The sequence below is a fragment of a genome, unplaced genomic scaffold (assembly GCF_019419815.1).
Source record: "Pyrus x bretschneideri cultivar Hongxiangsu unplaced genomic scaffold, Pyrus_bretschneideri_v1 Contig10, whole genome shotgun sequence".
Lineage (NCBI taxonomy): Eukaryota > Viridiplantae > Streptophyta > Magnoliopsida > Rosales > Rosaceae > Pyrus > Pyrus x bretschneideri.
Window position 1 is genome coordinate 6,418,619 of NW_025999391.1, and position 133,596 is coordinate 6,552,214.

A 133,596-nucleotide genomic window follows, 5' to 3' on the forward strand; every position below is an offset into this window, starting at 1 on the left:
ATTGATAGAGAGTGTATGGCTTCCTATATTGCCGGTGAGTGCTCTCCCTCCCTCTCTCTCTCTCTCTCTCTCTCTCTCTCTCTCTCTCTCTCAAAGGTGTTAAATAATTTATATAGGAAAAAGTTGGCACCTTACTTGAAAATGCATATTACTCTTAATATATGTATCACCTGTTGACACACATACATAAAAAAGTTACTTATTATCTTTAGCAAATCATGACTGGAAAGGTAAAGAGCCAAGTAGTATTCTAATTTATACACATATATAAAAAAGCTATTGTCTTTAGTAAATCATGAATGGAAAGGAAAGGAGCCAAGCAGGATTATAATTTAGGGTAAAGTATAAAAAATTACCTCAATTATTGGTGTCACGATACTTTCATACCTCATCTTTTAAAATTGACAATGTCATACCTCATCTTACGAATTTGTGTCAATGTTATACCTTCCGTTAGCTTGGCCGTTTATTTCTCAGTTAAATGCTAATGTGTCTAGATCCGAGACCCATTTTTTATTAAAAATTTATTAAAAACTAAAAAAATCATTTAATATTTTTTAAATATTAAAATAATAAAGAAAAGTTATTAAAAAAAAAAAAAAACCAACATCACAACATCAGTTCGTCCCCTTCCCCCCTTCTCTCTCTTCTCCCCATCTTCATCTTCTTCCCCCTTTCTGCAACTGCAAACCCAAAAAAAAAGAAGAGAAAAAAAAAAAAAAAAAAAAAACCAATTTGTTTTCCCCACTCCCCACCCCCTCTTCTCCCCGCACCCAACCTCCCCACCTTCGCACCCACCCTCTGCACCCAACCTCGCACCCATTATCTGCAATCCAAAAAAAAAAAAAAAAACCCAAATCCCGTTGAGGTGGAATCGGGAAACCTTCGCCAAGCCGATTCCAAAGGTTGAGAACCTGGGCGCAGAGAAAATGGGTGTGGAGGGAAGAGGGTGGGTGCGGGTGGGACGGACGAACTGGGTTTTTTTTTTCTTCTTTCTTCTTCTTCTTCCTCCTCCTTCTTTCTGGGTTGCAGGAGGTTGGGTTTGTGGTGGGGGGAGGGGGGACGAACTGGGTTTGGTTTGGGGTGTGTTTTTTTTTTTTTTTTTTTTTTTTTCTCATCTTCTTCTTCTTCTTCCTCCTTTTTCTTTCTGGGCTGCAGGAAAATGCGGAAGAGAGAGAGAAGGGAGGGACGAAAGGAGAGGTTTATTTTTTATTTTTTATGTACTTTTATTATTATTTTAATATTTAAATAATATTAAATGATTTTTTTTTGTTTTTAATTATTTTTTATTAATTTTTTAATAAAAAATGGGTTCCGGATCAAGCCACGTCAGTATTTAACTGAGAAATAAACGGTTAAGCTAACAGAAGGTATAACATTGACACAAATTCTAAAGATGAGGTATGACATTGTCAATTTTAAAATATAAGGTATGAAAGTGTCGTGACACCAATAGTTGAGGTAGTTTTTTGTACTTTACCCTATAATTTATATAGTATACGTATGTAGTGTAGATATCCATGTTGATACTTCGAAATAACAAGACAGTTCCACTTGTGGAAATAGGTGAACTCACGCCATAGGATTCTGAAACTTATAGCCCGCTTGATACTGCATTATAAAAGATGCACCTGTAATGAATGTGAAGTTGTTTCCGGCATATTTGGAAACGTATTTTGTCACGAAAACTTAAGTCCAACCGTGCACCAGTGGTTGAACAAGGAAAGCTCAACAACGCCACCTCAGAAAGATATGTAAATCTGGTTTTATAGACAGCAAAGCAACTCCTACTTGATCCACCCAGAAAGAATGGCACTCCCACACTATATATCGGGCGTTCGGTCTCTCCTTGTGACTCCTCATACATCTTTTCTTGCTCACAAATACATGAAGTTGCACCAGCCAGGGTTTAGACATGAAAGGGTAGTTGTGGTGGGTTTCGGGCATTCAAATTTGTTGATTGGAGAGAGTATTGCGAGAAGGTGTTTGCTCACATTTTATCTCATATACGATTAGCTGAGGAATAGAAATAATTAATACTGCGGTAAAGAGGCCTTGGATTCAGAAGCAGATCATTATCAATATGAAGAAGGATTCGGAGAATTTGGAACTAGGTTTTCTCCTTTTTAGTATGATCTTCTGCTGGCCTTTATATCCCTTTCGTTGTTGGTCCAATTATTTCTACTATAAGTTAACATTGGCTAGTTTATAGTTGTTTCCATCAAATTATAAGTTAAGTGAAAATTACGTTTTTCCTAAACAACCTTTATGTGACGGCTTTTGTAGAAATTCACAAAACCAAATAACTTTCTTTATTGGTATAACATTTAAAATTTGAACGCTAAAAAGAAGAAAAAAGAAGAAGAAGGGGTATGGATGCTATTTCATTTGAATGTTAGTAATGTAATGTAATCACGTCGAAGTATAATATCCTACATTTATAGTGTAATATAACTTCCACAAGCTAAGGTCAACCATGTTATAGTAATATCAACGTCATTTAGTCTAATTAAATATAACGTTAGTCTTATTATGTAATCTAGGAGTGTAAATTTGAAGGATTATAGTATAACATTATTTTTCTTGTAATTCACCATTGAATGTTATGTTGTAACATTGTTGTATATTAATGTAAGGAGACCATAAGTGAATTATGATGTTTTGTAATTTCATCATGTCCTTTTATATTAGATGTCCAAGGTGTCATAATCAACATTGGTAGTGTAATGCAATCATGTGTAAGTATAATAACACACATTAATTGTGTAATAGGACGTTCACAACGTAATTACCAACCTTGTTATAGTAAGAATAACATTTGGTGTTATTTATTGTAACCTTATACCATAATCAAATTGTACTTGAATGTGATCACATTACAATATCAACATTCAAATTAAATAGTACCGATATTATTGTTTTATTAATTAAAAAGTACCTTGAATTTCCTTTATCGTTATTGAATTTTTCCGAGCTTGAAAAGTAAACAAACAAATTCAATACTAACGAGCCCCATAACATAGTCAGAACGGAGTTCCGCGGATCAAGATAGCTCTTGTAGAATTTGCAAAATCCATTGAAACCGTGTATTGCTTACCGTTTTTGTCAAAGATGCATGCAATTATTTTGTTTTCACAAGAACTTTTGCTTCCCCTAATACATGTTAAATGTTAATGCCGCATCCGAATGGCTTGTACTATTTTCCTTATTGCACATTCAAAAAGATCTAGCATATACTCGAGGTTTAGTTTTCGTTCCCTTCTCCCTAATTTCGCTTCTAAAAACGTAAAAGAACTAGAAAAAAAACATATAAGGGATGATAATATGTATCCTGTCATGTTGTTTCTCGAAGCCCTTGTTCTTATTCACCTCTAAACTTTATCAAAATATTGCTTCCCCCTGAATCAATAATCATGATTGAAACAATGAATCACAAATATTACAAAAATGAATGAGATAATGAGTGCAATGCACAGACCAGAAAACCGGCACACTGGGTTTGTATTATTGGTATGCACTATGCACTCACTATGTCTTTCACTTCAGATTAGTGTACCAAATGTGGGTCCCAAAACATCGTGGACCCCAACTATACATGTGGAACATGTGCAGCCACAAGCACCATGAAAAGATTTTGGGGTGCCTCGGCATAAACCCACGTGAAAACACGTAGCCATCCATACCTTCTTCCCATGGGTTACTTCTTCCGTTCTGCAGATGAGGAGGGTTAGCAACAGATCCACAGATCAAATAATCCACCCAATAATTCTCTTAATCCACCCAGAAAATAAACTCTTTTCTCTCTCCAATAATACGGTTGAGGGACTTCCCAAGGAAGCTGCTGTTTCACATGGCCTTCCAATCTGTACTAATTGCAGAAATGGTACCTAATATTGTGAATTAATTAAAAAAAGTGCCACTACTATATATGATACTTTGACTATTTTAAATGGACTGCCTTGCATGTGTGCATGTGAAAATTTGCAGTATAACAACAAAGAAGAGGGAAAAGGAAAAAAGGGAAGGAAAAAAGATTTTAATCTGAGAGAAATGGTAGTTGGTGAGGTTCAGACCACCATTGATAATGTGCTCCTCACTTTCTTCCATTTCCTCCTGTTTGCTCCTCCCTTTTTCTACTCCTTTTTTTTTTTTTAATAATCCACGGAACTCCCTTTTGAGTCCTTCGAAAAGGGAAAAAAAAAACCGAAAGAACTAACTTTTTAATGCAGACTAGCAGAGGTCATACACAAAGAGAAATATTCTTTTTGCTTTTTTTATGAGAGTAGTGATTTGTTTTTAACGGGTTAGAATGTAAGGAGAGAGAGAGAGAGAGAGAGTAGAGGGACAAAAATGTGGAAGAAGGGGCGGTGGGAGGAAAAATAGAGATTATCTGGCTGTGAGTAGAGAAAAAAACAACAAAATTGTTGTGATTCACCGTATTGCCTGTAATTAACTTTTAGTTTGGTTATCTTCTTTAATTTTGTTGATATGGTTTGAATAGTTCTTTCAAACTTCTTGAGTTGACAAACAAAGTTCTATTAAATAGTAGAGATATGCACAAATTAAACCAATCATAAATAGAACTTAGGGGCACTAAGCAATACCTTAAGCCGTATACAAATCATAGTTTAGAGTCTTTTATTGTGTGTTTAGCGTCCATCCAATTATATTTTTAAAAAAAATTTCTAAGTTGATGTATATTTCCCGCAAGGGTGCGGTAGGTAATAGGAAGAGTTCCCTAGTTAATTATCATTTTATTAGCCAGGTATGGGCTGATATAAAATTGTATTATTAAACATGAGCAGAGTAGTTTTTGTCCTTGATTAATTGTTTGTTTCACCTTGTAACATGGCATGATTCCCTCGTTCAATCATGAGGAATAAATGGCATGTTCATTTGAGTTATTGACTTTAATTTAACCATATATATAAACTATTAACTACATATATAATGGGTATGAACTGGCTGTGATTTTATATTATTTCAACTTTTAGACATACAGTGCTGAACGAAGGTTTATATACTCCTATAAACTTCTTATTTCTCATCATTTTTTGTGCTGCATAAAAAATGTTTATTAAGGTTGGAAATTATTTTAACTCGTAGTGAGCAGTGACTAAGATGATTAGGGTTTGGTGTTGGCTAATACACACGCTTTGATCGATATTATCTTTTTCTTTTGATTATTCAATGATGGATCCACTTTGGGCATCATTTTCTGTATCTTTGTCATACTTAGAAGTTACTCTTTAAAAGCTGAAGAAGGGAAGGAAACCCTAAGATCGATGAAACCCAAATCATTCGAAGCATATGTAGCTTTGGGTTCCACATCCTTTGTGTACGCCTTAAGATAAAGTGGCTTTTAGTTAATCTGTTCCAAACTTCAATGTATTAGGTATAACTGTTTTAATTATTGCTTTTTTGACATAAACTTATGTGAAACATTTATTTTTGTAAGGATAAATCCATAAAAAGAGCAATGTTAAGGACAATCTACACATATTTGTATGAATAACTTTTAATCATCAATATCTTACAGGTAGAATCGTCCACGCATAATATAATGAAAGTTAATATTTTCAAATATTTTTATAAAGAGCAATATTAAAGAGAGCGTCCATAGGCATGTGAATGATCCTCACCCATTGATACTTTTGGGTTTCACAATACTATGTATCAATAACTGAAAGTCATCCACTTGCACGTAAACATTTATCACTAGCAAAATCCATTCATAAATAAACTGATTGAAAGGAAAGGCATGGGATGAGCAAGAGTTAAGCTCAATTGGGTAAACAGTCCTACTAGAATCAAGGGGGAAAACAGTCCTACTGTTTAATCTCGCTAGTTTTATTACGAAGTAATTACTTAGATCAGACAAAGAATCAAGGGGAAAGGAAACATTTTTATTGTGTGTTTATGATTAACTACTCTACTCTACTCTACTCTACTCTCTCAAGTTGACCAAATATGATATAACAGATAATAATAAGAAATAATGCTTGGGAGAACGTAGATCAAATTTCATGAACTATATGACGTGGTTGTTGACGATTAAATTATTACTTAAATGTTGATTAACATATTTTTATTAATGAGATATCAAATAGTTTGCAAATTTGGTCTCTACGTAGCATTATCCGAAAATAAGAGTAAGAACAGTCGCACTGCATGAGAGAGAGAGAGAGAGAGGGGTAGGGTAGGGGTATTCACCAAATTCTCCCTCCCATGTATGGTGTCGGACAAACTTCCAATAAGTCCAAACCCTTCCCCGTCATTACTTGCAGTTAACAGCCTGTTGCAGTCCCCAAGATCTTACGAGCCCCTCATCTTATTACAAACTAATCCACCCCAGTTATTCACTAATTATTCATTTGTTTATTATATACCAATTATTCACTAATTATTCATTTGTTTATTATATACCATCACATATACATTAACCAATCTTCTTCCTTCCACTACTCCCTCATTCAACTACAGTTGGTTACACTCTCTCACCTTCTCTCTCTATCAGTTTCCGAGACTGAAAATGGTGGAAAGCCAGAGAGAATAGCATGGTTACGAGCGTTTACCATCGCACTCGAGCTCCTGTCTTCGAATTCCGCCCTCCCCCGATACCACTCGTGGCAAAAGACAAAACCCAATAAGCAGAACAAGATGCAGTTGAGCAAAACCCAACTGCTGATCTTCTTATTTTTGTGCTGTTCTTCATTTGGCATTGCAGCTGTGGCCAATGACGAAGTTTCTGCACTTCTTTCGATGAAAGCAGGCCTCGTTGATCCACTAAACAGCCTCAAAGACTGGAACTTACCGGAAAATGGAGCTCACTGCAATTGGACAGGCGTATGGTGCAACACGGAGGGGCATGTAGAGAAGCTTGATCTCTCCCACATGAACCTCAGCGGCCCTATATCCGGCGACATCCAACGTCTCCAAAGCCTCACTTCTCTCAATCTCTGCTGCAGTGGCTTCTCCTCATCACTGCCAAAATCCATCTCAAATCTCACAGCATTGAAAACTTTTGATGTGAGTCAAAACTCACTTGTTGGTGAGTTTCCCAGGGGATTCGGAAGAGCTGGAGGATTGACGGAACTCAACGCTTCAAGTAACAATTTCTCGGGTTTTCTTCCTCAGGATCTCGGCAATGCCACAATGCTGGAGACTCTGGACCTCAGAGGGAACTTTTTCGGGGGCTCGATTCCAAAGTCATTCAAGAACTTGCAGAAGCTCAAGTTTCTTGGGCTTTCCGGCAACAATCTCACTGGGGAAATCCCCGCTGAGCTTGGAGAGCTGTCCTCATTGGAAGCTATGATCCTTGGGTACAATGAGTTTGAAGGTGGTATTCCAATGGAGTTTGGGAATCTTACCAACCTCAAGTATCTTGATTTGGCAGTTGGGAATCTTAGTGGTGAGATTCCAGCTGAGCTGGGGAGGCTTCAGTTTCTTGAGACTGTGTTCTTGTACAAGAACAATTTTGAAGGCAAAATTCCAGCTGAAATTGGCGCCATTTCTTCGTTGAAATTGCTGGATCTCTCTGATAATATGCTATCGGGGGAAATCCCAGCTGGGATTGGGGAGCTGAAGAATTTGCAGCTTTTGAATGTGATGTGTAATCAGCTGTCAGGTTCAGTTCCATTCGGAATTGGAAGTTTGAGTCAGTTAAGTGTTCTTGAGCTATGGAACAATTCGTTTTCAGGTCCTTTGCCTAGTGATCTTGGCAAAAATGCCCCATTGCAGTGGTTGGACATCTCATCCAACTCATTTTCCGGTGAGCTTCCATCCACATTGTGCAACAAGGGCAACCTAACCAAGCTCATCCTCTTCAACAATGGCTTTACAGGTCCAATTCCGGCGAGCCTATCCACGTGCCTTTCGCTTGTTCGTGTTCGAATGCAGAACAATTTTCTTTCCGGAACAATCCCGGTTGGGCTTGGCAAGCTTGAGAGGCTTCAGAGGTTAGAATTAGCAAACAACAATCTCACTGGTGCAATCCCAGATGATCTTTCCTCTTCTACTTCACTCTCTTTCATTGATGTCTCTCGAAACCGCCTCCATTCTTCTCTGCCTTCCACCATTCTCTCTGCTCCAAGCTTGCAAACCCTGATGGCCTCGAATAATGAATTGGTCGGCAAAATCCCGGATCAATTCCAGGACAGCCCTTCACTTTCAGTGCTTGATCTCTCATCAAACCATCTCTCAGGAAGCATCCCAGCAAGCATTGCTTCGTGTGAGAGATTAGTAAGCTTGAATCTGAGGAATAACCTATTGACCGGAGACATCCCAAAATCAATTGCCATGATGCCCACATTGTCCATTCTTGATCTGTCCAACAACTCTCTCACTGGCGGCATACCCGAAAATTTCGGAATCTCACCAGCCTTGGAGACGCTCAATGTCTCATTCAACAAGCTAGAGGGTCCTGTCCCAGAAAATGGTGTGCTGAGAAGAATAAACCCGAGTGATCTTGTGGGCAATGCCGGACTCTGTGGCAGTGTCCTCCCTCCGTGCATGCGAAATCCAGTGCCGGCATCGAGGCATAGGAATGTGCACACAAGGAACATTGTTTCAGGATGGGTGATTGGGATCTCATCAGTTTTAGCAGTTGGACTCGCACTTTTCAGTGCTCGAACTCTATACGAGAGGTGGTACTTGAATGGGAGTTGCTTCGGAGACAGTTTCGAAGTTGGCAATGGAGAGTGGCCATGGAGACTGATGGCATTCCAGAGGCTTGGTTTCACAAGTACTGACATCCTGGCTTGTGTGAAGGAGTCAAATGTGATCGGAATGGGAGCCACCGGGGTTGTGTACAAGGCAGAGATATCAAGATCAAACACAGTTGTGGCAGTTAAAAAATTGTGGAGACCGGCAATAGACATCGAAACAGGAAGCAGTGACGATCTAGTTGGGGAAGTGAATCTGTTGGGAAGGCTAAGGCATCGAAACATAGTTCGATTGTTGGGATTTCTGAACAATGATACGAATTTGATGATCATATATGAGTTTATGCCCAATGGCAGCTTAGGAGAAACCTTGCATGGCAAGCAAGCAGGGAGATTGCTTGTAGATTGGGTTTCAAGGTACAACATAGCAGTTGGAGTTGCACAAGGTCTTTCCTATCTCCACCATGATTGTCACCCACCAGTCATCCATAGAGACATCAAGTCCAATAACATATTGCTTGATGCAAACCTCGACGCAAGGATTGCGGATTTCGGGTTGGCAAGGATGATGGTTCGGAAAAACGAGACAATGTCAATGGTGGCTGGATCATACGGTTACATAGCCCCTGGTGAGTTTCTACCTTCTAGTTTCACATCTCAACTTCACATGTTAATCTGTAATTTTCTTGTTACTAACAAGTTTGTGACTTTGTCGTTCTTTGATCAGAATACGGATACACATTGAAGGTTGACGAAAAGATCGACATCTACAGCTACGGCGTGGTTCTATTGGAGCTTCTAACAGGAAAGAGGCCATTAGACCCCGAACTTGGTGAGTCAGTAGACGTCGTGGAATGGATTCGGAGGAAGATTAAGGACAACAAAAGTTTAGAAGCAGCATTAGACCCCAGTGTAGGAAACTGCAAGCATGTTCAAGAAGAGATGCTCTTAGTCCTCAAAATAGCATTGCTTTGCACAGCCAAGCTTCCCAAGGACAGGCCTTCCATGAGGGATGTCATAACGATGCTCGGAGAGGCGAAGCCCCGGCGAAAGAGCAGCAGCAACAACAACGATGCATATGCAGCAGCTAACAAAGACCAGCCTGTGTTTAGCACCTCACCTGTACATGGCCTTCTCTAGGGACCGAATTTTGAGTTCCCCTTTTTGGCTGTCATTATTTTGATTTTTCCATTTTTCCATTTTTCCATTTTTCGTGTTGTATGTAAGATTGAGATTTATTTACTGTTTGTAATAAATGGTTCATACTGGTGTAAGAAGCATATATCCAAGTAAAAATGAAGTCGAGAGCTTATATTTTTTTCACTCGACTCCTACTGACAAATTGCAATTTGACACGCGTGCAAAAACTTATGCTTTTTTGTATGTTAAGGAGATATATTTCCGTAGCTGACGCAAATACAGAGGGATGTCTTCTTACGTGTAAAGAGCAAAGAAGGGGGAAACTGAAAATTGCTCGTCTGCTGAACAGACAAGCATTTGGGGGTGTTCCCATATATACAACTTAAAACAACATTCACCAAAGTAAGCAAACGTATATATATAGCAGTATTACATTGAAAACTAAGACGGCTGTGGTTTTCAAAAGGTAGGGAGATCGCTCTCGGAGAAGGCGTAACAAAAATAAAACAAAATGGCATTCGACAGCACCAAAAATGAACCCGAAAACCAACGGCTTCTCCCTCTTCTTTCCAAAATGCTCCTACTATAGGTTTTGCCCCCTTTGTACACTTTCAAACATAGGTTGTCTCTTCTTGCTTATGTTACGAGAAACGGATCTAGATTGGCTTACATCTTTGCCTCACATTCTTTTCCTGTAACAGCGGAGCTGCAAATCAAAATTAACAGAGTTAGCATCGGGTGAAACTGCAGCTTTCGGAGACCAAATTTGATTTTCAGGGACAAAATTAACAGCCACCCCTACATACCGAGTCCGTTATCCTCAGATGTCCTCATAATCCTTAACCTCTTCACAGTACCAAGAAACATCCTGAATGCAAAATAAGTAAAAACACATAAGCTGAGGCAAAACCAACGACATGAAAACCTTATATGTCGCTCAATATGGCTTTTAAAACATTAGATACCGGATTCCACTAACACCGAACTACATATATAAGAACTAGTAGAACAAGCCAATAACTACTGAATTCAATTATAGTAATACGCAGGCACAATACACTTCATCGTTTATTGAAAAAAAATCTTACTCCCAAGGAACGTCTCCCACAAGCATCCAGTCTCCATCTTTATCTTCGTAAGTGAGCGCAAACTCAAACGATCCATCCAGCAACTTTGAGGGTCTAGTTTCTCCTTCCATCTCCTGACCACCTGAACCTAATTAATAGATATAATACCACCATCAGTCAAAAGGCAAATAGTTACATCCCTAATCGGCTAAGATAAATAAATTTGATCTTGTCCAAGTGAAAACCATGATTTCAAGTGATGGACTTTACACATTCAGAATATCAATAACTATTATATTTCATAAAGGGAATAGTTTCGGCAAAATACACTCAAATTTGGAATTTTTCTTGATTCAAATGACATTCCAAGAAAGCTTGGGAAGATAATTCTAGCTCCACAGAAGGACCATTGTGCACAACTAAAATTCAAGTTGCCTGGATTTGGGAACAATAAATGACTAACCATGTGTCGAGGGCCCATGGAACATATCCTCCAATTTTCGTGCTAGGGCTTCATACGAACTATGTGCATTTAGATTAACCTTTCGCCCAATAGGAATCCCGTCCATATTCACCTTCACAAACAGGGAACCCCTCTGCTGCCCTATCTCCTTAGCATCTCCATTGGTCTTGCGACCTCCATTGTTAACCTTCCCCGCACCAGTCTTGCACTCGCTTCTCTCATTTACTGAGTTAGATCCTTCGGCAGATGAAGATTTCGCTTGGTGAACCAAACTGTTCATTCTATAAGCTCTGATAGGAGGCCATCCCACAACCTGACTGCTTCAACAAACAAAAGATACAATCCCTCAGAGAAGAAAGAAAAACCGAAAACTTTATAAAAAGCGGCAAGGTTACAATATTTCCACATAAATAACTCAACAACCGGACGCTATATAAGTCCTACTACCTCAAGCAACAATGAACAGCAGAAAATCTAATTTAATGTCTCCGGAATTACACAATCATGTGTATAAATGTTTGTCAACTATTGTTTTAATCTAGAACTATAATTGTGTGTAAACCAATGATCCAGCAAGGATATTTGTGCATTGAGCTAAACAAGCAGAAGAGGTTATTTGCATCCAGAACAACTGACAAATACAAACACAGGTTCTTAAATCCGACAACAACAGATGAAAAAATAAAATCAATGGCAGAAAATAAGATTGCAACAGAACATCATGGTACAGAAAACTTGGAAATTCTAAAATGGTAACAATAATTTGTGATGTGCAATAAGAGAACCCAATTAAATTCTGAAACTAGAGCCAACAACCAATCAATTGAGCTCATTAATTAAAAACAAAAAAATAAAAAAAAAAAAATCCTTTTTAATTATCTTACCTGCCACCATTAGCAGCAGCCACAGAATCAGCACTTCTCTTGGTTCCAGCCGCAACATTAGCACTGCTCAACGAAGAAGTAGAAGACGACGACTTGGAAGCCGACGAAGAAGAAAAACCCACAGAAGGAAAATCCTTAGCAGTCAAGATCCTAGCAACTTGACCCCTTTGCCCTTGCTGACCCTTACCACCACCACCACCAAGGCTCAGCCCAAGACAGAGCTCGAGCCCAGACTCCTCAGGGGTAGAAGAGTCCTCAGAAGACATGGCAAAATTCTCCTCCCTGGACAGCGTTGACTTAGTCAACGACCCACTTGCAGAACCTCCAGTCTCCATTGAACAAACAAAGCTTCCTCCTTTCCACCTCAAATCCAACAAAAAAGCTCACAGGATCAGAACCCAGATGGTGGATTTTATAAAATTTGCAGGTAGAGTGATTGCATAAAAGGGGAGACAAGGGTTAGGGTTTAATTTGGTGATAAATTGAAGTTAGGGGAAATTGATTGAGACAGAAATTGGGAAAAGGGAGAAGTGGGTTTTGCTTGGGGCAGTGATCCTTTGCACATTTGACACAAAACCAAAGGTTTGTCGGGCAACTGTGCTCAATTTAGTTGAGCGAAGAAGAATCCTATATGCTTTTGTTTGATCGGTTTTGGGAAAGGGAGAGGAGCGCGAGGCAAGGTTAGGTTAATGGGGGTTTGCTTTTCAGGTTGGTTTTGGTGGTGGGTGGTAAATAGAACGAAGGAAAGAGATGGGCTCCACTCATACCCATTGTGGAGAGAGGACCCACTTTCTGTCTGCTGTCTGCCGTCTGCTTTATGCGTCTCCACCAATATCTTTGCTTGCTTCTACGCTATCTTTCAATTTCTCGTTCTCATTTTACAAAACATGAGCTATCATTCAGTCTGAGTCGTTTTAATTTATTCATTACGATTCTGAAAATTGAATAAAAATGAAGATATAATTGCTGTTCTATGGAGTTTTGAAAAATTCAAATATTTCAAAAATAAAGAAATAAAAATTTATCAAAAAAAATAAGGCGCACTTCTTCGTATATTGCAGGAGTAAAGGGGATGGCATAAATTTTCGCTCTATCTGACGATAACTAGGAGAAGACATTAAGGAGCCGAGAGAGGAAATTCCCGTGCCCTTCAGGTAGGAAAGGCAAACAAGAAATGGAACCCACAACCCATACGCTCCAAACGACAAGCCGACAGGCCGGGTCCACCCCATCACAGGTCTCGAAACGTTTGGAATTAGGACCGCGTGGGGCCCGTCCTTGGTGTGCACGTATGTTGTGACACCTGGGACCAAGGAAACATCGGAGTGTATGTGGACGGCCCAGCGGCGGATTGGAGTGACACGATTCGCCAGGGCTTGAAGTCCGAAATTTTGTGAAACGTTGATAAGTCCGCCGGCTGTCACGTGTGCTTTCTCGTTGACACGGTGGCATACAGGGAGGGGACACAGTCAGTTAACGGGAGGGATAGACCACAAGCGATTTGTGTTTGTTGTATTTATTTTATTTTCGTGTCAACTTGTTATTTTAACAAATCGTATCGTTGAACTCGAATTATCTTAACAGGATTAAGAATTCAAAACCCAACCCAACCCAACAATTTAAATTCAGGAGTTAACTTACCAGACTCATTTGCACTTATAATGAAATAAAAAAAGTTATAAGAAATCCGTAAGGCTAATTCTAAGGTAAATTAAATTTGTAAATTAAACAAGGTGTCACCAATAGAGTTGAGCATGTTAATCAACACTTAAGTAATAAACTAATCATCGATTTCCATGTCCTTTAGTTTCCAAAATCAATCTAAAAATTTAAACTCCTAACATTATCCAATTCCTATATAGTAAAATATATATTGGTAAGTTCTTTTTGATTCACCAATAAGACTACAATAATTTCATTAAGCACCACAAGTTTACATCTACATATCACATACATATGATTTTCAATACATCATATTCCTACAAAATATCAAATGTTTTTAGTTTAATGAGTTGAAACGGGTTACTCGCGTGTAGAGCTGAATCAACCCTTACTTAATGGGTTAACCCAATAAGACACTTGACTTGTTAAGCTTTGACTCGAAATTCGTTATTTTTCGTGTTGTTTCATTTCAGGTTAATAAGCAGTGCATTAAATTGTCACGTCCAAATAGGGAGTAAAAATCATAGGGTAGACATTCAATGTGAGATGGTGACACCTTAAGCATCTTGAAGAGAAAAATGACTTTCATTACACAAGTTTATCACCAGTTCACCACGTTGCGTTTCGTATCAATAATATAAAGACATATGTTGATTCTTTTTTCAAGTGTACTTGTATTATTAGCGTTAGACGCCACCATCATAGTGAACTCGTGCAATACAAGTTGTTCTTCCAATAAAAATGTCAAAAGATATATGTCAAATATAAATTTGAAGGCCTATATGGTAATGTCAAATTTACTTTTACTTCAATCAATATGATTCTTATTCAAATTAATAATTGTAAGACTCACTCTTCAATCTAAATCAATCACAACTAATTTTCATGATTTATAATTGCAATATTAGGACCCCCACAACAAAACATTCACAAAGTATAAGACATCACATTTTCTCATATGTCAAAATATAAACTTAGATACTCACTAGTAATAGGGAGTACCCTATCTACTCAATTTTTTATTTTGATCCAATAATATTCTAACATATGTTTTATGGTTTTAAAAAATAATGGACATGTTATTTAATTTTTCTTGGACTTTAAAAAAATGGAACGTGTGACATTTTGATTATGTGACATTCCATTTAGAATTTGGCATTGAATTATTTTGAAAAATAACCATTGTCACCCATTAGCAAATGACATTTTGTTTATGTTATTTAATTTTACTTAGTGAGTACCTAAGTAAATTTGTATGTCAAAATTGGCAGCACATAATTTTTATACCAATCCACATAGGATTGACATATCAATTGGAGCTTCTATCTACTTTCAAGTTTTATTATGTGACATTCCCCTTAGAATTGAACATCGAGTAATGTTACACTTATCACATATTTGTACCATCATTTGTATAATCTCTCTAATAGAATTAGGGCCCATAACACACGTGTGTCTCTCTCTATTAGAGAGATAATATAAATACATGGTAAAAATAACATTTTTAATTTAGCATCCTCTTTTGAGATGCTCTTATTTAGAAGTCTTTTTAAATATGGGGCACAATCAGGATGATGTGCAATTTTGCCGACCAAAATTAAATAATGGCAAATGAAGAAAAGAAGGTAAATGTGGGCATGTTTAATTCGATCCACTTCTCCACTAATCAATTGCATCAACTTAAAGATGGGTTAAGGAATGATTACGGACAATGATATATAATAATGTTGTAGTAATGCACAAAGACGTTGGCAAGTTCGAGATAATCGTTGATCTTATGTTTGAAGATAGCATAGCTTTATAATTATTATTACGTGACGTTATTTTTTTCTTTGACTGGGTTGAAATCAGGTCTATTTAATACACTATATTCTCTATTTATACTGTCTATTTTATCGTATCAATAAATATCGTACTTATCTAAAATATATATATATATATATATTTAAAAAAAAAAAGCTTTTTTATCAAATAATGTGTCAGGTCTTCATTTATTTAAATACCTCAATACACATACGATTTTCTATTTATTTTCAACGAAAAATTTATGTTTACCGAAAACATTACACAGAAACATTTGTCCCGCACTTCAAACGTGTTAATAATTTAATATAACTTAATACCTATAATTAATAAAAATAAAGGACACCAATTTTATTTTGTAAGTCCATGTCCACATCGTACATGTCAAGATTCAAGACGCAAATGTTTTGACTTTAAGTTTTGTTTTTCCATGAATGGACCACTCATCATTAATTTGTATTTTACTTCACGTTAATATTTGGCTTACTTGAACCTTATACACTCTCTACATTTTTAACATAAAAAATGGGTTCAACTACAACGACTTGTACTACTAAGACCATCTTTTGTAGCTGGGATAAAAATTAAAATTTTAACATTAAATCCCTCCAAACCATCATCTATCATTGGGTTAAAATAAGCCTCAGGGATAAAATAAATTTTTGGGCTACTATCCCCCACCCCCAAGAAAATAGTCTTGGCTTAAATCATTCTAGACCTACCAAATTATCATATTTCAAACCTTTTTTTTAATTTTTTTATTATAATCCAACGAATGTGATCGAATCTACCGGTATTAAAAAAAAAGATTAGAGTCATTAGACGACCCAAAATTAAATCAAAATCTAAAATAATTTAAATCAAATTTCATTCAATACCCATGTATTTGTGTGATTTTTATTATTTATCAGAATTTAAATATTTTTTTATGAAATTTTTTTTAAAAATAAACTAGGATAATCCACATAAATTTTAGTTTACCCAAAAAAATATAGGCTAAAATCATTGTTTAAGAATCTAAGACTAAAATTTTAAGCCTATGCATTAAAGAGCAATTTTTAGGTTATGACTTAAAATTTTCTGGCTTAAATTTTTAAGCTTTATCCCACCATTAAAGTTGGTCTAAGTGATACAAATTTCATGTAAAATTAAATTACAAGTATTCATCAGATTCATATATGCAAGATTTAATCGTTGATTTCCACAACCAATCTGTAGTACATGAAGAAAAATTGCAAAAGTATGCCTTCTTGAAACTTAAAACATTTTATTCCACGAAATTACTTATTAAAGAAGAGGAAAAACAAAGCTAGGGAAATGTTTATGGGCTTTTACAAGGAAACAACAGCCCAACTCTTCTCTACCGCTCCACTTTCTAAAACCCGGCCCAAGACAAAAAACCGAAAGCTTTGAGCTTTCCCACCGGTCACCCAAAAAACTGAAAAACTAAAAACTGGACAAAATACTCAGGTGAGAAGTCTCTTTGCTATTACAATTCTGTACCAAGTTTTGTATGAGATAGATGATTTACAAGTGCAAACACTCTTGCATACTGATGCGTTTATTACTTCAGTTCTTCGGACTCGCCGATACTTGAGTGGGACAACCAGTGCATGCCGTGCAAGCAGGACCGGGGGCACTGTCGGAAATACCAATTCGCACCGTTCGCTGCTTCTCTTCGTTTTCAGGAATATGGACGAGGGCATCCATGATTAGGATGTCCCAATCGCGAGGGATGAGATACGAAAGCCAAGTGTTATCTGCGAATGAGAAATCCAATCATTAAAGTATTAAAAGAGTTATCAAAACCCGAGATATATGTAAAATGCAGTTTAAAGCATCAAACACAAAAGTCTAGCTAGTTTTTTGAACATTCTTCACAAAACTTCTGATACACAAATTGGGATAGCCTGGTTTTTCCAAACAAACCAATTTGGAAAAGATCTAACACTGACAACGAGTTTAAGTACATATCAACAAACGATGTTGATCAATTATATGGCGTTGGATGTAAAATCATGTACCATTATTATGGTTTTAAATGTATAATCAAGTAGCACATGCACAAAAAATATCCAAACACCAAAATAAGCAGGTGTGAGAGCACATGCACACAATGTATGTCTTTATGTGTATTTGCTTGTGTGTTTGCACATACAATTATATGTCTGTTTTTGTATTTAAATCAATACAAACCTCCTTTACGTACAGCCTTCACCTCCAAGACTCCCACACCTCGTGGTCCAGACACAGGAAATGTGCAAGCTACAGAATGCCGCTTATGAGCTACTGCAAGCGAAGCATTGTACCATGGGCCCTTGGCAATAGGTTCCCCTATAGCCTCTATGATTGCTGGGTTCTTACTGGCTTTCTCCATGGCCTTGCTGCAAAGTTTACAAGAATTGATTACCGAATTGACTACCGAAAAAAGCCTTCAAGTAAATATATATCAGGGACATTGAAATGAATTAGGGTTGTTCCTTTAAACTCTCTATTAACCCCTACGCCCTCTCCAAGAAAAGTATCATTTTCCCTCTCCTTCCCTCATTCATCCTACAGATCAATACCGATCAACAACCAACTCTGAGTAAAACTGCCTAACTTCCACCTTCATACGTGGACATTATGACACGGTCTGTAGTGTGCGGGGGAATAGAATACATCAAACAAGCAGGATACTGACACGCAAGTAATATTCCATGGGCTGCAGTGCGTATGTACAAGATTAAGTCACACTATGGTGTAAATCACCTCTTGGTTAGTTTTCCGCGCCCTCTCTACAAATATACTTTAAATCTATATACTTTCTATAAAGCTACATTACAAGGTATTGCTGTAAACACAATCTGTAAATTCATATAACCAAGACATTATCAAGCGTCTGATCTAATTTGTAGAACCAGTCATATAACAGATCCAAACGATTTCCAAACCCGAAAAAAAAGGAAAAAAAACCCGCCTTTTCAAGGACTATCATAGATTATAAATTAGACCAGACCAGCAATACTTCCTAACATTAAGAAACCGAACTGCACAAAAAACAACGTTGTTCATAAACGCAGGTTCCAAATTTGAGTAAACTGATCAATCACATCAAATGGAAACAGAAAAAAAATGTCCCATATACTTGGAAGTAATACCTGCTGCAGCTTTGATAAATCACAAGATCATTAAGAGCACTTAAAGCAACACCGCCGGTGGTGGTAATCAGAATAAAAGACACCGCCCTTCGACGGAAAGACGAGCTCTTCCTTTCGTCCACTGTCTTCGCCGCCAAACTGCACAAAACCCATCTCATTAGTCACATCACACTCCATCAAATCCTAAACGGAACAACAAGAAATTGCATCCATTATTTCAAATTTTATGATCTCAAAAACCCAAAACTACAACGACCCAGTTCATAATTTTTGTGCAAATTAAATCTGGTAATGCTGCAACAGCTGCTATTCAAAGTTATGGGAACTTGGTGAACCGATTACTCAACTTTTTGGCAATCTATGGGAATTAAAATTTGATAAGAAATTGAAGAGAAAATATAATAAAAGTTGAACCTGGAAAAGTGCGGCGCTGAGGAGCTCCTGTTGAGGAACGAAACCAACCTCCTCGACAGCATTTTCTCTGCTCGCTCTGAGTCCTAGTCGTCTCTTTCGTATGTTCTGTGTGTTCGTTCTACTGCTCACGTGGTGCCCTTTGCTGCCAAGTTTCAAGCACCCCCCCGACTGGACCGTTCGGTCCCTCTCAAATGTGGAGAATATGGGCCGGTGTTTATATGGACCTAAGGTCCATTTTGTCAAAAGACCCGTGATTTTCAGTTTGCTTTTTTGTTTTTAAACAAATCAATTGAGAGAAATATTAAAAATTTTCGTCTTCGAGCACTACGAGAGAAAATAGGGCAAGTCACTAAGACGTTATCACAAAATCAAGAGTTTGTCCGGATAAACCAAAAAAAGGGCTTGTGGAGAAAAACTTCAATAGGGCAAATGATCCTTTCTTTTTAAAAGATTTTCTCATGCAACCAATTTATAGTTTTAATGGCGCCACTTGGCCAGTTAATACTTATCACATGTTCAAAACGTGAATCCTTTCTTTGGCCCTACTCTTTCTCACAAACACACACAAACTCTCCCCGTTTTTTGGATTATTCAGCGTGTTTTTTTTTTTTTTTTTTTTGTAAATCCGGCCCTACTCGTGACAATGTCACAACCTTATAATGGGAATAGGATCCTCTCCGGATCCTCTTTGTGGGGGTCTAGAGAATCAATCAATTGTATCCGTTTATCGCACATTATGCGGTTAGAAATTATTTTGAGTTTTATTTAAAATTGAATATAAATAGTACTTAACGAAAACTAACCGCAAGATGTACGATGAACGAACACAATTGATTCCCAGATCTCCACAAAGAAGATCCGAAGAGGATCCTCATCCCTTATAATGTATCATCAAGTGCTCAAAAACCCAAGTGCAAAAATGTTTCCCTCCATCACTAAAAACGTTCTCGAAAAGCCTTGTACCATACATTATATTGTATATATCTATACACAAAAAAATGGATGCATTACATAGGGTTACAACTTAGGCTTACAACAAGTGATTGATGAACGTATGTTTTTCTCCCACAAACCAAGCAAAACCCTAGCTTCTCTCATCTCCCACCCAATTGTTCTTCTCCTTTGGTCCAGTAGGACCTTCCTCCCCATAAAGCTCAACTGGAAGCTTATTAAATATGTTCTCCAATCTGTGCTTAAACACCACAGGCAAGACATTGATAACCTTATCAAGATCAGTTCTTGAATTGTACACTATTGTTGGACCCCACTCTCTCATAAACTGCAGCCAATCCGGCTCACTCACAACCCCGTCTCCAAGATACTCGGCTGCAACAATCTCATACCGAATGCTTGAATCCACAAATAAGTTGCTGCGAGCAGCATCGTTCCTTATTCCGATGCCTAGCTTGTCTGACCCCTGAAGGTAAGTCCCGGGATAAGGGTAGCTCGCGTGTCCATTTTTGGATGAGTAGACAATGGCTTTGTTCCCGTCTGTATACTCCAAATCATATGCATCCACCCATTTGCCACCGCTGTGCTCCGAGAAGTATATGCTCTGGAGCTCTCCAGAAAAGTTGCAGATGCGGAGTGTGAAATGCTCCCGGTCTGTATACTCCAAATCATATACATCACATTTTCTCATATGTCAAAATATAAACTTAGATACTCACTAGTAATAGGGAGTACCCTATATACTCAAATTTTTTTTTTTGATCCAATAATATTCTAACACATGTTTTATGGTTTTAAAAAATAATGGACATGTTATTTAATTTTTCTTGGACTTTAAAAAATGGAACTAGTGACATTTTGATTATGTGACATTCCATTTGGAATTTGGCATTGAATTATTTTAAAAAATAATCATTTTCACCCATTAGCAAATGACATTTTGTTTATGTTATTTAATTTTACTTAGTGAGTACCTAAGTAAATTTGTACGTCAAAATTGGCATCACATAATTTTTATACCAATCCATGTAGGATTGACATGTCAGTTGGAGCTTCTATCTACTTTCAAATTTTATTATGTGATATTCCCCTTAGAATTGAACATTGAGTAACGTTACACTTATCACATATTTGTACCATCATTTGTATCATCTCTCTAATAGAATTAGGACCCATAACACGCGTGTGTCTCTCTCTATTAGAGAGATAATATAAATATATAGTAAAAATAACATTTTTAATTTGGCATCCTCTTTTGAGATGCTCTTATTTAGAAGTCTTTTTAAATATGAGGCACAATCAGTATGATGTGCAATTTTGCCGACCAAAATTAAATAATGGCAAATGAAGAAAAGAAGGTAAATGTGGGCAAGTTTAATTCGATCAACTTCTCCACTAACCAATTCCATCAACTTAAAGATGGGTTAAGGAATGATTACGGACAATGATATATAATAATGTTGTAGTAATGCACAAAGACGTTGGCAAGTTTGAGATAATCGTTGATCTTATGTTTGAAGATAGTATAACTTTGTAATTATTATTATGTGACATTTTTTTTTTCTTTGACCGGGTTAAAATCAGGTCTATTTAATGCACTATACTCTCTATTTATACTGTCTATTTTATCGTATCAATAAATATCGTACTTATCTAAAATATATATATATATATATTTTTTTTTTTTTAAAAAGCTTTTTTATCAAATAATGTGTCAGGTCTTCATTTATTTAACATTAAATATAATACATACCTCAATACACATACGATTTTCTATTTATTTTCAACGAAAATTTATGTTTACCGAAAACATTACACAGAAACATTTGTCCCGCGCTTCAAACGTGTTAATAATTTAATATAACTTTATACCTATAATTAATAAAAATAAAGGACACCAATTTTATTTTGTAAGTCCATGTCCACATCGTACATGTCAAGATTCAAGACGCAAATGTTTTGACTTTAAGTTTTGTTTTTCCATGAATGGACCACTCATCATTAATTTGTATTTTACTTCACGTTAATATTTGGCTTACTTGAACCTTATACACTCTCTACATTTTTAACATAAAAAATGGGTTCAACTACAACGACTTGTACTACTAAGACCATCTTCTGTAGTTGGGATAAAAATTAAAATTTAAACTTTAAATCCCTCCAAACCATCATCTATCATTGGGTTAAAATAAGCCTCGGGGATAAAATAAATTTTTGGGCTACTATCCCCCACCCCCAAGAAAATAGTCTTGGCTTAAATCATTCTAGACCTACCAAATTATCATATTTCAAACCTTTTTTTTAATTTTTTTTATTATAATCCAACGAATGTGATCGAATCTAGCGGTATTAAAAAAAAAGATTAGAGTCATTAGACGACCCAAAATTAAATCAAAATCTAAAATAATTTAAATCAAATTTCATTCATTACCCATGTATTTGTGTGATTTTTATTATTTATCAAAATTTAAAAAAAAATTTATTAAATTTTTTATAAAAATAAAATAGGATAATCCACATAAATTTTAGTTTACCCAAAAAAATATAGGCTAAAATCATTGTTTAAGAATCTAGGACTAAAATTTTAAACCTATGCATTAAAGAGCATTTTTTAGGTTATGACTTAAAATTTTCTGGCTTAAATCTTTAAGCTTTATCCCACCATTAAAGTTGATCTAAGTGATACAAATTTCATGTAAAATTAAGTTACAAGTATTCATTGGATTCATATATGCAAGATTTAATCGTTGATTTCCACAACCAATAAAGAAAAATTGCAAAAGTATGCCTTCTTGAAACTCAACATTTTATTCCACCGAGTTACTTATTAAAGAAAAGGAAAAACAAATCTAGGGAAATATTTATGGGCTTTTACAAGGAAACAACAGCCCAACTCTTCTCCACCGCTCCACTTTCTAAAACCCGGCCCAAGACTAAAAACCGAAAGCTTTGAGCTTTCCCACCAGTCACCCAAAAAACTGAAAAACTAAAAACTGGACAAAATACTCAGGTGAGAAGTCTCTTTGCTATTACAAGTCTGTACCAAGTTTTGTATGAGATGGATGAATTAGAAGTGCAAACACTCTTGCATACTGATGCGTTTGTTACTTCAGTTCTTCGGACTCGCCGATACTTGAGTGGGACAACCAGTGCATGCCGTGCAAGCAGGACCGGGGGCACTGTCGGAAATACCAATTCGCACTGTTCGCTGCTTCTCTTCGTTTTCAGGAATATGGACGAGGGCATCCATGATTAGGATGTCCCAATCGCGAGGGATGAGATACGAAAGCCAGGTGTTATCTGCGAATGAGAAATCCGATCATTAAAGTACTAAAAGAGTTATCAAAACCCGAGATATATGTAAAATGTAGTTTAAAGCATCAAACACAAAAGTCTAACTAGTTTTTCAGCACTCTTCACAAAACTTCTGATACACAAATTGGGATAGCCCGGTTGTTCCAAACAAACCAATTTGGAAAAGATCTAACACTGACAACGAGTTTAAGTACACATCAACAAACAATGTTGATCAATTATATGTCGTTGGATGTAAAATCATGTACCATTATTATAGTTTTAAATGTATATTCAAGTAGCGACAATGTATGAAAGTGCGTGTAAGTATCCAAACGCCAAAATAAGCGGGTGTGAGAGCACATGCACACAATGTATGTCTTTATGTGTATTTGCTTGTGTGTTTGCACATACAATTATATGTCTGTTTTTGTATTTAAATCAATACAAACCTCCTTTACGTACAGCCTTCACCTCCAAGACTCCCTTGCCTCGTGGTCCAGACACAGGAAACGTGCAAGCTACAGAATGCCGCTTATGAGCTACTGCAAGCGAAGCATTGTACCATGGGCCCTTTGCAATAGGTTCCCCTATAGCCTCTATGATTGATGGGTTCTTACTGGCTTTCTCCATGGCCTTGCTGCAAAGTTTACAAGAACTGATTACCGAAAAAAAGCCTTAGATTAAATATTTATCAGGGACATTAAATGATTTGGGGTTGTTCCTTGAACTCTCTATTACCCCTTCCCACCTCTCCAAGAAAATTGTCATTTTCCCTCTCCTTCCCTCATTCATCCTACAGATCACTACTAATCAACAACCAACTCTGCGAGTAAAACTGCCTAACTTCCACCTTCATACGTGGACATTATGGCATGATCTGTAGTGCGAGGGAATAGAATACATCAAACAAGCAGGATACTGACACGCAAGTAATATTCCACGGCTGCATTGCATATGTACAAGATTAAGTCACACTATGGTGTAAATCACCTCTTGGTTAGTTTTCTGCGCCCTCTCTACAAATATACTTTAAATCTATATGCTTTCCATAAAGCTACATTACAAGGTATTGCTGTAAATACAATTTGTAAATTCATATAACCAAGACATTATCAAACGTGTGATCTAATTTATAGAACCAGTCATATAATAGATCCAAACGATTTCCAAACCCAAAAAATGGAAAAAAAAACCGCCATTTCAAGGACAATCATTAAGAAACCGAAATGCACAAAAAACAACGTTGTTCATAAACGCAAGTTCCAAATTTGAGTAAACTGATTAATCACATCAAATAAAACAGAAAAAAATGTCCCATATACTTGGAAGGAATACCTGCTGCAGCTTTGATAAATCACAAGATCATTAAGAGCACTTAAGGCAACACCGCCGGTAGTGGTAATCAGAATAAAAGACACCGCCTTTCGACGGAAAGACGAGCTCTTCCCTTCGTCCACTGTCTTCGCCGCCGAACTGCACAAAACCCATCTCATTAGTCACATCACACTCCATCAAATCCTAATCGGAACAACAAGAAATTGCATCCACTATTTCATATTTTATGATCTCAAAAACCCAAAACTACAACGACCCAGTTCATAATTTTTGTGCAAATTAAATCTGGTAATGCTGCAACAGCTGCTATTGAAAGTTATGGGAACTTGGTGAACCGATTACTCAACTTTTTGGCAAACTATGGGAATTAAAATTTGATCAGAAATTGAAGAGAAAATATAATAAAAGTTGAACCTGGAAAAGTGTGGCGCTGAGGAGCTCCTATTGAGGAACGAAACCAACCTCCTCGACAGCATTTTCTCTGCTCGCTCGCTCGCTCGCTCTGAGTCCTAGTCGTCTCTTTCGTATGTGCTGTGTGTTCGTTCTACTGCTCGCGTGGTGCCCTTTGCTTCCAAGTTTCAAGCACCCCACGACTGGACCGTTCGGTCCCTCTCAAATGTGGAGAATATGGGCCGGTGTTTATATGGACCTAAGGTCCATTTTGTCAAAAGGCCCGTGATTCATAGTTTGCTTTTTGTTTTTAAACAAATCAATTGAGCGAAATATTTAAAATTTACGTCTTCGAGCACTACGAGAAAAAATAGGGCAAGTAATTAAGACGTTATCACAAAATCAAGAGTTTGTCCGGATAAACCAAAAAAAGGGCCTTGTAGAGAAAAACTTCAATAGGGCAAATGACCCTTTCTTTTTAAAATATTTTCTCATGCAACCAATTTATAGTTTTAATGACGTCACTTATGAGAAAAAATAGGGCAAGTAATTAAGACGTTATCACAAAATCAAGAGTTTGTCCAGATAAACCAAAAAAAGGGCCTTGTAGAGAAAAACTTCAATAGGGCAAATGACCCTTTCTTTTTAAAAGATTTTCTCATGCAACCAATTTATAATTTTAATGACGTCACTCGCCCAGTTAATACTTATCACATATTCAAAACGTGAATCCTTTCTTTGGCCCTACTCTTTCTCACAAACACACACAAACCCTCCCTATTTTTTGGATTATTCAGTGTGTTTTTTTTTTTTGTAAATCCGGCCCCACTCATGACAATATCACAACCTTATAATAGGAATAGGATCCTCTTTGTGGGGGGTTTGGACAATCAATCAATCATCTCTTTGTGGGGGTTTGGACAATCAATCAATCATGTCTGTTTATCGCACATTGTGCGATTAGAAATTATTTTGAGTTTTATTTAAAATTGAATATAAATAGTACTTAACGAAAACTGACCACACGATATACGATGAACGGATACTATTGATTCCCAGATCTCCACAAAGAGGATCCGAAGAGGATCCTCGTCCCTTGTAATGTATCATCAAGTGCTCAAAAACCCAAGTGCAAAAATGTTTCCCTCCATCACTAAAAAGGTTCTCGAAAAGCCTTGTACCATACATTATATTGTATATCTATACACAAAAAAATGGATACGTTACATAGGGTTACAACTTAGGCTTACAACAAGTGATTGATGAAGGTAGGTTTTTCTCTCACAAACCAAGCAAAACCCTAGCTTCTCTCATCTCCCACCCAATTGTTCTTCTCCTTTGGTCCAGTAGGACCTTCCTCCCCATAAAGCTCAACTGGAAGCTTATTAAATATGTTCTCCAATCTGTGCTTAAACACCACAGGCAAGACATTGATAACCTTATCAAGATCAGTTCTTGAATTGTACACTATTGTTGGACCCCACTCTCTCATAAACTGCAGCCAATCCGGCTCACTCACAACCCCGTCTCCAAGATACTCGGCTGCAACAATCTCATACCGAATGCTTGAATCCACAGATAAGTTGCTGCGAGCAGCATCGTTCCTTATTCCGATGCCTAGCTTGTCTGACCCCTGAAGGTAAGTCCCGGGATAAGGGTAGCTCGCATGTCCATTTTTGGATGAGTAGACAATGGCTTTGTTCCCGTCCGTGTACTCCAAATCACATGCATCCACCCATTTGCCACCGCTGTGCTCCGAGAAGTATATGCTCTGGAGCTCTCCAGAAAAGTTGCAGATGCGGAGTGTGAAATGCTCCCAGTCACCAACATGCTGTCCGATCTTGCTAAGAGGGAAGTCCAGAGGCCCAACTTTGAGAGTGGCTGGTCCATTGAAGGGACAAAACACCCACATTGCAATGTCAGTGAAAGTCCCACCAAGAGCCGGTTTCACATGAACATAAAGTTCTGCACTTTCCAAGTTTCCGCGTTTTATTATCTCTCTTCGTTCACCAGTCGGCAAGTCAATCCAAAACCCCCCATCATTTGACCCCCCGCCAGGCAAATTTGAGCCACTACCATCAATAGCCTCACCATCCGACGTGCCAGTTTTGTACAAGAGCGCTCCACTTTTGAAAAACCATGAAACAGAAGATGGCAAGTAAATCTCTTCTGGATGAAAAAATACGGTGGGTCCATAATGATGGATAAGCGAATGAATTTGATCAAGATTTGGCATTCCAGGTAGCTTCGGATTCAAATTCTTCAAGCATCCAATATGCAAATCCTTTCCAACGTTGGAGTCGCTAGAGCAGAAAAATGTACCAGCAGAAACCCCTTTCCCCATCATTCCCCGATGATGGGGTCTTGTAGTCCAAACTTGGAAAGGAATATTTAGAAATTTTGTAATCGCATTAAGAACTGGGCGGTAAGTTTCACATCTGTCAGTCAAATCAGCTCGAATGCACCTCACTTCATCCAACCGAGGTTTATCAGGCTTGTTAGTCACTAAAAAGCCCATTGCTTTGTAACCTTCTGGTGGCTGAGGACGCCAAAAATAACCATATGCACCATGATTGTCCTCATTCCCCTCATCAGGGCTCCATACTAACATGTAATCAAGTGGCTCTCTGAGAGCCGGCAACTTGACACTCTCCCCAACATCAATTGTTTCTGGAAACTCTGCCTCTTTAACCACAAGAACAAAACCGTGTAAAGGTTTATCCTTGGATTGGCAATAATGACCAATGCTATGGAATCCATCAGGTATTCCTGCTGGCTTATAAAACGTAACACATTTTTTCTTGTCCTCCGATGGGATGCAGGCCCAGATAAACTCAAATCTGGTTATCTTGGAAACCTCTATTTCTCCGAGATTGATTCTTCCAGAAGCAAAACCTTCACCTGAGAAGAAAAATGCATCCCTGAATCATTTAGAAAAGTAGTCCAAACTGCCATTCGAATAAATAAATGCATCCCTGAATCATTTACGAATCCTCAAGCATTCAGTTTTTCTCATTGATAATTTTTTAAATTTTTTGCGTTAATGCTTTAGTCGTACTTGAAAAGATTCTTTCTGAATTTCCACAACCTCCAAAATTTTGCATGTTCGTAAATACTCAGCTGAAACATAGGTGAATGTGAAACTACAAAAAGAAACGAGCTACTTAAATTAAAGCTTTGATTCAGAAAACAAAGAAGAAATACACCATAATCCAGAAAACTCACAATTAACAACATCAAGCACACTAATCACCCGAAAAAAGATGAAAGCATCCAAACATAAGGTGAAGTTCAAAATATGTTGCAGCACAAACTAACAAGTGAATTTCTAACTCGTAATTCATTATTCAAGCAAGGAAGAACAGATAAACCCGAATTTCTGGAGCTTTGAAATCAGCAATCATGTGCTAAAAAAATAGAATAAGCTTTCACTAACAATATAGGCAGAAACATATAACCAGAAACTTATTGAGCGAAAAGACTATCTTAAGCTGCTCATTAAGGGCATAAGAGATCGTTTATAAAGGGAGAGAAGCTTCAAAAGGGAAATAAAGGAGAAAAAGAGTGTCCTAGTAGAATGACTAAACAACGGACATGCTAACCAAAAGGTAGGTTCTTTTGCTGCCGTGCATCATATCGAGTTGAACACAACTGAACCGCAATCTAAAGCATATGGTCAATGAACAGGCTATTTGCACACAACATCCACACTTGCGCTAAAATACAGAGTAACCAATGCAACACAGTAGAACAAAATCATTTATGATCAAACCACAAAATCGCGAATATCAGCATGTTCACAAACTTACCAGAGCATACTAAATAACATATACAGACAGAAAACAGGTTGATGATGATGAACAATGGCCCTTGGAAACGCATAGATTATAAAATCACATTTTAGCTCTCCAGCTCAAATTCAAACAACCAGTGGAGGTTCATCATGATTCCGAAGACATGCTTAGTTCTGATAAGTGCAAGTACTTTGGCAGAGGAATCAAACTAACCATAAAAGTCTCTAATTCCCATAAAAATCACTGATCAATATTTGCAATAATAAAATAATTTCAGCTTCTTTTCAGAAATTAACAAAAGGAAAAGACTTTTTCTTTTCAAATTTAGAGACTTACAGTTTATCAAAAAATATAACGGCTATAATGCATGATCCATTGACCCAAAAAAAGCAAACTTTCATAGCCACATATGATAGCATTCAGCAGAATCCACAAACCCATCAACCCAAAATCCATAAAAATTCCAAATTCTAATCAGATAATCTAAAAAAACAAAAACCCAGATCATAATTTTCAAAAACAAAAAGAGAATCCGAAAAAGATCAAAGCTTTTGCAGTATAATTTTTCACACCTGGAGGCCATTGAGGAATGGGATGAGGCAGAGAGAAGGGTTCTTCAGGCTCGGGTGGTAATAAATCTGTGAGCTGATTCCAATGGAAGCACTTGCACCCGAACATCACTAACCCGAAACGGAAGCCGAAACTTTCTGCTTCTGTCTCGGCCTCTGATCTGAAACTCGGATTTTATTGTGCTCCGAGATGTGATTGCGACAATTCTGAAAGTGATGAATAGAATGCTTAATCATGTTGTGGGGCCGACTCCCACAATGCACACTACTTTTTATAAAGAGAAGTCGATGATGATGACGAAAAATAATTTGTGTGCATGGCGGAAGGAGATTTTCTACAAAGTATTGAATATTGTAATTAAAAAAGTTTAATTCGTTTTTATGACAGAAGGAAATTTCCGCGTATTGAATATTTTAATTATATATTTTATTAAAAATATTAAATTTAATGATTAAAAGATTCGAAATATCTAAAACCAATCTAAAAATTCTGCATGGTGGAGACTGCGAATATAATTCTTTCTCCTTTTACCTTTTCATTATTTGGTCAAAACCTTTTTCTTTTTCTGTTCTTTTTTTTTTTTTTTTAAATTTTATGTTAAAAGTAAAAGAGATTCTACAACGCAAAATAAAAGAATTAGCAGTAATAAATTCACCACTCTTTTTCAATACGTTAAAATAACATTTCTATGAGTAAAAATCTTGGAATAAAAGAACATAATGATGATCAACAATAAAGAAAATAGAACTTTTTTTTTTGCAAACATAATTTTTGTTTAAGATGAGTCCCATTTGAGAGTCATCTTTGATCAAACCACTTTTTTTTTCTTTTAAGATAAGTCCCACTAGAAAGTGATCTTTGATCAAACCAATCCAATAAAAACATAAGTAATGGATTGTATGGTTAGGATTTTTTTTCTTCTTTAATTCACTGTATTTCGGATTTAAATCCTTTTTATTTCTCATAAAGATGAATTTAATATAAATCATATAGTTTTTTTTTAATAAACAAAAACGAAAAAGAAGTTAAATTGACCTTAAATTTTGGTTGTGTATTCATGTTTAAATTCTACTTAAGATACACAATTGCGAATTTAAAAGAAGGGGCATGAGAGGCTAAAAGGTACGTGTTTATAATTTTTTTAAAGAAAAATGGGAGATGGTATAGGCATTTCAAAAAATAAAAAAATTATTGTGCATTCTTTGCAATTGGATTTTGTTTTCAAATACATAAAATTGTGCACAATGACTTTTTGGAGTGCCAATAACAACACCCCGAAGAAAATATGTATCATTTTTTTTTCCTTCCATGCAAAGATATTGAGAGAGACGAATTAATTATAATTAGTTAGGGAATTATTATTGACACTTCAGAATTCTCATTTTGCACTCCAAACTTTATATATTTTGAAAGAAAATGCACTTTTGAGGAATGCATAATAAGATTTTTGGAGTGCCAATACCAGTTTCCATTCTTTATTGAACTCGAGACTTATATTCTATACAAGGTTTTAAAATACGTTAGGCGCTAGTCGGACGGCTAACAAGGGCCTAGCGCCTAGACGGCCTAGGCGGATTTATGTAAATTTATTATATATCTTGTAAATAAATGCCTATTTACACTTAAATAAAAAAAATAAAAAAATAAAAAAATAATACTTGTACGGATAATAGAATAATGATAAAATGTAAAAATAGAAGTAGAATAATACACAAAGTACATCCATCCAACAAGTTCAATATTAAGCATATAATCATAATGAGGAGTATTCTTGGATGATAGACTAAATTTTTCTTGTTCATGATCCTTGCATTGGATTGGACATAGATTAATTTAACGTTGTTGTTTCTAGTTTATTTCTTCTTCTTTTTTATGTATCCCCTCAAAAGTTCTCCAATTCATTTCATAATTGGATGAACTTGTAGTCAATCCATCCTTTGCAAATTATGTACACCATTTCCATAAGTATACCAACATGAAACTAAAAAAATAAAAAAGCACACAATTAATTTAAAAAAAAAAAAAAAATCAAATCCGCCTAGGACTGACTAGAAGCCGCCTAGGATTGCCTAGGTGCGGCCTACCTCCTGACCGATTTTTTAAAACGATTTGCCCTAAATCCCAGCGGGTCTTCACCACCTAGGCCGATTTTTAGAACACTGATTCTATAAGAGTTGAATATTAGATCTTCCACTTATAAGAGCATCTCCAATGCATCGTAAATTGAGACTTGAGAATGAGATTCTCCAATGCACCGAAGACTAAAATCTCATATATAAATCTTCAGCGAAGTTGAGACCCAAAATAGGGGTTACAATATTAGATTTGAGTCTAATCAAGAACATGATATTTGAGTTTTGAGTCCAATCATCTCAATGCACATAACCAAATTGTTAAAACTCAAATATGAGTTCTGAGCCCAGTGTTTTCTCCTCTGATGCAAGGATTCAAATCTTAATAAGACTCAAAACGAGTCTTAAGATTTGAGTTTTTACATTGGGGCAGAAACCAAAATATATTAATCCACTACCTTTTTGAGATCCAAATAAATATAGATCTGAATCTTTGCAATCAAGATGCTTTAATAAAAAGAAAAATTAATAAAAAGAGCTTCCATACTTTGAAGTTTAACAAAAAAATCATGTACTAACTTTATTTAATGGATAGGATAAGACCGAATAACAAACCAGCCCAACAATACTGGCATAAACAAAATAATTTCTTAAGCATCCAATTTTACCCTTAACAATCTTCAGCCGATGGTGGTTCCTGCCGTTCATGGGACTTCCTCGCCTATTCCAGGTGGCTTAGAACCTATTGTCACGTGTTTGACTGCACTTTCTTTGCCAAATTGATCACCATTTGCGGATGGGGACCTACTAATCATTATCTTGCTTTCATCATATGCAATGATCTTCATTAAACTTTCATCAACTTTATGGTTTTTATTTATTTTATAGTTTTTCATTTGTGTGAGAACAAAAAATAGAATCAAGACAAAGTTTAATTAATTCAAAAGTAAGCTTTTAGTTTTCATTTAAAAAAATTATCAACCCCAAACAAGAATTTAATATGTGCATGAGAGAGTAACTGTTACTAGATCTACTAACACAAAAGATTAATGGTAGAAGAATTTAATTTTCATCTATTTCCATTGTAATTTGCAAAAGTATTTCCATTAAATTTGACTCTCTCTCTTCCTTGTCATCTTCTCCGAAGAACTCAGAAGCAAAGTACTTGACTTCGTTGGAAATCAGTTCTTATGAAAATAATAGACTATTTTTGAAATTGAACCAAAATAACCCATTATTTCTAAAACTACGGAAAAATTACACACTATATCTGAAAACTGATCTGAAATAACTCATAGTATTTATTGAACGGAACAAAGTGAACATTATTTCAAGAACTACAACAAATACCTCAACTATTTCTGAAACATAACCAAACTACCTCACACTATTTTGAACAAAATCAAAATAACCCACATTATTTCTGGAACCACAACAAATTAATTTACACTATTTATGAAACTGAACTATAATAACTCACACTATTTCTGGAAGGGAACAAAGTAAACATTATTTCTGAAACTACAGCAAAATAACCACCACTATATCTGAAATTGAACGAAAATAACCCACACACTATTTCTGAAACTACAACACAACTACAAACTGTTTATAAATAAAAAAAACTGAATCAAAATAACCCACACTATTTATAAAAAAGAAAAGAAAAAAATAAACATTATTTCAGAAATTACAGCAAACTTACACTATTTATGAAACTTAACCAAAATAACTTACATTATTTTTGGAACTACAATAAAATAATCTACACTATTTCTAAAACTAAAACAAAATAACTCACACTATTTATGGAACAATAACAAAATATACATCTATCTCATGGATGATACACTATATATATATATATATATTCCATAGAATAAATACATATGTTTTGAATTAATTAATTAATTAATCTTTTTGCTCATGAAAAATCCGATGCTGCTGCCTTGAAGGCCGAAGGAAATTAAGCAACCTTTGAGCCTTAATTTCCAGGGGAAAGCTGTTCAAAAATAAATAAAAATAAAAAATAAAATCTAGGGGAAAGAAAAAGAAGATGAATGAGTCCATTTATGTGACAGCCTGTTCCAGATTTTCGAACCGTAGAGGTGAAATGACGATTTTGCCCTAGCATGGTTGTTTCATTGTGTGGTTGTCTTTGGATTTTTGTTGGCAGGTTTTGGACCACACACACTCCCCCACACCTCCCTCACCCTTTCCCTGCCCTGTATCCCTGTCCCGAGCCCTTTCTCTCTCCCATTTCTATCCCCCTCCAAACCTTCACAGATTAAGGAAACAAAGTACATATTCATGCTCGTGAGGTCCGTAGGAGTTCAACCATACCCATTTCAGGTAAGGATACCTTCATTTTCACGTCGAACTCGGGATACCCCGATTTGGTCACTATTCATGCACACGTTAATTCTTGTGTTTTTGAGAATTTCAAGCTTGTAGGAATCTTGGTGAGGTCCTTAGAAGGCTCAGGGTGGTTCGTTTAAAGGTTTTGGACGTTGGGATTGTGAGTTTCAAACTTGGTCGGAGTTGGTGGTGTTTTCCCGGCGAGATTCCGTGGATTTTAGTGCTTGAAGGTGGTATAGATTTGTTCCTCTTGTTGTAAGCTTCATTTTGGTACCAATTTTGTGAAATTTGGTTGAAAAACGAGTGAGATATAACGTTTTGAAGTTTTCACAATTTTCCGGCGCCGGAGCTTCGTCGGAGAAGATGACGGAATATTCCGTCAGTTTGGACAGAATATTCCTAACAGCGTTAACGGAATCTGTTAAGGTTGACGGAATATTCCTGACGGCGTTAACTGACGCCGTCAGTGTGCCAGGCACATGCCTGCGCGTGGCTAGCGCATGTGGCCGTGCCTTGGACGGCGCGTGGGGGCGTGTGCGGCGGTGGAAATTTTTTCTAAAAATATGGGGATGTTCCTGAGGTTGAGTAGATCACGTTGATGTATTCATACACCCCATTTGAGCATTGTATGAGAAGTTATTTCTTAAGGTTTATTATGTGTTTTAAAATTAACGTTTTTATAGTTGTTTCGCATATAAGTGAGACCTATCCCGATGACGAGCGTGGTCACTCGAGGCAAGGGGGTTACGACCCTTCTACATACCAGTGAGTGGGCTTTTGGTTTTCCGTAAATACCTATATACTTATATTTTTCCCAGAAAATAAATTGAAACGTTATACGTTTATATGCCATGTTTATTGTTTGCCATTTCTTTTACACATTATTAGTTGTACATGTATATATATGCTTGGTGCTGCGGATGCATAGGTAAGTGCCAGGTGAGTTATGATTTATGTTCATGTTCAGTAGTGGTTTGAGATGCATTGAGAGCTCATAACCTGCACCCCCGGTGTTAGTGCTCCCGTCCAGAGTTGGGCACAGTCCTTCACGTGATGTTCACCTCCCGCACCACACACTTATCTTGGATCCAAGTTAGGTGCACAGTCATGTCTTATAGACCACTTTAGGTGGTTCCGACTCATAGGTAACCCGCGATTATTCGACCAGCCTTCACGTGATCGTAGCACTTGAGCGTACTTATATTACACCCAATCCTGTCGTACATACCACTTTAGGTGGTTCCGACTCTTGTGCAGGTATAGTTAGTGAAATGGAGATTCGAGCTCTAGATTCAGCCGTACAGGTCACGTTAGGTGACTCCGGCTGACAGATTCATGGCATTAATTTGATATTTCCTAAGCACTTACATTCTATTTAGAGACATTTGGCATGTCATATTTTCCGAGCATGATTATATATATATGTATATTATGTTTCTGGGAAGTATACAGGTTTTACGGCGAGGGGTTAGAATCATGTTTTTGAAACGGTTTTTTTTTAAAAGCTTTGTTTTTGCCCACTCACACTTTTGTTTTGTGCCCCTCCAGGTTCTAGTTGGCTAGCATTCTTGGTGGCTCCCCAGAGGATTTTCCTGGCATATTTGACAGATTATCACCAATGTAGGACCATCTTCGGGTGTGGTTATGTAGTGTTGTTTCTCCCGGACTGCATTAGGTCTTCGTGTTCTGAACTTTATTTTCACACTTACGCTTGCACATGTATGTTATTACTTTGTGTAAAGCTGTTTTTTTTTATTTATTCGTACTTTTATTATTATTTTATTTAGCTTCCGTACTGTGCACATGGTTACATCACTTCCACGTGACGGCCAGCATGTCCTGATCTCGGTCGGGGTGTGTCAATTTATCTCCAAAGTTCAACACATGCAAAAATATTGTATTTGTCACACCATAAAATAGAATACGGGCCTGAAATTTGTTCCCAACCATTAGAAACCCCATGGTGGTTTATGTAGTGTACCGTTTGATTGATGTTGAGTTTGTATATATACTTATTTATTCATAGTTATTATGACTTAAGTTACGAAATATCTGTTATATCGTTAGCAGTCATTAGTAAACTAATAACACAATGCGACAATATAATTAATACACCCTAAAATTTCTTATGAGATGTACCTTAATTATATTAATCTTATTTTTGGATGCAAGACTATGTTAGCTTATGGACTACCTGCATAATAACATACTCTACAAAAGGTGACTAGTAGTCTAATTGTATCAAAATGACGTTTTTTTTTTTTTTTGTTTTTGAATAAATTTTTAAGCATTAATGGGCGAATCTCCCGCAAAATAATCTAACAATACAAACTCTGTCATGCATTCCTGTTGCTTTGGGGAATACCAAGCGACAAGCTCGTCCACGCATACATTCCAGCCTGTTAGGGGTAATTATGGAAAAAGAATTTTATTGCGGGTTGGGCTTTAATTCAGCCCATGTTTTTAATGTGTGTAGGGCTGGTACGTGAATAATTTTGTCCTTATAGTTAAACTTTATGAAAAATTAATGAAAATGATTTGAAATTTTTGAGTTTTAACGATAAGGACAAAATAAAAAGTAAAGTGAATAGTACTATGATTGATTTTTTAGTGTAAAAATGTGATTTTTCATTAAGATGAACAGTACCAGGAATTTTTCGTTAAAATTCCCCAACTCTTAAGCCCTTTTAGTTAAATAAAAGTTTATTGTAGTTTTTTGTTAAGAAAAAGTTGGCCCAAACCTTTTTCTTTAAAGCTCTCTTAAATAAATGAATTAGGACTAGACCGTATTAACAATATTACATGACCTCTCACCTAAAACTTTTAAAGAAAGAGTTACCACTTGTAAATGAGAAGAAACACAACTAAATCGTAGGACCAGTAGCGTATCAATTTCAAATTAAAATGTTCTAGAAAGAGCGCTATGATGCCTCGAGGCTCAAATGCATTTCAAAAGACAATACAATGCATCGGATGAATCTTGTTGTCACCATGAATATTGTTCGTTGATTATGGAAGGCGCGCCGTTAACCTTTGTGTCCGTCCAATCGCTGCCACGTGTACGGCTGTAAAGTTACTTGCACAACGAGGACAAAGCACAAGTGTTTATCAACTTTAAGTACTTTTCGTTACCTAGAGTAAAACTTGCGAGACTAAATTTAGAGACAAAATTTGTAAATCGAATGATGCGTCATTAATAAGAATAAACATTTTTATAAACGTTTAAGTAATAAATAAATCAATCATCAACTTCAATATCATTTAATTTTCAAAATTCCGTCTATAATTTTAATCTCTCTTACATTACCCTATTAGTTACCTGTATCTAGCCGTCCTCTCCTCCTAGGCAGGCCAAGAAAAGAACCAAAACTTGTAATGGTCAAGTGTCATGTGATTTTTCTGAAGAAAGTTGGTGGAGAGAGAGAGAGAGCATTCAACGGTGGATATGCTGCACCGCAGAGCTTTCATTTCGCATCAGCTTCCTGAAAGATCCTTTACCTTTTCCAGCCTAGGAAAGCAACCAAAACTTGATATTTTGCACCAAACAAAATACAACCATTCAAATGTTATCATATTTTTATTATTTTCCAAGGAAAAAAGGAAGTCAAATTCAATAAGAACACACGTCTCCAGATTCCAGCCGCCCCTATATATATCAGAAGCAATGTCTGCAGAAAAACACAAAAGCTAATTAATATAATTCTTTTTCCTTTACGGCATTGGAATTTAGGAGTGTTTGGAATTGGAATCCCAAAAAGTGGTAATGCTTCTTTCTTCCTCGTTGTTATTCATTTTCTCATGTTTTCAAATGCTTTCATGGGACTGTTCTTCTTTTGGTCCCCCTTTTTTTCTTCTCTTTTTACAAGATTCATCTTTTTGAAAGAAAATGTTGTAGTTTCGTATGGGTTAGGATTAGAATAGGTTTAAGGTTCGATTTTCGTAATCGGAAAGTGTACATGGTCTACAACTGCATAATTCACTTCAAGCCTATTTAGACTATTTATGTAGAAAGTATTTATGCTCATAAGCTCACAAGAACGTTCACCAGAAATGTTTTTACTAGAAGAGCTCAAAAGTTCACAAAATATCCCATCGCTTTAATGACCAAGAAGCACTTTTATGTTTCTTTCAAACGTTCTCTAAAGTGTTTTTGGCTCTTCCAAAGCACTTCCGAACAAACCTAACGATAGAAAATAAATATATTGAATTTTTGGCTGCATATTGTAATAATTGAGCTTCATAATACAACTTCACTAACTCATATATTATTATTGCCAACATTTACAGAATTTTGTCAGCATAACAGATCACAGAAAATCATCAGCAAAAGCTTTCAATCATGTTGCTAAGGAGCTCATCAACCCCAGTGATTGGATCTCTCCTTGCATCATACGCCTCAGAAAGCCCTAACATCATCAGCAATCATCACTCAGATCCCAAACCAAACACCTTCCACCAACATGCTCCCACCAAGTTCTCATTCCACCAACCTGGATATCTCAACATCTCACACAACTCCTCACCAATCTCTCACTCCTCCCTTGATTCGGACCGGCATTCGCTAACCGGGTTCCGAAGGGCTCAGTCTGATGGGAACTTGGAAGGACTGGCCTATGCTTCTTGTGACACTGAGGATCAGTTCTTTGATTCAAAACTACTCAACATGTTCTCCGCAAGATCCAAGTGCACGATGCTGCAAACTATACCGTCTCCTTCGTTGCATAAGTCGGGTGGTTACGACGACGATGAGGACGATAGTGATGTGGAATACGAGGAAGAAGAAGAAGAAGAAGAGTTTGATGAGGAGAATGTGGAGAGAGTGACGGCGATGGAAGGCGAAAGTGTTTGTTTAGAGGAGAAGGTGAAGAACATGAGGTTAACTCGGGATGTGAAGTTTTTGGACAAAATATGGAATACAGGGTTTGAGGAAAAAAGAGAGCTTGCGAGTCAAGAAATGTATCTTGCAAGGGGGCTAGGGCTTGGTGGTGGTAGTGGTGGTGGTGGTGGTGGAAGCGGTAGCCGCGGTGGTGGAGATGTTAATTGGGATGGCTATGATGGTGATGGAGGAGATGACAACCATGGGGCTGAGACGCATCACAAGAAGCTGGTTGAGGAAAATCCAGGCAACCCTTTGTTCCTTAGAAATTATGCTCAATTTTTGTATAAGGTGAACCTCCACTGCTTCTATAACTTTGTGTCTTCAACTTTCAAAACTACTCTAGTATACGGAGATTAGAATCAAACTCAGGTGTAAGAGGGGACACACTGCCTTGGCTAAACTGACCTAACCCACGTCTGATGTGTTTTCGACTTTTAATTTCCGGTCTTTGTGAGTATACTAAAATCAAATGTTTGTTTTCAGACCAAGAGAGATCTTCATGGGGCAGAGGAGTGCTACTATAGAGCTATCCTAGCAGATCCTAATGATGGTGAAGTTATGGCTCAATACGCTAAGCTAATATGGGAGCTACACCATGACCAAGAGAGAGCCTTAAGCTACTATGAACGAGCAGTCCAAGCTGCACCTCAAGACAGGTAGGTTGAATTTTAGGTCTAAATTAACGGAAATGATTTCCGCACACCCTTTATAACATGACTTGCCATTTTTCAATTTCAGCTTTGTCCACGCAGCGTACGCCGGTTTTCTCTGGGAAGTAGAGGACGACGAGGACGAAGCTGAAGCGAAGAACGATCCTCGTGCCATGCCATCTTATCTTCATGAGGGAATCATGGCATCCGCAAGTGCCTAAAAAAATCTTTTGATAGCATTGTATGGTGACTAGGTTGTAAAGCATATACGGGGGCTGCGTCTGTTATTGTAGTCATAATTTTGAAGCTGAAGAACACTAGCAAGCAATGACCAGAGGGCATTGTAGACGATGAATACTCATGTAACATTTTTCTTAGACGAAATGGTATAAAGTTTTGCCGGATGATTTGTCCTCTCACTTTTTACCTCTTCCGTTAGTGACGATACTCGGAATGAGAACGGAAGTAAATCCGATCACCGGAAAAACAGAATAATAGGTCTTGAAGCAAAGGCACAACAAATCAGAAACACGAAAAATTAACGAAAACAGAATACCTTCATGTAGAAAACTGGAAACAAACATCTTAACACATACCCTCACAACTAGGGGCGTCGAAGGCCCAAAATTCCCCACTTGAATTGCAGATAAAAACTATCCAAGGGGTACGAAAACTTGTAATTGTAAACGGAAGTTCAAATAAAATTTCATGTGACACTCAAAAAGTACAAATACAATTTGATGAAACTATCTAGAGAGGAAAATACTCGATCGGGAATCTTCTGCATTCGAAAAGCTTTCAATCACCCCTCACGTAAATTTTCCTTCGATATTCTGTCCGTGTGGACTTGGAACTTCTAAACTCCTTGCTGGCTTATCGTGTGCCACGCTGATGGAAACCATTGCCTCTTGGTCTGTTGTAATCTCCATCCTGGTAACTACCCCTGCCTGAACCCCGGCCACCAAAACGCCCCCTTGTGGCGTCAGTTTGGTAACCGCCTCTGCCTCTACCCCTTCCTCCTGGTTTAAAAATCAAAATGCACATAATGAGACCAAAAGTTGAGCGAATTAACCAGTTAACTCTAATGAAAACAGATGCTTCATAATTTGGTAGATCACATTCTAAATGCTGGCAATGCCAATAGACTCACTAAGCTCATGAACAGAAATGATGTGATTCCACGAAAAACCTTGACATGCACATCATACTGACAGATTATACGAGTAATGCAAAATTGATTCCGAGACTGATTGAGAAAAAGCATGTTCTCTATCCCTAACACAAAAAATTTCCACGATATATGAAGGCAACACCACTTCCTTGCAGCAGCTGCCAACATGAGGAGTTAGGACAAACACAACCATGAGGGGCATCTCCAGGACTCCACCCAACATCCCCGGTACATCCCCTAACAGTCAAGTTTTTCCAACAGATACAGTATTTAAAGAATGCAGGCATAGTCTGACAGCATTTAACTTTGCCACATCAAAGATTTTAATCATATAAGGATAATGAAATTAAGCACTTACTTCCTCGAGCTGCCGCTCCAGCGCTGTTTGGTCTCCGCTCCTCAATGTAAACTTGCCTTCCAGCTAAATGAATTGGAGATGCCTACAGGGAAAAACACGCTTTCAGGCCATGCACAACATATACAGATCATCACAATAATACTTTGCATTTAACTCTCGATAAAGAATCCCATTGAGATTGTCTAATAACTGACCATATCCCACAAGAAATCCAAATTACACTTTGCATTGAAAGATTGAACCATTCATCTGCAACCAATGACCTTAAGAGCCAAAACGCCACAACAACAAAGCCCACACATATTTAAGTATAGAGGTGTAAATTACAAGCACGCCCAAAAAATAAATAACAAAGCAAATACAAAGGCAGATAGATCATCAACGTTGACAAAAGTGCAAGTATGGGAACTCTTTAAACAATTGAACGCCCAAAGACAAATGCATCATGCCCTAAGAAACCGCAACAGATGCAGGACCACATATGAGGACTGAGAAGACTTTCATCAAATAAAAGGAAATTTGCCTTAATCCAATGAACATTTTGAAAGGTAAACAAAGAACTCAAATCCTTCTAACCAAAAAATCAAACCTTGAGTGCATTGTGAACGCTAGCAATGTCTTCATATTCAACAAAAGCGTAGCAGACTCCAATTTCCTGCATGCACCAATTTCTACTTTAGCTCCGATCCAGTTCATAGATACTGGCAGTAATTGTAGATACACTCACCTTGCGAGCCCTAACAAAGACCCCATCAGGTCTAATTTGACCAAAGTTTTTAAACTCCTCCTCGATCTCATCTTCAGAAACCGTAGGAGGCAAATTTCTTACATAGACAGATTTCAGAAGTTCACCTGGAACAATAATTTAACACGAGGTTCAACTTACAAAAGCTTAAAATGTACTAAGTTAAATTAATAAAACTACATCTCGACATACCAAAGAAACTAAAATTTCAATCCTAAATTCCTCATACATGGAGCTCACCAACCAACTTCTCATTTTAAAAATCAAATTATGAATCTTTATCATACAATTTAAAATACAAAAATTAATAGCATGGTCACTCATCAGTTTCATTCTGCAAAAGAAAATAATCTAATAAATTTATAATACAGTAGAATGCAATATAAACAGGTGTAACAACCAGCATGGTCAACAAAATAACAATGGATAATTTAGTTCGCTGATGTCATAAAGCGTAAAATATGGCTCAAAAGCTACCTTCTTCCTCCAGTGCATAACCTTCCTCTGTTGCTTCTGCCCCAGACTCGGGCACAAATGACTGAGCAGAGTTGGATTGTTCAACAGCAGGCTGAGGTGTGTAACTCCACTCTGATGAAGTTTGAGCACTTCTATTATAAGGTTGTGGAGCTGCTACTGGTGCAGACGGTTCTTTAGCAACCCGCAACTATTATTTTTCAGTCATATACAACAAAATATATAGCACAAGTTACAAAAGCATATTCAACAAAATAGAGCTTAACGGAATGTAAGATTGTTGTGCAACAGCAGTATAGTCGAAGTAGTTTCCAGCTGATGCACAAAAGAAAAATTCACTCACGCAAAGATGCAGAGAAGGCCATAAAGACATGATCACAAAACAATGGGTTTAGGCACATACTATAGAAGCATAAGTTTTCTTTTGAGGCTCTCCCACCGGTTCCTCCACAGCAGCAGCAGGTTCGTCTTGCACATTGTTTACCACACTTTGAAACGAAGAATATGTCTCCTCTGCAGGAGTTTCCTCCACCACAACTTCAGTCTCAAAATCTTGCTGCACCTGTTGCTCTGGGAGACTATACTTATCAACTGGATCATCTTCTACATCAACGGAGTTCACATACTCCCTGGGATCCTCCTCATAAACATAGTCAGAAACTGCAAGAAAACAAAAAAAAAAAACTGAGTTATAGCCAATACATACAGACCAACTTTCTCCAGCAAAGTAATATCAGCAGTGTCACAGCACCTGGTGGTTCCGGAAGGGGGCTAGAAGCGCTAAGTTGCATATCAAATCTGCTTTCTGACTGTATGGGTTCAGGATGTTGGAAAGCAACTTCATCCTCAATGAACTGAAGCATATCATTGAGAACAAAGTAACCTTTGTCCTGGGGAGCCAGAAAGAAAGTCTGGACAAATTTCCTCTTTCCACTTGATTCCCTTGTTTTAACAAACCCTTTAACCATCACAAGAATACCTCCATCCCAAGAATCACTGGAATTGATTGTCTGGATCTCAATTGAGGTAACACCTAGAGATACTACGAGTGAATGAATTTGCTGCAGGGAAAAAAAAAAAAGCATCACATGAGCTAATGACATAACAGGGGCACAAAATAAACAACACACAGATCTAAAACTATCCAACCTACGAATACAAATGAGTCATCTGAAATGACAAACATGCTTGCATGAATGTAGAAGGTTGTACATTAACATTCAACATCACTTGACTGAGGATCAAATAATGGACATACAAACCATAAGTTAAAAGTCTTAAAGCAGGGGTTACATATTAAATTTTCCCTCGGAATCAACAACACTAAACTTAAGGTGATAGTCAATTCCAACAACTTCCATACATCTAAAGTTCCCTTTTTATTTATTCTTGGTTCGTAATTGGGATGAACCTCATCAGCTACCACTTAAAGTTATCCATGACTAAAGGAAAGCATTGGGGGCCATAAACATCAGGAGCATGTAGTAGAGGTTGTTAACGGTACATATGCAGAGTAAGTCAATTCCAATCCCCGATAATTAGACTTTCACAAACATTTAATTGTAGCTTGACATAATAATAGAGATGTAGCTTTATATTCAAACTGAGGCACGCCTCTTGGTCTAGGAAACAGCATATAGTCCAAACAGTAAAAAATCAGAGCATGGCAATACAAAGTGACTATCATTTCTCAGAAACACATGTTGATTTATCATTGACCAAGAAACTCAAATCCATGCGAGTAACAAGGCAACAATTACCAGTATACCGGCAGCAGATTCCGTTGCATCGCCATCGATACGAATCATGGAGCTTCCATCAGAGTAGAACTGATGAACAACATCGGGTTTCTTTTGAAGAATCTGATAGTACTGGGTCACAAAGTACGAACCCACCTACAAAAACCCCCAAACCATCCATTACACACAATACAAAACCACCCATACACACACACAATAGATATAAACACACAGCGGAAATAGTATAAAGATTGAATCTTGACCTGAACAGCACTAACAGCTCCCGGATAAGAACTCGCCATTGCCTCCTCTCTCAGAAGAAAAACATGCAGCGACGGCGAACTCTGTAAACCCCAACTCGCGGTTATGTCCTTCAACACTCTGATCGGCCGCAGATCCACACACACAGAGAGGCAACTACAAATCCGAAACCCTAAACCCCCAAAGGTTTTAGGGCAGCTCCGGATTCGTCTCCGTCTTAGCTTTCCGATGACCGGAAGTAAACGGAAGCTCAGAAATGGCGAGAAATCTTCGGAAGAAGAAATGATTCAGAGACTTTTTAGAGAGAGAGTGGGGGGCTTTCTACCTTCCAAAGGGCTCTACTTCTGCTGCTTGCTTCCGGCTTCTGCCTTGTGCGCCTCCGATTCGCTAATTTTAAAGGGTTTTGCGGCAAGAAAGCGTGGCCGTTCGATTGCTTCGAATCTTGGCCGTTCAACGAAACCCCAAGCAAAAGCTTGCGTAAAAGATATGCATTGGGATATATTTACCGAATCAGGATCAGATCTTCGATTTCGGAAATCTTTCAATTAGTTCTGTTCACCGTATATCGTACAGTCAATTTTTGTCAAGTATTATTTATATTTAATTTTAAATAAAAAAATTTATAAATATTTCTGCCCGTATGATGTATGATGAACAGACGTGATTGAGGGATTTTCGGAATCCTCACAAAGAGGATCCTCATTCATATTTACCGAGCCACCCACAAGTTTATGATTTTCCTTATCGACTTTCAACTGGGTTTTGAATCTCTAATCTTTTATAACGTGTCAATTTGCTAGTATCTACTACATGTATCACATTTCCTTAGTGTTTTCCATTAAGATGAACTAATATAGGAAGTCCAATTCAACGAGACTTTTCACAAGTGGAAAATTTCAGTCTAATTTCATCAGGGTCGAGTCGATTGTGGGCTATAACATATAGGTTTTATGAGTTGAATTGTCAGAGAATATGACTTTCACAATTATTAAACTCATATCATTTTAAAAAAGTTTGATTAAAAACACATGAGTCTTACTTATGAGAATCAAATACACGTAACCCTAATAGAAGAATAACACAATTTAAAAGATTAGACTTTGAGAACAAAATTGAAAGTTTAGGGGCCAGATGGGAATAGAGTTATGAAATGGACGGCTGAGATCGTAGCAAGGGGTGTGTTGGGAAAGTAGTAGTGGATGAGAGCGTGATCAAATGCGGTCCACTTGATCTTTTGGTCGGGGGTTTGCAAACGTGCGATCGGGGGTTTGCAAACGTGTGGCTAAATTTCCTGATTCTGTGAGGCCGAGTGGAAAGGTACAGAGGAAAGATGAAGGAGTGGTTTTTGCCAATTCGGGTTAAAATCATGTGTTTGGATTGGCTTTTGTCAAACAAAGGAACGTGGCAAGGATTGTTAATTTCCGAAATGTCCAAAAGTCTGTCCGTCACCATAACGTGAGGGTTCGGCAACTGATTTTGCACCACCCAAATAAGGTAGGAATAATTACCCAATTAGGGTAAAAAGAACTTTGCTTTTTCGGACTTTGCTGCCGTTAGTTGTGCGTTGGGACAAGAAGTCGCGTAAATGTAGGTCGATATGACTATTAAGTCTCACATGGATTGACAATGAAGTTTTTGTTTGTTTAGATTGTGTCAATGTAAGTTGTGCGTTGTGTCAAGAAGCTGCACGCAAATGCATGTAAATTATGAAGTATTTGTCAAATATAGCCAAAAATTAACTCTTAATTTCAAAAATGTCACTTTGTATACAAACTTTCAAATATATCCAAAATTTCATATAAATAGACACAAATACCCTCAAATTTAACAATTAAATAAATTAAAGGCTTTTTAGCTACTATCGCCTCAAGCTCCGGTCCAACTTCACCTTTGCTTCTACACTCCACCACCACAATCCTATCCCCTTCGACCCCTCATCACCGACATTGAGCGTCGTCGCAGTTACCATAAGTGGGAGCAACACAATTTCAATCATGTCTTCAACACCTTTTTTCTTACTAATATCATTTTTAGTTTTAAATATAAAAATAGTTTTTAAAGTTAATCCACATGTCGTTATATGATTATAATTGTGAGACAAATATGGCACCACATCGTCATCACACTAACAGAGCAATTGACAAATTTTTCACGAAAAAATTAAAATGAGTGATGGACAAATTCAAAGAAAGACTAAAATGATTCACGATAGACAAATTCAAGAACATTACTATTGTTATCATTTATTGTTAAGGACCAAATTAAGGAGTTATTCATGAATCATTTTGGTTAAAAAACCTTTAATTTATTTGATTGTTAAATTTGAGGGTATTTGTGTCTATTCAAGTAGAAATATGGATGTATTTGTTATATTTTATAAAAGTGACATTTTTTAAATTAAGGATTAATTTTGACTATATTTGATAAATACTCCAATTATGTGACTCACATGAATTGACCATCTAGTTCTTATTTGTGTGGACTTTTGATAAGATGAGTCATGCGTTGTATCAGAATTTGCGTGGATGTAAATCCCAACATGGGACTCACATTCAATGACAATCTCACTCTTGTTTGTCTAGTTCTTCATTGTAACTTGCATCAACGATCAATATTATTGTTTGTCCAATTATAAATAAGTCTCAATAATAAGTATATATCTTCTACCTTTCAGTCATATCTAAAGTCTATACTTTTAAAATAATTAAAAATGCTTTCAGATCACCAAAAACGATTTTGATCATATTTAGCCAAACACTCGCATTTTTATTTCAAATTCCAAAGTGCTATTAAAAACCTTTTTACTGGAAGTGCTTCTGACAAATGATCCTCCAATGAGGAAAGAGATCCTCTCCAGATCTTCCGACAACGATGATATAGTTGAATTTACAGTAAACAACAATTAAATATCATGTTAAAGATCGATAAATTTCTATACGAATACAATTTCCAGGAACGATTAAACTGATCCCTATCTCTGTCTCCCCCAAAAATCTGTCAGCTACGAAGTACAAACCAACGTTTCCGAAAAACATAACTCAGCGTCGGTCAGGTTTTCAAAAGAAGAAAATTAAACTACAAAGGCTAACTATGCAGGCTATTCCAGCCGCGTCAGTAGTAACTCCCATAATACGCCTGAGGAGCTGAAGCAGGCTGCGGAGCCGGTGCTACTGCTGCCACGGCTGGATGTGCGTAACTTTGAGGCGGGACGGCCTGCTGAGATTGCAACTAAACTATCAGCTCTCAGAAACTAAACGAAACGCCAGAATAAATGAGAGTAGTACTAATGCTCATCGATAACATACCTGAGGAGGATATGTAGAAGGATAAGCACCATAAGCAGCAGTTTGTGGCGCCACCGCGGGTGCTTGGGGATTAGTGTAGCCAGCTCCATAACCACTATATGCATTGTACGGCTATTGAAACAAAATTTGAACAAAGGAATCAGATAATCATTTCTTCTTTTAAGATTCAAAATAATGGGGCAAACGTAAAAATTCATCGTTGAACAACAAAAGATTACTCTATCAAATGAATCATGTCGGAAAACCACCTGTTGGGTATAACCAGCTGGCCACTGTTGTCCCTGTGTAGCTTGCGTAGCTGGTGGCCAAGCTTGAGGCTGCACACCGTAACCAGATGGCCATTGGTTCTGTGTATTTGGATATGCTCCCATGACCGACTGGACGGGGGATGGAACACCAGAGTAAGCTTTAGCTAGCTTCACTTTATCGGAAGATAAAAAGTCCTCCGCTTGACGTTTTTTCAACTCTGATGTGCTGCTCCTATGAGGTAAGAAGAGCTTAGCATGTCGATCCTCAGCCTTCTTGATAGACTGTGCATCTCCAAAGAGATTAACAAACTACAAAGTCATTTGTTAGAGTGTCAGAACTAGGAGGCCAAAATAAAATAAAATCTGAAAGAAACGGAACATTCTGGCATTTAAAAGGCCAAAAGGACACATGAAAATTAACTTTGGATGCAAACTTCTTCAAGAGCAGCATCCTTTACTGAAAACCATTAAAGTATTTCACCAGTGACAGAACATAAACATGCACTGAGGGTATTAATAAAGCAAGAACAAGACTTCAAAACAAAAAAATCACATAGCAGACCAAACCATAACTCTTCCTACTCCCAGAGGAAGTCCACCAGAAAGACAAGTGATTCACTCCTCCAATTAACGAAAGATGGTCAATATTACTCCCATACTCGACCAACATACAAATTCCCAGGCACATTACACCTTCTCTAAATTTTTTTTGGATACAACGATATTGGGGGGTGGCGGATTGGGTTAAGCCAAACATAATCTGGTATCAAACTCGCGATTAATGGTAGTTGGACCTAAAACCTCCCACTGACAAGTGGAGATGAATATTACTGAACCGTAATGCTAGTGGCCACCTTTCAATAGTTAAATGTGTGTGTGTGTGTGTGTGAGAAAGAGAGAGAGAGAGTGAGACATTCAACATTCAACTCAACTGTATATATACTTCTCTGAAAAGTTAATCTTACAAGAAAACATAAACTCTATACCTCCAAATAGATGCCAGATAGCTCTTCTCTGTCAGTAACGCTAGCAAAATTGGGGCTCTCTGAGCTGGGCTCTATGAACTTCACAACTAACGAATCTATGTGATCGATTCGCTTTGGCAGTGGCTGTATTGTCTCGAAAACTATCATGGACTGCATGTGAAAATTAAGGGAATGCGGGAAATTAGGACATTGGCTACAAGGGAGGAGAAAATATCCATATGTGTGTGTAACTATGCAGAGAGAGAGAGAGAGAGAGAGAGAGAGAAGAGAGAACCTCAAGAAATGCTCTTGACAATTGTATATGCTCGAGTGCCCCATCTAAAATTTCTCTAGCTTTTTCTGCATTCGAAGAAACCTGGGGACAAAAGAATTTCATGACATCAATTTCTCGTTCTGATTATTGAAAAAAAAAATGTAAGTGATACCAGATATAATTCAGAGGAAAAATGCACATATAAATATAAAAAGAACCACCAAAAACAACTCTAGTATGATCCACAAGACTTAAAAAAAAACAATCAATAGAAAAACCCAAGCTTTGACAGTCAAAAAACGAAAAATTGTTTTATTAAAAGAGCATAATTACGCTGCAGGGGTACAATCTAGAGAAGTAAAAAATGAATAGGGAAATACAAAAAATAAGTTAAAACTTCAACAGTATACCAAAATAAAAGACAGACATCAACTAATAACCTACCAGGTAAGTGAACCGAGAGTACTGAGCGTACAACATGGGTAACATCTGTGAATGCTCTTTTCCTTTTTCAATGGCAATGGCCTGTTCGTACAAAGAGTAGGCCGCTTCCACATTTCCCTATGAAAAAATAAAGAAATGACTAGGTTTAAACATGCAATATGTGTAATGAAACTGGTACAGTTCAACTTGTTTACATCATCTTACCAGACGGTGTTCCATATTTGCATGCTTCACGATTGCTTCAAGAAGACCAGGTGAGAGTTCAGAATGTACAAGTTGATAGGCAGCTTGAGCACCAGGTATATCCCCACTCTGCTCTTTGAATCGAGCAGCAAAAAGGTGAATCTCCGGTTGTCTCTGTAATTTCAAGACAAACAGGTCAAACACACAACATTTACCAGAAAAAAAAAAAAAAAAATTACTCAACAGAATGATGAAATTTGTTCATTTATGAGCAATATCTCCAGTCCAACACATGACCATAATTAATCAGCATATGTAATATACAACTAACTTCAATGTAAGTAACATGAGCGCATCCAGTATGAAAAGATGGTAGTAATGTCACATAAAAGGGTCTCTTGTTATCTATCTGTATCTAAATGTGGGGTAAAAAAAAAATAAAATAGAACCCTTTCTTCAACTGAAAGAAGCAAGGCTTACAAACACAGGGAAAAAATAGAGAGAAGAAAAAGGGCATGGTTGATTGTTGATCATATTCTGTAACAGCCCAGCTCACTTTGAGGGTTCAATAGTCAACAATCTACAATAGTTTCAATACTTAAAATCTAAGTTCAGAGTCACGTGGTGACTAGTGTGACAGGTCACAAATACTGGATTCTAGACCAATCTTGGTAAATCCATGCACAACATTGTACTTCAATTCTCCACACAAACTCTCATTAACTGACATTCAATTTCAGTCCACTAACTACAACTTATGAGGATACAAGATGGATTAGAAAAAAGGAAGACATGGTTTTAATCATCCTTATCTTTCATAATAAAGAATCATAGAAGCTCATTCATCACAAAGATCTTGGTGTCTAAGTTGATAGCATACAAGTAAATAAATTACAAGGAAATACCTTCACAAAGACCTGGGTTGCACGAGCAAGAGCATTATTAGCAATGTCCATACTTCCACTGGCCTCCATGCATAGAACATATCGAATCCAGTATTCAGGATAATTAGCACAAGCAATTAGGCACCTTTCATATAACTTGACTACCTGATTCACAAAAATGAAAAATTAATAACAAAAAAAGTGTATTCATTAACCATAAAAGAAACAAATAGATAAACAAAACACAAAAGAGATATGCCCAAGAAATACTCCATTAGTAGAACAGAGAGGCCCCTCAAATAGGAAAGGAGGGACCCTCCTTGCCTGACAGACAGATGGTTAGGAAGACAAGAAGATACCTGCATGCATAACATTGGAACTTTAAAAACAATAAAATTTACCAACACATCATGAACCTATCACACGCACTGACAAATGAGAGTTTGAAATACTTAGCCTCAAAGAAACCAAATTGAAGGCCCATGCTTTAGTCTCAGTTCAAATTCCTGTTTTAAAAGTTGCTTCATCCAACGGTTTAGCCAATAAAGCATATGTGCAGCAAATATTACTCGATTGTGAGTTAATGTATAACAAGCAGGGCAACTAAAAAGAGTCAAGCCATAAATCAAATTCACTGAAAATACCTTGTTCAAGTCGCCTTCCCTTTCTATATAGTCTAGGTAGCTGGTCCAATTTTCAAGCTCTACAGAATTGAGAGGCCGCACGTGAAAGTAGGGCCTCCTAATAGCTGTTTCAAAACTAATGATCTTAGAATCGAACTCTTTAGCTTTCTTATACACCTCTTCTCTAATGGTGATATACTTCTCCAACTCCTCTGCTTCTGTTAAACCAGCACTTACAGGTTTAGGAGATTGTTCTGCACCATCAGATTGAACCTCTTCCCCATTTACTTTGTCACTGCCCTCTGAATGTGCACCTGCTGCAGCTGCAGCTTCTTCGGCAGTCCTCAATTCTGAGAGTGGCCGACTTCCAGCTAACTCCTTAAAACTGTTAAAACCATTGGCACTAGGATTAATACAAGCAAATTTCAAAACTATGCAACTAATGGTGCACTATCCACATAAGTATTCATGCCCATAGAGAAACATTCAAAATTGCATGTAAACGTACAAAATTGTAGATTTGGTATAATTTTATGAGAACCACAAATCCTAGACACATATATATACTTACAAGTTATAACCAAATATTATGAGGGGCATTCTATACTTGATGACAAGTAGAATATATTTGTACTATATTTGAACACTTTCAAAGGTACAGCGTTACCCGCATGCATGGTACGTCCATCAACTACAGCATACATTCCAGGACAAAAAATTGGAACCAGGCACCCCAAACGGAAATAAGACAATAAACATTTGAATTTCAAATGAGTAAATAATACTAGCTGAGCATGCAGTGATACACTTGTCCCTTGCCCTACCAAGTAAATAATTCAAAAACAGCAACAAGCATAGGCAATCACCGCTGACATTATCTTCAATGCCATACTATTGTGAGATATAAATGCATAAACTGAAAAACTAAAGCACTGTATCCAAAAAGAGAGAAGGAAAAAAAAAACCCAGAAAATAAATTTTAAATTAAACAAATATGTAAATCTGCAGCTGGTGATCACCTGTTCCAATACCGATCCAATTGCTGATTTGGGTTCTCTAATATTCGTGAATAGATCATGGCAAGGCGGCCCCACTCCTGCTGCATGTACTCATATTCTATGTACTTATCCCAAAGAGTAAATGATAGGTAATCTGTTCCAACATAAGCAAGTCCTCGCTCAAACAACCTGAAATGCCATTAACATGCAGTATTGTGGTGAGATGAGTACAAACATAAATACAGCTGAGGTAAACACATCCATGAAAGGGAGACACCGGCACAATTCATTCTAACACCATATGACACTTCTGAACGCTGCATTTACCTTCCTGAATAAAACCATACTATGTCCGTCAAATGGAGCAGTGATAGAGGCCATCTAAGCCCTTAACTGGACGAGATCTTCCCAGCAGCCAATTGCATAATGATGCACTTCAGAGTGTCAAAGTTAAATAGAGCCATAATTCATTGACTTCTAAATTACTAAGATGCAGGTCTTCATGGTACGGTAGAACATATATTTGAGGTCAAAAACTGGAATTAGATCGTTTAAAACAAAAAACAAAAAGCTACACTCATACTGTAGCCTCAAAAGCAAGGGATTGCACATCAGAAAAGCATTTCAAAAGTGCATTCCCATCAAACCTTTCTGGAAATACATGTGAGGAATCACTGTTGCAATCATACTGAAATGACCTTAGAAAGCAAGAACACCAGTATGTTGCAACTGAGAAACCATGCGACCATGAACTACCAAAGCAAAGACCAGCACCAACAATGCATAAATGAAGATCTATTACCTTCTGACAGTGTCTGGATCTCCATATGTGTTTATAGCAAAAATGCAGTAATGCAACCAGATATCAACTGAATAGGTAACACCTTGAACTGCTCGTTCATAGACCTCCACAACTTTATCGATAGAACCTAGACGTGCCTCATGATCTGCATACTTTTTCCAATAACCATAACACAAAGGAAACTCTGCTAAAAATGCATCATAAACTTTCCGAATTTTCAATATGTTATCCTGCATATAAACGTAAAGCAATTTGTTAGTTCAAAAAGAATTTCTACGTAAATGCATGAATCATATTCAAATAGTCAGTAGATAGATTCCAACAGCAAGAGTTGTGGCAAACACCAATTTGATTGCAAACACCAAGTAAAGATTTCACTTATAAGAACAACAATATGATTGAGTTACCACAAAATTTATCACATATTACCATTTCCATAATATAAAGGGGCAGACTGAGTTACTAACTTACTAGTTTGGAAATCCTCCTTTCCTCACTATCTCACTACTATTATTACCACTACATTTATTTCATTTTCCAATTGGTACTACTATCAATTTATTTTCTTGGTAAGAAAAATTAGTACTAAAACTTACCCTCTATCTTCTAAGGCCATTTATTGACTAAAGGTTAGATACCATCTGTCATGCCGCATAAAATAAAAAAATAAGATCTAAGATTACACAGATAAATTGCAGCTATTTCAAAAGATTGTTAATTTCATATTTACCCACTAATGCAAAACCATGGGAACACCGTAGTATGCTAAGGCAGCTGACAATCACAGAAATATCTAAGAACATGTACAACGGTACAAGGTACAGTGAAATTCACAGTTTTGCAACCTCATATGATTCATATTTAAATAACAACAATTTCTCCGCCAAAACCTTATCTTTTTCAACTTCAGATGATTCACACTCACCCAAAAGATTCATCTAATGACTAAAAAATCAGCAAACGTACCTCTGCAACCCTCTCTGTCTCTTCAATTAAAGCAGTCCAGGAATTGAAATCCAAGGAATTAGCCCTCACAATATTCCACAGTCTATCTTCTTCGACAGACATGGCTGCACCAAAAGAAAGGAAATAAATAAATATAAGAAAACACATAAACTGCTACATGAAGTAAATCCAGACGCATAATCTACAAGGAATAACAAAATCGCAAACATGTGAAGATTTGTAGATACAACTACAAACTCCCTATCGAAATCCCAAAATTTAATATCCCTGTGTTTTGAAAAATGGTAGATTCGTTAAAGGAAAATAATGAACAAAACAACCAATCTGTTCCTGAGGGTACAGTTACTATCCGACGACACCGATACTGTCCCCACTTGGCCACTTGCTTAATCCGTCAGGTGTGGAGTTTTTATCACAAAAGGCCTCGGTGTTAGTTAGAGTGGGGGTAATTCTATTTAAAGGGCTTGTTCTCAAGCCTTATGGCCGATGTGGGACAGAGGAATTCTAACACAAGCATCATAATGTATTTACTGTAACCTTAAAGCATATGATGACATGTTCAGAATTTTATCCGTAAATAGTACTCTCTATTGGCTTACTGACAACTTACGGATTTACCAGAAATAAGACATTATCAATTCACACACCAAACGATAGGATTACCACACGTTTAAATCCCACTACCATGACAGCAACAAGATAACTTGGACATTGTTAGAAACTTCTCCGGATGTGCTTACATGATGAGTGCATATCTTTTACTAAACTAATCCTTAATAATATCCAATTCAGACAAGAACATGAGGTTTGTCTAACAAACTACTATTACATCATCACAAGCTAACTTTGAGATCAATATCACTGAAAGGTATAGGTTTCACGTGGCTAAATAAAAGTCAATTAATCTCACCCAGATAACATGCAAGAAAACATACCAGAAGCATCCCCAAATTGTTGCGGATCAAGAGGTTTAGCATTATCTGAAGCATCTCCATTATCAACTGATGAAACAGTTCCCACTCCAGAAGCAATAACACCATTCATAGAAGAATCATAACTAGCAACTTGAGATGACTCCAAGACTTCATTTTCATTACTAGCAACATTCCCACTAGCATCTGTCACTCCAACAGCCGGTTTGGTCTCATATGTTGTGTAACTTTGTGATTCTTGCATGAGAGAATTGAGATCCGCAGAATATGCATTTCCATCGCCTATGCTAGAACCACCAGGCGTGGTAGAAAACTCTGGGGTAGCCTCAGAATGCAACACACCCGTATCAGGAGCAATATTTAAGCTGGCATCAGCATATCCTGCTGATGTATACCCCATCACATCAGATGTTTGAGCAACAACTGTCTCACTGTCTGCCATACCTGACAATCAAATTATTGCCTTACTGCCGTACCAACTGCGAGAATATAAGCAATGAACTTATAAACACTACAACCATTCGAGAGGAGTGAGACAGTGTCCCACTTACAATTAGGTATGCAATCCAATACTGTAATTAAGAACTAACCACTTTAAAAGGTAGAGTAAAATGTTCTCTACTTTTTTTTTTGGCAAAACTGTAACCTCTGGGTGCTACTAGAGCTGTTATCATGGAACAGTAGGAAAAAAGTTAGGTATAAGCCTCTAAAAACAGGTCAGACACAGATGGACATTGACTAACGTTCTCAAGCATCCATCACACATATCTTCAATTAATAAAATAGTTCTTAAAAACACGTTTTAACATGCGTTAGTAAAGAAACTGATTAATTTCTAAATTCATAATATGTAGTGTATAAATGTACTTAGGATCAAACTCATAAAACGGAATTACGACAACTAATTAACCATCAAAACTACAGCTTGGGCACTATTTGACAGAGCAACTGTGTAAAACCCTTCAAGATAAATGCATTCAAATCATCCCAGACACCACTAACGAATGAATAAAAACGCAGGTTCGATAAAATTCTGATATGTTTTCAACTATTCATTACATCTGGGTGTAATTCCTACCTGTTTAATTTCAATGTCAAAATTCCAAATTTTCAAAAAAAGTCTAAAAAAAAATTGCATCTAAATTTCTACATATTGCACTTCCAATCTGAATACTAACAAAACAAAACAGAAGGGAAAACAACTCTCATTGAAAATTAAATAATACGTAGTCTAATATGTAGTCAAATTAAAGCAACAAAGAACAACCTAACCAGGAATAGGCCTAGGGTTTGGTACGATAAGATAAACGCTAACTGAAAAGCATAACAGTAAGAAACGGAAACGAAAGGCATTGGAAGTAGAAGAGGTACCTGAGGGAAAGATACGGCGGCGTTTCGAAGAGAGTTCTGGAACTGGAGCTTCGAGGAAGATGGAGAGAGAGAGAGAGAGGGAGAGTTTTATTTATTTTAAAGCCCTTTCAGTAAACGGCAATTTTGGTGGTAAAACGAGAAGCAGCGGAAAAAAAAAAAAACCTTGGAAGGCGTGGTAGGCGCAGCGTAGGGCATGTTTGCTCTCTTTATATTTTAATTTTCTTTCTTTATTTGTTTCTTTTTTTTAAATGACGTGGAGCTCTTTTTGGAAGTTGATTTTGGATTTGGGCTATCCAAGTTTTGTGGATATTAGGTTTGGGCTTTCTGTGCATGACTAGCCCAATTGAACAAATGGACGACAAAATAAGGGTCGTTAGGATTTGTTTAAACACTTACGCTGATATGAGTTTTTGCTAGAAGTGTTTTAACTAGAAACATGATGAAATCTTTATTTTTTCTAACGTCCTTTTTTCTGTTCTGAAACGAGCATTCCTCTTTGACGCCCTTCCTTAAATGGTCTCGAACATGTCTTACATTTCTCTTGTTCAATTTAATTGGATATGATAGACATGGATATATTCAAATTGGCTATAGCTTATTTTGTAGTTAATATAACTCGCTTGTTTAATTTTGAGGGTTAAAATCTAAAATCTAAGCGAGAAACTTACATCAATCAACCTACAATAATATAATTAGTACCAGAATAAAAGACAAGACATTAACATTCAAATACAAGTGATTCGAAGGTTTTTTTTTTTTAAATATTCAATTACTGGTATTAGGACACTTGATGCACCGGAACGTGTTTCCGGCAAATTGAAAAATTTCTTCAATGTAAAAGTTGAATGAGTAACTCTGCAGCCAATAACAAAAGCGAGCAACGACACGTCGTTTGCATAAGTAAAATCGTCCACCACATCAACCAAACCACGCCCTCTTTCAGCCAGTTCTCCACTCCCAGTCTCCCATACCGAACTCTTATCTCTCTCCCTCTCCAATGGCGGCCCAAGCTCGAAAAGGCGGAATCTCCCTCCCCGAACGGAGGAACCCTAAGAAGGAAGACGACGGCGTGATCGCGAAGCTCTCGCAGTCCCAAATTGTCGTCCGGGGCAAGCAGGCCGCAAACGACGCCGCATTTGTCACGAAGAAGCTCATAAAGAGCACCGGAAAGGCCGCCTGGATCGCCGGCACCTCTTTCCTCATATTGGTGGTGCCGTTGATCATAGCCATGGACCGCGAGCAGCAACTGAACGAGCTCGAGCTCCAGCAGGCCAACATCCTCGGCGCTGCGCCGCCCCAGAAGTAAGTCGAGCCGGGTCGGGTCGAGTCTGAGACATCGGTACCTTTCCTCCTTTTCTTTTGACCTTTCTGTATCTCTAGGGTTCGAGATTGGTGAATCTGTTTTGGGGGAGGGGGTTTTCTGTGATGATTCCGTAATTTCTTAGGGTTTAGTAAAATTCGATTTGGGATAACAATAATCTTTAGGGGTGGTGTTTTGATTTTGAGGTATTGAAAGTAGATTGAATTATTGAAACTTCCGGCGGTGCGTTTGTATGAATCTTATTTGAGAATAACAAGTTTTAGAGCCGAATTTGTTTTCAGATTAGTAAATTTTGTGCTGCTTGATTCAGTATTGAGAGTTGATAATATTGATATTTGAAGTGGATTTACATGTGCCTTGTTCTATGTGCTCTGCTTTGTTCAATTCATAGCTTTTCGAACAATTTTGATGTGCAATGAGTTGGGAAACTCAATGAAAATTCAGTTGTCATGCTTGCAAAGTTTGAGTTTTCTTCGACATATGTTGTTCCTTGAGCGATGAGCTTTATGCCTAACTAAAGATCACGGTTTTGGCTTCGTGTTTTGGTGTAAACTTCCATATGGCAAGCGTCTTGGTGGGGTGGGGCTTCTAGTTTTATGGCAGCATTTTAGTGATAGAACTTTTGTTTGAGATGAGTATGGTAGGGGGTGAGGCATAATTAATCAGCGTTCTCTCTTTATGTAAAGATGTTTGCGGAGCGGGATTTTTTAGTTATTTGATGGCATGAGGCTCAATGAAACTCAGCATTAAATTGGCTCCATTTAGGGGGGGTGTCATTTGCATTGGCACGGTCAACAAATCTAGGGTGTCTTTCATAGTGCAATACAGATGAGTGATATCCTTTTCTAGCACCAAGAACTTTTCTTTACTGTGTATCTGAACTGTACAATGCATGATCTAAGTGTACGTATTTTCACCAAATCCTTTCTGGGATTGGTCGAGGGGTCTTTCATTTGACTTGATTCAAGTACATGGTATGGTAAATGCCTGTTATCCATAGATGATGGATCGGTGACTGGTTTGGCTGAGGTGATTGTTCATCACTCTATTAGAATGTTCAGTTTAGTGCACAGACTTTTGATTTAGATATTCCTTTATCTGGCTACTCGGTTGTGAACATTGTGTCATAGCCATTGCGCTATGCGTTTTGACCCTTATACTAGTCCATTGGTGATATGTTGGTTATGCACAATTTTATTGTACAAGCTACCTCCCCTTTCATTTCAACCCCTTTGATCAATGGTTGGCGTGTGTATTTGTGTTAGCTGGCCACGCTTGCTATTTTGAATGATGACATGATGAGGGATGTCACAAGAAGTGACTGGTTACGCATTACATGGTTTTGGTTTTTCAGTTTGGAAAAAGAATTATATGTGGTGAGATATGGTGTGGTAGTTGTATTGAAGATTGTGAATTTAGAACTTAAACCAACAATGTACAGTTTACTGATTGCATAGCTTAATGCCTGCCGACTCGTTGGAATGATAGAGCTGGGACTAAATGGCTAGAGTGTGGTAGAACTATGTCCTAAGGCCTTGTTTGGTTGGGGGGATTGGATTGGAACGGAATAAATGACCATCTAAGTTCAAGGAATTTCGAAGGTGGAGCAGAATGATATTAGGGTTAGAGGATCAGACATGAGGATAAGACATGAAGATAAACTTCTTCCTTCTAATGCTTCCATGGATGACTTTTTTTCTCGAGTAATCCTTCTTCTACCGCCAAGTTGACCACAAATTTATCATTTCTTCTTTTAATATACCTTGAAAATCGTGACTTATCAATTCCTGATCGAATCTTCTATGTCAAATGAATCCTCAAGTGTTCTCCCTTTGGGAATAGATCAGTGATTTACCGATGATTATTTTTTCAATCAGATGAATGATCTTGTGTAAAAGTTCTTCTTTTGTTAGGTGTCGGTTATGGTTCAACTAAAATCAAGGGGAGAAGATTTTCACACCATTTTTTTTTGTTTGCACGCTTATGTTTATTTATGTTTCTTGATTCTTTTGACTAATTCAACCCGAAATTAATGGTGTTTAGAGGGAGAAAAATGGTGTGAAAACTAGCTTCCAAACCAAATAAAACTCATCATCATGAGAAACCAAAAAGCATGAATCGAGCTTGTAATTTTCTTTTTGTTAATTGGATTTGTAAGTTTGTAACTAGTCATTCGTATGAAGAAGCTGCTGGCCCGGCCAACTTGCGTGGCAAAAACATCAAACGTTGGTGAAGTTGAGGATGTGATTGTGGCGCTTATCCCAAAGCGCATTCGACACTTGCATATATAGTAATTTTCACACATGACAATGACATTGTGTGACTCGCTTAAGATAATTGTTACAATCCAACTTATCAAATAATTCTCAGATAATAATTTAATTTTATGATTTTGTTTTTAAGGAAAGTTAATGAAAAAGGCTTGAAAACTTTGAATTTTAATGATAAGGACAAAATAAAGAGTAAAGTGAATAGTACCAGAATTGACTTTTTAGTGTAAAAATATGATTTTTCGTTAAAGTGAACAGTACTGTAGACTTTTCATTAAAATTCTTTTTTTTTTAAAGATTGCTTGCCTGTTTATTTGATTATGATGAAATATTGAGTGCATTTTCACTCCCTATCATCAAGTGGTGGTAATGCTCACCACCCTATTTCTTACCATTAGATAAGTTTGAATTTTGAGATTTGTGTCTACCTATTACACGAATTTTAAAATTCAAAATAAATAAAATGGTGAGTATACACCATTGGTTATGGTGATGAGCAAAAATACTTCCTGAAATATTTGAAGGAGGTTCAAGTTTGTAATTTTCGATGCATAAAGCTTGATTCATTCAGAACATTCATTCTTACATCTGAAGACTGAAGTTACTTGTTACTCTTGAGTCTTGATTACTTACTTTCAACCTTGATACCAACAAAGAGAGGACAAGTAAAAAGAACATATGTCCCATCTCATTGCTTAGTCTAGAAGTATATAACGGAAATGGATCCTCTCCGGATCTTTTTCACTAAGTTCATCAAATCTATCCATCAGGGTTTTTAAAATTTGATTAACCGATTATAAACAGAGAGACCCGTTAAAAGTTATAATAATTTTGGCTGTTGGTTCAAATTTCTAGAGTCCAGATGGGTGAACTTGGTGAAAGAGATCCGAGAGTATCCTTTTACGTATATAACCGTCTACATAATTGAAAACGAGCAAACGTCCAATCACAAAATGCCAACTAAGCATGCAAAAACACTGCTAAATTACTACAATGCCATGAAGTACTTTGCAACAATGTTCACGATCAGAATTAATGCATAAAATAAGCTTCAGCTGATTGGAAAAAAAAAAAAGGCATGTAGCACTAGCACTTGTTAAATGGGTCCCAAATCTTGCATGATTAGGCAACTAGCTAGAGATTAAAGATATAGAACTCATTTGAAAATATTGAAAATTTATTATTAATATAAAACTTAAAGATGTAAATACTGTTTATATGCTTAAAAAATATGGTTTTAAATTCTAAAGTACTTTATTAAAACTATTTTCATGTTGAGAAACTTATAATCCTCATCGTTAAAGGACTACAGATTTTTTTTTTTTTTTTAATTTTTTTTTTTAAAAACTAATGATTTTTTGAATTTTAATAATTTTTTTTTTTTTCTCCCTGTGATTTTGGGCGCAAGCGTTTTGTAAAGGAAAATACTTACCTCCTCGTTCGGAAAGAGCTATTTTATTTCGCGTACGACTCATAATTTTCTTCGCGTAAGGAGCTAATCAATTTCCGCTTTTAAATGTCATCAAGCAAAAGAGCCAAATGGCAAAAATAGAAAAAAGAAGGAAAGTGGATCATGCCAACTTCTTTATCACAATGATTGATTCAAAACACGTAAAATATTCAAACAAAATAAGAGAGAGCGAAATCAAAAGCCAAAAAGCATATCTTCAACCAAGAAAAATAATTTGAGGATCCCTATAGATCTGCATAAAACAAACAAAATCCCAACCAAAGTTAGCAAGCTAGCTTTTCTTTTCTATCATATCAAAAGTTGATGAACCCTAACACACAAGAAATTTTAAAGAAAAATTTTCAATACTGATCATTTTAATGAAAATTTACATTTTTAAATTAAAAAATCAATCCTGATACTATTTATTTTACCATTTAATTTTTTCATTATCGTTAAAACAAATATTTTTCAAATATTTTTCATTAATTTTCCTAAAACTCAATGAGCATCCATCTCAGCGGTAGGGCCACACAAAGAGCAGACTTTGATTTTCTGGCTCTGCTGCTGACCCATCCCATAAAAAGCGTTTCAATCTTCGAACCCATCTCATGTCCTCGGTAATCTGCACTAAATTAATTAAACTTTTTTTCTCTAATATAATAGTAATAGCTGTACAAAACGCTTACTTGTCTTAATTAAAAAAGCACTAATTTAATCTTCAGCGGTAATCTCCATGCTTCCCACCATGTTTCTTCATAGACTTCATGAGTTGCTTGACAAACATCAAACAAACAACTAAAAACCCAAAAGCCGCTATCCCTCCCACTGCAATTGCCACTGTCCTCTGTGTATGGTGCCTAGACCCTGCAAGTTCATACACCAATTAAGCATTCGTTTCAAATCACTTTACTTCATAAGCGCTGTTAATAGAAGTGATTTTATCAAACGCACGTCGAAACAGACACTAAATGTAAAAGAAAAGGAAACTGAAGGAGTCTGTCTAAAACACCATACAACTGTCTCTCTCTCTCTCAGCTATCGTCATACCAATTTATTACCATCTTCAAAGGAAATTAAATAATTCAAAGAGATCCCACATCATATTTTGTCTTGCATCTCCAACAGAAATTAAATAATTCAAAGAGAAATTAAATAAAAAATTTAAGAACCCCACATAAAAACCAAAGTGTGTCAGCCAAAAACAACTTGGAATTAAATGCTCAAAACAAATATCAACACAAAGCGTATAAACCCTTCCAGAGAATGACCCAAAAAAAATTCAAACGGCAGTGATTTTCACACACCATTTTTATTTTCGGTTATTTTTTTGTTTTTGCCCTCGATTCTCTTTAATTTGTTCAATCCTACGGTTAAATAAAAATAGAAAAACGCAGAGGAAAATAAGCAGTGCGGAAATCATTTTTCAAAATTTATACTTCAAAGATAAAGAAAGTTTTTTTTTTTGGTCTTAGACATTACCTGATGAAGATGAAGAAGAAGTTATGCCTGTCACACCATTGGGGTAAAATTTGTAGCTAATATAGCACTTCTGCAGATAAATCTGCGCAGAAATTGCACCATTGCAGTCACTTTTAGCCTTCTGATCAGCACTTTGCACACAATCCCCACAATCCTCACTTCCCAAATCCCCCTCACACTGCCCCAAAATATACAGTGACTGATAAGTCCCAATATAAAACCCAGCGCTCCCATTTTTCACCCCATTTTCCACCATCCCAAAAGCTGTATCCCTCTTGTCCGCAAACCCAGCACTCACCCCACTTGCCTGATCTTTCCCACAATTTTAAACAGAAACTCTGTCCCTGGAACCTGTTTATACCCAGCAACCTCATACCTCAGGTAACACCCACCCAGCTGGACTCTAGCTGCTACGACTTCCCCACAGAGTTTCTTGGCCAAAGGTGGAATCTTTTTCACACAGAGGCTTGCAGTCGGATGTGCTGAGGTCTCCCCTGCATTGGTACACCCCCAAGATTGCGTTTTGGCCGTCGCCAAAGGTGGTGGAAAAGTAAGTCTTTTGCGACGACTGAGAAACCAGAGACTCAAACAGAGATTTGAGGTTTTGTTTATAAATTCCATTTGGGTCTTGGAAGTTTTGGTTTGCACAGCCTCTGTAGATCAAGTTTGTGAGATCAGCAGAAATGGTGGACAAAGGAAAGGAGGCGAAGAGGGTGACGAAAAACAGAGAAGAGAAGATGGAAGGGGAGGGCTTGGAAGTGTGAAGAACCATCTTTGGGTTGTGGGACATGAAATTTGTTCACACCATGGAAGGTTTAACAAGGGGTTTGGAGTTTCGTTGGCGAGGTGCTCTCCGAGATTTCTAGAGATTTGGATTTAGTTGAAAAACAAGGAGCTTGGCTTTTTTTGGAGGGGGTGCTTTTTGGGCCGGCTTTGTGTTTTTGTAGCTTTGCTAGCTTTTATTGCCCTTTTGGGCACAAAGGTTGTACGCTCCTTTGATTTAAACACACTAGAGAGGCATAGAGTTCAACGTATTGGGTACCTTGATTTTGATTTTAGGGCCATAATGGAGCTAAAGTTTGATACCCCTCTTTAGTATGCATAGAGTAAGAGTTAACTTATTTAGGCACGTGTCTTTTGTATTTGTAGCCATTTTGGCCGTGTTTGATCATCTATTTCTTTATAAACACAAAAGGTGTCCGAAGTTGTCCGAAAAAAATTAAATTTTAGAGAATACGAAGACATGTTTTGTCGTTAACATTGTTTGGTTAACCTCGGTAACCTTAGTTTTTAATAACTCCTTTGCTCGTATGAGTATCTCGCTTCTGCCCTCTTGTACCGTGAAACCAAATCCAAATCTAACTCAGTTTGGTCCCATAATTACTTTGATATGCCTCATTAATTTGATGTGTTTGAGATCATATCGTTGTTAGCAAAACTAAATTAAGCTGTTTATTGAATTCAAGTTACAGAATATTTATTCAAGTCAAATTACAAATTTCGTTTGGGTTCATTATCTGATTTGATTCTTTTGCTGCAAAACCTGGACTTTGGAGTACACTGATTGGATCATTTTTGACCCCGTGCTTTTGCATATATATATTGGTTTGACATTCTGACTGCAATTAAGAACGCGTACATTTTTCAATATTTGATAAGCTGTACTCGCATGCCATGCATAGTGTGTGTGTGTGCAGCACAGCAGTGGCCTGATAGTTTGCAGCACAGCAGTGGCCTGAAAGAAGATCGTGTCGACATGGGAATTAGAGTTTTAGTCTCTAAAGTGATTGTGTGAGCAACAAGATTGTTGTTGCCTCTACCCTTTTGCTTCACCAATTGAGATATAACACGCTTCTATATATAAAGCATAGACATAAAATTTAAGTTTTCCTTCAACTTTTCTGTATATTTAGCAGATTGAGTGCTTAATTAATCCAACCACAATTTGCCAAATTTCAACGTGAATATAGCAAAACTTAGAGTGAATAGTGTTTTCTAGTGTGCGTTGAATGGTAATTTGGGGTTTTCGAAGTTTGTTTGTGACCTAAGATACATTTTCGGACAGGAAAGGATGTGACGAAATAAACTGTTACCTTGCCACTGCATAAGATGGATTTTAGGCATTTAAGGTTGTTTAAACTTTAGCGGTTCAAATCATATTTTAATATTTTGAGTATTTTTATTCTCTATATGTATAAAAAGAGCACCTCAATTTGATAAATCATTCGAAATACCTAAGATTGTCTTTCTCTAATTAAGAACTAGCAATTGTACATATGCTATGTATGTGCTTATTAAAATTTTGAAAATAAAATTTCCAAAAAGAAAAATGAAATTGATAGGCATGTTAAAGAAGACATTGTGAGAATACGCGCAACACACGCAAAAAAAAAAAAAAAAGACAGGCTGCAGCGGCAAGGTGGCACTCTAATCCGTTTGAAGGTTTTAACACACGAAGAAACTCATATGAAGAAAGTCGACAGGCTTCCCAGAAGAAGCAAAAGAGGAAATATTCAGAAGCATCAATGCATGGTTAATGATCGTACCCTTTAGCATTGTACAGATCGATTAATGATTCACTAAAGCTTACATCCTTTGCTTAGTCAACAAGAAACAGATTTTTGAGATTTTTTGTTTCCTTTTCTCCTTACTCTTTTTAGGGATTACTAGCATATCCATGATTATGAACACAATCCGTCGCTGCTTTGACTAAAAGTTTGAGAAAATGCATCCTTGATACCATACAACGAGGGTTATATCAGTTTTCTTTTTAGCTCTTTATGCACATCACGTAATTAGAGAGATAGAAAAACTCATTTACGCTATTTGCCTTTTGCTGACCAAATATTTGAGTTATAAAAGAGTGACAAGTACATCTCACCATAAACCTTTTCTTTGTCTCAAAAAACTGATCTAGTAATTAACAAGAGACGATGTTACTAGCACTATAATTTAATAATAATATTTTTTCTTGTATGCCTCAAGTTTGACTTCCATGATCCACAAATAGTGAATTCGATAGTTAATTATCAGGTATAAACTTTGAAGCATTAATCTTTATCTCAACCTGATTCCTTCAAATTTTCTATTTTTCCTTTTCTTGTTATCTCCGCCATGTTAAGTCATATTTTCTTTTTTTAAATCCCAACTCACCATGAATTCTTTGATTTTTTTTTCTCATTTTCTTCCAATGATTAATGATATTTGTTTTTGGTACTATAACAATTGTTGTTGTTTGTTATTGTTAACTTGTTGCTGAATGTATTGATCTCACTTGATTTTTTTGCCCTCTAGTTGCAGAGCCTGTTGGTGGTTTTTTTGGAGGCTTGACGTTTTCCCTTCAATCAAAGATGGAAATATGGTATGACACCTCTCAATTTTAATTATTATATGCGCTTCTGTATTTATCAAAAAATCGAAAGATTTAGTAACGTTGGACTCTCAAGTGTCGACATTTGGCGAAAGCCATAAATTTCCTGTTAAGCTGCTATGTTTTGTTGTATGATGGCATGTTATTTCACAGAAATATAACTGTTATTCTCAAGGACAACCTTTATTAGCAATCTCCTCGGATCCAGATGAGTCTTCTTCTGATGAAGACATGGATGATAAATCTGATAACGGGTTCCTACAGCTACAAGAGGCAAATAACATCTGCCTTGCAGCTTACGGAGAGGTTATGACAATGGCTATCAACGCAAAAGCTTGCAAGATGAGCCTTCCACCACTCGGTTCAATCGAGGATATCCAACAAATGTTCAAGATCACTCCACCTTCACCCGGAATGAAAGTTGAATCTCCGCTGAGCGTGCCATTCTTCTTTTTTCTCCAAGGTTTTTGATAACTACTATGGTTGATGCGGTGAGATTTCCTAAGCTTGCCATGTCATTTAAGTTATGTTTGAGATTGCTTATAGAAAGACTGAAAACGCTCGATAAATCCGACAAAAGAAAAAAAACTAAGTACTTTCTTTTTCATCACCTTCATATCCATGCTTATGTTGTCGGTTGTCTCCTTCCCTCACCTTCATATCCATGCTTATGCTTATGTTGTCGGTTGTCTCCTTCAAACAAACTCTTCCTATCTGATTATTTTCTTATATAAAAGAGGATATAAAGTGCAAGGGTTATGACCATTCTGTACCATGCAATGCAGGTTATATGGATTGAATATGTTGAAGTAAAAGATTGCAAAGTTGACGACGACGATGACATTCAGTCAGGAACAATGAATTCACACCTAGCATTCAACGCTAAGCACTGGGTTAATATTTTGTCATCGATTTGCAGGAGAAGATGTGCCAACCGTAAAATTTCTTTTATATCCTTGTTTTTTTTATTTATTTATTTATTATTTATTTATTTTAAGAGGATTAATTGGTGGTTTCGCCACGGCAGTCTATCATTCTAGGGCAGAAAGACTTATAGAGGCATTTCAGGCTCCCGTGACCACCATCACGCTATTCCCCAACACCAGAAATCGATCCCAAGACGTGTCGTGTGAAGTATGGGTGTGGAATTCGTCTTTAACCATCAAGTCACCTCCGTCTTTTATATTTCATCATGGTAATATATAGACTTCCATAAACTCGGCTTTAATATCTAAACATGGCATTACTAATTGGCCACAAATGGAATTTTGTGCGTTATTTTTAGAATTTGATGTTGTAGCACTCAATTGTTTTAGCGAGCAAACAAATTACAAGTAAAAGTATTTTTTATTTATCACTAAAGTCTAGACCTTTGTACAATTGTTGTTTTTTCTTTTGTTCGAGAGATTGTTATGCCTGATAAGATGATATTTTCTAAAGTACTCTAATTTAAATTGAATGACATTCAAATTTGACTGCAAATAGAGTAGGCACACAACCTTAGGTTATTGGTCTAACCCACAACGTTGATATGTTGATATAAAAGATCACCTGAATGCAATCATCAACAAAACTCCCGTTCGGAAAAGACTATTCTTTCTAATTAGAGATAAAATGTTTGATTTAGTTAGTAGTTAGTTACCTTCTAATCTGTTTTATTATGTGTGAATCTACCATCTAAGAAATTGATGTATACAAAAAATAAGTATTACTCTTGTAGCACGGAATAAATTTAAATCTTATTAATTTTCTAATCTAATAAATTTATCGTCTAACAAAATTAAAAGAAATTTAGAATTTTACCATTCAGGGGCATGATAGCACAGCTGCCACAACACATAAACTAAGTTATCAAATTCTGAACAAAATATTTCAGACGTTCGTGTACTCGCCCCCAGGACATGACAAGTGTTCACGCAGTTACACGTCCACTGAGAGTGAATAGTGGGTAAGCGACAGAGTGAATAGTGGATAAAATCGGATCAAATTTCAAAAACCCTAATTCTAAACACTCTCACTCCCCCCAATTTCTTCAGAAATGCTGGTAAGCTCGCTACCCGTATTTCAAATTTTTGGTTTTCAAAAACAATTTCGATCCTTGAAACCTCTCCGTTTTCCAATTTCGCGTTTCTTTTTGGGGGTTTTCCGAAGCATTTTTCTGCTCTGTACAGTACTTTCCGGAAACCTTTTCAAGTTCTGGGTTCTGGGTTTTCATTCGCTATTTCTGGGTACATTGATTGAAGCTTGCTTGCGCTTTTGGTTTTAGGAGTATATTTGTGGAAATTCTGTTTGATTACTGAGAAAATGTAGGTCAAAGAAAATATCTTGTGGTTTCTTACACTTGTTGTTTTTGGGTGATTTTCAGGTGTTGGTAGACTGAATCAAGCTCCAAAGCGGTTTTCTTGGTAAGATTTTTGTTATTATTAGTGCTGTACTTTGCATGCATGTAGATTTTGTTGCTTCAGGTTCTGTTTTTGTGAGCTCTCGCGTTCTCTCTCTCCCCCCGTATGGGAGAGAGAGGAGGGAGAGTTTTCTGTGTTCATTCTATAGATACCTGAACTAATGTTAGTCTTTTGGCCCTTTTGATGGATGTGTATGTACGATTCGGTTTCATATTGACTTCCTCTGGTGCTTTTCTAGTAGAAACATAATATTGTTTTCGAATTTCCAAATTGGGGCTCTTTAGTTTATGCTGGAAGGGTGCGAAGTGAAAGATGAAATTAGCATATATACAACTAGGAACTATCAGTTAAATCTGTTATCATCTGTATGGATTTTGAAAGACTGTTGCTTGTGTAGTGTTTTAAAGATATTGGAACATCTGATTGTTGTTGAGTGTCACGGTGAAACCTCTAATACTTTTATGTCGATTGCATTTTTGGTTTCAAGGGTTCATGGTGGTAGCCTTTCTATTGTGTAATGAACTAGCATATCTATTTTTTAAACTCCTATTTGGGCATCATTTCTCATTTTTGTTGGAAAATGTAGGTACATTTTGCATTGGGAAGCTCACAGTTGAAATAAGTGGTGAGCGGACAGTGATGGCGCCGAATCCAAGAGTGAGCGCAGCCTTTAAAGCAATGGCAGAGCTTGGTATTAATGAAAAACAGGTCAAACCAGTGTTGAAAAATCTCTTAAGATTATTTGACAGAAACTGGGAGCTGATTGAAGAAGAAAATTATAGAGTTCTTCTAGATGCTATATTTGACGCGGAGGATACTCAGGTGTATTTCTTTTCTCTTTGGTCAGGCATTCTTTATTCCATTTCCATTCTCTTTATCTGTTTGCCCTCTCTCTGTCTCTCTATTTATGTCTTTTTGATTTTGATTTATTCTGTTAGGGGGTGGAAGAGAAGGAGGAGAAGAAGAAAAGCAAGAACTATGATGTATGTAATTTGAATTATGTTGGTTCTGTCGCTCCATTTCTTGTTTTTCTCAACCTTGTGGCTATAGTTTCTGACATATCTGTTGCTGCATTTCCTGACATATTATGTCCTGTTACCTATCAGGAGGAAGATATGGAAGAAGAGCCTCAGCTGCGTCGTGAACCTGCTCGTCCCTCGAAAAGAATACATTCAAGTGGTGATGAGGGTTCATCACAGAAGAAGAAATCTACAAATGCTGATGTATGTACACCTAACTCCCTTGCTTGTGTTTCACACATTCTCACCCTTTTACCTATATCTGCTAACTTACCTTTTGGTCTATTATATTCTAGCCAGAGGATAATATGGGGGAAGCATTGACACAGCCTCATCAACCTGAACGCCCCCTGAAAAGGTTGCGAAAAACTCATGGGGGTCTACTTTCACCATCCCCAAGTACCTGCAACTCTATGTTGCCACGGGATATTACACGGTCACCTGACTCAAGGGCTGAATTGCAGCAACCAGTTTCACCCCATCTGGGTAACAAATATAAGGGCAAGCAACCAGTTGTGTCTAATCCCTTGGCACAGCGTGGAAAGCGAAGTACTGAGTCAGGCATCATTTTTTTGCCGAAACAGAGGGTTGATTCTCATCAATTAATGAAGCCTAAAGATGAGCCCTTCACTGATGACATGGCACAAGATGAGGTTCCTATAGCAGTCATCCTTCCAGGTACTTTGTTCGCCTTATAGTATGCTGTCATTGATATCTCACGTGATGGATAGTTGGACCCAGGAACCAAAATAAACCACTTTAACCATGAATTAAATATATCTATGAATGCCAATTTTAACATAAAAAATAATACATTGTGGAATAAACTTTTTTGGGTATTATAACACTGGCATAAACTTTTATGGGTAATTATTATTACCTTCAATGATCTTTTTGTACAATAATTTTTGTTTTGGTCTTTTGCAGATCCCTCAAGTAAAGAAAACCCTCCAATCCAAAATGGTGCAACTCGGGAACAAAATAATCAAGAACCTGTGGCAGCCCAGGAGAGAGAAAGTACAAGAAGTGATATCATAGCTTCAAGTAATGAAAGGAATACGAACTTTGAGTTTGCAACCGTTGAAGAGGAATCTTCTAACTTAGAAGTTGCGTCTTCACCCCTGGGAGAGGTAAAGCTTTCATTCAGTTGCAACTCAGCTGTTGGACGACCAGATTTTCATATGCCTAAGCTAGATGCCGTCGTAAAATTGACGGAGGAAAAATATCTGCATTCATACAAAATCATTGACCCAAACTTTTCTCTAAAGAATCTGTTGGGGCACATGTGTGAGAGCTTCTTGGAACTGGGAACTAATTCCAATGGTGAATCACAGGATGGATCTATAAGTGTATCACCAAATCTTGATGCATTGAAAAAAACTACTGCTTGCGATTCTGTGCATGGAACTAAGGAATCTTTGAATGGGCCTGTTAGTATTGAATGCCCTACTGCCGTTACTGCTTCTCAAGTTCCAAGACTACCCTTGTCTTTGAATGGTGTTGGTGAATCCAGACAAGCAGGTGAGAGAGCTGATTCTAATGGTTTTGCTGAGGTTGATAAGGAAGGTGAACTGGAAGACTCTCGTGGTCTGGTTGTTGTACAACATTGTGATCTACCTTCTGATGATTTAAGGAGTTATCATGACATAAATGACATAACCAAAGGAGAAGAAAGAGTCAAAATACCATGGGTAAATGAAAAAAACAATGAATATCCACCATCCTTCTTCTATATCTCCCAGAGCCTTGTTTTCCAAGATGCTGCTATTAACTTCCGCCTTTCTGGTATTGGGGACGCAAATTGCTGCCCAACTTGCTTTGGTGATTGCCTATTGGCGTCTGTACCTTGTGTTTGTGCATCTCAGACTGAGGGGGATTTTGCTTACACGCGAGAAGGCCTTCTAAACGATGATTTCTTGGAAGAGTGTATCTCTATGACTCGCAACCCTCAACAACACCGTCCTTTCTATTGTAAAAGCTGCCCACTTGAAAGAGTCAAGAATGATGATTGTTTAGAAACATGCAAGGGCCACTTAAGGAGGCAATTTATTAAAGAATGCTGGAGCAAGTGTGGCTGCCATAGACAGTGTGGAAATCGAGTAGTCCAGAGAGGCTTAAATTGCAAGTTGCAGGTTAGAATCTATTCAGAATGCTCTTTCTGATTATTGTTAGTTGATGGAGTGGGGTATTTGTTTTCTTATTGATGTAAATCTTGTGCATAAATTGTTCATGGGTTTTAGTGGTTATATTCTCGAAAGATAACATGTCAATACAAGGTTTTTGTCTATAATACTTTTTGTAACACTTTGTTTGATTTGCGCTGTATTCCAGGTATTTTTCACTTCTGAAGGAAAAGGATGGGGTCTCCAAACCTTGGAGGACCTGCCGAAAGGTGCCTTTGTGTGCGAGTACGTTGGAGAGGTTTTAACCAGCAAAGAGTTACATGAGAGGAACATTAAAAGCTCCAGAAGTGGCAAGCGTCCCTATCCAGTGCTACTGGATGCAAATTGGGCTTCCAAAGCAGATTTGAGGGATGAAGAAGCTCTCTGTTTGGATGCTACAAACTATGGAAATGTTGCCAGGTTTATTAATCACAGGTAATGCCACTTCGTTGTTTGCCTGTACTTTTGGTTTAGTCATGACCTCCATTCATGTGATACTTTATGCTTCTTTTACTAACATATTTACTACTGTGGGATCTCTTTTGCATATTATGCTAGATGTCTGGATGCAAACTTGGCTGAAATCCCAGTTGAAGTGGAGACCCCAGATCATTGCTATTATCATGTATGGAACCTTTGATCCTTCGTTTGCATAATTATAGCTATCTACTTTGTTGTACACATAATTCTTCAAGGTACCAAGTATAAATATTGTTATGTCGTCTTGTGCAGCTTGCCTTCTTCACAACAAGAAAAGTAAATGCCTTGGAAGAGCTTACTTGGGTGAGAAATTTTATCTTATAAGTTTTAGCATAATCTGAATGAATTTTTTATTAATCATTTTAAACACGAATGAATCATCAATGAAAGAGTTATTTATTTATTATTTATTTTATTCTGTGGGTAGTTAAAATGCTGAAACTCTTAGGCGGCTTTGGAAGTTTATTTCTTGGTTTAGTCTTGTATTTATAGAGCCAAGTCTTACCATGATCTTTTATCAAGATAAAACCCACTGTAATTCCATTTCAATCAAATGTTTTCATTTTAAATTTCACCAAATTGATGAGTTGTAAAAGTTTTTTTCTGATTTTGGTTTCATAACTAATTTTGGTAATGGTGCTCGATTGGTTATGGGAATATGTACGTTAAATGCCATATCTACAAGTGATCTTCATTACTACTTTTTATAGTTCAATTGACTTCACGAAGCCAGTTCTACTTCTTAGAAGTTGTACGGTGAATTGATTTTCGGTAGAACCATTTATCTATTGATTGTGAAAGGCCTCATTCTCATTGAAATAAAAATGCATAAAGGAGAACGGTTGATTGATATGGTTTAGTGAAACATACCTGATGCGCGAGTACCTACTTTGAACTTACCACCACACAACAGATTGATGTATCCAAATATGGTCTGCTGACTTGAGCTTATCCCGAAGACAACACTTAGCTTCATCCTTTAAAAATGTTCAAGCACAAAATGATACCTTAGTACGTCCAGATCAATTTCCTATTTAGGCTGCATTACGTGATACTATTGTATAATTTTGGTGACGGCCCTGGATATAGATATAGTATTGTATAAATGACTCTTTGGATTTATGTGCCCCTCTTAACTGCACTATTCGGGATGCTTTTGCAGGATTATGGCATTGACTTCGACGACCATGATCATCCTGTTAAGGTGTTCCAGTGCCTATGTGGCAGCAAATTCTGCAGGAACATGAAACGTTCAAATAGTAAGTGTATTTTCCATTTGTGCCCCTTGCACCAAAGATGCACATCCCTTGTTTGTCTGCGATGATCATTTTCTAGCCCAACTTATCTCAATACATGGTTGATATTTATTAGTCCGAGTTCAAAGTTTCATCCGATTTCATCAATAACTGGGGCACTCTTTGATTGTTCTTGTAATCACATGTTGCTTCTGATGCTAACCTTTTCTCTTCTACTCGCAATAGGATCTAGATCTGCATCCATTGCAAGGTGAACGCCGGGAATGTACCTCAAGTAATTTATGTCAGGGGTCAGTGCGTCGACAGTTGGTAGTATCTCAAGCGTAGGTGCAGAATCAAGCCGAGGGTAGATCTTTTGGATTTTTGTACAGGGTTTTATACATATATGTCCCATTTGGTGCCTTTATGCCATTGATGGTAAATTTTTGGTCAGACACTGCCCGCATGCGGTGTTTGCAGAGGCTAGCGGTACTGCTTAAATGACTAGTTCTATATGGCTGCCAATATGGCGATGCTATATAATGCATTTTCCTCGGTTGCATTTTGCGTTGTGTAAATGGAAAAATATGTACTCGGAAATGCCTATATGCTATCTTTATAATCCTGTCTGGTTCACCAAAATATACAAAATACACATCTGAACTGAGTTGTTGTATGGCTCAAGAAACATAGAGCGCCGCTGCGCTGTTGCCTTGAAGCAACAGCGAGTCCCTGTTGTGAGGTCTTAAGAGGACTTCATGCTCGGATCCGGCGGGCATGACGGGTTGAATGCTGCCCGGATTAAGCGGAAAAAGGGTTTTGTAGTACCCTTCCATAATTGCAGTAAAATTGCAAGTTTCTGCGACCTCCGGAATCTGCAGAAAAACACCGAACTCTCATCAGTGCTCGATAAAACAAAACCAGTAACTTCGTCGGAGTGAAGGTTCAGAAGGCAGCGGTACCTGATAAATCTCACGCGTGTAAGCATGAAGGTTGGGATACTCGATGAGCTTATTCTTGGTGCATTTGAACAACACGTTGTAGACGAGATCGAACCGGATTAACGTGGTGAACAAGCAAACGTCTGCAAGTGTGAGTTCGCCTCCGCACAAGTATCTCGAACTGCTTAAATGATCCTCGATCGTGTCCAGTGTATCGAACAACTCGTTCACCGCCGTGTCGTATGCTTGTTGAGACTGAGCAAACCCACATCTGCGAAAATCGGCACAAACTGTAAGAGCAAAAACGGATGCAAACGCAAATAGAACCGGTTTCAAACTTTCAATAAAAAATAGAACTTAACGACACTAAACAATTGATAATCGGTTCAATTCGTGCATATTTCCCTACTCAAAAGTGAATTAAATGCAGACGTGAGTTAAGTCAGTCGTTTTTTTCTTCCACCAAATTCGAATCACCATATACGATCACAGTAGTTTAGAAGAGTAGTTTATAGTCGAAACAACAAAGAATTAGAGGATTAATTAGTAACTAATTACCTATAAACTCCGTTGTTGACGTTGGGGTAGATTATGCTATTCCACTTCTCAATTTTCTGCTTCAATGGAGCTGGCGAAAGATCCAAACCCGGATTACGAGCCAACTCATTGAGTCCCGAGTTGAACAATTGGATTATATCATAGCTCTCGTTGCAGACCACTTCTTTCCTCTTCGAGTCCCAAAGCATCGGCACGGTGGACCTTCCGTCATACCCTCCCGCCCTGGATTTATACACCTCCTTCAGAGTTTTGCATCCGTTTGCTTTATCCGGGCCGGGGGCAATGGGATTCGGGTCGGAAATAGCGGAGTTGCTGAATTGCCAAGAGCCGTCGAGACCCGGGGCGGCGATCGAGACCGGAACGGCGTCGTCGAGGCCCTTGAGTGCCCGGACAATGAGGGTGCGGTGGGCCCAGGGGCAGGGGAGGCCCACGTAGAGGTGGAGGGAGGTTTGGGACTGGCGGGGGATTTGGTTGGGTAAGGCGCGGAATTTGGAGGGTGGTCTGGTGTAGCCGAGGGTGGGGTCGGAGGGGGCAAGCTGGGACATCATGATGCGCCACGTGGAGTGCCAGGCGGTTCGGACGGCGGAGATGAGGAGGCCGGGCGGGAGGGACGGGCCCCACAGGAGCTTGGTGACGGAGGAGAGGAGGGAAGTCGGGTCCGGCGGTTGGCTGTTGCTGGACATTTTAGCGCTGACGTGGCAGATGCTGGGTTTGTGTTTGGTCCGTCTGGAGGTGCTGGGTTTGTGGAGTGGCGGAGTTGGGAGGTGGGGGGAGATGAGCAGGGACATCTTCGAACTGCTGGGTTTCCAGTTCTGATCGAGGAGGATAAGTACCCTCTATACGACACGTCGTTTGTAATCAGCGTCATTGTCCGCGCTCGAACTGGGTAAAACGGCGTCGTGCGGTCCATATGGAGAAAAATTGACATTTAGAGGGCGGGAAAATCACAAACCCAAACAGCCAGACGCCGCCGCTCCACCTCTTTGATGAAATTGACAATCGTATCCTCCAATTCGTATTTCCATTGAACATTTACATTGGAAGAGCTTGGGTAGTTGAGTCTTTTGGGCTTCAGAGGCGGAAGGAAGAAGACTATGGGTTGGAGGCACCCACAAATCTCCATGGAAGAAGTCGTGAATCTGATCAAAGGGTTCGTAGATATACTGATTCTGCTTTCTGGGTACCAATCGTCTGGTCAAATTGCCCACTGGGACTCTCACAACGTCAAGAAAGCATTCCAATGGGGCCTCTTCTTTGAGCAGGTCAAATTTTCACTACTTTTTCGCAATTTATTTCGTTTAAGTAACAAGGGTATCTCTGAATTCCATTGTTCTTTCATTTGGGAACCGAAAGATGAGATCTTGTTTCGGTGTTATTATCAGGTTTTCGGAAGTTTTAGCTCAGATGATTATGCGAATTCTGTGGAGGAACTTGATGCAGCTCTATCTGAAATGACATCAGCTGCTTCTTTCCCTAAGGTTTAGTTTTGTAAATTTGTGAAGATTTTTGTTTTGACACCTTGAATGTTTTAAGTGAACTTGTTTGTTAAGTCATAGTTATTTGTGATAAACCAGGGTCTTGCTCATCTGTCGTCTGCTAATCTTGCTAAGGCACGGCGCTTTGTATTAGAACATCTCATTCATACATTGCCTTTGAGGGATGTACATCTAAGAGCTTTGCTGACGGCAACTGTGGAGATGGATCTCGAGGAGCTATCGGAAACTGAGCATGACTTTCTGAATGCGTACTTCAACAAGTTGAAATTGCAGAACACATCGCTTGATCAAAGAATTGCACCAGCTACAACGACTGAAAATTGTGGCATTGATGGTTTCACAAGGTATGTGGTCCAAGAGATCTTGAGGAGGTGGTCTACTGTGTCTTTCATAACATCGGTTGAAGCAGGCTTAGATGTTCTTTCTCAAAGTGTCAGACATAGCAGTTGGAGCGAGTTTGATGATAACTTGCTTAAGGGACAACTAAAGCATGAAAATGCTCCAGAGTAAGTGGGATATGTGTGTACAAACTTGTATTTTGGGGAAGAGTTAGTAATGTGTGTGAGTGAAGTGAATTGTTCCCTATGCGTACCGCATGGTGCGAGGAGTTATAGTAGAGTCGTTTACTATATGTGTCTGGTTTAAGGAGTAAGTGGCTAGTTTCTTGGTAAAGGTAGTATGTCTGCCATAAATTCGTTTTCTAAGATGCAATTAGTTGAGTTACGCGTTTTTTCTTTTATATTTCTAGAAAAGTTTGCATGCAAAATCAAAATATTACTGTTGGATTCTCGATGCTGGGGCCTGAACTGAATATCTTGTGGCTCCTTATTCAGGATTGTAGAGTGGTTGCTTGGTTCTATGACATGGAACCGATGGAAATCAAAGAATCTCTCTTATTTTCTTGATAAGAGAACTATTCGGTTGGTGTCAGGTGCCAGTATGATATTTGCAGCCCCGAAGATTCAGTGGGTACAGATTTTTGAAAGGTTAAATTTGAATATTTCAGCAGGAAGCAGTGATGACGGTCTGTGCGAGACAATTGTAAGTTCAGTTCAAGAAAGAAATTACCAACTTAGACTGAATTCTTATTTTTACTTTTATAAATCCCTTGAACGATTGATTCTCTCCGACAATAAATATTCCTTATTTTCAAGGTTGCCTGGTTATGTGCCCTAAGCTTGTATACAATTAACATCTCCCCTGCATGTGCACAGATGGCATACCATGCAGTTCTTTCATAAGAGAGTTTTTGGTGCCTAATAATATAGTCAATTTCTATCTTAGGAATAAACTGTACTCTTGTTTCTTATCCTAGAAATTTTTGCCCCTTGCACATCCTACAAGACAATGTCAAACTATGAAACTGGATATGTTAACTGACTTTACTCACAATAATAACTGAATGCTTTTCCTCTCTTGAATCAGGAGCTCTTGTTACTAGGGTGTATTACAAGCAGATGGACTTCTCTAATTGAACATTTGATGTCAATTTCTCATGACTACAAAAATATTTTAGAGCAATATAATGAAGTAAGCAACTTACTTCATGGAAGATCTACAGATCTTAAATCTAAACAGGAAGCAACATGTACAAAGGTACAATATTAAATACTTACAAGTATACGTATGTGTGCGTGTGTGTGGTGTACACTTGTACACGTAAAATTTGCTATGCATGCCATTATTAATTACTTTCTTTTCGTGTCCTTTTTGCCCGCGTGCCTGAGTGTCTGCTACTCTGCAGCTTTGGGATTTCTCTGTTCTTCATTGCTGGTTCATGTTTTGTCTTCCTTGCATTTCTAATCATGGGTGTCTTATATGTGTGAAACTAGGGAAGTGACATTCTCGAGTATTTGAGTGGATTTCTGGGAAATCAGATGCATCAGTTGTGGAAAGTATTCCCAGTTCTTGCAGCCGTTGCAATTCCTTCCTGGTATATTCTTATACATTCTCTGAAATGCTTGAATGTGCTGTGGACTTTGAATTAATTTTGGAATATGAACTGAACCGAGTCATATGTTTTGAATGGTTTTAATTTCCCCCCTTTACATTTGTTTAGTTTAAGCGCCTTTTTTATTTTCTATTGAAATAGTTTTAATAAGTACATATCCATTAATAAGAATGACTGATTGTGATATCTTATATGACATCGTAAACTAGTTTAGTTTTATGGAATTTTTATCACTTGTTTTCAAGTGTGTTTTGTAAATGAATTATGCAATACTTTTTACTGCAGGTCACCCTTGTTTAGACTTTACTTGAGCGAAATTCAGATTCAGTTTCAAGGAGATTTTTCAACAATGAGGTTTTTCTATTTTAACTCTTCTACTATAATATTTGCCCAGATGTATGATTGTCGCGAGACAATAATTCTGTTACAGTCAGAAATTCACACACACTTTGTTTTGCAGATGCTGCAACTGTGCTAATGACAAGAAGGAGCACAATGACTGTAAGTATATTAAATTAATTGAACAGTCGTCCCCTTCCCTTTTCTCTTAAAATAATGCTTAAAGGAAGTTCTAGAATTAACTCGTAACTTAATTCCAGGTGAACTTGCCGAGAGAATTTGGTGCCTTTACATTTTTCATGTCAATGGCTCTCACGTAGCCTGAAGTCGCCGATAACTGTTTAGAAATATTTGCTAGTCATCTGTAAGCATATTTATCCTCCATGCAAATCTGAATATTTTCTACTCCATTAATCATTTATTGCTCGTTATATGAAGTGTTAGACAGATTAATTTATGTAGGCTTAGATTTATGGAACTAACTATATAAGTTGAAATCTAATAAATCCTTTGAAGTTGGAACGAAAGAAAATTTGAAAGGAGTATTTTCTTTTTTGGTTTGGGGAACTTGTGACTATTCTAAATGCAGTAGTGTAACTGTGTAAGTGTTATATTTTGCTCAGATATATGCTTTGTATGTAAGCACAATTTTGCTTAATTATTTGTTTTAATCATCTTGGTATCGAAGATCTACACGACACAATTTTTGGTGACTTTGTGGGGCCTTTTGTGACCAACCATGTGATGAAAACACTATATGAAGTTCACAGAAAATGATTAATAAGTTTACTCTATTGTTCTTGTAGGTATGATATGGCCGGTGTGATACCTTGGGCACAAGAGTCGATCTCATTCCACTTATATGCTTCCAGGAACTTTCGCCGTCAAGCTTCCTTTGAATCAGAAGCAAAAAAACAACAGATAAGAAAAATCAACTTTTTTCAAAAAGTGCTTTTCTCCCTTTACTGACATTACATCACTTGAGGCAAGTCATCAATTCCTTCTCAAATCTGGGTCCTATAGGACCTGGAATAGTGTCAAAAAAAGTTTATTTGATTGTTGATTGTAACGTTTATCCACTCCGACCAATGAGAATGCGACATGTTGTTGATGATGCCTGCTAGTGGGAATTGTTACTTGAAAGCTTCATCTGTGGCTTTACCTGTTTCTAGTTACACCATCATTCTTGCTGCTTCCTTTTGCTTCCAGCCATCTCTCTATAAAATGGCACACGGTCAAGGTGGAGGAGGAATTAAAAATATGAAAGTTTCTAGCATCTCTGTCTGTTGGAAAATCCAGTGTTTGAAGCCATTGAAGAGAATCGCAAGCGCTGGGTCTGAGGTCAAGCTTGTTGGCAATCAAAGCAGTGCATCCTCAATGGGTTATTGCCGCAGTTCATATCTTTTGAGGCAGTTGTTTTGGAAGCTGAAATCACAATGGAAACAAGGTTTGGGATGGCAAAAGAGCTACAACCGGTACAGCTATGATCTTCAGAGCTACTCTCTCAACTTCGACAACGGGTTTGATGACCATCGCTCATAGTTTCCGTTACCGTCCACTCAACAGAGTAAATTTTACAGAAACCATTATAGTACATGGACACTTTTTTTCCTTTTAAGATGGATATATTTTCGATTTACTCGATTCTATATATTCATGCAACTTAGATTTACCATGAGAGTTGGCAAATAACAGCATGAACATTTTGTTTCATTTTCGATCTATTTTGCTTCTTTTCAGCGAGATGAATGTTGGAGAAATAATTTCCGCATACTTTAAATGTTGCGATTTCTTATCATTTAATGAGTGGAGCAAATATTATTATTCTTGCAATATTTCTACTTTTGATTGTTAAAAAGATAGTGAATTCCACAGATAAGGTTTGGGGTCCACTGTTCATTGCCATGTTCGTTTTGTATTCAATTCCAAGATCACTGCCATTAACAAACTCGACCTATTTTTGTTTCCATTTGGAAAGGAAAGTGACCTAAAATTGTGAGGATCGTTATGTGTTTATCCACATTTTGTTTTGCTTAACTTCTTTCTACCAAAACTTCATGTTTTAGCATCCGTTGATTTTTATAGATGTCGAGTAACTAAGGGTGAGACTTTAGCATCCGATCAGAATCTCAATTCGACTTGGGAAGAAATCTTATCCTATCACCGGGATAAATTACCTCAAACATAATAAGTGAAACACTCAGATAAAGATATATCACCGATTACACTCAAAATTTTTCCAAACTTAGAACAATGATAAGGTAGAAGAACCTTTAACTTGAGGAACTCGCATAATTATATAATACTTTTCCTTTGTGCCATTGGATGTTTTGTTTTCCACTTACCTTGTCCCAAATTTGTAATAATTCCTTGGAAATTCATGAACTATGATGAGCCTGCTCACAAAGCCCAAATGACGTTTAAATCGATGGCTAAGATTCATTGATCAATAACTATGCATGAAATGCTAATTAAGCTAAATTACTAGAATTTTATTTATTTTTCATTATGTAAATAATATTATGAGAGAGAAATTGAACTCAGGACTTTGAGTGTAGTGCAAAATAAACGATTACAAACTAGGAAACAAATTTATGAGTTGTGAAGCATAAATTAGCCTTTCTGTCCAGTTGCCCATTACATATATTCCTTAGTCCACAAATCAGTTTGCTAGCCATGAAACTTAATTGATCACACCATGTGATCTAGGAGCAAAAGGCCATGCCAATCCATGGCCCCACACCCCATGCCACCCCTAAATTATGTGCCCTAAATTCTTGAGACTATTTTTTGCTCACCACTCTCAAGTGACGGTGATGCTCACCACTTAAATTTTGAGATCTATGTAGTGGATAGATATAAATCTCAAAATTTAAACTCATCAAACAGTAATAAATAAAGTGATGAACATTATCATCACTAGTGGGCAATGAGAAAAAAAATGCACCCCTTAATTCTTTGCTTAACCCCTTCCCTATCTATCCTCACCCATTTTCTCTCCATCTCCACCTGCTTTCTTTCCACCACATCCAAATGGGAAACTCATAGGATTTCTAATTTTTCTCTCAGGCTCGGTGGTTGCAGCAACAGCATATTGGAACATTTTGAAAACCCAAAAAGCTGATAGCGTTGAATTGGGAGACGAGTTGAAGAAGTACTGTGAGAGTTGGAGGATCAATGTTTAAGTGAACAGCATTAGAGGGTTTGATGTTGCACCCCAAGAATGTGTTGGGTACATTAAGAAATACATGACGTCTTCTTAGTACAAGGCTGACTCACAGAGGCCCTGGAGGAGCTGTCACTCTCTACTTAGCAGCAGCTGCTGCACATTGGAGGGTGATGGCAAGGATGCTTGGATTTTTGATGTCGATGACACACTTTTCTCCACCATTCCTTACTGCAAGAAACACGGTTTCGGGTAAGTCACATTTGAAGAGCCGTTCGTGAGATTTGAACTCTGGGAACTCTTTTAACGAGGTGGAGACTGGATGTCACTGACGTACTTTTGCTTTCGGAAAATTCAAACTAGGGGAGAGAAGCTGAATGGGACTTGTTTGGAGGCATGGTTGAGAGAAGGCAAGGCACCAGCTCTTGAGCACACACTGAAGCTCTTCCATGAGATCAAAGATAGTGGATCAAGATCTTTTTAATCTCTTCAAGAGGGGCAAAATTGAAGCTCATCAAGTGTGGATAATCTCGTTGGATACCATGGATGGACTGGTCTCATATTAAGGCATATATGGAAATATCATCACGGTTTCAAATCCATATTTTTCATAGTTATTTTATTCTTAAAGGAAAAAGATGGATGAATCAATTAGCGTTTCTGTAAGAAGCACTTTTACTCATAAGCGTTTTTGTTACAAGTGCTTTTGTTATAAACATGTACAGGGTGTAAAGTGCTTCACGAAGAAGCACATAGCAAATGCTTAAGTAGAAATTAAATGCTTCAACGACCTAAAAGCACTCTTAGTTTTCTTCGCCAAACATTATTAAAAGCACTTTTAGGGCTTTCATAAGCAGTACCTTGCTTGATAAGAGAGATCTGGTTTCAATTTCATGCACTTGTGTGCAATGCAGGGGTCTTATTATTGTGTGTAATGCAGATGTAACCCTTGAACTCACTTGATAAGAGTTCAAGGAAGTGCAAACATACAAGTCTGAGGCAAGGCATAGACTGATCGATGAAGGTTACCGCATATTGGGCATCATTGGAGGCCAGTGGAGCAGTTTTGAGGGACTTCCCATGGTAAAAAGGACATTCAAATTACCCAATAACTCCATGTACTATGTATAGCATGAGAAATTTCAATGCATGCATTGCTGTGAAAATTCTACAATATACCGGCGTATGAATGCAATGGTGCAGTTGAGGACTGAATTTGTGTTCCTTAACCTAAACATTCCAATCTAGCTATTTAAAAATACGGTGCATCACATACACTGGTGTAATGTAGAAAGACTCATATTGTTGTTCCTTTTTCTTTGTGTATTTTTGAAGTGGCCAAACACATGATGCTCTAAGTTTCAGTACTTTCTAATCCTCTGCATAAAAGATCCGTGATTTCAGTGAATCCTGCCACCTTCTACAAGTTAATTTTTTCCGAGACATGTAGCTCGAGTGGTTGAGAACAATTTATCTCGCATCGAAGGTCTTCCACACAAATCTCTGCCCCTCAGTATCACTTGAATGAAAAATATATCCACGTTGTTCCCTAAAACAAAACAAGTTTTCCTTTGTGCTAATCATAGCATTAGGGTATAATTACTTGTTGGAATTGGATTCATGATAGCTTAATCGGGTACGTACACGTAATTGTATATTCACAGTCCTACTTCTTCAAGAAATTGTTTCCAAAACGGCAAAGAAAATGAAAAGCCCATGGATATTCATATTCTCATTACCAACTTAGGCATATATTTATTTTGAAGGTTTTTTATTGAAATCGATAGAAGTGATCTTGAATTTTTTCACCATCAATTATTTTGGTCATTGTGTGAAAAATCTTCGTTAAATAATGAACCAATTTAATAAACAATGAGCCAAAATGATATAACAAAAATTAAGGGTATTTTTGTTATTTTGGTTTTTATTTAACAAACATTTTCACTAAATCTCATAGACCAAATAAAGACTTATGCCAATTTCAAAGATCATTTGACTAAAAAATCTCTTTTCGTCGAATTTTAACTATAATTGTTATTAGAATCCGAGTCGTCCGATGCGTAGACTAATTGCTCATCACTTACAACTTTCATATGCTAAGACAATTACAAAACATAAGGGAGGTTTTGATTAAGACGTTATTAACATTGAAAATCTTCATATTAACAACAAAAACCCAATTTTATTATTGAAATGTACCATTTTATTTGGCTCAAGCAGTTTGACCCTTTAATTGCTGACTGTGTCCAGCATTCTAATTATCCTTATCCATCTGGTTTCTAACACGTTTACCAAAATTAAAAAATCTGGTTTCTTACCCGTTTCTACTCAAAATTTTAATGACCAGGTTTGGGTCCGAGGAGCAAGGACGCAATAGAAGGAATAAAGTATCTGATCGATGGCCACAAAATAAAAAAGTATGTAAGAAGTAAAACAGCATGTATGGATTTTATATTTCATAAATAATTCTCACTTGATGTGCCCTAATAGCCATAGGCACCTCTTATGAGAGTGGGATCTAGTGAGATTTAAGTATCTATGTTCTTGTAAAAGAAGTTTTATGAAATTGGACGTGGTTGGCCATTTTTATGTAAGTTTTTGGCGAGAAGCACCCTAAATACATAAGCACAATAATGTTAGATGGTGTTTTCGTCTTTATATTTGCCCCAATATTTTGTTTGGGTCTGTGTGTTTCAAATTTGATCAATTTGGTCTTTATATTTGGCTACTTTAATGTACTTCAATGTTTCAAAGAGCTACGTGTACACAATAACGTTTACACTAAACATGAATTCCAAACGATTAAAAGGTGAAAACACATGAATCAAACAAATCAACTAGCAAGGTCGAGTGAGTTGGTACCACACCCCTTCTCTATTGCACCCAAATTTAAATTCTATTGTCCCATAAATTATAATTGATTAAAAGGAAAACTAATGAAAAAATGTTTGAAAACTTTGAGATTTAACGAAAATGACAAAACAAATGGTAAAGTGAATAGTATCAGGATTGATTTTTAGTGTAAAAATGTGATTTTTCATTAAAGTAAACAGTAACAGAAGTTTTTCATTAAAATTCTCTTGATTAAAATTATTTTGTCAAATCGACCAGGTAAAAGACACAAAGAAATACGTAAATGTATTGTAGTCAAATCCGAGAACATACAAAACGCATGAAAAGTATATAAAACATAAAAGAGGTAAAAAAGGTAAAGAAAGTTGATTAGTTAAATGTCTCGTCTCCCTGGCCATATTTGGCCTTTGGGCTACTCCGAAGAACATTTTTAGCTTTTCAACCCTAAAACAATCATAATCATCATAACGCTGAAACACATGCCCCACGTGCACCTCGCCCAGATATTTTCACCGCCCGCCTATTGCAGTCCTCCCTCACGTGGGCCCGCACGTATGCCGGTGGAGGACGTGTTTAAACGCATCACTAAGGCTGCGTGGAAAAATCCTACTGTTCCTTAAAACGCAGAGAGCCCCCAAAACACCAAAGGAAAAAAGGAGGCACAAAAACCAAGCGCACTCGCGTGACTCGTCACCGTTCAGTTCCCTTCCCTGCCCCATCTCGTTCTTTCGCTCGCACCGCCGGTGACGGAATTTTAAACACCCGCCTGTTGTTCTAGACGTGTACTCCGTTGTCATCCTTCAAATTCCTGGTTTCGGTTCGATTCTGCGCGAATTGGGGCTTGCATTCGAGATTCAGGTGCGTATTCGATATACCCTTTTGATAATTTTGGGGCTTTTGGGTAGAATTCGGGGATTTTTTTGCTCTTTGTGATGCCCATTTGGCGTTTTGATATATTTTTTTTTCGAATTGGTATTGTTTGGAGGAAATTAATTTGGTTTTCGATGGATATTGTGGTTTGTTGTTGATCAATTTTGGTGCATGTGTTGGTTTGGATGTCTAGCAATTGTATTCCATGGTGGGGGTGTAATGTTGGAGCTGTTTTGTGACTGTAATGAATTGCATGCCTTGATGAAATTTGATTGCTTGAGCTTGTAATCAATTGCTTTGTGATTTAGTTTTCGGGGTTTTGCGTGGAGGGTACATGGTAGAATATAGGGATATAGTTGAAGAATGCTTCTAAAATGTGAAACATTAAGTGTGAAGTTTCTATTCGGTAATTGGTAACTTAAGGTTCTTCGTAGACTTTTGTTTGATTGACATAAGTTGGATTATTTTCCGGGGCGTTTCAGAGTGGGACAAATAAGGGCTTTAGTGCTGTCCAAATGTGGACTTTTTATTGTTTTATGTAGCATTAAAACCACCTAATCAACTGCCTCATTGAAAATGACTATTAGGAAAGCTTTTTGGATAAGTTCGTTCGGATAGTAGGGTTGTCCCACTCATAGTTTTAAGTGGCTCATTTAGTCAGGGCTTAGAATGGTATCCATTCAGGGCACTGCAATGTAATTCTACACTCATTCCTGTGGGTTCTTTTTGTGAAATCATTTTCATGTTTCGGGGAAAGATTTTATCATCTTCATCCTAACAGATGCTTGTTGGTTTTGATTGTATCTTGCATTTATTGTTATGTTTACAGGCGAAAATTGATGACCCCTTTCAGTGGTTTTGCTGTCAATGACAAGCAAAAGGTGTGCTGTCAGTAAGATTTAAGTTGGTAGGTATCATCACTATCACAAGCTAAGCTAATAGCTCATGACTAGATTACTGATGCTCCCACTTTTCTGATTTTAGGACTATAGATGGAGGCACGCCCTGCTGTGTCCATCCGGAGATCAGCTGCAAAGCAGCTTACTCATATGGGGGTCCCTTCAGCAGTGTCTTCATCCTTACCAGTCCTTCCAACTTCTTTGGAAGAGACACATCCCAAGTTGCCAGACTCCCAACAGGTTTCCATTGAAAGAGAACTGATGACAAGACCTGTTGTGCATGCTGGTCACTTAACCTCCAACAGTGGAGTAGTTGGTCACATATTTTCATCATCATCGGGATTTTCAACAGATCTTCACTACTCAACTCTTTCACCTCATGAAAAACAGCCAAAAAACTCTCCTTTCATTTCTCAGTCATCGAGTTCTGCAGCTTTGCCATTACCGCATTCTCCTCATTCAGGATTTCTTCAGTCAACAGAATCTTGTCCTTATCCCAAAGAAAACAGTGGTTCCTGGTGTACAGATCCACTGCCAGGTTTCCTTGATTTTCCTGTAAATAACCATATCGAGAATAGTCAAATAGAGAGCAGTAGTTGTAGTGGCATAATGGCTGCTGATGAATTTGTTAAGAGACATGATTGGCAGGAATGGGCAGATCAGCTAATTACTGATGACGATGCTTTAACTTCTAACTGGAATGAGCTTCTTGTTGACAACGTTACAGATCTGGAACAAAAGGTTGAGATATTCTCATAGGGTTGGTCCATGATATACATTTGCTAGTTTGATGAAATTTATCCGTCATTATTATCAAAATAGAAACGCCAATTTAGTTCTTATTATGTTGTTTCAGATGAAATACCAGGCTCCCAAACCGTCTTCAAATTTTTCGGTTCAGCAGTCCCAAGTTCATCAGCAACAACCCGCTTCATCTGGGGAAATCATTCCTGCTTCATCTAGGGAAATCATTTCTGTTACTGCTCCTTCTTCAGCTAATAGTGCCACTGCCAAGGCACGCATGCGTTGGACGCCTGAACTTCATGAGGCCTTTGTGGAGGCTGTTAACCAACTTGGCGGTAGTGAAAGTGTGTAACTCGGAATTCCTCTGGCTTTACTGAATTCTTAGCCTAAGATACAAACTTCTAACTCAACTGAACTTTTACTTCTCACAGGAGCAACTCCTAAGGGTGTGCTAAAGCTCATGAAAGTTGAAGGCTTGACTATCTATCATGTGAAAAGTCACTTGCAGGTACACTACCTCCTTTAGCCGATAAATAGTTTCCAATAGAAACTCTGTGAGAGATAGAGAGAGAACTTTTTTTTGATCGGAGATCATTTTGAATTGCAGAAATATAGGACTGCTAGATACAGACCAGAGTCATCTGAAGGTATATAGCTAATGCTTCCATGTATATACATGCGTAACTGTATATGTTTATTATGTAGATATGTGTATGCAACTATGCATGCATAATTGCATAAATCTATAGAGAATATGTTGATTGTATTTTGCTCTATTTATGCTCTTATTATTATATAATGCATCAGCCTCTTTGGTATGATATTTTTGTGCGGGACTGGTGCATAAAACAAGACTTATACAAGCACCAAACTTTTTTATAAATAAACAGTCTGATGCGAAAATTTTGTTCTCTTGGAAAATTATATTTCTTGTCAACAAAATAATTTTCTGTTCTTTGGTTCTGGAGATAGTGTGGTTGAGAAAGTAATTGTGATCTTTACCAGTGTTACTCCTTTTCTTTTTATACTGTGTTTCTTGTTTTTGATGCTGTCAAATGAGAAATTATTTTGACTTCTTTTCATACCCAGCTGCCCAGAATTTGACTTGCACTTTTTGTTAGTCTATTCACCATATATAAGTTGATTTTCCAAGTCTCAGAACCTTTCCCCTAGCATCTCTAGAAGGCTATGCTTTGGTGAATATTTGAATTCTCATTATTCTTTTACGTTTTCATACTAGTGATCTCAGTATTTTTCTTAGTCTATTCACCAGTACCGTACAGGTTCCTCAACATGTCATCCTATGAGGTATTTTGGTGCTGAAATCCTTGTTTTAATCTCCTTGAGTGTCATGCTCTATCCTTGAGACTTTGAAGTTGGCATGGATTTGCTTACCTCATTTTTTAATACCTTACGTAGTTAGTTAATGTGATGTGTTAATAAACATTCTTTTGTAGGCGCCTCGGAGAAGAAATTGACTCCAATTGAAGAAATGACGTCTCTTGACTTGAAAACGTAAGTGAATTACTGATTAATTATTTAGACCTATTGGTCCGATGATTGTGAAGCAGCACTTTTCATGTGGTACTTGTTTTACATAATCATTGCAAGGTTGCAACATCCGATGATACACCTTGTGGTTATCTAGTTACTGCTAATAACATATGGCATTCCCATAGATAAAGTCTTTAGACTATACTTTGTGGATTTTGAATGAAAAGAATGCTGCTTGATGTGGATAGGAACTCTTTCTCGAAAATATAATAAAAGGACAGAAAGATGATAACTTTACTGGAATTCTGTTGACCCCAAAGTTTCAGGATGATCTGCATAGGTTTATAATTAGCTTCTTTTATTTCTTTTGGGTGAGATAAACAATGTGTAGTTTGAAATTGGATTCACCAATTATTAGATATGGTCCCTGCTGCTCTGATGGGCAGTTGGAACTCAAATGTGCTGCTGCAGCATCAATAGATTTGCCACTGATGCTCCACTGTATATTAGCTAGCCATTGTTGTTTAGAGATCTTAGTTTCACATAAACAGAATGTCTCCTTGTATTATACTGCAACTTTAGTGTTTATCGCCGGGGTTAACTTGAGAGTTCCGAGTTGAAGGTTATTGTCGTTTAAGTGCCTTCCTGTCCACTTTTTAACAAGATTCATAGGGTTAACCTTAGTGTTTATTTTCACTGTTTAACCTCGTGGTGGTGGGATGATTAATAAAATAAAAGACCTTAATTGCTAACTTTAGCATTTGGAAGATGTTGACTATTGTTTTTTTTTTCTTTCCCAATTGTTTATAGGACCTAGAATCTGTTTGTATTTTTGATAGGACCAAGGCACTGTTAACTTTAGCACTTGGAAGATACTGTTAACTCCTCAACTATTTAAATGCAATAAGCCTGGAGTGGGTCTAATAAATTGCCCAAGGTTCACAAATGATTACCTATCGACTTGTTTTCTACCATCTCATTTTGTATTGTGTTACCATGTTCTATTTTTGTGAAACTTTGTACTCATTTGATTTGGGTAACAGCGGTATCGAGATCACTGAAGCTCTGCGACTGCAGATGGAAGTTCAGAAGCGACTGCATGAACAGCTTGAGGTATGAATTTGTTCATTGGAAAAGGATTTTTCTTTCTAATTGAGTTATCCTCATAAATATATTCTGAAGGTTTTGTTTATCTTTACCACCTGCTACTGCTGAGAAAGTTTGTGACAAACATTTATAGCCCTGTTGCACTTTTATGGCATTGGTCAAATCTGGAACCTCAAATTTATGTGTTCTTAAACTGTGGTGTACATTTCCGGGTTCTATTCATCTGTTTTTACTTTTGTTGGTTTAATCCTCCTGGGTTTCTTTTTTGCCAATTTTATGTGGTACCACCCATAACTTTCTTCTTTGTGCAGATTCAAAGAAATCTGCAGTTACGAATAGAAGAACAAGGGAAGTATCTTCAAATGATGTTTGAGAAGCAATGCAAGTCAGGTATTGACACGCTTAACCCATCATCATCCAATTTGGATGACCCCTCCGCTCAGTCTTCAGATGCAATGCAAGTTTGTCCCGACAAAAGTGAACCGGAGTCTTCCAGGTTGGAGCAAGGCGAGACTCAAACTGATCCAGTTAAAGCCAAACCCACAACATCAGGTGGTTCACAGGAACCGGAAGGGAAGCAGAAAGCACCTGAAATGGAAACTGTTCCCCAGAATCCCGAGCCAGATGTTGGTGAGGCCACTTCCCAACCTCCAAAGCGTGCCAAAATCAAAGAATAGGTTATAAATCATCTGTTAAATCAGTATTAGACTGACAAATCTTTTCTGATTTATAGGTGGTCTAAAATTTTAAGATAGGCATGTTTGCCCTTTGAAAGATCTGTGATTTTAAGATGGGCACTGAATAAATATTGCGAATGCAGGGTTTTTTTTTTTTTTTTTTTTTTTTTTTTTTTTTTTTTTTTTTTTTTTTTCTTTTCCTTCTGTGCAATTGATAATTTATAGCTAATTATTAGCCAAGTTTGATCCAAATGCAACTTTAAAATTTTCTGTCAAAAACAATTTCTTATTCGGACGCAAGTGGCTCTTTACTGTGCAAAGGGGTTGAGCTCTTAGAGCAAGTTCACCCCTGAAAAAATGCGCCAACACTTAGCCTATTTAATTCACTCAGTGAACAGTAATAGATCCTACATACACTGGCACCTAGTTCATTTAAAATATTATTAAATTTTTTATAAAACAATAAAAAAAAAGTTTTAATTTCGGGTAGGATTTTTAACCAATTTTGTCATGACACGTGTTAAATAAACTTAAAAAAACACACTAAATAAAATTATATAAACTCACCAAATAAACTTAAAAAATACACTAAATAAAATTACATAAACTCATCAAATAAACTTAAAAAACACACTAAATAAACTAAGAACTTTATTGTTCCACCACAAGCTCCTTTTAATTATCTTGACCTTGTTGCAATCCCCACTGGTGCTCAATCAAGTCACCTTGACGGGTACAGTGCCAGTATGGCTCTTGCAATGAAGTATACCGCTCAGCGATCAATTGATTGTAACGCCCATCCAGTTCGAATGGCTCGTGTTGCACGAGATCTTCAGTGTCATTATGAGCACAATAGATAGGTGTTTTTGAGTTGTTCATTGTGTCCGGCTTGTATTCGTCGATGATATCATAATCATACTCATCTTCCACAATCATGTTATGGAGAATGATACACGTCATCATGGTGGATCGAAGTGCCTTGACATCAAACATTCTGGCAGTTGACCTGACAATCGCCCAACGAACTTGCAGGATACCAAAACAACGCTCCACATCCTTCCTACACCGCTTTTGACATTTTGCAAAGTGTTTTTCTTTTTCACTTTGTGGATGTGGGACTGTTTTGACAAACGTTGTCCACCTTGGGTAAATGCCGTTTGCAAGGTAATACGGCCCGTCGTATGTATGGCCATTGACTGAATATATGACTCTAAGTGCTTTTCCTTGCAGCACTTCGTGGAAGACTGGAGATTGGGCAATGACATTTAGGTCATTCTGAGCTCCTGGAACACCAAAAATTGCATGCCAAATTCATGTATCAAATGAAGTCATCGCTTCCAAAATGATACTTTTGGCTCCTTTTCTGTTGCCATACGCTCCTTGCCACGTACTTGGACAGTTTTTCCAAGTCCAGTGCATGCAGTCGATGCTTCCAATCATGTCAATGAAGTCTCGCATCTCACCCTTCCTTAACAGCCTTCACAGGTCCCTTTCCGTGGGGTTCCGAAGATACTCCTTGGTATAGAGGGCTTCGATTGCAGAGCAAAACTACATCAAGGATTCCAGAACAGTTGATTTTCCCATCCTTGTTATCTCATCCATCAAATCTGTGAGTGTGCTTGCGCATGCGGGCCCCTCCTCTGATTTCTTGTCGGCGAAGCGCGCCCAGTTGCTCGTGCTTCCCACATGCCTGGCGCAAAAAAAATATATTCAAACGGCATGTGACGTCACGCTGACGTTAGCATGACGTCACATAGGCGGGGCCTTGGCTCAGCACGTTCTGGGCTGGCCTATGGGACGGCTTGGGCTGGAGTGATTTGGCTGGGGGCTGGCCTGTTTTGGGTGTTGGGTGCCGGGCAATCCACTCCCGGGCAGTTGGAACTCAAATGTGCTGCTGCAGCATCAATAGATTTGCCACGGATGCTCTACTGTATATTAGCTAGCCATTGTTGTTTAGAGATCTTAGGTTCACATAAACAGAATGTCTACTTGTGTTATACTGCAACTTTAGTGTTTATCGCCGGAGTTAACTTGAGAGTTCCGAGTTGAAGGTTATTGTCATTTAAGTGCCTTCCTGTCCACTTTTTAACAAGATTCATAGGGTTAACTTTAGTGTTTATCTTCACTGTTTAACCTCGTGGTGGTGGGACGATTAATAAAATAAAAGACCTTAATTGCTAACTTTAGCATTTGGAAGATGTTGACTATTGTTTTTTTTTTCTTTCCCATTGTTTATAGGACCTAGAATCTGTTGTATTTTTGATAGGACCAAGGCACTGTTAACTTTAGCCTTGGAAGATACTGTTAACTCCTCAACTATTGAATGCAATAAGCCTGGAGTGGGTCTAATAAATTGCCCAGAGGTTCACAAATGATTACCTATCGACTTGTTTTCTACCATCTCATTTTGTATTGTGTTACAATGTTCTATTTTTGTGAAACTTTGTACTCATTTGATTTGGGTAACAGCGGTATCGAGATCACTGAAGCTCTGCGACTGCAGATGGAAGTTCAGAAGCGACTGCATGAACGGCTTGATGTATTAATTTGTTCATTGGAAAAGGATTTTTCTTTCTAATTAGCCAACTGGTTGAGTTATCCTCATAAATATATTCTGAAGGTTTTGTTTATCTTTAGCTGTTACTGCTGAGAAAGGTTGTGACAAACATTTATAGCCCTGTTGCACTTTTTTGGCATTGGTTAAATCTGGAACCTCAAATTTATGTGTTCTTAAACTGTGGTCTACATTTCCGGGTTCTATTCATCTGTTTTTACTTTTGTTGGTTTAATCCTCCTGGGTTTCTGTTTTGCCAATTTTATGTGGTACCACCCATAACTTTCCTCTTTGTGCAGATTCAAAGAAATCTGCAGTTACGAATAGAAGAACAAGGGAAGTATCTTCAAATGATGTTTGAGAAGCAATGCAAGTCAGGCATTGACACGCTGAACCCATCATCATCCAATTTGGACGACCCCTCTGCTCAGCCTTCAGATGCAACGCAAGTTTGTCTTGACAAAAGTGAACCGGAGTCTTCCAAGTTGGAGCAAGGCGAGACTCAAACTGATCCAGTTGAAGCCAACTCCACATCATCAGGTGGTTCACAGGAACCGGAAGGGAAGAAGAAGGCACCTGAAACGGAGACTGTTCCCCAGAATCCCGAGCCAGATGTTGTTGTAGCCAGTTCCCAACCTCCAAAGCGTGCCAAAATCAAAGAATAGGTCTCATCTGTTAAATCAGTATTAGACTACTAATCCTTCCTGATTTATAGGTGGTCTAAAATTTTAAGATTGGCTTGTTTGCCTTTTGAAAGATCTGTGATTTTAAGATGGGCACTGAATAATTATTGCGAATGCAGTTTTTTTCTGTGCAATTGATAATTTATAGCTAATTATTAGCCAAGTTTTGATCCAAATGCAACTTTTTAGATTTCCTGTTAATAAAGATTTCTTATTTGGACAAATTTCCTAGCCTCTAGAAAAGGGCTTTTTTTTTTTCGAAAATTCTCAATGAAATTGAAAACATTGTAGCGATGGTTACTCAACTAAAAATGCATGATCATTGGTCCTTCAACTCATCAAAACGTGTATCTATGATCTCTTTTTGTCAATTCTGTTAAAACTTTTGTCAAAATGTGTCCCGTGCAATGCACGTTACGTTGAATCAAGAGACAAATATGAAAAATTAAATGAGAAAATTGTAGAAATGGTTCCTCAACTTTAACCAAATTAGAGAAATAGTCTCTCAACTTTAACCCAAGTGGAGCAATGGTCCCTCTACTTCAATCCAATTGTAGCAATATGATTCTTCAAACATTACTTGTTTTGACATATTTTGATACAAGTTCTGATGAAATTGACGAAAAGGACCATAACTGCACGTTTTATGGAGTTAAGGGACCAATGACCATGAATTTTCAATTGAGAGACCATTACTTTAATTCTCTTGTAATAATTATTGTAGGTGCCCCATTTTTGAAGAAGAAAATCCCGCGACTTAACTGTTGTTGTACTCGACTGTTATTTCACTATAAGAAGGTGCTCTATGATATTTTAAGTGTTTTTTTTACTGTTAAAGAGTGCCACTATAGTTTGCATACAAACATAAAAACCTAGAGTAATATGATTGAGAAAACAATGTACACTGGCACTTCTAAAAGGCTAATATACATCTCAACCCTTCAGATTTGAGGTGATTTTTAAAATAAGCTATGAAGTTTTTTTTTTTTTCTTTTTTCATTTTATGCCATATGGTATTGAAATTGTGTCAATATATAGTTGGATTGGTCGTTTGATCTTCCACTAAATTGATGATATGATGAGCGTGAAATCCTTATATAAGAGTATGTAAGCCAACAATTTAAAGAAGGATTAGACATTCAAAGAACCTCATGATCCATTTGAAAATCACCTCAAATTTGGAGTGTAAATTGTAGTTAGTTCCATTCTAAACTATTTCGAACTTGAATCACGTCCATACGCTTATATTTAGTTAGAACATAGATAGCTTGATGAGTTTTATGGGTGCATGTATAATTTGTTGTTTATATATCAAATTTTTTTTTAGTTAAAGCATTTTCCAAACGAACAAAAAAGCAAAAACCAAACATTTTCTCCTAAAAAACACACTAGACTCAAACATACGACTTCACAACTCAATAGGTACTAGGTACACAACTCTCTCACACTTTCTCTTTACACCCCAACATTTCATTATAAGACCCCCTCCTTCCCTCCTCTCTCTCTCACCATCTCTGGCATCCCAAACACCTCCACTGTCATGGCCTCGAACACCATGACCACCGGCTTGTTCACCCATTCTCACACCCGAATTGTGCATGGCACTCAAGAGTTATGCATAATAGATAGTTTGTTATATCCTTTTTCTTTTACTGAAACTTCGTCCATGAGATTTGAACTCACTCTCGAGACTGCCAGTAAGAGCATATGGTCGGTCAATGGCAATGTATAGCTTAAGTAAAATGTTAATGACTTGCTAGGATTAGTATTAAGTAGTTAAGAAATCACTGTGGAAACTGGTATGCAGTACCCGGCTCCGAGAAGGCAGTCAGTGTCATCAAAGAAGTGTCTAGTGTAAGAGAATCGATAGAATTTCATATTTCAAAGATGTAACAAAATAGTATACGGTTTATATAATATCGGAAATTTTGTGATACAACTCCAAATCTGGTAAGAGGTGGTTAATTTGGGAATAATACCGATATGTGTGGCCATGGAGATCCTAAACGGCAATGGAGATATTGGTGAGTTTGTTTTTGCAGGAAAATGGAGATAATAAACGACAATGCATAGTATCACAACGATCAAGGCTTGAAAGATGATTTGCTGTAAGTTGCTTTTGTGCTTGATCTGTTTCCTTTTTTCTTCTCAACTGATGTAGCAGTGCCAATTTTATTCGAATCTGGACTTTTCGCAGTTTGGTCGAATCCCAGGAACCACTCTGGCGAAATGTACCTATCTCATCAAGCAAACTCATCCCTTACTGCTTAGTCATTGTCCTCCGGCTTGTATTTCTAGCCTTGTTCTTCCGATTTAGAAATCCTAACTCCGGCGTATAATGCTTATCTCTTGTGGCTCACATCTGTAATTTGTGAGATATGGTTTGCGTTTTCCTGGATGCTTGAACAGTTTGCCAAATGGAACCCAATCAACCGCGAAACCTAGTTAGACCGCCTGCCCATAAGGTTCGAGCACGAGGGTGAGCCTAACACATTGCCCCCAGTTGATGTCTATGTGACTACAGTGGACCCTGTCAAGGAGCCTCCAATCATTACAGCAAACACAGTTCTATCTATCTTAGCTGTTGACTACCCTGTTGACAAGATCTGCTGTTATGTCTTGGATGATGGTGCTTCAATGCTCCTTTTCGATGCACTGTCAGAGACCGCTGAGTTCGCAAGAAGATGGGTGCGATTTTGCAAAAAGCATAATATTGAGCCTAGGGCCCCGGAGTTCTATTTCTCCCAGAAGATTGATTACTTGAAAGACAAGGTACATCCAAACTTCGTAAAGGAGCGCAGCGCCATGACGGTCAGCTCAAAGATAATAGGATAAATTTGACATTAATTTATGTCTTCTTTAATTCTGATGCAAACACTTTGGAAACAATTAAATGAGGTCTTAAGAATATATATATTTTTTAATTTTGTGTGTGAAACTGCAGAGAGAGTATGAAGAATTCCAAGTGAGGATTGATGCATTGATCTCGAAGGCTTAGAAGCAACCGAAGAAGGTTGGGTGACGCAGGATGGAACCATACCATGGCCTGGGAACAACAGTCGTGATCATCCGGCAATGATCCAGGTTTAGCGTTAAAAATCGCATTTTAACTGGGTTTTAGGCTTTATTAGTTTCTAAAGATAAAGAGGGTAAGTCACTGTTTTCATGGTCTGCTGTGAACATTTTGCTTGATTTGCAGGTTTATATAGGAAGTGGTAGTGGTGCACAAGATGTAGACAGTGAGGAACTGCCTCGTCTTGTGTATGTCTCACGTGAGAAACGTCCTGGTTATCAACATCAAAAGAAAGCTGGTGCCATGAATGCTTTGGTGAGCTAATGTTGATTTAATTTGTGTACTAAGTTTAAGATAAATGTTGTATGGGATCAACAGGTTCGAATGTCTGCAGTGCTTACTTATGTACCTTGTTTGGATGGATATTTAATATTGGGCTTAGCGAGGATGAAGGCCCAAGAACACAAAAAGCAAAGAGAAGGATGGGCTCGGGCAAATCAATAGCCTAGGAAGAATTAAAAACCATTTTTGCAAGAATAGGTAGTAAGCCTATGATAGAAGAAGTGATGGGTGACAGAGGGCAGTTCATCCCAGCAAAATGTACATTTTAAGGGCATGGATAAGTAAATAAGTGGTGACTCACTATCCTCCAAGGGCCATCACAAGAAGGCAAAGCTTGGATAGTCGGGCTAAGAGGTTTATAAAAGCAGCAAGGGACACCAAAGACAAGGAAACTCAACCAATCAATCAAAAGACATCTCACTTTGCGCTCATACAAGCAAGAATCCAGAAAGCCTTAATTTGTCCATATTCTGTTATTTTAGTCGTAGATTCACCATAGAAAGCCATCTTTTGTCAAGTTTTAGAAGCTCTGCTACTTTTTTAGTATTGTAGTATCAAATCCCTTTAAGCGAACCTGCTTTACTTTTCATTCTCCAAAGATTACAACCCTTGTAAAACAAAGAGAAATGGCTGCAAGAAGTTGAACCTTACCCGACAAGGTTATAATCTTGCCCGAGTCTCTTTTGTTTGTGCTTATATAAAGTAGATTTGTTGTTTAATGTATCTTCATTTGAATTTTAAACCATTTTCAACTAGCTTTCGCTCAAGGTTATGGTTAATATGGCTAAGATAACCAACCATGCTTCTTAGTGTTAAACTGTAAACAAAGAAATGGTTGAAGGCGCCCTGAACTCTCTTTATTTGGGCATATAATATCATGAGTAAAAGTCCTTGTACAAGACAAGAAAATAACTTTATACAGACTTAACCCATCTATGACAATCCAGTAAGATTAAGAAGTCTAAGTAACTTGTGGTGCAAGTAACCAACCCAGTTCATAACTAAGAAAGAACAGTCTGTTATACAAAGATAACAGTGGCACGCTCAGATCCATGTTAGTTTTGATTGAGAGCCTCAAGGCCCCACAAAGGCACCATTCAAATTAACAACAAACTCATATTGCATCACACCAAGCAGCAAACCTTGCCCAATAGGCAAGAATCCCCGAAAGTTGTGCAAGGGACAGATCTAGCCCGAACAAACCTTTCATGTTGAATCTGGACTGTGACCGCTACATCAATAACAGCAAGGCTATAAGAGAAGCTATGTGCTTCCTAATGGATCCACAGCTTGTAAAAGAGCTCTGCTATGTCCAATTTCCTCAAAGGTTCGATGGCATTGATCATCACGATAGCTATGCTAATCGAAATCTTGTGTTCTTTGATGTAAGTTCTTTGATGGTTCCGCTATATCTTGTGTTCTTTGATGTAAGTTCTGCTATGCCTCCTTAAAGTCTTAACCGGAGTTGACACCGCCTTCAGAGTGACATCAAAAGCGGCCAAGGATGTTGAGTTTCGGGAACTCCACCTCTTCAAATGGACTTCTCTTCTCATACCACCAACTACCCTCCTTATCTTGAACATGGTGGGAGTTTTTGCTGGAGTTTCTAGTGCCATTAAAAATGGCTACTACTCTTGGGGTCCTTTGTGTGGCAAGCTGTTTTTCTCCTTCTTGGTCATTGTTCATCTTCATCCTTTCCTCAAGGGTTTGATGGGAAAATGCTGCAAGGATTAGATCAACCGAAATTAAGGAAATCTAATCTCAAATTTTAATGCTCACTGTTGTACGAACCAAAAAATAGGGGAAATTTGAAAAAATAACCAAAATTTGGACCTTATATAGATTTATGATCACATTTTTAAATTTATGATAATTATAACCAAAACTTGATAGAAAATTACTCATACACCCTTAAACCTAGCTTTTTCACATGAGTGTGGCATCCTAGAAAGCTTCATTTCTGCCGAAAAGTAAAACCATGTTTCTTCATATCTTGTTCACTGAGGACAAATTGCCTCATTAGCATAAATTTGCTGGGAATCTCTAGGAATTCAAATGAAACCCAAAAGCCAAGTCTACAATTCTGTCCCAAATGTAGCTTTGGCTCAGGGCATATTTACTTGGTAAGGGATTATTTGAAGGTGGAAGAAGTTTGGATATTTACGGCAGTGTACAGAAAAACCAGAAAGAAAACGGAACCAGACGCAAAGAAAACCATCCCAAATCAATTTATGTTGCTTGCATTTCCTTCCACGTGTATGCTCTAGACTTGTGACTCCAAAAGAAAACAACAAAATGTCAATTTTTTGGGGTCTGATTGTATAAGCAGAACAGAAGTAGCAAATTAGAGAAGGAAGAGTCGAAGAGATCTATGGTGGACTATGGAGGAGAAAGAAGTGGAGTTCATTGGAGAACTTTATGGGTATATTAGTACCTTCATATTAAATTTTGGTTATAATTATCATAAATTTAAAAGGTGGCTATAATTCTATATGGGGTCCAAATTTTGATTATTTTTCCAAATTTCCCATAGTATAGGAAGCAAGCACACTCTATAAACCTTATGATATGTTGGGCTAATACAAGTCCGTAAGTATTTATGTTTTGTTTGGATTATTGTGTTTGCTTGAGACTTGAATCTTATAATAAGGCTTGTAATCCTTGTGTTTGAGATATGAATATATAAAATATCCATCAAGGTTATGATTTCTTTTAGGTTTATGTGATGCAATCTTAACCGTAGATGTGATGTCTGAATTGCTATATAAACACATTTACACATGCTAACCATCTATTTTTTAGGCTAGTTAAACATATATATAAAATCTCATTAAGTTCAACAGAAATCATTAAGTACATCACACAAATCTTAATTGTATGACATCTAAAATCATGATTTATGATTATAACACCAAGGAAAGGTCGTAGTTAAATATTCATGACTATGCTACTTTGTAGTCCTAAAAAGATACAACTCATAATAAAAAGTTATAACTGTAAAATACATGCGTTACACACTTTTTTTTCACGTTTAATACATAGTTTTCAGACAACTTTCATCGATAAAATTCACTTCTTCTGCACATATATTTAGCATAATATTTGAATTTTTTTAAATAAATATTAAAAATTTAGTAATGGTCAAATTATTCAAAATACTTTTAAAAGCAAGCTGTGGAATAATCGACGTAAGTGTACGTATTTTTTCACGCATTATTTTACTATAACTAGTTCCAGAGGTGGGTACGTGACACCTGAAAACACCTGCAGTTTTGTTGTTATTTATTTATAAAAATTTGGCGTGAGCCACGGAGACTGCCTTTGAGTTGAAGCGAGCCATGGAAACATTTGCCAGATCAAGCAAAAACCACTCTTTCTCTACCTATCGCTCAGTAATAAGTAACGTCTCTTCGACTCAAACATACGACTTCCCAACTCGCAGTAGGTACACAACAGCCCTCTGATCCATCACACTTTCTCTTTACACCCCGACGTTTCATTATAGTATACCCCCTCCTTCCCTCTCTCCTCTATCTTTGGCATCCCAAACATTTCACTCCCATGACCTCCAACACCATGGCTGGCTTGTTCACCGGTTCTCACGCCCACGACGAACATCACGTTGTCCATGCCACTGAAGAGGTACCCATGATGTATATAGTTTATGTTTTTGTTTTTGGTTTTATACCATATATGTTGTCCATGATATTTGAACTCCCCCTCGAAACTGAGTACCGCTAAGACCAAATGGTCACATGCAATGTGTAGCTTAGTTAAAATTTTGATTATTTGTAACAAGTAGTGCTAATTAGTGAAATAATTAATTTGCTAATTGGTATGCAGAACCGGCCTTCGACGAGGCAGTCAGTGTCTTCAATAAAAGTGTGTAGGGTTTGTGGAGATGAGATTGGATACAAAGAAGATGGGGAGTTGTTTGTGGCATGTCATGTGTGCGGCTTCCCGGTTTGCCGGCCTTGTTATGACTACGAAAGGAGTGAAGGCAACCAGTGTTGCCCTCAGTGCAATACTCGCTATAAGCGTCACAAAGGTGAAATTTTTTATTAATTATCCGATCTCTTAATTAATTAGTGTTACATATGCATATGTTCTACGTAGATTTGGCCTTCAATTATGTGACATGTTACGTTTTTCAAATGTGTAGGTTGTCCTAGAGTTGCTGGAGACGAAGATGACTTCGATGCAGATGATTTTGATGATGAGTTTCAGATCAAGATTGATCACCATGATGACCCCGCAGAACAAAATCATGTCGTTGCTCGTTCGGTACTAACTTCGTCTAGTTTATTTGAGATTTTAAGTTGTTCTTGATCTGACAAGTAGGTAGTAATCTGAAGACACTCAATTAGTCAAGTGATTGATATTGGTGAGTTTTTGCATTGCAGGAAAATGGAGACCAAAATCAACAGCAATGGCATCGAAACGATCAACCTTTCTCTGTTGGAGGAAGTGGTGAGGATTTAAATTAATTACTACACGTAAAGGGAACTGTTTATTTTTCAGAATTGCACGTATTTGATTTATGGTATCTTTGGTTTCCGTAGTTGTTGGTAAGGATTTCGAAGGCGAGAAAGATGAATTGAGCAATGCAGAGTGGGAAGACAGAGTGGAGAAATGGAAAGTCAGGCAAGCAAAGAAAGGTTTGGTGAGCAAAGACGGCGAAAATGACGACCAAGGCTTGGAAGACGACTTCCTGTACGTTGGATTGTGCTTAAACGGTTTACCAAATTTAGTTTTTCTCAAGTGATGCAACGGTGTCTCATTTATTCGAATCTTTTCGCAGTTTGGCTGAAGCCCGGCAACCACTGTGGCGAAAAGTACCCATCTCATCAAGCAAAATCAGCCCTTATCGCATAGTCATTGTCTTCAGGCTTGTGATTCTGGCCTTTTTCTTCCATTTTCGCATCTTAACTCCAGCATATGATGCTTTTCCCTTGTGGATAATATCTGTGATTTGTGAGATATGGTTTGCATTTTCTTGGATACTTGATCAGTTCCCCAAATGGAACCCCATCAACCGTGAAACTTACTTAGACCGCCTGTCCATAAGGTTTGAGCGTGAGGGTGAACCTAACACATTATCCCCAGTTGATGTCTATGTGAGTACAGTGGACCCTCTCAAGGAGCCTCCGATCATTACAGCAAACACGGTTCTCTCGATCTTGGCTATTGACTACCCTGTTGACAAGATCTGCTGCTATGTCTCGGATGATGGCGCTTCAATGCTCCTTTTCGACGCGCTATCTGAGACTGCAGAGTTTGCAAGAAGGTGGGTGCCCTTCTGCAAAAAACATACCATTGAGCCCAGGGCCCCTGAGTTCTATTTCTCTCAGAAGATAGATTACTTGAAGGACAAGGTACACCCTAACTTTGTAAAGGAGCGCAGAGCCATGAAGGTACGCAAAAACAAAAGAAATTAGTTTAAGGTACAGACACTTTGACAACAACCAAATGATACTTAAAAGGTCTTTTGTATGGTACTGCAGAGAGAGTATGAAGAATTTAAAGTGAGGATTAACGCATTGGTGTCGAAGGCTCAGAAGAAACCAGAAGAAGGTTGGGTGATGCCAGACGGCACTCCATGGCCTGGGAACAACACTCGTGATCACCCAGGAATGATCCAGGTTTAACATTAATGCTATCCCTATTGAAGTTTTAATTGAGTTTTAGGCTTCAAAGAGTTTCTCAAAGATAAAGAGGTTAAAAGGTAAACTGTTTACATGGTCTGTTGGAATTTTACTTGTTTTGCAGGTTTATTTGGGAAGCGAAGGAGCACTAGATGTGGATGGTAAGGAACTACCGCGTCTTGTATATGTTTCGCGTGAGAAACGTCCTGGCTATCAACATCACAAGAAAGCTGGTGCCATGAATGCTTTGGTAAGCGAATGTTGATTTAAAATTTGTGTTCTTTAACCGGAAGATAGATTCGCACATTCAGCAAGGTTTAAAACTTGGAAATGTCGTATTTGTCAACAGGTTCGAGTTTCTGCGGTGCTCACTAATGCACCTTTCATGTTGAATCTGGATTGTGACCACTACATCAACAACAGTAAGGCTGTAAGAGAAGCTATGTGCTTCCTAATGGATCCACAGCTCGGAAAAAAGCTCTGCTATGTCCAATTCCCTCAAAGGTTCGATGGAATTGATCGTCACGATAGATATGCCAATCGAAATGTTGTGTTCTTTGATGTAAGTGCCACGTGATCTTTAAACTAACACGATATCTTGGAGTACAAAATTCTTGCCTCTAAAATTACACCCAATTTCTTGCACTGTTTTTTTGTTATAGATCAACATGAGAGGCCTAGATGGGATCCAAGGACCAGTGTATGTTGGGACTGGATGTGTCTTCAACAGGCAAGCACTGTATGGCTATGATCCGCCGGTTTCTGAAAAGCGACCTAAAATGACATGTGACTGCTGGCCTTCATGGTGCTTCTGTGGCTGTTGTCGCGGTAAGAAGAAATCTAAGTCTAAGAAGCATGGGGTGAAAAGTCTTCTTGGGGGAATTTACTCCAAGAAGAAGAAAATGATGGGGAAGAACTATATGCGAAAAGGGAGTGGAACGATGTCTGATCTTGAAGAGATTGAAGAAGGGTTTGAAGGCTATGATGAGTTGGAGAAATCGTCACTCATGTCACAGAAAAATTTTGAGAAACGATTTGGACAGTCTCCGGTTTTCATTGCTTCCACTCTCATGGAAAATGGTGGCCTTCCTGAAGGGACGAATAGTCAAACACTCGTTAAGGAGGCCATTCATGTGATAAGCATTGGCTATGAAGAAAAAACTGAATGGGGAAAAGAGGTGAGTTGCAATATGATGAACTTCTTCTATTTACGAAGATTTAAGATTCTTAAATTCGGTTTATCATTTTATCACTAGGAAATATGCACTAACATAACTGGTTACAAACTTTAAAATAAAAAAAAAAGGGAACAGATGGACACTAGTCGCTAAACATGATGCATATTTGTAATTCGCTGTATATAAACCACAATGCAGCTCTATTTGTACATATTTGCCTCATGTTTTTGAATATGTTGGGCTTTGATTCGAACACGATAAAAACCAAAATGATGAATTGATTGGTTTGTTTTGCAGATTGGGTGGATTTATGGTTCTGTTACAGAAGATATTTTGACAGGCTTCAAAATGCATTGCAGAGGATGGAAGTCCGTGTATTGTATGCCAAAGAGGCCAGCTTTCAAGGGATCTGCTCCAATAAATTTGTCCGATCGGTTGCACCAAGTTCTGAGGTGGGCTCTTGGCTCTGTCGAGATCTTCCTCAGTCGTCATTGCCCGTTGTGGTACGCCTATGGAGGAAAACTAAAATGGCTGGAGAGGCTTGCTTATATCAACACCATTGTCTATCCTTTCACTTCCATTCCCTTACTTGCTTACTGCACTGTTCCAGCCGTCTGTCTTTTGACCGGAAAATTCATCATCCCCACTGTAAGTACTTATCGTTTTGGAAGATAAGAATCGATTACAAACTTTTAACAAGAAAATAGAACTAGTGGGGCAATGAACCGTGGTTTATACTTTATATACGTATGTTTCATGTCCTCTCAATTCTATTTTCGATCATAGGATATGCCAGTGAAGGTTTTTATTTTCAATTCAATGCCAATTCATATTATCTAAAAATAATATCAAATTTTGTGCAGCTGAATAACTTTGCTAGCATATGGTTCATGGCACTTTTCCTCTCCATCATTGCAACCGGCATCTTAGAGCTCCGGTGGAGCAATGTGAGCATTGAGGACTGGTGGCGTAACGAGCAATTTTGGGTGATTGGTGGAGTGTCTGCACATCTTTTTGCCGTCTTTCAAGGCTTCCTCAAAGTCTTGTTCGGAGTTGACACTAACTTCACGGTTACATCAAAAGCGGCAGATGATGCTGAGTTTGGTGAACTCTATCTGTTCAAATGGACTACTCTTCTCATACCACCAACCACACTCATTATCTTAAACATGGTGGGAGTTGTAGCTGGAGTTTCTGATGCCATTAACAATGGCTACGGCTCGTGGGGTCCGTTGTTTGGCAAGCTATTTTTCTCCTTTTGGGTCATTGTTCATCTCTACCCTTTCCTCAAAGGGTTGATGGGAAGGCAAAACAGGACTCCTACCATTGTGGTTCTTTGGTCAGTTCTTCTTGCTTCCATCTTCTCGTTGATTTGGGTGCGAATCGATCCCTTCTTGCCCAAGCAAACTGGACCAATTCTTAAACAATGTGGTGTGGAATGCTAGACCTGTTTCTACAGAAAAAGCTCGGGTCTAATCGCGGATTCACATTATGTGAGAGATACAAAGTACGGGATAAATCCATCAGTCACACGCTAGAATTCCCCATGCTTGTGGCATCTTTTGCTTGTCTTTGTAGTTATGCAACTTTTGCTTGTTTCTCTTCAAACGTCTTCAAGTTTCCAAAGAGGGCGATTTGTGTACACACACTAGACATGTATTCATTAACAGAGATTTTGACAGTAAGGTCCCAAATCCACTAGTGTTTCTCACTTTGTCCTTAAATTCGTTTATTAAGAAATAATTGTCGTGCGTCCTTTTACTAGAATCATTCACTTGAGCCTAATACCTATCTTCTTTTGAACCGGCCGACGTTAGCCTTATATTCGTAAGCCCAATTAGGTAGGGTTTCCTTTTTTTTGCCTGGTATAAAGTTACCTCTTTTGTTTCGAACTCTCTTATCACTTTTTCTTTTCAATTTCAGCACTATTTTTCTGTTTAATTTACAAATCTCAATCTACCTGAGCCAATTGGACGTTCCACCTTTTTCTTCTTTATAATCTTTCGTTTTTCTAATACTTAGATAAGGATAACCAGAAGGCATAAACAAAGAGGATGGGTGCAAAAAGAAAACGAGAGTATGAAAATCACTATTTTTTTTCTTATTGAGACCGGCTTACCAAAAAATGGACAAATTATTTTATGGACTGGTATTTTAAAATATTAATAACTATAAATGCAATGAATTTGTAGCTCAAATATTTGGAAGTGTTTACATTTACACACGAGTTATGGTTGAATTTTGTGGAAAAATTAGCTATAAAGTAAACCTTGAAAATAAACAGAACTTTTTTTATAATTTTGGTGAATAAATAAACAGAACGTTTTACTAGCTGGGAATTTGGAAGTATTTAGTAAGCAAAAGGACACTGAGTTCAAGCTGTTTGAAAGCTAAGTGTGACCTCCAACCAAAAAGTACAAAAACTTAAAGTCTTGCCCAGTTGGAAAAACGCGGTTTTGCAGAGAATGTTGAACGTACAAGTCTCCAACTCTTGTGTGTTCAATATTTGCCCGTACAAGTCTCCAACCCTTTCCGTTAAGAGAAAAACTCCGGTATATATCCCGGTTATATGTAAGAATTTCCCAGCACCTAGAAGCAACAGTCTTGTAGACCATAAGCACAGTGCATTTACATATAAAACACAAACAACCTGAGAGATGGCTAGTTTCAATCCCTTCTATTTTTGATGCCCGGTTAGTTTGTTGATGGTTAATGCACTAAATGGTTCGGAGAGGCAAGGGAGTGTCCGAGCCGATAGCTCTTGGGCCACGTGACGCATTGTGGGTCGCAACTCCGGATGTGCACGAGCGCAGGCCAATGCTAAGGTGACCACAAACGCCACTGCCTCCGCCAATTCAGAAGTTGGAGGCTCTAGCCTTTGGTCTAATACATCTTTTAAAAGCAACTCTGCATCTCCCTTCAATGTTGTTGATGATTCTGATAAGGACTCGAGCATTTCCCCCGGGTGCCTTCCCATCACGATTTCTAGTGCCACCACACCAAAGCTATACACATCGCTCTTATCCGTGACACGCATAGTAAATGCAAGCTCTGCGCATCAAGAAAAAGAAAAATTAACCACCTTAAACATACCTTAGTCACCAAAAAAACAGCAAAAAATGACCTTAAACATACCTTAGTCACCAAAAAAAACAGCAAAAAATGAACACATTCTAATTTACGATACCTGGTGCCATGTAGCCATAAGAACCAGCAACGTTGGTCCAATTGGTTGAATCCGAGCTCAAGAGCTTTGCCGTTCCAAAATCTGATAGCTGAGGCTCGAAATCCCACTCGAGCAATACATTGTTGATAGAAACATCCCGGTGCACAACAGGTGGAGAACAATCATTGTGCAAATAAGAGAGTGCATGAGCTAGTCCTTGCACAATTTTCACCCTTGTACCCCAGTCAAGCTCAGCGCCTCTGTCCGCATCATACAAGGCTTTTCCCAGGCTACCTCTCTCTAAATACTCATAAACCAAGAACATGGAACCCCTCCTTGAACAGAACCCGAAAAGCCTAATGATGTTCCGGTGCCTGACATGCGTCAAAGTTTTGATTTCGTTCTCAAAACTCTGCCGATTTGTTGCTGGAATGTCGCTAGAGTCGGATATATTAAGCCTCTTAACTGCAACAATTTGGCCCGATAGCAACTCTGCTTTGTACACCGTTCCGAATCCTCCTTTTCCAATGCAGTACTTCTCATCAAAGTCCTCCGTGGCCTTGACGATTTCCCCAAATGTAAACTTCACTTCTCTTTCCCATATGTTAGACTCAAAGCTTTCAGATTTGGAACTCTTGGTTTCCACATCAAGCGGCTTAGGCTTCTTTCGGAATATAAGAATCAGAGCAATGGCAGCATGCAATCAATAATAAACCACAAACAGGTACAAAGACACCAATCAGAATTTTGTTGGTGTTCGTATTGGACTTTTTTCCGGAGGAACTGCAGGCAGTTAGTCCCTCTAAAGCTCCACACAAACCAGGGTTCCCAGCAAAGGCATTTGCAGGTGCCTTTTGGAAAATGCCACTGCTCGGCACTGCACCTGTCAAGTTGTTATAAGAGAAGTCATAGCTATTTAGACTAAGCATGTTGGTAAATGATGAAGGGATTGCCCCCGAGAGGTGATTGTTCGAGACATTGAGAACCTCCAACTGTGTGAGCTTGGCCAAGTTTGAAGGTATTTGTCCGGATAGAGAATTGCTACTAAGATCCAATAAGTACCTCAACTCTAAGTTGCCAATCTCAGCCGGGATGTTACCTGATAACTTGTTGTGGCTCAAGTTCAAGCTCGTTAATTTGTCAAATGTGCCAGGATCAATTGGTATGTCTCCCATGAAACTGTTATCGGACAAATCAAGAAGCTCGAGCTTACTCAATGTGCCTAGACTCTTGGGGATTGATCCAGTCAAGTGGTTCCTGCTAAGATTGAGCGTGAACAGAAAAGTCAGATTTCCTATTCCATTAGGAATCTGCCCACTGAATTCATTAGACTCTAAGCTCAGATAATGCAGTTGAGTCAACTTCGCAAGCTCAGACGGGATTTGACCCGAAATTTTATTTCTACCCATACGCATATCCGTGATGTTTCTGCATTCTCCCCACTGTGGTGAGAGTGTACCAACAAACTGGTTGTCGGTAAGAGCAATGAATTCAAGACTGGGATGAACACCAAATGCATTTGTAATGTTCCCGGTAAATTGGTTCGCATCAAACCGGACTCTAGACAATGCCAAACAATTCCTCAAGCACTCAGGCAAAGACCCAGTGAGATTGTTACTGTTCACTGTGAAAACTTGCAAACCGAATCCGCTGCACAACTCCGGTGGCAACTCTCCAGAGAAGCTGTTGTTTGAAAAGCTAACGTATGTAAGACCAGGACTGTACTTGCCAAAATCGCTCGGAATGCCACCCGATAACTTATTCGTGAAAACAGAAAAACTCTGCAGGTTTGTGAGGAGAGAAATGTTCTTTGGCAACTCTCCCTCCAGTTCGTTTGTGTTGACATCAAAGGTAGCAAGTGACACCATGTTACCAATCTCCGGGGGGATTGTCCCGCTAAGATTGTTGGAGAAAAGTTGCAAGCTTTGAAGATTGCTGAGACTCCACATTGTCATAGGAATTGGCCCGGATAGCTGGTTCGCCGAAAGATCCAAATCACCGATGTCTTTCAAGTTTCCAATCTCCGATGGAATTGAGGATTGAACTTATTTTGGTACAGGTACAGGACACTGAGTTTCGTCAACAGACCAATTTCGGGTGGAATGCTCCCACTGAAGCTATTGTTCTGGAGTTGCAAAGAGACAATTTCAGTCCAATTGGAGAGCAGCGAAGGCGGGATTGGACCGGATAACAAATTCCCGGATAAACCCAATTCAACAATGTTGGTCAGACCAGACAAGGACAGAGGCAGCTCCCCAGTGAGGAAATTGGAAGCCAATGCCAAGTAAGTGAGATTAGTACAAAAACCAAGCTCGAAAGGGATCGAAGAGTTCAATGAATTGTTTCTAAGATCAAGGTATTGGAGCTCTCTAAGTTGTCCTATGGAAGATGGGATTTCCCCTTCAAGTGAATTGGTAAGCAAATCAATTCTCTGCAGCCGAGAAACCAGCCCAATATCCTCAGGAATCGGACCGCTAAACCGGTTCAGAGCCAAATGAAGATGTTTAAGCTTAAGAAAGCCTGCTGGCAATGCCCCTTGGAATTGGTTACTAGTAAGATTGAGATACTCGAGCTTTCCCAGATTGGTAAAAGCACTTTCTGGTATTTCACCAGTCAATGAATTTTGAGATAAATCCAGAAAAGTTAAGTTCTTGCAACCAGATACAAATTTATCTGGGAAATTAGACTCCAGATAGTTGAGATAAATGTCAAGGTATTGCAAAAGGGGCATGCTTGTAAATTTAGACCAGTCAGGGCTTTCTAGATAATTTGCACCCAGAAGCAAAAATTGTACCTTTTGGAGGTTGCTGAGCTGGTAGGGGATTGCACCAGAGAGGCTGTTGTTGAAGAAGCTGAGATAGTCAACGTTGGTCAACATACCTGCTTCCTCAGGGATTTCTTGGGTGAAAAGGTTGTTTCCCAGGTCCAAAGTTCTGAGCTTTGAGAGGGTTCCAATGGCGGATGGGACGGGCCCACTGAAATTGTTGGCATTGAGGTTGAAGTGGGTGAGGTTGGAAAATGGGGTGAAGTTGAACTGGGTTAGGGTTGCTGAGATGTTGAGGTTGGAGAGGTCTATCTGGGAAACTGTTCTGGTGATGGGGTTGCAAGAAATGGCTGTCCAGTTGCAGAGGTTTTTGAGGTTTGTGTGGGCCCATGTATCCAGAGAAGGTGGTGGGGGTGAGGAAAAGCTGCTTTTCCAGGCTATAAGTGCTTCTGCTTGTGCTGCTGGTGAGGAGGCTGCCTTCAATGGAAGAAGGGAGAGGACGAGGAAGAGAATGTGGAGGAGCAGGAGGAGGAGAAAAGGAGGAGGAAGCTTGGGAAGTGCTTTCATGGTGTTTGACCAATTTGAAATTCTTGTTTGATTCCAAGGGTTTTAATTTTATGGGGAAGAGTGGGGCGTCCACTGTGGGAATTAATTATAAAAACAGGAAATATACGGGTCAACTTAAAGAGTGATGGTCCTCATTTGCAGCTGATGTGATTGATCACAGTTTTCGTTTGGACAAAGTGCAACTTGGAGTTGGGGGACTTTGATTTTTTATGGTCTGTTTTTCTGAAAGAGAAGGTTTGAGATTTGACTTTCACAAATTTCGACTCTCACACATTGTTTTTCATTTTTTAATCCTCGAATCGAATGATTAATTTTGTATGTAAATTAATAAAATGCTGCAGTTTTCTGTAAAGGTTCTTGTAAGAATGTTTCAATATCCAAAACGACCAAAGCGGTCTACATACTCTCCCTCATCTTTTACCACTGTATCATCCATCAAAAATTACATCACAAAGTTTTTTTAACAGATGCGTGTGCACTTATTTCTAACTCTCAAACATTCTTTATTAATTTTTTTTTCATTTGATTTTTTTTTAATTTATTTGACCTGATAATCGAAAATGAGAAAAACTTGACAGATAAAAAAGGTGTGTAAATAGCACCACCATTAACAAATTTGTTTATAGTGTCATTCATATTCTCCGTTGTACTTGTTGCTGTGCAAAATTATGGGATATCGTTTTGGAGAATAATTCCCTCTCCTCCTAATCTTCTTCCCTTTCCTTTTCATTAATTTGAACGATTACGGTTAAACTACGTCAATATCTTATATTGATATTTTTATAAAGATAAAATGACAAAAAGCAAAATGTGAAAGGAGGGAAAGGAAATAGGGAGGACAAAATCCTATTCCTTTGTGTTTTTGCATTTTGAAGAAGAACTTACATACAAATAGAACAATATGGTGGTGATCTCATAATTAAGCACGTGATGTTATATTTTTGTATTTTGAAAAAAGAACTTACGTGAAATTAGAACGATAAGATGGTGATATCCTATCACTCACATGATGTTATGTGAAAAAAAATAAAATATATAACAACGCCTGATAAGATGCAAATACTAGCAATGCATAAAATACTACTAGGCTATTAGTTATTTCTCTAAGTATACAAATTATAGTTTAACATGTATGCAATGACGGAAACAAAATTTTATCACATGGATGGCATGAAAAATATGCTCTCAAATATATTATAAAATTTAATGTTAGAAATTGATACCATCCTCAAATTCAAACTCCCTCAAGAAAAATAATTTTTTGGAATAATCTGTAACGCATCGAAAGCAAGTATTTTTGGTGCTCTAGAGTATCCTCTAAGCAGTGACGGATCCAGAAAATAATATTAGGGGGTTAGTAAGAATAGCGCGCAAATTTTTTTTACGAGAAATAACATGCATATTGCCATTTCATCTAGTCTTGTTAGGCCTGAAGTCATTTAGAAATGTATAATGCACACCTGTTAATGCCTCATTTGTGAGAGTAACTAACATGTTCCAAGGCTGCTTCCATATGAATGCTTAACAAAGAAACACACTTATCTTGAACACACTAACAATGTTTGATATCATTGCATCCCGTTAATATGTTTGTTCAAGAATGATGATGCTTTATTATTCACTGAGATCACCATTTCATTCACTTTTCTTTCAGACATTTTATCATGTATGAAGCCAACTCTAATCTTCAAAAGGGTAACACCCAAGGTATACATGAACATTTATCGAAGTTCGAAAGGTCAACACCCATAGTATCCATAAACGTTCACCAAAGTTCGGCCCCCTGCCCCTCAATGCATCCGCCACTGCCTCTAAGCCAACTTAATATGCACTTTAGATGTATTGACATATCAAATGCTCTAATCATTACACATTGTTCCTATCTCATGCGAGGTCCTTAATTATTTGAAAGGAAAAAAAAAAAAAAAAAAACACGAAGTGGACGTGAATTTTTTTTTCTTTGTTTTTCCGGCTATTTTGGCTTTTATCATACAATAATTTGCAATTAAAGAAAAATAACTCCTTACACGCTATATGTAACTTAGTTATTACTTAAAAGTTAGCAAACTATATAATAAATTTTTGAAATTAAAATTACTAAGCTTATAATGAAATTTGTATGAAATATTATTAACTGTGTTTTAAATTAAGACATGGGAGAAATAAATTAACAGTGAACTCGTAAAAAAATATTAATTATAATACTTAATCCTCGAAACTAAGATTGTCCTCATATTTTAATCTCCTCGATGAAAAACGAAATCTGCAGTGTATAATCTATATACTGCATGGTAGCAAGTGTTTTTGGTGCTTTAGAGTCTTGTCTAATCTAATGACAACGTGAAAAAAATAGACCTTTTATTTATAAATGAAAACTAGAACACTAACATAATATTAAGTGACTTTTCTTTTTATTGTTTAAGAAATAGAGATAGCGGTCGGCTTCCTTATAATGATTAAGGTTAGGACTTAGGGCACTTGTGTATATTTTAATTTTCAGAAGTATGCATACTTGTTTAATGTTGAATACTTGGGCAATAATATATTGTAGAGCGCGGGCTGCGGATCACCCCTTTCTAGTGGAATTTTTATTACCACATATTCTGCATTAGCAAATAAAATTAAAAATGCTTGGCAAAACCAATTAAGAGAAGACAAATGACAATCTGGTAAAACGTACTTTATAATTTATAAACAAACACTACTTGGTGATAACATCCTTAATTAACATCACTAGTGGGTGCGTAAATCGCAATCCGTCAAAATATAAAGCAACAAGGATGCTTCAACTCCTTTTGTTCCTTTGGATATGCCTGGAAATGTTGGATATATATATATATATATATATATATATATATATTTTTTTTTAATTCTTAGGCAATTTAAGGACCAGAATAAAGTGGATTGGCAGAAGGCGACAATCAATTGGGTAATGAGCATTACCATCACTCTAGTGTGCTGAACAAAAAAATTTCCTAGGGCACCGACTCTTCGGAGTTTCTCCTTGGGTGTCTTGCACACCTGATCTCGCACCAATAGGGACCTTTAGGATTACCAGCTGGTAGGATTGTGGAGATTGACCTGCATCATCAAGGACTACCTAGTATGCTCTGTAGCCTCCCATCCCAGCTGCCTACTTGGGTTTCTTCCCTATAGCCAAGTCATGTAAATAAAAATAGCTATCACCACTTACTATTCAGAACTCTCTCAAGTTCTATTTTTCCCACTATTACTTTTTTGATTTAAGCATAGAAAATCCTTTGGCAAACTCCCTCTCCTTCTTCAATGTTGAGTACTTGGACAATAATATATTTTAGAGCGTGGGTTGCGGGTCACCCTTTCTAGTGGAATTTTTAGTACCACACATTTTGCACTAGGAAACTAAATTAAAAATACTTAACAAACCAATTAAAAGAAGACAGATGATAATCTAGTATGTCATACATCATAATTTATAAACAAACATTACTTGGTGATAACAACCTTATTTAACATCACTAATGGGTGCGTTATTCTAATCAATCAGAATATATGCAACAAGGATGCTTCAACTCCTTTTGGCTTTTCGAATATGCCTGCAAATGTTGGATATCTAGTTTTTTTTATTCCTAGGCAATTTAAGGAACACATTAAAGTGGAGCGGCAGCACCGGATAATCATTAAGTGGTGAATAATCCATCATTTTAGGGTGATGAACAAAAATATTCTCTAATATTAAAGGGAACATTTTTGCTCACCATCCTAAATTTTGGTGTATGTTCATCATACATCCAATCATTTGTCATGTGTCTTTTCATTTAATCTTGGTTAATCTTTTTAAAATTGAAAATGTAACATTCAATGTGAAAATTAACTAGACTTATGTAAAGTTCACATGACAAATAATTTGGTGTATGGCGAGCATACACCATAGTTATAGTGGTGAGCAAAAATGCATCCAATATCAAAGGTTTACTGCTAACATAAGACCTTTATAGTATGTGTGGAGACATAAATTAACCACATTTAATAGGAGAATGACACGTAAACTATATGCTCAATGTGAGGGTTGTACCCTTGACGTCACAAGTAGTCTACATAATTACCCGGAGGGATTAAGGGTTTTGGTTTGGGATTGTGGTGCTTTTGAAAAAAAATAGCTTATTAAAAAAATCTGGAACATTAAATGTGTTTGGTAAAAAAAAAAGTTTTTAAAAAAAATTGTTGTCAATGAAAGTAGAAAAACATAGAAAAACAGAAGTAGGATCTACCATGCTTCTAAAAATAAGTTATTTTTTTCCTTCAAAGCATAGTAATCAACGCTCATTTAATGAACTTTTCAAATAGCAAGTATACCCCACCACATGTTTTACAAAATTACAATTTTTGCCCCTACATTATTGTTTTTGACAATTATTATATCACATTAAATACTATATTTTTTTAGTCATTTAACATATTTAAAGCAATTTATATAAAAGTTTACCAAACATTTAGACACTGTTTTATTTATTTATTAAAAGCACTTTTGAAAAAAAAAGAAGGTTTATCAAATACTTAACAACTTTATTTTACAGCTGTTTATTCCCACATCACATCATAAACATTTTTTTAATTTAAGCACAATAATATCAACCTAGCCTTAAAACGTAATTTTTCCTAAGGTAATTCGGCTTTTATGCCACTAACGCATCATGGGCTTTCCGGGCCCCCTATGGTGTGGGTCATGGGCTCATCGGGCTACCCATAATACGTTCTTCCATCAGGGCCATACCTGGTCTAATGATGGCAGGGCATCGACTCTTCGGAGTCTTTCCTTGAATGTTCAGCACACATGCGTTTTTACCAACATGGACCTTTAGGATTACTAGCTGGTATGATTCTGGATATTGACCTACATCGTCAATGACGGCCTAGTATGCTCTACAACCTCTCCTCCTAGCTGCCTACTAGGGTTTCTTCCTTATATATAGCCAAGTCATTTAAAGAAAACGGTAATCACCACTAACTACTCAGAACTCTCTCAAGTTCTATTTTTCTCTCTATTGCTTTTCTGATTGAGGCATTGGAGGCCTTTTGGAGGACAGCCTCCCCCCTTCTCAAGGTGTTCATCAATTCAGTTGTGTACGAAATTTTCATCCACAATATGTGAGAATATCTTCAATAGACTACCAAAATATTTGGTTGAAACTTTCTCGTAGGCCCTTTGGCAGATAACCTCCCCCTTTTTCAGGGCATTCATCAATTAGACTAATAGTGTTTGTTCTCTTGTAGGTGGAATTTACACATATATGCAGTAGCAGAGCTACACTGATGGCTGGTGTAGGACAAGATTGAGATGAATTTCTACGAACAAAAAGCAAAGAAAAGTAAGTGTTTTAAAATTGACAAGAAAGGACGCATGAGAGAAAAACTCCATCAAATATCAAGTATGACGTTAAAAGAAGAATAATAATATTTTGTTGGATTTTCTGGGTTGCTTAGCGTATCAATGAAAGGTAGAGTTGATGAGCAGTTTTATGTTTAATAGGTCACATTCATGAATCACATTAGTCCATACCCATGTATGTGATAGTGCACTTATCTCAAGTTCATGCATGACAATTATGTAGTCTTTATTTTGCATTTATATGATCACCTTTCTATATAAGGGTGCTTAATTTTGACTTTTGAATAAATAGTGTTCTAAAAAGCGGTCTGGGCGGCCGCCTAGGCGCTGGGCATCAGGTCGCCGTTGCGATTATTTCAAAAACGTTCAGTAAATCAGCAAGGGTATTAGGCAGTACCTAGGCAGCTGACTAGGTGGGCTAGGCGGGCTAGGCGCCAGGCTAAGCGGCATCCGCGGTGGTTATGTTAAAATATTATACGTTTCGCCGTTTCACTATACTGCCAGGGTGACGACATAAAATTTGAAAAAAGAAACCAAGAGAGCGTGAGGGAAGAGTGAGCGTGAGAGAGATATGTAGAAGGAATTAGAATAACAGTGCAATTGCAAGGAAAAAAAAAACCAAGAACTTTGACCTGGAAGCTTCAGATTTCTTCATCGGAGAGGATTTCTTCACTGTACTTGAGGAATTTGAACGGACTCATGATTAGGTTTTGGAAAATTATACAAAGCAAAAAGATGGAAATTAGGCGGAGAAGATGGGGAATCAGGCGGAGTAATCGAAGAATAATGGAAGGGAGAGGAAACGAGAAAACCCAAATTAAAGACCTTGCTGATTTCCAAGGCGTCAAAAGCCACACCCTTCTGTCGGATGGATTTCCACCATTAGCAGTAGGCTTATTAATTATATTAAAAAAAGTTACCTACTTCACTATTAAACAAATATATTATATATTATATATTATATATTAGTAATTCACGTTTATGTTATCTTTATCAGTTAGTTTTAATTTCGTTAATTTTAAGAATTAAATCGTTTAGTTATCAGGTTTGAATTTTCATATTTAATCTTTAAAATTCGTTGACCTTTCGAGGTCACAATTAACGTTTTCAAATAGATCTTGAAACCATGAACGCATTGGCGGAAGCTGTTTGCAAGTCCAAATTATAACGGTATAGTTACGGAGATTTAAAGTCGTTTTGCCAAACTTTAGTTTTTTTTTTTAAATTGATTAAACTCCCACAAGGAAGAAGCCCAATCAGATTTAAGCAAAAAAATAAGTGGACCAATCAGCGGGAAGGGGACTAATCAGAAATCAGGAAGAGAGAAAAAAATGAAAAGGGGAAGCTCCCCTTCCCGTCGACCAGTGCACCGCACACCCAACATAACCAATTCCGGCGATTTTCACCATTTTTTCTGTCAAACCACCACCATCCAACACCTGCAACCTCTTCCACAACTTCCCATCTACCATCTCCACCTAAATTTGAGGATTTTAAGGTCCAATTCCGTGTAGAACCTCACCGGAGCACCAGAGGTGCTCGACGGTGATTCCTTCGATCCGGTGAGTTTCACTACCCACCACCACCCTTAATCAACTCCCCTTGGACCCAGAAACAAGACCCAACCAGTTGTAGGGGCGTCGGAGCACCGAGAAAGGAGAATCAAAGCTCACCCATTCTAAGGCTTCCTGAAGGTTTGAGTGAAATTAGAGCATTTCCCGGCCAAATTGGACTTGGCCACAGGTATAAAACTTGCTCTACTCACTGAGATCTTCATTTCTGTGAAATTTGGTGATTTTTGGAAATAATTGAATTTTGCGGCGGGTACTTGATTCCATATGTGACATTCGATTGATGAAATCCCATCGTATGACTATAGTTTTGATAGAGATCGTCACTTGGACATTAAATCAATTGACGTCTGACCGTTTAATCATCACCAAACTTTAATATGTTATAGTACGTAATAGTTGAGGACATTAGAAACTTATGGATCAGGAATCCGACGTACGGATCTCCCCGAATTAGATTTGTAAGTTCTTAAAATAAAATTTCGATCATCACTTGAATTTGTGATTGATTAAGATCCGACGGTTTGATTGCAATGAAATTTTAGTATGTTGGTCTAGAAACATAGTGTGGACCTTAGGAAGTTACAAATCCGAAATCCAATGTGTGGAACTTCCGGATCGAATTATGTAGAGTTGTGGACTTTACCGTTGACCGAGAGTTGACTTTTGGTCAACATGTCTCGAAATGTTCTAAATGCTAAAATTCGTACTACGGGAGACTAAGCGAAGTCTAATGGGCCTACATTGGTTAGAGGGTGATTTGAATATATTTGATATGGTTATTACCTTAATTTCTTATATTAATATCATATGTGAATATGACTTGGTTTTGTAAATGTGAATTCTATTGAAATGTGATTTTTATATATTTAGCCATAGACCTATGATTATTAAACATGATTTGGCTTGTGTATTGATGATGATTGTGTAATTATCTTTTTAGTAATGTGAATGATAGGTATGGTAAATGTTATGACAATGCGATCCTAGAATCCAATTAGAAGTATTCTGTAGAACTTTTATGCTTGTATGACAGGATAGTTAGTGGTCATGAGAAATGGATAATGCAGGTGCTTACGTTGTAAATCATAAGGATTCAGGTAGGGGTAGATTGTGTGTTGAACTGAATTGCACCAGATATCAGTGGTACTTAGACGATCCTGCTTGGTATATTCCTGATAGGGGACCATACGTATTTCAGGGGTGATCATGCTTGGTATATCCACGATAGGTGATCACCACCTGCACAATTAGACCATGTCTATGGTCCTACTTGGTTTATCCGCAATACGGGACCATACACATTCTAGGAGTGATTATGCTTGGTATATTTGCGATAGGTGATCACTGCCTAAAGTTAGGACGTGGTCCTGCTTGGTTTATCCACGATAGGGGACCACATGTTAGATCATGCTTATGGTTCTGCTTGGTATATCCGTAATGGGGGACCATACGCATTCTAGGGGTGATCATGCTTGATATACCCGCGATAAGTGATCACTACCTAGAGCTATAGGATACATTCCTGCTTGGTTTATCCGCGATGAGGGACTGTTAGGAGTGATCATGCTTGGTATATCTGCGATGGGTGATCACTGCCAGCACGTTTAGATCATGCTTATGGTTCTGCTTGGTGTATCTGCAATGGGGGGCCATATGCATACTAGGGGTGATGATGATTAGTTGTACTTGGTACATTTCGATAGGCGACCCTATTTTAGTTGGATTCCATTGAGAGGTTCGGAATCCCTACTCTTGCTCATTTCCATAAGGCTAGTCTGGCCTTAGATTCAAGTGAATAGTGATTGGTGATAGCTCACAGTAGGTATCATGCTTCTAAATTAGATTTACCATGTTATTATTTATAATCTAAGTGGGGGATTGTATAGACTTCTTTTATTAAATTTTGTGAGGTGATACATGATCTTGTTGATTGATTAACGTAATTAAATGTCAATATCGTGCCTCCTTGATTCATGGAATTGATTAATTGATGGGATTGTGGAATGACGTTGGAGATGATTGTTATTATTATGATTATTTTAGTTTATCAATGTGGCTTGAGAATAATACATTGCTTCGTTGGTTATTTGATATGTTTGCATGTTGTGGATGTCGGTATCATATTGAAAACATAGTGATTTATATGATGGATGGAATGGAAACCTTGAATGTCATGTGGGTCTGTTATGTAGCCCTGAACCTAGTAAATTCATGCTTGTTAAGTTCTAATAATTGATTGAGGAATGTTGTACTTTTTGATGTGAACGTACTGTGATAAAGGTCGGAGTGTAATGAATGACGAACTACGAATGAGTTGATCCATGTTTAGGGTCCGTAGGCAGTCGAACGAGGTTAGATGCAACCATAAAGTATACGAACAATTACTATGCGATTCGATTCTTGAGTTATGCTTCATACATATCCCGGAGGCAGGGTCTGTTGGATTTATGGTTACTTGGTGACGTCACGTGTCGATCCTGAACGTAGGTCGGAATCGGGACATGACACCTAGCGTCTTTTTGAACCTTGTGAATAATCAATCTACAGACTATCTCAATTTCTCTCATTGAGAGTGCTAATTTCCTCGCATATTCAAGGCTTCCCAGATGTATTCTTCTAGCTTTCCTCTTCCGTTATGAGTCAGTGGCATTGGAAATGTTGAAGATTGAAGATGCTTTGCTGTTGCTGGTAGTCCTCTTACAGGGGTTCAATACACTAGGGATGGTCAAGCTTGGACAAAAGTTAAGTGGGTTTGTTGAGAGTGAATCTCACTGCGGAGAAAAAAGAGACTTTGTATGAGCTTCTAAATAATTGAACTACTTTCAATATTGTCAATTAATTTTATAGTGGAACTTCAACTTTCTATAAGGCTAGCAAGAAAAATGACAAGTCCAAGTGATATTTTCTTGTAAAGAAATCTGTTACTTTTTCTGTGTGACTTAGGAAAGGTGTTCATGTAAATCATCACCCCCTACCTTTTATATAGCCTTAATCTTAGTCTTACCATCCTACTCCTACTCAATTCAAGATGCTTTTATCTGATTACGGATTAATAAATAATGTCATTAACCAATTCTAATTGCAAGTGGTCAATTATTTTGGTGGTTAGGATTTTCTTATTCAACCCACTACGTCTCAAGTTCAATTTTTTTTTTCCTTCTCCTAGAGTATATTAGTGTAGAATATGGTTTGTTACAAAACAAAAAAAAAAAAATCCAGTTAAAAGGAACTTTAATTCAGATGGCATCACTGGTGTTGTTTTGATATATACTTGCAATGCAGCATGCACCACCACTTAATGGTATGCAAAGAGAAAATAGAATGGGTTGACCTCATGACCTGAGTGGCTGAGTCGTTCGTGGCGGCCTGTCTCTCTCTTTGGTACTTATTCCAAGATCAATGTGCGAGATTTCAACGTCGAAATTAACATCTTCCTACCTTTTCTTCACAACTAGTCGAAATTTAAACTTTTTTCATCGTTTGATGTTTGTGGTAGGTAAAAGGTTTGATTACAAGAGATGGGGGCATCTTCTCACTCTTCATAGTTTTATTTTCTTATTTCTCTGACCCTTTTTGGACAATTTTTCTCTTCACTGTCTTGGAAAGTTCTAACATTCTTCCATGCATGCACTTTGCCATTCGGAATTTTTTTTTTTTCTTTCTTTCTGGAAATCACTTCGGTTGGTGGAAAACAAATATAAGAATTCTTCAATAACTTCACAAACTCAAATGTTTTATTTTTCTTAATAAGGATATATTTATAAGAACAAACCTCAAATGTTTTATTTTTCTTAATAAGGAGATATTTATAAGAACAAAACTCAAATGTTTTATTTTTCTTATCAAGGAGATATTTATAAGAACAAAATGAAGCAATAATAGGAAATAAATCAAATCAAATCAAATCTTTGCCCACAAGAGATATCTGACCAAATCAAATCAAATCAAATCAAATTTCTAAAATACTTTCTTTTATTTTTCATTATTTCTAGGGTTACACTTTATTTACTATCTTGAAGTTTCGTGATTTTCAACATTTAATATATCAAGTTTTTTTCGTTCCAGAGTCATACCTAAAGTGTAAATTTTGGGACAGTCTCATACAGCTGTTAGTCAAACTGTTAAGTCTGCTGTTAACTGATGACGTGACGCTTATGTAGATAATGATTGGGTGCCACGTGTCATTAAGGGGTCCACGTGAATTTTTTTTTTTTGAGAAGGGGTTAAAAAAAATTCAAAATTCAAAATTCAAAATTCATAAAAATTAAAAATTAAAAATAACCTGTCTTTTACCTCCACCCGCACCCTCTCCCTCCTTTCTCTCTTTTGCAACCCGTACCCCTTCCCTCCATTCTCTCTTCTACAACGACCTGCACCCCTTCCCTTCATTCTCTCTTCTACAACCTGTACCACCCTCCCTCCTCTCCTCCTTCCTCCCTTATCCCTCCATTCTCTCCTCTGCACCAACCCACCAAACCCTCCTTAATTTTGAAATTAAGAGAAATTAAGAGGCTGTTCTTCCTCAATCCCAACCGTCCCTCCCTTCTCGGCCTTCGCCCATATGTGCAAATCCAACCCTCTCCCTCCCTCAACCCCCGACCCACTCAATTTGGTTTTTTATAAAAAAAATAAAAAATAAAAACTGTGAAGTGGAGAAGATGTGCGGAGGGGGTGTGCAAAGAGAGGAAAGAGATGAGGGTTAGAGAGAGAAAGTGGAGATGGTGTGCGAGAAAACCCAAGAGGGACAAAGAAGCTTGCTCATCAAGTTCGGAGGTAGAGAGATGTCAGACGAGGAGCACCAGTTCGAATCCAAGGCCGACGCCGACGCATCTAAGACCTATCCCTAGCAGGCTGGTACCATCCGCAAAATTAACGGCAGACTTAACAGTTTGACTAACGGCTGTATAAGACTGCCCCAAAATTTGCACTTTAGGTATGACTTTGGAACGAAAAAAACTTGATGTACTAAATGTTGAAAACCACGAAACATGAGGGTAGTAAACAGTCTTTTGCCTTTATTTCTATTATCAAATTCCACTATTCCAAAAATCTCTGCCTAGCACTGCTTAGGCACTAGGTGGCTGGCTATCACCTCAATTAATGCCTAGGCGTTTAAAAATTAAGAAAGGACGCCTAGACCTGATGAGGCACCTATCTAGACCGTCTAGACACCTGACTAGCCCGTCAGACCCGCCTAGGCACCCGCTTAGGTTGCGACTCGCTTAGATAGAAAATAGATAACTTTCATTTTGTATTTTTATTTTTTTAATAAATTGTAATAGACTTGCTGAATAGTTAAATGAACACATATTATATGCTTGTTCTCCATGTTTTCATTATATTCCAATACTTCATAATATATATATATGTCATTCTATTTTGTAGTTTATGATGAAATTATATATATTTTAAGTATAAACAAACACTTATTTACACGAAATATAATAGATTTACTTAAATTTGCCTTGTCCACCTAGGCACCCGCCTAGACCTCGCATAGCCGCCTAGGCGCTAGGCCGCAACCGGCCACCCGACTAGTGCCTAGCGTCTTTTAGAACCTTGTCAAATTCATAACATAGAAATTTTAATCTAATCATGTTGGATACGTGAAAAACTTGTGTGCGACTTGACTTACTACTGGACTTCGCTGAGTGGCATTACAATCCACTTAAAACTCGTCACGTGACAAGTCTTAAATATAATCTTTTATCATTCTTTTATATTTAAAATTCTCATAATTATTTTTCTACTAATTAATATAATATATATCAATCTAATGTTTCCTCTTCTTTTTTTTTTCTTTCTTTCCCCCCTTTTTTTTCCTTCCCAAATTTTGCTCCACTTTGTTTTGTTGTTCTCACTGTCGCTACCACTTCTTAATTCCTTAAGTACTTTTTTCTTGAGATATCTCCTCATCTCTTTTGGGTTGTGATTAGAATAATCACGTGAGAGTGTATAAGCCTATAACTAGTAAGAAAGTACATATATATTTACTAGGCCTGGCAATTCCTGACACGACCCGATAACCCGACACGACACGACACGAAATTAACAGGTGTTCGGGTCGACACGATAACGAATCGGGTCGTTATCGGGTAACCCGATAAGCACCTGTTAAGATAACGGGTTGATTCGGGTATACACGCGGGTAACACGATACACGATAAGCAGAATATTATTTTTATAATTTTATAACCCTAAAAAAATACGGTAATAATTATATACATTAATTTAACAATTTTATACCCCTAAAAACTATAATAAATAAAATATATATATATATATATGTATGTATATTAAATTAACTATAAAGTCTATAATAATTATAATAATTATATATACTATAATAATTATACCCCCAAAATATTAACTATCTATAATAATTATATAATTATATATATATTAAATTTAGAATTAAATTTTTAAAAAACTATAATAATTATTAATTAATATGCATGATGCATGATGCATCCATTGATTTGATTCCATTCCATTCCTACTGCCCGTTTTAAAGAAAAATGGAGGGAAAATGAAAATGATAAGAAAAGTTGAAAATGAAACAAAAAAGTGAGGGAATTAGGGAAAGATGCTGGAGGGAAACGTAAAAATTATAAGAAAAGTTGAAAAGGAAACAAAAAAGAGAGGGAAAAATGAAAATTAATAGAAGTGGTGAGAATTTTTTATTTTTATTTTTAAGTTATTAACTTTTTATCACACATATGACATATCTCACTATTTTTATAATGACACACGTGATGTACTACTCCGTGTACCAGTCAATTATACGTACAAAATAAATAGATTTAAATCTACTTAATAAATAAATATATATATGTATATATATATATATATATGCATATATATATATCTATATACACCATTGGAACTTGATGGGATACGAATTCTCCGAAACTAATTTGAATGATCCCAACCGTCAAACTTGTTTGTATATGCTTTGAGATCACATCACCAAAAAATCGCAAAAAAAAAACATTCAGAGATCAAGTAACGTGACAAAGTTTTTCGACGGTTATAAACGAAAAATCACGATTTAACGGTTATTTTAACTTCGATTTTGATGATTTTTTATAGCTACACTCCTTGACCCTATAAGAATACAATTAATGAATTCAATTTTCAATTTAAAATATTTACACAAGTGGATACTACAAAATCTTATGTTATACTTGATGAAAGTATAAATAAAGTGTTAGTTAATGTATTGTTTTTATGGGATACGAATTCTCTTAAACTAATTTCAACGATCCCAACCGTCAAACTTGTTTGTATATGCTTGGAGATCACATCAGCAAAAAATCACAAAAAACAAACATTCAGAGATCAAGTAACGGGACAAAACTTTTCGACGGTTATAAACGAAAATTCACAATCTAACGGTTATTTTAACTCCGATTTTGATGATTTTTTATAGCTACACTCCTTGACCCTATATGAATACAATGAATGAATTTGATCTTCAATTTAAAATATTTACACAAGTGGACACCACAAAATCTTATGTTATACTTAATGAAAGTATAAATAAACTCTAAGTGTTAGTCAATCTATCGTTTTGATGGGATACGAATTCACCAAAACTAATTTCAACGATCCAAACCGTCAAACTTGTTTGTATATGCTTGGAGATCACATCAGCAAAAAATCACAAAAAAAAAACATTCAGAGATCAAGTAACGGGACAAAACTTTTCGACGGTTATAAAAAAAAATCACGATTTAACGGTTATTTTAACTCTGATTTTGATGATTTTTTACAGCTACACTCCTTGACCCTATATGAATACAATGAATGAATTCGATCCTCAATTTAAAATATTTACACAAGTGGATACCACAAAATCTTATGTTATACTTAATGAAAGTATAAATAAACTTAAGTGTTAGTCAATCTATCGTTTTGATGGGATACGAATTCTCCAAAACTAATTTCAACGATCTAAACCGTCAAACTTGTTTGTATATGCTTGGAGATCACATCAGCAAAAAATCACAAAAAACAAACATTCAGAGATCAAGTAACGGGACAAAACTTTTCGACGGTTATAAAAAAAAATCACGATTTAACGGTTATTTTAACTCTGATTTTGATGATTTTTTACAGCTACACTCCTTGACCCTATATGAATACAATGAATGAATTCGATCCTCAATTTAAAATATTTACACAAGTGGATACCACAAAATCTTATGTTATACTTAATGAAAGTATAAATAAACTTAAGTGTTAGTCAATCTATCGTTTTGATGGGATACGAATTCTCCAAAACTAATTTCAACGATCTAAACCGTCAAACTTGTTTGTATATGCTTGGAGATCACATCAGCAAAAAATCACAAAAAACAAACATTTAGAGATCAAGTAACGGGACAAAGCTTTTTGACGGTTATAAACGAAAAATCACGATTTAACGGTTATTTTAACTCCGATTTTGATCATTTTTTACAGCTACACTCCTTGACCCTATATGAATACAATGAATGAATTCGATCCTCAATTTAAAATATTTACACAAGTGGATACCACAAAATCTTATGTTATACTTAATGAAAGTATAAATAAACTCTAAGTGTTAGTCAATCTATCGTTTGATGGGATACGAATTCTCCAAAACTAATTTCAACGATCTAAACTGTCAAACTTGTTTGTATATGCTTGGAGATCAGATCAGCAAAAAATCACAAAAAACAAACATTCAGAGATCAAGTAACGGGACAAAGCTTTTCGACGGTTATAAACGAAAAATCACGATTTAACGGTTATTTTAACTCCGATTTTGATGATTTTTTACAGGTACACTCCTTGACCCTATATGAATACACTGAATGAATTCGATCTTCAATTTAAAATATTTACACAAGTGGATGCGACAAAATCTTATGTTATACTTAATGAAAGTATAAATAAACTCTTAAGTGTTAGTCAATCTATCGTTTTGATGGGATACGAATTCTCCAAAACTAATTTCAACGATCCAAACCGCCAAACTTGTTTGTATATGCTTGGAGATCAGATCAAAAAAAAAATCACAAAAAACAAACATTCAGAGATCAAGTAACGGGACAAAGCTTTTCAACGGTTATAAACGAAAAAACACGATTTAACGGTTATTTTAACTCCGATTTTGATGATTTTTTACAGGTACACTCCTTGACCCTATATGAATACTATGAATGAATTCGATCTTCAATTTAAAATATTTACACAAGTGGATACCACAAAATCTTATATTATACTTAATGAAAGTATAAATAAACTCTAAGTGTTAGTCAATCTATTGTTTTGTTGGGATACGAATTCTCCAAAACTAATTTCAACGATTCAAACCGTCAAACTTGTTTGTATATGCTTGGAGATCACATCAACAAAAAATCACCAAAAACAAACATTTAGAGATCAAGTAACGGGACAAAACTTTTCGACGGTTAAAAACAAAAAATCACGATTTAACGGTTATTTTAACTCTGATTTTGATGATTTTTTACCGCTACACTCCTTGACCCTATATGAATACAATGAATGAATTCGATCTTCAATTTAAAATATTTACACAAGTGGATACCACAAAATCTTATGTTATACTTAATGAAAGTATAAATAAACTTTAAGTGTTAGTCAATCTATCGTTTTGATGGGATACGAATTCTCCAAAACTAATTTCAATGATCTAAACCGTCAAACTTGTTTGTATATGTTTGCAGATCACATCAGCAAAAAATCACAAAAAACAAACATTCAAAGATCAAGTAACGGGACAAAGCTTTTCGACGGTTATAAACGAAAAATCAGGATTTAACGGTTATTTTAACTCCGATTTTGATGAATTTTTAAAGGTACACTCCTTGACCCTATATGAATACAATGAATGAATTCGATTTTCAATTTAAAATATTTACACAAGTGGATACCACAAAATCTTATGTTATACTTAATGAAAGTATAAATAAACTCGTAAATGTTAGTCAATCTATCGTTTTGATGGGATATGAATTCTCCAAAACTAATTTCAACGATCCAAACCGTCAAACTTGTTTGTATATGCTTGGAGATCACATTAACAAAAAATCACAAAAAACAAACATTCAGAGATCAAGTAACGGGACAAAGCTTTTCGACGGTTATAAACGAAAAATCACGATTTAACGGTTATTTTAACTCCGATTTTGATGATTTTTTTACAGGTACACTCCTTGACCCTATATGAATGCAATGAATGAATTTGATCTTCAATTTAAAATATTTACACAAGTGGATACCACAAAATCTTATGTTATACTTAATGAAAGTATAAATAAACTCTAAGTGTTAATCAATCTATCGTTTTGTTGGGATACGAATTCTCCAAAACTAATTTCAACGGTCCAAACCGTCAAACTTGTTTGTATATTCTTGGAGATTACATCAACAAAAAACAAATATTCAGAGATCAAGTAACGGGACAAAGCTTTTCGACGGTTATAAACGAAAAATCACGATTTAACGGTTATTTTAACTCTGATTTTGATGATTTTTTACAGGTACACTCCTTGACCCTATATGAATAGAATGAATGAATTCGATCTTCAATTTAAATATTTACACAAGTGGATACCACAAAATCTTATGTTATACTTAATGAAAGTATAAATAAACTCGTAAATGTTAGTCAATCTATCGTTTTGATGGGATATGAATTCTCCAAAACTAATTTCAACGATCCAAACCGTCAAACTTGTTTGTATATGCTTGGAGATCAGATCAAAAAAAAAATCACAAAAAACAAACATTCAGAGATCAAGTAACGGGACAAAGCTTTTCAACGATTATAAACGAAAAAACACGATTTAACGGTTATTTTAACTCTTCTTATACTTACGGTTTGCTTTTTTGATTTTTATGTTTTGATTGGTAGTCACATAGTGGCGCTAAAAGTTTTCGTTGGAAGGTCATTCCAAATTGGGATGATATAGTGGATTTGTGTGGCAAAGATAGAGCCACGGGTGAGGGTGCTGAAACAGGTGTGGAAGCTGTTGAGATTATGACTCCTCCGCATAATGAAACTAATCATATTGATTTGGATGGTGATACGCAAGGTTTAGAAGATATTGAAATTATTAATGATATATCACCTACTTCAGCCAATGTTCAGAAGACTCAAAGTAAGAGAAAACCAACAAATTTTGTTGATGTGCCTCATACAAAGAAAAAACCAACCACCCCTAAAGATATGATTGCAGATTCACTTGCCAAGATGGCTTCATCCTTTCAAGAATATATTTGTGCAGACACAAAGAAGCTTGATCCAACAGAGGTATATGATGAAGTAAATGCAATACCAGATCTCAGTGAAGAAGAACAAATCAAAGCATGTGCTTGGTTGATCGAAAATGACAAGCAATTTCTCATGTTGAAGACACTCCCAGTCGAGAAGAAAAAGAATATGGTATTATTGTTTACTTCACGAGGTGCATAGGATTATTTTCATTATATTTCCCATTTTAGTTTTCCAGTAAGATTTTAGTTAGAATAAAAGCCTTGATGGGATTACGTTGGTTGGTCTCATTTCGGCTTCTGCACAATTAGGTGCGGCTAAGTATGTTAATTGGGTTCGAGACATTAACCTTGATGATTTTTTCAGGGAGTGAGGGAAAGAAACATATTTTCTCATAGCTCAATGATTTTTGTTTGATGACATTAACCTTGATGATTTATAACCAGTTTAACATTTTTATTCAAATTTGTATTCCTCTATTTAATACAAATTCTAGAGAATATCCAAACAATGAAATTTGGAATTCCCTTCATTTTGTAATTTCTATGTATCCAACATCCAAACGATGAAATTTCAATTAACGGGAATTTAATTACTGTCAATTGTAATTCCCATCATTTAAAATTCTGTGATAATTTAGAAATTCTTCATCCAAACACAGTGTAAGTGTTAGTCAATCTATTGTTTTGTTGGGATACGAATTCTCCAAAACTAATTTCAACGATCCAAACCGTCAAACTTGTTTGTATATGCTTGGAGATCACATGAACAAAAAATCACAAAAAACAAACATTCAGAGATCAAGTAACGGGACAAAGCTTTTCGACGGTTATATACGAAAAATCACGATTTAACGGTTATTTTAATATATTTTTATATGGTATAGTATTATTATTTTATTTCTTTTCATAATTATTTTGGTAAACTTCTCATAATTTGAATGATTTTTAATGTTTGGTTTTTCTATACTTAGTTTGTGCGGAAGAGAGTTCTGACGTGGAAAACCTCACTGTAAACATCTTCAACATAACTCTTCAAGGCAATAGATCAAGCCAAAGTTTCAATACAATTTCATGATGATCGATGTAAATTGAAGATTTTGTAGATAGAGGTGTAAACTTTTGAGAAAGACTTACAATCTTGAAAACAAAAACTCTTTCATTTTGCATATCCTTGCACATTTAATATTTGTAATAGATTAGTAGTGTATGTATTATTTTTTTATTAGGCTCTTATTTTCGAGTGTAGATATAGTACCTAAACGACAAATGTTTTAATGTTTTGAAGTAATATTTATGTGGCAATGTGTGGTATGTGCAAATTTAAAAAAAAAAAAAAAAAAATTCTTAACGGGTCATAACGGGTCGGGTCACTTTACCCGTTGGGTAAAGTGACCCGACCTGTTAAGGACCCGTTAAGATAACGAGTGTGACACGACACGACCCGTTAAGATAACAGGTGTTACACGAAAACGACACGAACACGACAGACACGACCCGTTTGCCAGGCCTAATATTTACTCAAGAGTGCCACCGCAAGACAAAAACCATTAGGTTAAGCTAGTGATGGATGTATGTTCCGGCTAGAGATAGATGTATGTTCTTCCACCATGAGTTTGTGCATCACTATGAAATTCTGCACTTTTTTCTTCCCAAAATTTCTTTGCTTTCTTTCCTCTTTCCAAATACAAACCTTTCTTTTCCCTCACTATTTATCTCCTCTCTATAAATACAAAAGTGCACACTCCAAATTATCGAGTTAATTTTTTCATAACTGATTTGTTACCTTTCACTTTGTTTTGATCGTAGTAGATTTCTATTTTAAAGAAAATACATCTCTACCAAATATAATTAAGAACTATAGATAATACTATTTGAAATAAAAGTTTGATCAAAACATAAGCTGTTAAAAAACTTGATATCCAAGGTGAATCTAAAAGTTATTTTGACAAATTGTCAAGCAGCCAGACTATATAAATAAAAAGAAATAAAAATCCCACATCATTTCTTCAATTCATCCATCTTCAATCCATGAGCTCTGTGTTTCCAACATCTGATCATTTTTCTAAGAATTCTTGAAGTTGAAGAGCTAAAGTTGTGTTATCCAAGATGTCTACTGCCATTAACCTAAATCAATAAACAAAATGTTAGAATGATAACACAAATTGTGACTTATAACCCCAAATATAAGTTTCAATACAAACCTGATTATAAAAGTCATGAAATGATGGATACGAGGTTGTCATATTTGAAGGAGCATTGATAGTTTCTCGACTATGTTGCTTTGCAAGTGTACATATATTCATTATATAATAATTTAGTATATTCACAATAAAAAGTATAAGGTACCATATTGAATGAGTATTACCAGAAACTATAGTATTAGGTGGTGACATTTGCGAGGTATATCTAACTTTTGCTACTTTCTTCGATTTTTCCAAAGCACTCTTCAATCTCTTGTTGGTTACCCCTTTAGCTCTCACAGTTGGAGGATCCAATATATTTTGATCATCATCTTGAACACCGGAAGTAGAGTGGCTATTTTTCTTTTTAACCTTATCCGAGGCTTTCTTTGCTTTTATGTATTTTTCAACCAACTTCATTGCCTCTGATAATTTTTCACTAACAACGTGAGCACCCTAATCACTCATTGATGCTAAGCAGAAAAGACTATTTCCTTTATGCATCAATTGACTGAGACGTAATGATTGAGCAGACTTCAGATTTCCTTGTGGTGATGAATCATCTAAAGCACTACTCAAAAGCATCTCTTTAATACATATTGGGTTGGTATATTAGTAAGATATTTTGAATCAAACACCCTCAAAGTATGATGGCACAATATGCCCTTAGCTTCATACATTTTACATAAGAAGGAAACCATGGAAGTATGAAAGATAAACTCAACTGTGTTCACTCTTTTATGACCTTCTTCGATTGCTTCATAGATAATAACTCCTTCTTCATTACTAACCTCTCTTAACCTTATTGTCAAACAACTCATGTACTCAATTTCAAAGAACTTGAATATTTTATTGGTGTACGCCTTAGCTGCATGACATAAAATTTCACTAATTACTTTGAGACAAGGCATACCTTGTTTGCAGTGAAAATCTTCTTGCAACTCTGTCAAACGCATATCTTCTAGCTTTTTCTCATAGTGATGCACAAACTCGATAATACTTGTTGTCTTTGAACATATTTGGTGGAAAACATTATTTGTACTCTCAACTCTTTGAGTGGATTTCATCTTTGCAGAGAAAGTATCTAAGCTAATGGCAGGACACCACTTATTACGAAGGTTATATAGCTTATTAAGCCACATATGAATTTGAAGGTTGAACTTACTAGTCATGGAATCCCATGCAGCTTCAAATTCTGGTACACTTTGACAACCACCAAACACCTTGTTGAAATGTGTTCTGAACTCAGGATTGATATAAAGGCTAGAAATATTCTTTGTAGCATTATGTGCGATGTGCCAAGTACACAATCGATGACGTGTCGCCGTAAACACTTGCTCAATAGCATTTGCCATTGCTTGATCTTCATCAATGAAAATAGTCCTTGGTTGTTTATTACCCATCGACTCTAAGAATGTCTTAAATAACCAAACAAATGATTCGGTGCTTTCGCCTAACAAACAAGCACAACCAAGTAGCACATTCCCTCAATGATGATTAACTCTAACAAATACAACACAAATCAAATTGTACTTGTTAGTTCGAAATGTAGTATCGAAGCATAAAGCATCTTCAACAATCATAGTCTAACCTTGATCTGTCATATGTCCAAAAAAAATTTGTCATCCGATTCAATTGGTCCACTTGTATCGAATAGAAAAATTTGGAATCCTTTGCTTGCCTTTCCTTGAAATAATTAAACAAACTTTGTGCATCTCCTCCTTCCATATTACAGGGGCAACGAGGATGGGGGTTGAAACGAACGCTTGCATGGGATAGATTCCAAGATTATTCAGTACGTCACTGATTAAGTTAAATTAAACTGCCTTCATTTCTTTTTGTGTCCATGGTCTAATTTTACTTGGATGATTTAATTCTATGGGATGATTTCTACTCTGTTTTTTTTCCATTTTGTATTTTAATTATGTTTAAGGTTGAGGAGTCAGCGATGGAATTCTAGACGCCGAAGAAAAGAAGCTTGGTATTGTTTTTTTTTTTTTTGAGTGAGCACATCTCTTTCTTTTCTTCTAATTTTGCTTCTTTCTTTTTGTTGTCTAATGTTTCAAAATTTCAACTCACATGTTTGTGTGCATTGTTGAGGAGTGTATTTTGCCATTACTAGGCCATTATTTTGCTTTTTTAGTAATTGTTTCTATTTTTTTTTTTTGCAATACCTAATCATCATAGCAAAGCATTTTCAAACAAACTTTTTTAAATGTGTTGCGAAATGGATGACGCAATAAAAAAAATACAATGCGAGTATCTTTGCATGCTATAATAGGTTTTCTTTTTGGCAAGTTTGTGTTTCTGATTTGCATTCATGATTCCATTATCATTTACAGCTGCTTTTGCATGATTTCTCATAAATTGGATATCATTGTATTTATTGTGTTTTAACTTTTTTAGCCAAGCAAATGATTTCATTGAACAACAGATGCATCAATTACATACTGCAAGTGTACGATGGCGAAGGCATTATGGTGCCTTCAAATGATCGGTTTTTTTTTTTTTTTTTTTTTTTTTTGGGTTTTTGACAGATTACATTAAATTTTATTATTGATTGTTTGATGATGTTCTCGATTAAGAGCAACTGCACTTGCATTTTTGTTCATGACTAGCAACTGTAATAGTACAATGTGGCATATTCTCTTATTTACGTCTGAATGTGAACGGATTTTTGTATCATATAGGAAAGATGAAAAGGGAATATGAGATGATATTGAAGAAAGC

At 37.1% G+C, this 133,596-nt stretch overlaps 17 protein-coding genes and 2 pseudogenes across 28 annotated transcripts; 9 read left to right on the forward strand and 10 right to left on the reverse strand.

Annotated features, from left to right (window-relative positions):
• Positions 1 to 6,366: 6,366 nt before the first annotated feature.
• LOC103961330 (MDIS1-interacting receptor like kinase 1-like) lies at positions 6,367 to 9,963 on the forward strand (the record flags this gene model as incomplete). The annotated part of the gene is made up of 2 exons (XM_048591354.1): positions 6,367 to 9,292; positions 9,391 to 9,963. Coding segments are annotated over 2 exons (3,339 nt in total), but the record flags the coding sequence as incomplete, so codon positions are not given.
• A 164-nt stretch (positions 9,964 to 10,127) lies between these two features.
• LOC103959853 (auxin-responsive protein IAA11) lies at positions 10,128 to 12,949 on the reverse strand. Of its 2 annotated transcripts, none has more exons than XM_048567651.1 (5): positions 12,218 to 12,949; positions 11,334 to 11,653; positions 10,892 to 11,018; positions 10,610 to 10,671; positions 10,128 to 10,509 (listed from the first exon to the last, which is right to left on the reverse strand). In XM_048567651.1, exons 1-5 carry the CDS (start codon positions 12,550 to 12,552, stop codon positions 10,460 to 10,462), a joined length of 894 nt encoding a protein of 297 aa, XP_048423608.1. In that variant the 5' UTR covers positions 12,553 to 12,949; the 3' UTR covers positions 10,128 to 10,459. The 2 variants fall into 2 exon arrangements, with proteins under 2 accessions (XP_048423608.1, XP_009370498.1); XM_009372223.3 differs by having other exon boundaries at positions 11,334 to 11,650; positions 12,218 to 12,944.
• A 3,980-nt stretch (positions 12,950 to 16,929) lies between these two features.
• On the reverse strand, positions 16,930 to 19,446 carry LOC103959843. Its single transcript, XM_009372215.3, has 4 exons — positions 19,237 to 19,446; positions 18,823 to 18,960; positions 17,879 to 18,066; positions 16,930 to 17,442 (listed from the first exon to the last, which is right to left on the reverse strand). Exons 1-4 carry the CDS (start codon positions 19,296 to 19,298, stop codon positions 17,252 to 17,254), a joined length of 579 nt encoding a protein of 192 aa, XP_009370490.1. The 5' UTR covers positions 19,299 to 19,446; the 3' UTR covers positions 16,930 to 17,251.
• Positions 19,447 to 22,976: 3,530 nt separating this feature from the next.
• On the reverse strand, positions 22,977 to 25,409 carry LOC125469797. Its single transcript, XM_048567664.1, has 4 exons — positions 25,234 to 25,409; positions 24,820 to 24,957; positions 23,934 to 24,121; positions 22,977 to 23,487 (listed from the first exon to the last, which is right to left on the reverse strand). Exons 1-4 carry the CDS (start codon positions 25,293 to 25,295, stop codon positions 23,297 to 23,299), a joined length of 579 nt encoding a protein of 192 aa, XP_048423621.1. The 5' UTR covers positions 25,296 to 25,409; the 3' UTR covers positions 22,977 to 23,296.
• A 962-nt stretch (positions 25,410 to 26,371) lies between these two features.
• LOC103959833 lies at positions 26,372 to 29,856 on the reverse strand. The gene is made up of 2 exons (XM_009372204.3): positions 29,576 to 29,856; positions 26,372 to 28,110 (listed from the first exon to the last, which is right to left on the reverse strand). The coding sequence occupies exons 1-2, from the start codon at positions 29,679 to 29,681 to the stop codon at positions 26,510 to 26,512; spliced, it is 1,707 nt and encodes a 568-aa protein (XP_009370479.2). The 5' UTR covers positions 29,682 to 29,856; the 3' UTR covers positions 26,372 to 26,509.
• A 7,750-nt stretch (positions 29,857 to 37,606) lies between these two features.
• LOC103959823 lies at positions 37,607 to 39,939 on the forward strand. Its single transcript, XM_009372193.3, has 4 exons — positions 37,607 to 37,763; positions 38,291 to 39,170; positions 39,366 to 39,538; positions 39,621 to 39,939. The coding sequence occupies exons 2-4, from the start codon at positions 38,343 to 38,345 to the stop codon at positions 39,751 to 39,753; spliced, it is 1,134 nt and encodes a 377-aa protein (XP_009370468.1). The 5' UTR covers positions 37,607 to 37,763; positions 38,291 to 38,342; the 3' UTR covers positions 39,754 to 39,939.
• A 131-nt stretch (positions 39,940 to 40,070) lies between these two features.
• LOC103959813 (nuclear transport factor 2) lies at positions 40,071 to 44,656 on the reverse strand. Its single transcript, XM_009372184.3, has 9 exons — positions 44,283 to 44,656; positions 44,041 to 44,175; positions 43,032 to 43,341; positions 42,684 to 42,940; positions 42,284 to 42,470; positions 41,789 to 41,913; positions 41,651 to 41,716; positions 41,062 to 41,143; positions 40,071 to 40,551 (listed from the first exon to the last, which is right to left on the reverse strand). Exons 1-9 carry the CDS (start codon positions 44,319 to 44,321, stop codon positions 40,406 to 40,408), a joined length of 1,347 nt encoding a protein of 448 aa, XP_009370459.1. The 5' UTR covers positions 44,322 to 44,656; the 3' UTR covers positions 40,071 to 40,405.
• Positions 44,657 to 47,165: 2,509 nt separating this feature from the next.
• Positions 47,166 to 56,430, reverse strand: LOC103959781 (pre-mRNA-processing factor 39-2). Of its 6 annotated transcripts, none has more exons than XM_048567700.1 (15): positions 56,276 to 56,419; positions 55,495 to 55,568; positions 54,908 to 55,383; positions 53,973 to 54,076; positions 53,007 to 53,236; positions 52,226 to 52,393; positions 51,228 to 51,591; positions 50,605 to 50,748; positions 49,721 to 49,873; positions 49,517 to 49,633; positions 49,094 to 49,174; positions 48,820 to 48,969; positions 47,834 to 48,142; positions 47,586 to 47,696; positions 47,166 to 47,493 (listed from the first exon to the last, which is right to left on the reverse strand). In XM_048567700.1, exons 3-15 carry the CDS (start codon positions 55,344 to 55,346, stop codon positions 47,392 to 47,394), a joined length of 2,472 nt encoding a protein of 823 aa, XP_048423657.1. In that variant the 5' UTR covers positions 55,347 to 55,383; positions 55,495 to 55,568; positions 56,276 to 56,419; the 3' UTR covers positions 47,166 to 47,391. The 6 variants fall into 6 exon arrangements, with proteins under 6 accessions (XP_048423657.1, XP_048423655.1, XP_009370424.2 ...); XM_048567698.1 differs by having other exon boundaries at positions 47,166 to 47,496; positions 54,908 to 55,348; positions 56,276 to 56,418; XM_009372149.3 differs by having other exon boundaries at positions 47,166 to 47,496; positions 56,276 to 56,418.
• Positions 56,431 to 57,211: 781 nt separating this feature from the next.
• Positions 57,212 to 57,876, forward strand: LOC103959774 (mitochondrial import receptor subunit TOM9-2). Its single transcript, XM_009372133.3, has one exon. It carries the CDS (start codon positions 57,273 to 57,275, stop codon positions 57,579 to 57,581), a length of 309 nt encoding a protein of 102 aa, XP_009370408.1. The 5' UTR covers positions 57,212 to 57,272; the 3' UTR covers positions 57,582 to 57,876.
• Positions 57,877 to 61,947: 4,071 nt separating this feature from the next.
• Positions 61,948 to 63,825, reverse strand: LOC125468231 (annotated as a pseudogene).
• A 3,399-nt stretch (positions 63,826 to 67,224) lies between these two features.
• Positions 67,225 to 74,088, forward strand: LOC103959735 (probable inactive histone-lysine N-methyltransferase SUVR2). Of its 2 annotated transcripts, none has more exons than XM_048567716.1 (12): positions 67,225 to 67,363; positions 68,534 to 68,573; positions 69,157 to 69,392; positions 69,509 to 69,553; positions 69,677 to 69,793; positions 69,886 to 70,267; positions 70,517 to 71,721; positions 71,921 to 72,186; positions 72,310 to 72,376; positions 72,484 to 72,534; positions 73,394 to 73,490; positions 73,713 to 74,088. In XM_048567716.1, the coding sequence occupies exons 3-12, from the start codon at positions 69,210 to 69,212 to the stop codon at positions 73,739 to 73,741; spliced, it is 2,442 nt and encodes an 813-aa protein (XP_048423673.1). In that variant the 5' UTR covers positions 67,225 to 67,363; positions 68,534 to 68,573; positions 69,157 to 69,209; the 3' UTR covers positions 73,742 to 74,088. The 2 variants fall into 2 exon arrangements, with proteins under 2 accessions (XP_048423673.1, XP_009370375.1); XM_009372100.3 differs by lacking the exon at positions 67,225 to 67,363 and adding an exon at positions 68,091 to 68,212.
• On the reverse strand, positions 74,057 to 75,679 carry LOC103961320 (glutathionyl-hydroquinone reductase YqjG). Its single transcript, XM_009373866.3, has 3 exons — positions 74,966 to 75,679; positions 74,429 to 74,678; positions 74,057 to 74,341 (listed from the first exon to the last, which is right to left on the reverse strand). The coding sequence occupies exons 1-3, from the start codon at positions 75,646 to 75,648 to the stop codon at positions 74,147 to 74,149; spliced, it is 1,128 nt and encodes a 375-aa protein (XP_009372141.2). The 5' UTR covers positions 75,649 to 75,679; the 3' UTR covers positions 74,057 to 74,146.
• LOC103959710 lies at positions 75,673 to 80,586 on the forward strand. Of its 3 annotated transcripts, none has more exons than XM_048567732.1 (10): positions 75,673 to 76,227; positions 76,348 to 76,443; positions 76,540 to 76,967; positions 77,295 to 77,502; positions 77,887 to 78,057; positions 78,294 to 78,394; positions 78,698 to 78,766; positions 78,873 to 78,913; positions 79,012 to 79,115; positions 79,558 to 80,586. In XM_048567732.1, the coding sequence occupies exons 1-9, from the start codon at positions 76,060 to 76,062 to the stop codon at positions 79,074 to 79,076; spliced, it is 1,347 nt and encodes a 448-aa protein (XP_048423689.1). In that variant the 5' UTR covers positions 75,673 to 76,059; the 3' UTR covers positions 79,077 to 79,115; positions 79,558 to 80,586. The 3 variants fall into 3 exon arrangements, with proteins under 3 accessions (XP_048423689.1, XP_048423697.1, XP_048423691.1); XM_048567740.1 differs by having other exon boundaries at positions 76,540 to 76,805; XM_048567734.1 differs by lacking the exon at positions 79,012 to 79,115.
• Positions 80,587 to 81,720: 1,134 nt separating this feature from the next.
• On the forward strand, positions 81,721 to 83,215 carry LOC103961312 (acid phosphatase 1; the record flags this gene model as incomplete). The annotated part of the gene is given in 3 exon segments (XM_018650889.2): positions 81,721 to 82,169; positions 82,281 to 82,507; positions 82,885 to 83,215. Coding segments are annotated over 3 exon segments (840 nt in total), but the record flags the coding sequence as incomplete, so codon positions are not given.
• Positions 83,216 to 85,372: 2,157 nt separating this feature from the next.
• On the forward strand, positions 85,373 to 90,718 carry LOC103959719 (protein PHOSPHATE STARVATION RESPONSE 1). Of its 3 annotated transcripts, none has more exons than XM_018650500.2 (9): positions 85,373 to 85,628; positions 86,470 to 86,521; positions 86,633 to 87,280; positions 87,396 to 87,627; positions 87,715 to 87,791; positions 87,891 to 87,930; positions 88,741 to 88,798; positions 89,821 to 89,890; positions 90,196 to 90,718. In XM_018650500.2, the coding sequence occupies exons 2-9, from the start codon at positions 86,480 to 86,482 to the stop codon at positions 90,559 to 90,561; spliced, it is 1,533 nt and encodes a 510-aa protein (XP_018506016.2). In that variant the 5' UTR covers positions 85,373 to 85,628; positions 86,470 to 86,479; the 3' UTR covers positions 90,562 to 90,718. The 3 variants fall into 3 exon arrangements, with proteins under 3 accessions (XP_018506016.2, XP_018506032.2, XP_018506031.2); XM_018650516.2 differs by having other exon boundaries at positions 85,374 to 85,628; positions 86,625 to 87,280; XM_018650515.2 differs by having other exon boundaries at positions 85,376 to 85,628; positions 86,470 to 86,547; positions 86,625 to 87,280.
• Positions 90,719 to 91,236: 518 nt separating this feature from the next.
• On the reverse strand, positions 91,237 to 92,962 carry LOC125480473. The gene is made up of 2 exons (XM_048591364.1): positions 92,941 to 92,962; positions 91,237 to 91,844 (listed from the first exon to the last, which is right to left on the reverse strand). The coding sequence occupies exons 1-2, from the start codon at positions 92,960 to 92,962 to the stop codon at positions 91,237 to 91,239; spliced, it is 630 nt and encodes a 209-aa protein (XP_048447321.1).
• A 2,391-nt stretch (positions 92,963 to 95,353) lies between these two features.
• Positions 95,354 to 98,604, forward strand: LOC103961301 (annotated as a pseudogene).
• A 2,031-nt stretch (positions 98,605 to 100,635) lies between these two features.
• LOC103959701 (cellulose synthase A catalytic subunit 4 [UDP-forming]) lies at positions 100,636 to 105,746 on the forward strand. Its single transcript, XM_009372063.3, has 12 exons — positions 100,636 to 100,795; positions 100,997 to 101,201; positions 101,316 to 101,437; positions 101,557 to 101,623; positions 101,716 to 101,866; positions 101,955 to 102,567; positions 102,658 to 102,795; positions 102,923 to 103,048; positions 103,148 to 103,360; positions 103,461 to 103,976; positions 104,274 to 104,624; positions 104,840 to 105,746. Exons 1-12 carry the CDS (start codon positions 100,715 to 100,717, stop codon positions 105,419 to 105,421), a joined length of 3,165 nt encoding a protein of 1,054 aa, XP_009370338.2. The 5' UTR covers positions 100,636 to 100,714; the 3' UTR covers positions 105,422 to 105,746.
• A 728-nt stretch (positions 105,747 to 106,474) lies between these two features.
• On the reverse strand, positions 106,475 to 110,544 carry LOC103961292 (MDIS1-interacting receptor like kinase 2). The gene is given in 4 exon segments (XM_009373841.3): positions 106,475 to 107,027; positions 107,164 to 107,839; positions 107,841 to 109,189; positions 109,192 to 110,544. Coding segments are annotated over 4 exon segments (3,681 nt in total). The 5' UTR covers positions 110,474 to 110,544; the 3' UTR covers positions 106,475 to 106,653.
• Positions 110,545 to 133,596: the final 23,052 nt, after the last annotated feature.

Bases quoted from the DNA above. Each gene is read 5' to 3' on its own strand.
- LOC125469797 (XM_048567664.1), bottom strand. From the start codon at position 25,295: ATGCTGTCGAGGAGGTTGGTTTCGTTCCTCAATAGGAGCTCCTCAGCG. The intron at 24,122-24,819 runs GTATTCCTTCCA...TAAACTTTGCAG, and splicing joins ATTTATCAAAGCTGCAGCAG to CAAGGCCATGGAGAAAGCCA. The intron at 23,488-23,933 runs GTTTGTATTGAT...TCTCATTCGCAG, and splicing joins GAAGGCTGTACGTAAAGGAG to ATAACACCTGGCTTTCGTAT.
- LOC103959853 (XM_048567651.1), bottom strand. From the start codon at position 12,552: ATGGAGACTGGAGGTTCTGCAAGTGGGTCGTTGACTAAGTCAACGCTG. The intron at 11,654-12,217 runs GTAAGATAATTA...TGTTTGTTGAAG, and splicing joins GCTGCTGCTAATGGTGGCAG to CAGTCAGGTTGTGGGATGGC. The intron at 10,672-10,891 runs GTAAGATTTTTT...TTTTGCATTCAG, and splicing joins GTGGGAGACGTTCCTTGGGA to GATGTTTCTTGGTACTGTGA.
- LOC103959781 (XM_009372142.3), bottom strand. From the start codon at position 55,346: ATGGCAGACAGTGAGACAGTTGTTGCTCAAACATCTGATGTGATGGGG. The intron at 52,394-53,006 runs GTAATAGATCTT...ATGGCATTTCAG, and splicing joins GATCCAGACACTGTCAGAAG to GTTGTTTGAGCGAGGACTTG. The intron at 47,497-47,585 runs GTATGTTATCGA...TTGCAATCTCAG, and splicing joins CTTCTACATATCCTCCTCAG to CAGGCCGTCCCGCCTCAAAG.
- LOC103959833 (XM_009372204.3), bottom strand. From the start codon at position 29,681: ATGTTCGGGTGCAAGTGCTTCCATTGGAATCAGCTCACAGATTTATTA. The intron at 28,111-29,575 runs GTGTGAAAAATT...TTTTCTTCTCAG, and splicing joins CATTCCTCAATGGCCTCCAG to GTGAAGGTTTTGCTTCTGGA.
- LOC103959774 (XM_009372133.3), top strand. From the start codon at position 57,273: ATGGCGGCCCAAGCTCGAAAAGGCGGAATCTCCCTCCCCGAACGGAGG.
- LOC103959843 (XM_009372215.3), bottom strand. From the start codon at position 19,298: ATGCTGTCGAGGAGGTTGGTTTCGTTCCTCAACAGGAGCTCCTCAGCG. The intron at 18,067-18,822 runs GTATTACTTCCA...TAAACTTTGCAG, and splicing joins ATTTATCAAAGCTGCAGCAG to CAAGGCCATGGAGAAAGCCA. The intron at 17,443-17,878 runs GTTTGTATTGAT...TCTCATTCGCAG, and splicing joins GAAGGCTGTACGTAAAGGAG to ATAACACTTGGCTTTCGTAT.
- LOC103959701 (XM_009372063.3), top strand. From the start codon at position 100,715: ATGACCTCCAACACCATGGCTGGCTTGTTCACCGGTTCTCACGCCCAC. The intron at 100,796-100,996 runs GTACCCATGATG...ATTGGTATGCAG, and splicing joins TTGTCCATGCCACTGAAGAG to AACCGGCCTTCGACGAGGCA. The intron at 101,438-101,556 runs GTACTAACTTCG...TTTGCATTGCAG, and splicing joins ATCATGTCGTTGCTCGTTCG to GAAAATGGAGACCAAAATCA.
- LOC103959813 (XM_009372184.3), bottom strand. From the start codon at position 44,321: ATGGCGAGTTCTTATCCGGGAGCTGTTAGTGCTGTTCAG. The intron at 44,176-44,282 runs GTCAAGATTCAA...GGGTTTTTGTAG, and splicing joins GAGCTGTTAGTGCTGTTCAG to GTGGGTTCGTACTTTGTGAC. The intron at 41,144-41,650 runs GTTTGATTTTTT...TTTTCCCTGTAG, and splicing joins GCGTTCACAATGCACTCAAG to GCATCTCCAATTCATTTAGC.
- LOC103959735 (XM_048567716.1), top strand. From the start codon at position 69,210: ATGGCGCCGAATCCAAGAGTGAGCGCAGCCTTTAAAGCAATGGCAGAG. The intron at 72,377-72,483 runs GTATGGAACCTT...CGTCTTGTGCAG, and splicing joins CAGATCATTGCTATTATCAT to CTTGCCTTCTTCACAACAAG. The intron at 73,491-73,712 runs GTAAGTGTATTT...TACTCGCAATAG, and splicing joins GAACATGAAACGTTCAAATA to GATCTAGATCTGCATCCATT.
- LOC125480473 (XM_048591364.1), bottom strand. From the start codon at position 92,962: ATGGTAGAAAACAAGTCGATAG. The intron at 91,845-92,940 runs GTAATCATTTGT...TTGGTGTTCCAG, and splicing joins GGTAGAAAACAAGTCGATAG to GAGCTCAGAATGACCTAAAT.
- LOC103959823 (XM_009372193.3), top strand. From the start codon at position 38,343: ATGTTGCTAAGGAGCTCATCAACCCCAGTGATTGGATCTCTCCTTGCA. The intron at 39,171-39,365 runs GTGAACCTCCAC...GTTTGTTTTCAG, and splicing joins ATGCTCAATTTTTGTATAAG to ACCAAGAGAGATCTTCATGG. The intron at 39,539-39,620 runs GTAGGTTGAATT...TTTCAATTTCAG, and splicing joins CAAGCTGCACCTCAAGACAG to CTTTGTCCACGCAGCGTACG.
- LOC103959719 (XM_018650500.2), top strand. From the start codon at position 86,480: ATGACCCCTTTCAGTGGTTTTGCTGTCAATGACAAGCAAAAG. The intron at 87,792-87,890 runs GTACACTACCTC...TTTGAATTGCAG, and splicing joins ATGTGAAAAGTCACTTGCAG to AAATATAGGACTGCTAGATA. The intron at 88,799-89,820 runs GTAAGTGAATTA...TTTGGGTAACAG, and splicing joins ACGTCTCTTGACTTGAAAAC to CGGTATCGAGATCACTGAAG.
- LOC103959710 (XM_048567732.1), top strand. From the start codon at position 76,060: ATGGGTTGGAGGCACCCACAAATCTCCATGGAAGAAGTCGTGAATCTG. The intron at 76,968-77,294 runs GTAAGTGGGATA...CTCCTTATTCAG, and splicing joins AAGCATGAAAATGCTCCAGA to GATTGTAGAGTGGTTGCTTG. The intron at 78,767-78,872 runs GTTTTTCTATTT...TTTGTTTTGCAG, and splicing joins GGAGATTTTTCAACAATGAG to ATGCTGCAACTGTGCTAATG.
- LOC103961320 (XM_009373866.3), bottom strand. From the start codon at position 75,648: ATGTCCAGCAACAGCCAACCGCCGGACCCGACTTCCCTCCTCTCCTCC. The intron at 74,679-74,965 runs GTAATTAGTTAC...CGATTTTCGCAG, and splicing joins GTCAACAACGGAGTTTATAG to ATGTGGGTTTGCTCAGTCTC. The intron at 74,342-74,428 runs GTACCGCTGCCT...GTTTTTCTGCAG, and splicing joins ACACGCGTGAGATTTATCAG to ATTCCGGAGGTCGCAGAAAC.